This window comes from Xenopus laevis, chromosome 1S (assembly GCF_017654675.1).
Source record: "Xenopus laevis strain J_2021 chromosome 1S, Xenopus_laevis_v10.1, whole genome shotgun sequence".
NCBI classification, from domain to species: Eukaryota; Metazoa; Chordata; class Amphibia; order Anura; family Pipidae; genus Xenopus; species Xenopus laevis.
The window spans coordinates 70,657,903-70,802,081 of record NC_054372.1 but is presented as its reverse complement, the minus strand read 5'-3'; the positions used below and the strand labels follow the sequence as shown (position 1 = coordinate 70,802,081).

The following is a 144,179-nucleotide window of genomic DNA, read 5'->3' as shown; positions in this document are numbered from 1 at the left end:
AAGCCAACCCTCTATGTGACAGATACAAAATACGTCTTTCTATATATGTAGCCTTGTTATCAGCTAAGATGTTCCTTTACTAAAGGCTGAACCTTCAAGAGGGATTAGAACTAAAAAATGACCAACAATCATTGCAATCATTTTGTACATGCAATGAAGCAACAGCTTCATAACCTACCAGCTGTTATGACTTTGTTACCTTGTAGAAGAGTCCAAATACGTCACTGACATTGGGATTAAATAATTGAAGGACTGATAGCACTGCATCTTTATAGCCCCACAATAACTCATCAATGGTACGAGTAACAAACATTCCGTCTTTGTATGTTTTTAGGGTTGGTATAATAAATGGTCTGAGAATGCTTGAGTCTTTGGTCATTTCCATTGCAGTCTGAAACAAGACAGAATACAAAAGAACACATTATTGAATTAAAGCAAATGCATCATGCAAGTCGGCTCCTTACAGAAAATAACACAAAGAAAGACACCAGAGGAATATAAACAAAACAATCCTTTTGGGTTTATTTACATTATATCACAGTAGACTTAAGTTATTAAGATCCAAATTACGGAAAGATCAGTTTTCTAGAAAACCTCAAGACCCAAGCATTCAGGATAATAGGTCCCATATCTGTTTATGGAAAATAACCTGTGCAAATAGGGGCAAACCAGAAAAGTAATTGGATCAATGATAATAAAATTTAAGACCTTCAAAAGCTATAGTATTATTATAGGTTATGTTATAAAGCTTGATGAGTTGATGAAAAAAAGGGATCTGCTATTTCTGGGAGCTGATTTATTCAAAGGGTATTCCATTGTTTTAGATTTTTTGGCAGTTTAAATCATACAATGTGGTATCAGGAAAAAACATTTTTTAAACCTTCAATAATCTTTTAATTAAAGGAAAAGGTGGGTTATAATCACTGATTATAATCTCTTATCGGATACTCTAGGTCAGTATAAAAGCACCACATAGCAATATTTTTTCCCTTGTTTTATCTGATTATTGGGCTTCTAACTCTACAACACATGTGCTCTTTAAATGGAACTTAGAAGAAGATCCAGATTAAAAAGATGGCAGTGTGGCACCCCTGCAGTAGTATCCTAGGCCAGTGCAATTTTCAGCAAAGAGAAGCACTGGCCCAAGTACTTTAAGGTTATCAAGTAAGAAAATGATAGTCAAAGAGGGTGCTCAAGTGGGCTAAGAAACTAGTCAGTGTGCACTGCCCACTGGGCTACTAGGAGTTGACTACAGTACAGACTAAACTGAGCTCAGCTCCTTGTGCCATCTCTACCTTTGTTAGAAGTAGCATAAGGCACAGAGCTCAGTATGAAAAAAATCATGAATTAATTATACTTGCGTACAATGTTCCACCCCTGTATGTGTTTGGCACCGCTGCTTGCGTCATGCCTCCAGTAACAATTCTTTTTCTAGAGTTGACACAGCCAGTTGCAGACACATTTGTAATTTTGATGGCGAACACCAGAATTGACATGATCTGGACTTTTTCCTTTTCCACTGCATTGTAAGTAAAACAAAATATGGCAACTGTGTACAAACATGCACTTTGCACACTGTTCTTGCAGTAAGTGACAACTGTCAAAAAGTTTTGCACCTGACTGTGGTTTCTTTACACTTTGTCCCCACATTGTAAATCAACACAATCATCTCTGTGTGTTTGTATATATACTACCTTGGAAAGAATAGGCAAGCCATTCCAGTAGTCCAGTTCACATGTTGGAGCTAACTTTCCACAGGAAGGCTGTACATGAAAAGGTATTTAATGGTAATGAGTGTTAGGAAGGTCTCTGAGCAGGGCTCAGAACATGAATGTTTACAGTCTGTGTTAGGAAGACCCAGCGGGGCTGGGGGTGCTGCTTGCCACTGCAAGGAGCAGAGGGAGATGTGACCAGGTAACAGAGTCAAAAGTGATTGAGGTACTGCCAGAAGGGGAGCCAGGACAGAGGCTGGTGAATTTGTATCCCTGAAGGCGAGAGACAGCAGGGCTTAGTGAGAAGCCTGAATATTCCAAAGTGTGGTATGTATGGGGAGAACCCCAGTGTGGGGGGGGGGAAAGTCTTGAAGCGTGCTGTGAACTGTGTTCCGGCATGCCAGTATCTATATGTAAAAGTTGTCTGAATAAACCTGTGTTTTTGCCTGAAGACCCGGTGTCACTGTCTTTATGCTCCTGATCTTCTGCTTACCACATGCTCACATGCTTTGTCCTTGTGTAAAATGTATTTTGAAGCAATAGAATTTTTAATGAGTCAGATGCAATTTGAGTGTAGGACTGGCCAAATATGGGATGACTTTGACGTAGTTGGCCAGCTTAAATATATTGCAATATATGGACAAACAATCCCTGTTTTGTTAAAAGGGTAAGGCATTTTTAGTAGCAGTATGCACAAAATGTCTCAATGTCTTAAATATATTGATAATGGGTTGAGTGCAGAGGACCTTTTGTATCTCTCTTTGTATCAGACTCTCTTTGTATCAGACTCGCCAGTTCAGATGGAAAATGTTAAAGATACGACATAGTTAAAAATATATATTTTTATATTTTTTTTTAAAAACTTACCACAAGAGGAATGTTCACTGTTCGTATTAAGTCTACTTTGGGGTCTCCAACAGACTTTTCTCGTTCAAATACATAAGTTTTAGGAGTGATAGCAGATACTTTAGTCTCGTTGACAGAAAATGTAATGTTTTCTCTTGGTCGATATTCCCTGGTTAGTTTAAAAAAATAAATACAATAAAATGAAGTGTAGATCTTTTAAAACATAATTGCTTGGCAGCAACAGTTTTAATAGTAATTTCGTAATTTATAAAAACTATTTTTTAAGCTTTGTAACAGGAGACCCATGCTGTTCCAAAAAGGTCGGCTTAGCAATTTCAACAAAAGAAAATACTTTTTTAAGTTATACTTTTTCTTGAATCCGTTATCTGGAAACCTGTTATCCAAATTATGGGAATGCCATCTATCACAGATTTAATTTTAATCATTAATTAAATAATTCAATAATTAAAATGTTCTTAAAATTATTTTATCTTTCTCTGTAATAATAAAACAGTACCTTGTACTTGATCCCAACTAAGATATAATTAACCATTACTGGAGGCAAAACAATCTAAATAATGTTAGACATGGACATCTAAATTACGGAAAGACCCTTATCAGGAAAGCCCCAGGTCCCATGAGCTCTCTGGATAACAGGTTCCAGTTGTTTGGTCGATCGGTCAGGGTTGATTTTGACCCGACCGATCCCGCCGGAGCCCATTGCGCATCGTAATTGGATCGTTCGGCCATACGGCCGAACAATCAGATTACCCCCGATATATCCATGCTCGTTAATGGCATATCGGGGAAAGATCCCCAGGTCCCATGAGCGCTCTGGATAACAGGTTCCATACCTGTATTATTTTATTATGTATTATTTTATATGAGAAAGATTTTAATTCCATAATCTTGTAAAGAGCCATAATGACACACCATTTATCTCTTGGAGTAAGAACGAAAATCATTGCAATTTCTATAGCTTAAAGGGATACAGTCGTGGGAAAACATGTTTTTTACAAAATGCATCAGTTAATAGTGCTGCTCCAGCAGAATCCTGCATTGAAATCCGTTTTTCAAAAGAGCAAATGTTTTTTTTTTTTATATTTAATTTTTAAATTTGCTGTGGGGCTAGACATTTTGACATTTCCCAGGTGCCCTCAGGTCATGTGACTTGTGCTCTGATAAACTTCAGGCACACTATACTGCTGCACTGCATGTTGGAGTGATATCACCCCTCCCGCCTACCAGCTGCTGTAATGTAAACAGAGCCTTGTCTGGTCAGCTGAACAATGGGCAGGTATCAAGATAACAACTACCTCTTCAGAAGGATTCTGCTGACTGGACTGGGAGGAGCTCTGTGTCTGCCTGCTTTTATCAGTCCTTTGCTCCACAGCCTTGGACTGAATTGACTTATACAATACCATAAGGTGGCCATAGACACACAGATTCTATCATACGAATCGAGGATTTGTACGATGTGCCAACATCTTTCGTCCGGCGGAGAGCAGTCGTTTGGTCAATCGGTAGGGTTGATTTTGACCCGACCGATCCCGCCGGAGCCCATTGTGCATCGTAATTGGATCGTTCGGCCATACGGCCGAACAATCAGATTACCCCCGATATAGCCATGCTCGTTAATGGCATATCGGGGAAAGATCCGCTTGTTTGGCGATGTTGCCAAACTAGCGGATCTTTGAGTCTATGGTCACCTTTACTGTATTGCTATGGGGCACTGAAACACTGTATTTTCAGTGTGTAATAATAACATGCAATATGGCCTGAAGGCCAGTTAGGGGGAGATTTGGGGTGATTGCATATTTGTGCCCTGTGTACCCCTGGAAGTAAAACAGGGCGACGGTCACCTCAATGTTTCTATATATCTGTAACCTTGTTATGAGCTAAGGGGGCCCAGCCTGAATGTCAGTTAGGGGGAGATTTGGGGTGAGTGCTTATTTGTACCCTGGGTACCCCTGGAACTATAGCAGGGTGACTGTTACCCCAATGTTTCCATAATGACATGCAATATGCACTGTCGTAACTTTCTCTGTCTAACACTAAGGGGCCCAGCCTGAAGGCCAGTTAGGGGAGATTTGGGGTGAGTGCATATTTGTGCCCTGTGTACCCCTGGAATTAACGCAGGGTGACTGTTACCCCAATGTTTATATATACCTGTAACATTGTTATGAGCTAAGGGGGCCCAGTCTGAAGGCCAGTTAGGGGGAGATTTGGGGTGAGTGCTTATTTGTGCCCTGGGTACCTCTGGAACTATAACAGGGTGACTGTTACCCCAATGTTTCTATATATCTGTAACCTTGTTATGAGCTAGGGGGGCCCAGCCTGAAGGTCAGTTAGGGGGAGATTTGGGGCGAGTGCTTATTTGTACCCTGGGTACCCCTGGAACTATAGCAGGGTGACTGTTACCCCAATGTTTCTATATATCTGTAACTATGTTATGAGCTAAGGGGGACCAGTCTGAAGGCCAGTAAGTGGGCAGGGAGGAGAAAGGCAGTGCTGGGCTAGGAAATGTTAGCAGAGCTGTGGCAGTGCAGAGTGCCATTGGGAATCATTGAATTAGTGCAGGTCCTACAAATAGTACTGGCTTATGGTTTATTTATACCTCATATAACAGGAGTGCACTGCCAAGACTGGTGATAGGGAACAGAACAACTGAGAAGGATGAAGTGTAGGAAGGGTTAAATAGTTCAGGGTTGGTTTCTATAGTTCAGGAAAGGAAAGAGAGAGAGAAGGCAGTAGGTAGTCCATCAAAAATAAACATTGCAGCCACTGAGCAAGGTCTGTGTGGGGATGGGATAGCAGAGGGAACATTGTCACAGCTCTTTCACTTTGTCTTGCAAGTAGGGTTGCCACCCGGCCGGTAAAATACCTGCTATAGCCGGGGCCGGTATTACAAATTTACCGGCAATGTAGCTGCCGGTGATTTGTAATACCTTTAACAAAAGCACTTGGCCATCCGGCTGAAACTTACCTCTCCTTAGTCTTTTGCCCCTCTCGCGATGGGGCCTTGCCCCCTTTTGCATCATGACGCACGCGACCACGCCCCTTTACGTCACAGTCCGCCCATTTACACATGGCCCCACCCCTTTTTACGTGGCTCCACCCCTTTTTACGTCACACCGTTACCGCCCCATCACTGGCCGGTAAATTTTTTAAAAAAAAGGTGGCAACGATACTTGCAAGTAACCAGCCTCAAACAAACAAATGCTTGCAGCAAAGAGTACAATTTCCCCATCCCAACTCTGTAAACGTTAGTTGAAAGGAATGCAGAGTGAATTTACTGAAGAGCAGGAGGTTTAATAGCTGTCTGTGCAAGGAGGACTGCTTGTGGATGCTAGAGAGCAGGCAGTAAGTCGGAATTGAAAGCAGCTTCTCTGCCGACCATGTGACCACTCTCCTCCTGACTTCACAGATAGCGGGGGGGGGGTAAGTACACAGCAGAGAGGGGAGGGGCAGTACACAGCAGAGAGGAGAGGGGCAGTACACAGCAGAGAGGAGAGGGGCAGTACACAGCAGGCTCCTCATGTCGCAGTATGACTTGGCTTTTTATCAGTGAGCAGCTGCCTCCAAGTACACAGGTAGTGTTGCCACCTTTTCCAGAAAAAAATACCGGCCTTCCTATATACAGTATTTATCTTTTTTCCCTATTAATAACATTGGGATCAGCCATTATTAAAATACCGGCCAGGTGGCAACCCTACACACAGGTAATGCTGTGCCTGCTGTTAGTGCAGCATGTGAGGAATATATAATGAGCAGATATGGAAGCCCCCATGGCAAAATAAAAATAATTATTTATATATTGGATTGTGATTCCCTTTAACTGTTATCACTAGTCAAAACACGTGCCCTTTTAGGTTAATGCCACATGTTAATGTCTACTGAGAAACAGCCCCTTCGTGGTACCTGCTCACTTGTGTCTGCATCCAGAGGCACTGCGTTGGCCTTGGTGCAGACACATGATTTTGGCACAAAAATGCATACTAATGCTTTTCAGCACCAAAATCCAGGCCTGTGCAGCATTATCCTTTCCCATCTTGAATGGCTGAACTCATGGCTCCACAGCAGCTTATTTATAAACAAGTCACTATTTAAATACTTAAGAGCTCTGGGTTTGCCCTTTTTGACTTTAATTTCTAACTTGAGACCACCTTTACTTTTAATTAGAGCATGTCCATTTTGTTGCAATTTCCCAATGGTCCCTGACACATGTGATATACATAATATTTTGATGTGACTGTGGCCTCAGTTATACAGATATACCAAGTAATGGCTCATTAAAATTAAATACCACTGGTAGGGGCTGGGCACACCCTACTAAGTTTCCACTAACTTAGTTTCCACTCTTGTTACGGCTGTTTTTTAATCTTTCCATTAAAAAAATGAACCAGCCTGTGATAGTTTGTTGTAGAGTCAACACGTTTTATCTCCTTCAAAGGTACCACTTAAGCCATGGTGTCTTTTTTACTGTACTATGCAAGGGATAACTGGAAAGGAAATAAAACAGAGGCACGCTACAACTGAGAACCCCAAGAGGTGCTTTTATCATGGAAGGAGCAAACGGTACCCAAGGCACCCAAGAATTGGCAGCCATCTGTGATTTTCAGTTGCATTCTACTTCAGGATCAGGACCCTTTAATCCTAATCTTTCATTTGGCATACCTATTTGAGCCCATTTTTGCTAAAATATAGTAAATCACAAATATAAATGATTGAAAATACTGTGTAACTTACTGGTTCTACTGTATAAATAATAAAAAAAAGATCAAAAAGATTTACATTTACTGTAACTTCTCTTGAAGTAAAAAAAAACCAAGAACATTACACATACTTACATCGATACAGTGACACAAATTTTTCTTTTCAAAATATGAATCTATGTTACCTATAGGTATGGTTTCTCTCTGTCCCTTCTTAACCTGTCAGTTAGAGTTTCTAATGCTAATGGACTACTACTGCACAAATATGGCAGCCCCCTCATAGTGGCACATGGGGGTAAGAAAGGTAATGTAAATGCATCAGTCAAATACTTTTATGGCAAATTTATCAATAGCATTCAAAGACAATGTTATGATAGATCTAGAAAAGGTTATTTTTCTGGTGTCATGACCTCTTTAAGTTGGGTTGAAAAAAAGACCAAAGTCCATCAAGTTTCCTCTCAAGGAAACTTTGGATGACTTCAGAAAACAAATTGCATCCCACAATCTTACTCCCCCCCCCTGTTAAGAACCAACTTTGCTGCTACAAATAAAAGTTCTGTTTCTAATCTTCAGGGGTGGCCTCTGGTACAATGATGTTTGCTATGGAATATAAAGATTCCCTGCTATCTGTCTACAATGCCCTTGTAAAGCATAATCATGTCCTCTCCCAATTAACTTTTCTCAAAGACATTAAAAATACCATTGTATACCATTGCACTTGCCTGTAAGTATATGGCCCAATTTCATGGACAAATGGCTTTTCACCACTCAGTATCTCCAGTGGGTTGGTAACATTGAAGAAGTAGAACTGCATGTAAACAGGTGGTGGGGGATTAGCCCAGTCCTCAAACACTTCCGATTCATTTTTTAGAACAGTTGCCTGGAAGAGATTGGCAACTAAAGATAAATGCCATAGTTTTCCTTCGAGGAGCATTATACTCATTTAGATATAGAAGAATTGTGCTTAAAAAGTAGTGTTTCAGCCAGATTTATTGAATATTTCTGCAAACACCCTAATAATCCCTCCCTTCTCTTACACTTCCTGCTCCCTGAATTCCTAGGCTGTGCAGGGGAGCTGCCCTCACTGCACTGTAGGACAGGAACCAATCAGCAGCTAGCAGGACCTTGTAGGGAACTGAAGCCTGTCTTTGCTTGTGTGACTGCAGGGCTGTGATTGGCTGTCCCCCTCCTACTATGCTTCTGGCAGGGACCATTAGGACACACCCACTCCTCATTTGAAACAGGGACAGGGACCAGTGAATATCTATAGGGAGCTCTATTTTTAAAGATAATATTAATTTTTAGCATCATGTAAAAGCAGCACTATATATTACTCATAATTTACTACAAAACTATTGTTTTTTTAATTTTTCCTATATGTCTCCTTTAATAAATATTTTGTGCAAATGTTTTTTTCTGGTTGTTGTGTCAATAAACCCCATCTGAAATTTAGAAAATAGCAGAGGAGAGCAAATAATTAAAAGAGAGATAAACTACCTCTCCATTGCATTTTCTGAGGTTGGTACTGTATTCAGATGAACACCTCTATTTGACCTTTGCAGTAGCGGATTAAGGACGTGAGGCCCCTAGGCTACACTTTCCCGGGACCCCCTTCTAGGTGTGGACTGTATATCGGCCGCGGTTTTTTATAAATAAGCCGATCGCCGCGTAAATATGCTAGCAGTTTCAAGCTTAGGCAATGGCACATGACGCTAGCGTATTTACGCGGCGAAACAAAAATAAAAATTATTTCACTGTCTGCAAAAATTATTTCACTGTCTGCAGAAATTATTGTCTGCAAAATTACTTCACAGACCGAGACTCTTTCAGGTGCAGGCTAGGCTGGCTGTGCCTCTAGAGCTGTTGCTGCACCTTGCTGCTGGCTGACCCCCGCCTCACAGTAGCTTTTAATTCAAAAAGAAATTCTCTGCCCGGTGCCCACTGGCACTGACTGCTGCAGCCTGCAGGATCCTGGACCTGGGTACTGCTACCACCACTCTGGCTGGCCCTGTGGCCCGTTGGGCCCCCCGCACCTTGCTTTCTAGCTAGGCTAGCTGCCTGGGACTGAGACAAGTTCCAGCACAGTGCAGCCAGTAATAGGCAACTTGAACTTGGGCAGCAGCTTCTTGGTAAAAAAAAAGCAAGACTCAGAGAAGTGATGATGGTGAGTGAGAGTGACAGTGGAGTCACGAAGAAGACAGACAGTCAGACTGTGTGTCTGCTCTGCCTGCGTCTGAACGAGTGTGTGCGAGAGCGTGCTGCCCTCAACCAGCTTAAGTAGCTGCGGGTTTTCGTTGTCGCACACCAATGACGTCACTGGTGAGCGCCTGCCCTTCCAACATGAAGATAAACAGCCCGGCGTGTCTGTGCACTTGCACACTGTGACGCAGAGAGAAGCTGTGAGCCAGAGTCCCAGTCAGAAAGCCTGGGGGTAGCCCCGGACCCCAGTGAATTATTTTAAATAAAATTGAAAAAAAAATTAAAGACCCATGGGCCCCTACCACTAATGGGCCCCTACCACTAATGGGCCCCTAGGCTGTAGCCTAGGGTAGCCTAGGCATTAATCCGCCCCTGGCCATTTGGCAGTTATAAGACCAGACACACTGTGGCAATTATCACCTATGTGCCTTGACCTGTGCCAAATTCAGAAGCCCATGAATTTTTCAGTACAAATTGATGGTGTTTATCTAACAGTCTTTGGGAACCTAACAATTTATCACACATTATGTTATTCACAGGCTAAAGTGCCATTACTAGCCAAGAACTACAATTTAATAAAAACTGGAGAGACTCGGGATGCTATAAGGGGGGCCCAACCTTTTTTTTTTATCCGTGAGCTACATTCAAATATAAAAAAAGCATGAAAAGGTTTCTAGGGGAAACCCAATAAGGGCTATGATTGGCTATTTGGTAGCCCCTATGTAGATTGGCAGCCCACAGGAAGGTCTATGTTTATGCAAATAAAACTTGCCTCCAAGCCAGAAATTCAAAAAGAAGCACCTGCTTTGAGGCCACTGGGAGCAACATCTGAGAGGTTGTTGAGCAACATGCTGCCCCTGAGCAACTTGTTGGGGATCACTGCTATAAGAGTATTAGTGAATGGCATACCTCCCAACTGTCCCTTTTTCGGAGGGACAGTCCCTCTTTTGACAGCTCAACCCGCAGTCCCTCATTTGTACTGGAAAGTCCCTCTTTTCTCTGCTCTGAACAGCCAGAAAAAGAAACAAAGTTTCTCACTTAATTGGCTTTTAGCAGAAAGCCCAGAACAGGTAACAGGTGCAAATAAGATACTTTGGTTTTGTGTGTCTCAAAATTGTTACAGTTTAGATAAGGAGAAATATTTTCAAACTTTCATAACCTGCCAAATTTTGTAAAACGAACATGGTAATTAGGGGGTGTGGCCACAGAAACAGGTGTGGTCAAAAAAATTGCTGCGCTACGTGCAGAAAAAAATTTTTGTCCCTCTTTTTACTTCCAAAATGTTGGGAGGTATGGAATAGCCACTGAATTTATTTAGTGTATCATTTTAAAATCAAGAATCTTACCTGCTTGACTCGCCCCTCTACTATATTCATGAAGGTGTGGGTCAGTAGCAGAACAATGCTTACAATAATAAGCAGAGCAGAGACAGCAGCAGTCGCAAACACGGCCCATTTGGCCATAGCACCAGCCTGGATCACAGAAGTTGGATCAGAATTGTAGGGGGGTCAGGGCCAGGCCTGGCAAGAGACAATCCGTCAGTGGTACCAAACGCTTCAGAATGTCAGGCCACAGGAGCAATAGATAGGACTACAGTCTCCTCAGTTCATGTGCCTGTGCTCTTCGCTTAATCGATGTTAATTCGGCAGAACGTATGATGTCATTGCGCCGCTTGTTTTCTCTCAGCTACATTAGAACAACAAGCGTTTGCCTTATGTTTGTCTCTATTTCCCTTCTGTAACCTATAACCCTCTTATCAAACACTGACCCGAGCTCAGCGCTAGCAGGCTTCTGGGTAACATGACTCCTCTAGGCTGCAGCGTCCTCTTCCCCCGCCCTTATAGTGAAACCTCCTTTTTTATCCTACTGGTTTCACTTTTAATGCAGGCTGAGTTTCGATTCGCAATTTCTCTGTTGCGCGATGGGTTGTTGCTTTGGCTCTGCTGCAACATATGAAATCAGTCAGTCTCTCGGTTTAGTGCACATTGACTATTGTTTAACTTTGACACATTGGAAAGCTAGAGACAGACTAAGGACTCATGGGTGAACTATTATATATATATACAACTTTCCCTTGTTTGTTATATATATATATATATATATATATATATATATATATATATATATATATATATATATATTTATTGGAGCTCCCTATAAATTTTCTTTGGTCCCTGTCTATGTTTCAAATGAGGGGTGGGCGAGAAGTGAGGGCTTATTGGGGGTTTTGCAAAAATATTCAATACCGTAAATCAGCCTGAAACCAGGGGTGCTTAGCCAATGAGGCGAGTTGAGGCTGTCGCCTCAGGCGGAAGCGCCCCACTAGGTACCAGGGGCAGCAAAAATGCTGCTCCTGGTACTTTAAGAGCGAATTTCTGGGGGAGGGGGGGCAGCAGCAACTGCCGCTGCCTCAGGCGGCGGAGGGGCCAGGATCGCCCCTGCCTGAAACACTACTTTTTTAAGCACATTTCTTCTATATCTAAATGATTATAATTCATTGGTACATTCTTATTTTTTACACAAAATGTCTCCTTTAATATTAACATCGGTGCTCTCCAAAGTCTGACTTGTCCAAGGGCCCCACTACAAGTAGTATGCGTGGTCCCTTTAAACCCCCTTAGGCATTTGTTTTGGATTAGCAAGAACAGCTGTAGGGTCCTCAGTGCGCACATCTTTTTTCCAAATTGCTCTCCTACTATAAGGAACATACCCAGTGGATGGTATATTTAAATCCATTCCTTGTGTAAGCTGGTAACAGCTGTGCCATTGGGAAGCCCCATAACTGTGGATCATGTGTTCTCGACAAGAATAATTTACATATTTATTATTATGTCATATTTTTATAGTTTTTTAATTATTAACCTTCTTCTTCTGATGCTTTTCAGATTTCAAATTGGGGTCACCGACCCCATCTAAATTCAAATGCTCAAATGAGTACATTTATTGTTATTAATACTTTGTATTACTCACTCTATACATACCCTCTCCTATTTATATTCCAGTCTCTTATTTAAATCAATGCATGGTCCAAATTACCCTAGCAAAATTTGCAAAACAGCAGAAAATTTCCCAGATGCATTGAAGTCTATGGACGACACATTTTTTTTTTATGTGCAACAATTTATTTCACCCATTTGAGTCTGTGGGTGACTTCTTTGCTGTGAATGTGTCTAAGAAACGGATCCGCACACACGCTGATTAATGCAGTCGGGGAATATCCCTATTTATTAAGCCACCAAACATCAACGTTTCGGGGGGGAACACCCACCCTTTAAGGGTGGGTGTTCCCCCCGAAACGTTGATGTAGAAGGAATGTGCTTGAAAAAGTTGTGTTTCTGGTAACTTTATTGCAAATGTCTGCAAAACTCCTACTAGTCCCACCCATCTGTACTACTTACTGCTCACTGAATTTTCTGGCTTTGCAGGGGGGGGAGCCAGCAGCACGCAGTACACTGGAATGGATGAAATTGGCTTGCCTTTAAACCAAACATAGTCAGAGCCTTGTGACATAACCACATAGCCCTTTGTCCTAGATACTGCCACAAGTACAACACAATTAAAGAGAGCATTTCAGAATCCTGTAATTTTCATTGTGACGTGCCTTTGGATGAGGCAGCTGGTTTTAAAACAGTATTTATTAATGGGTGGAAGTGAAAGTTCATCCTTTGATAAATATGCCTTTCAGAGTCCCATAGAAATGAATGGAGAGTTGTGGAATTTCACTCTAGAGGACTGTGGCAATCTAACTTCACTTTTTGATAAATATACCCCTATGTCTGCTATATCCAAGAATGTCACTACCCAAACATACTGTTATAAATATAAAGCAAATTAGAGATCACATTGAATCTCCATGACTAACAGAAAGGTACTCAGCCTGTATACTGTGTCTTTGTATGGTCACGCTGTTATATGGAAAATTTCTAATATATACATGTTTGAGGAGTAAGTAATGTCTCAAAATAACCCCAAGTTATTGGTTTGTCAGTCTGGAAATGAAAATTGAAAAGGAAGTGGCTGTCAAAATGATGTGAAGGAATACAGTTGCCATTGTCATTTAACTAAACTCTAAAAACAAATATGTGTAGAAATGCCATATTTTATATACTGAACTTACTGTCTGTAACAGTAATGATTCAGGCCTTCAAAGGAGGTCACCATCTTGGATTTTGTTAGGACAGTCAGTTACACTACACATGCTCAACGTTGTTGGAAAGCTAAACTTAGACTTAAATCATCAAGCAGATAAAGGGGTAGACGTCATGAAGCTGAAGCTACAGGTTTGCTTATTAAATTCTGCTGCAGAATGCACCAGTTTCAAAATTGAAGGATCCGCACTCACAGGACTTAAAATTCGAATATTACTTTATTTTGAAGCAAAAGACTGACGTTTCGACTGACCCACGGCCTTTCTCAAAGTGCCGTGGGACGGTCGAAACGTAAGTCTTTTGCTAGCAGGTCTTTCAAGTGGCGGACTCCCATTTTGTATGCATCAGGCATATGGCAAACAGATTAGTTTAACCAGTGCAGGGCAGCAGTACATGATATTTTCATTACTTTAAAACACTTTTATGTTTTGGTGTTACTGCTCCTTTAATAGAGCAACCTCTAGATTCTACGTGTTCATATATGACTCAATGGACAACAGACTAACAATTACAAAATACCTAGAGCTATGGCCTGAAATATTGAAGGCTGTAGACAATGCGTCCCCAAATATAACTGTTAAAGAAACAGACTATAAAGTTTTTTACAGATGGTATATCACTTCTCAAAGGAAACATGCCATGGTCCCTCTGAATTCCCCTTTGTGCTTCAGAGGGTGTGGGTGTATTTACATACACGGTGACTATGCCCTATTGTCAAGAACTGTAGCCACAAAGATATTGAAAGTTTCAACGGATCCCTTGCCTGAAGCAGCCTTACTGTGTCCTCCTTGTCAAAATGTTACAAAAATTGGTATCACAAATACTGGCTGCAGCTCCATGGGCAATTGCCCTTAACTGTCTGGCATCCACATTATCACTTTCACAAGTTCATCGGAGACTCAATTGTATACAAAATATGTATTATTTAACGTCTTGGGGGCAAATTCCCTAACCAGCGAAAATTTGCCATCAACGGCTTTGCAGCCATCGCAACATGCCAATTCACTAAAGTGCAAAATTGTGTCCAGGGCATCGAATGCTGGCGAATTTTCGGTAGTGTTACTTTGTCAAAGTAAGATGTACTACCGAAGATGTTCACTAATTTGCATACGGCAGGAAATGATAAAGGTACCTGGACGTATATGTTGCAGCAAATACATTACATTACACAAGTCCAGGAAACCTTAATAAATTAAATAGAGTTGTTATAATGCCCTTCACATGAGCCCAGTGTATAGTTTATTTTCCATATGTTAGAAAATGGAGGAGGGAACCCGGTTAGCCAAAAAAATTTTTACGGACCTTTGCAGGATATCAAAAAGAAAAGACGCCAGCGTTTTTTGGGACTTTTTGCACTAAAAAGTGAGGAAGTCCTATGCACGCCATTGCACTTCGCCTGGTCTGAGCTGGCGAAGGCAAGTCTGGCGAATGAGGTAACGTTCAATAAAATCCGCTTCTTAGTGAATTTGCAGAGTTATGTCCATTCACCAGAGCGAAAATTTTCCTGGTGTTAGAGTGCGAAGCAACGCTAGCGTCTCCTTTGCTAGCGAAGTGAAGCCTGCACCCGTTAGGAAATCAGCAAAGATCTGAAATGACGTCACGTTGGCGAATTTTCGCTAGCGTTAGTCACTTCCCCCTTTAGGGAATCTGCCCCTTGGTTGGAAGCATCTTTAATACGATATTTGGTCTTCATGGGATACCTATAAGAAAGATCAAAAGATACCTACAGATTAACTTGACTTAATGGTGAAATTTGGAATGGTAGATCTCCCTGCACTGCCCCACACAACTACTAATATTGTTGTTTGAGGACAGAACTTAGTTTTAATCTGAGTGTTTAGGACTGTATAATAATATATTGTGATTATATTATTTTATTTTTTCTTAAACTTTAAAGAGAAATAAAAAAAAACTATATCCTCAAAGAGGCAGGACACTTGAGAAACAAAAAGGGGACTTTAGCCCTCTGCACAGTCCAGCCCCAGATGGTGTCTATTATTGAATTGCCCCGCTTACAGGACTTAAAGGGACGGTTCACCTTAGGAACAACTAGTTGTTTTCAGATAGATCACCAGAAATAATGACTTTTTCCAATGACTTTCCATTTTCTATGTGTGACCGTTTTTCTAATATTGAAGTGTCAAGTGTCTTTGTTTTACCTTCTGAAGCAGTCCTGGGGGGGGTCGCCAACCCTTTAATCTGCTCTAAATTGATACATTTAGTTGATACATTTGTTATCTTTGTCCCTGCTGAGCAGAATCTCTGGGTTTCATTAAAGGCAGCTGTTAGAATTGATACGATAGTTGCTAATACTCCAGAGATGCTGCTGAGAAATGTATTTCTAAAGTCTGCAGTTTAGAGTCTGCACCTGAATTACTGAGCTGCCAGACTCAAACACCAGAGACACGAACATTCAACTTTAAACTTAGATTTTGGAAAAACAGTAAAAAATAAAAAAAGGAAAGTAATTGAAAAAAGTCTTTATTTCTGTGGAACAATCTAAAAACAACTGAAATGAAAACAGTGTTGGGAAGGTGAACAAGCCCTTTAAGATCTCTAGTGGATACTACTAACTATAAAAACTTTTTTGTAAGCTAGTGCAATAAGAGCATAATTAGAAAATCTAGCATACACAGAGAGCATGTTAGCAGTAAAGAATAAGGAATTAGCCTTCTCCTTCTATTCTGATTGTACCTTTGTAAGAATGGGCCTACTAGTTCAAAAAGCCATATAATATCCAGTAATATGTCTTTTCCCTGGGATTTAGATGGTTTTGTCAGCAATAAAATAAATTAGCCTATTCATTGTAGAACTTGTCCCTAAATAAGAATAGCTCGGTCACCTATTATGGATAGCTCTCACGTATATTTGTATGTATGTATATTTTTATTTGCATAGTGCTCCTTGAGGGCAAAGCACTGTACAGCAAAACAATAAATTAGTAGTAACAAACAAGGGGTCATTGAAATAAAAAGTAACAATAAGTGCATTATTAGAAATACAATTCACATAAATATGAAATATAATTACAATACAGGTTAAGTGCTCAGTGTCAAGGAGATAAGAAGCTGGAGGACCGTACCCCGTAGAGCTTACAGTCTAAATGGGAGGGTAACATACAGATACAATTCTGAGGGGGTATTAAGGTGCCGTAGGTTACAGTTTATTACACTGTCATATAAGTGCCAGTTCCCAGTTTTGGTGTTATCCAGGTGTAGTCTTTAAATTTTGTTTAAAAACATTTAAGGAGGATTCTCTCCGTAGAGATTCGGGAAAGCCATTCCAAATATAAGGACCCGCAAGATAGAAGGGTTTGATATGGGAAACAGCAGTGGTCTCAGAGCAACCAAGCAGTTGCTCTGAGAGGAGAGGAGCTTTCAGCCTGGAACATATAGAGAAACAAGAGATGAGATGTAGTTAGGTGCAGAGGAATGAAGGGCTTTGAAGGTTATGAGGAGGAAGATATTCTTTGTTTTATAGGAACATGTGTAAAACAAAATTATATTTTAGGCAGTTCATGCACCTTTTTTTACTTGGGCAAACAGAATAAGATCATGCTAAAGAATTGGAATGTATGTTTCCTTTGTAACAGTATACAATTAGTTAACCTGTATTTCCATTCTGTTTCCTAAACTGATATGATGTACCAACACTAGGGGGCACAAGGTACATTACAAGCCAGGGACCAGCATAAGCACGAGTGAACCGCATGTATCTTACTATAGGGCGACTGTCTAGAAAACGGCATCTCTATGATACTGACGTATACGTAGTGTCGTACGGAAGGCGGCGTGTTCTCCTTCTGAGCTGGGCCTATCTGACAAGCGCTTTCGTAAGCGCGGGAGTTAATCAGAATTTGGCAGGGCTGGTACGATTAGTTGCTATAGTCTTGTGTGTCAGACTCAGGAGCCGGCCGTGGTAGGAGGGTTAAACTTCTGTAGAAAACCTCGGGGTATCGCTGAGTAGGGGCATGGCATTCAATTTTGGAGCTACCACCGGGACTCCGGCCAATCAAGGTGAGCGAGCAAAACCTGCAGAGATGGGGTAATGTATTGGCCGTCAGACAACATGAGAAACGTGACACTGATCTACTGGGGTTGTCATTAGATGCTGCAGGGCTATGGGGAGTGTTATAGTCCTACCAGAGTTGTAGATTCAAACAACTACAATTGTGGAAAAATCGCAGCAGTACCAACAAAATGAGAAGTGCTTGGTAAATATGAAATCCATTTAACTTACTAGAGGCCTGCCGCCTTAGGGACCGCCTCTAAATTTAAATATCTGACTGAGCAGCTAAAATATGCATGGGAACTTTGTCACCAAGCTTTGCAAAAATCTCACTTTACATGCTTTTAAAACATTCCGTGAAGAATCTAACCCTTGATCTGGACATTAAATAGAAGGTTTTAGGGCCTGAGGCTGAGCTACCTGTGATATGCTGTATAGGGTACATTTGGTCTAGAGTTCCATATAACATTGCCAGATAACCATACAAAAACATTTTTCTTTGACTTGCCCACAATGAACCTTCTTTGCTATAACACTCTTAAGCAGTGGATGACAAATCCACATAAAGGGGAACTCCACACAAACATAACTTAAGCTTTTTGAAAGGTAAACGTAATTTCTACCAACATTGCAATATACATCAGTTAAAAAGTATGCTGGCATTTCATGATTTTAATGGTTTGGAACAGTTCCTAGCCCCCTGCTGATCTGTCTGACTTCTTTGCTGAGCTGGCTGACTACTGTTAAGGTGGCCATAGACGTAGAGTTCCGCTCGTTTGGCGGACGGGCAGTTGGATTGCAGGACCACATACATGCGTACATACGGCCACGATCCGATTTTTTAACCTGCCCAATTGAGATCTAGCTGACTTTTCAGTTAGATATCGATCGGGGAAGCCCGTCTGATGGCCCCACACCTGGGCCAATAAGCTGCCACGGTCTGTCGGCAGCTTTTATCGGCCCATGTATGGGGGCCTTTACTTTTTATCAGCAACTATCTATCCTCAGCCTGCATCCTCCAAACCCCACAATTCCCTGCACACGTGGTTTCAATAAGGAATGGAACATCGCAGTGGAATGCATTTTGGGTTATGTAGTTCCTGCATGCTGTCTGTAAAATGTTTCTAACATTAGTGTTTAGTCCCTACTTCCCTGCCAGGATTTCAAATGATGCAGAAAGAGAAGAACTGTTAAACAGCTGGATCTCAGCATAGAAAAATATACCCAACTGTGATGGGTATATTAGGGGTTTCTGTGTTATGTGGGCCTCTTTATCAAATTTTGGTTTGGAAGCTGGAGTTCCCCTTTAACTGAATTTCATCTTATTGTGGCAGAGGTAAATAGTTAAAAGAACAGTAACACCAAAAAAATGAAGGTGTTTTAAAGGAATGACAGTGTAATGTACTGTTGCCCTCCACTATTGAAACTGATGTGTTTGCTATAGAAACACAACTATAGTTTATATAAACAATCTGTGTAGCCATGGGGGCAGCTATTCAAAAGCAGCATACACAGTAGATAACAGATACATTCTAAAGAATCCCATTGTATACTACAGTGCTTTTCTGTTATCTGCTGTCTTTCCTGGGGCTTTTCTCCTACTGGCTACTCGGCAGCTTGTTTATATAAACTATGGCGTTTCTGAAGCAAACACACCAGTTTTATCAGTGCAGAGCAACAGTATATATTTTTATCACTTTAAAACACTTTTGTTTATTGATGTTACTGTTCCTTGAAGTGTTTCTGGATTAATTGCCATTGAAGCACTTCAAAAAAGGAAGTATCAGAGTATTGGGTTTGAATTGCTGAATGAACCCAATAATTTTTATCTGAGTGGACCTTTATTCACTCTAGTTGTCCGCACAGCTCTAAAGTGCCTCATATACTGTGTGGCATTTTGCAGGAGAAGTCACCTACATAGTTATTTAGTTATTGGGTTGCAGCTGTAAGATAAAGCTGTTGGCCTTACATCCCATTTAACTGCTAATTTTACATTCTTAAAAATACAAACTTAAAGGGGTGTTTTACCTTTCTGTTAACTTTTAATATGTTATAGAATGTCCAAATCTAATCAACTTTTAATTGTTCTTTTTTTTTGTAGTTTTTTCATTTTGTCTTCCTTAAAAACAAAAACAAATGTTCTGTAAGGATACAACTTTTAATATTGCTACTTTTATTACTCTACTTTTTCTTTACATCCTCTCCTATTTATATTCCAGTCTCTTATTCAAATACATGCATGGTTGCTAGGACCCTAGCAACACATTGCTGAAATTGCAAACTGGAGAGCTGCTAAATAGTTTTTTGCAGATTGTCTCAGAATATCACTATCTGCATTATACAGTACTAAAACTTAACTCAAAAGTAAACAATCCCTTTAAACTGTAAAACATGCTCAGCAAAAACATTTTTTTATGATAGATCCACAAGGGTCCATGTGCAATAGTTCTTAATTTCAGTAATGAATAATGAATGTTTTGATCCCTATATGTAATATTATGACTGTTGGAATGGTTTTCTTCCATATTTTCATTTGTAGGTACTACTGGCTTTTCACTTGGCACATTTACACCTAAAACTACTACATCAGGGTTTGGTTTTGGTACAACTACCACAACTGCACCAACAGGCTTTGGAGGTAAAAATAAACTTGTTTATCTGCTTGATCATAGTTAATCATAGTCATACTTTTGTCCTGTGTTTCTTGAGCGACTTTTTAGAATAATCTTTTATATTTCTTAATGTGTTCAAAATTGTTTTTTTTCCTTTAAAGGTGTTTGCATTTTTCCTGAGATACTTACATAACTTTACAAGGACTTTTGGGTAGACCTGTCTAGGTTTTAAATTGATTTAATCTAATTTTTTCCTAATTGTTCAGTCAGATGTGTTTATTCACTTTGTTGCTAGGTGCTGAGTGCAGCAGCTTTGGGCACAGGTCATCGTTGTACTAACTCTTGACAAAGGGCAAGCAGTAAGTACAGGGCTCCTCTGCAGCCTGCACCTACTGGTGCTCCCTTACTTGCATATCTGAAAAACACACTGATCCCCAACCAATGGCTCATGAGCAACATGTTGCTCACCAACCCCTTGGATGTTGGCATCAAAGCAGGTGCTTGTCTTTGAATTCCTGGCTTGGAGGCAAGTTTTGGTTGCATAACAACAAGGTGTACTGCCAAACAGAGCCTCTTGTAGGCTGCCAGTCTACAAACAGGTTACCAAATAGTCAATCACAGCTTTACTTGGCACTCCAGGAACTTTTTGCATGTGTTGTTCCCCAACTCTTTACATTTTAATGTGGCTCATGGGTATAAAAGGTTGGAGGCAAGAGGGTGGATGTCTAGGTCCCTTTCTCTGCCAACCCCTCATGAATACAGTGCTGTATTCAGCATGTCTCTGTTTTGGAGTGAACCTTTGCCAGTTGTCCTAGATTCAGAGCAGGGGGAAAAGTGCTAAAAACATGGCAGATAGTGCCCTTTTTTCACCCAGTTCTGCATGTAGTAAATTAAATTTCCTTTATATTGCATAAGATAATGCACAAGAAATGATACATAAACTGTGTGGCAGCATGGCAACAGATTGCAATACATTATAGTACACATTAGTGAATGACCGATTTGGAGGGCATTAACTGCCAAGCCAAAATCTAACCCACTTAACTCCTTTCTAGTTACATTCAGAAAAAAAAAGCATGCAAGCAAAGCAACCACTACTACCCATCTGAGCAAGCCTGCCTCTGGATATCTCACATGGAAAAACACATTTTTGTTGTTATATTTTGACCAACTCTTTGGCTGTAAAAGCGTTGATTAATGTTCCTTTGTTATGTCTCATTCTAAAATAAATGTAACTGCGATGCCTCACTGCCATTTAAGTGTAATGTTAATGGCAGTGACATTAACATTACATCTTCAATCTGATTTAAGATCAAACCTAGGTCTTAATTTACTTTATTGCTCACAAAATCCGTCAGACATTTATAGATCTTTTAGTCCTATTGCTTTTAAATGTTGTGCAGTTCTGGTACTTGTCCAAATTAAGAATGGTGAATTTGGTGTCTTGAACAATGGGGTTGGTCCATCCTTGCTTTTTTTACTTCTGCTCCTGACAATTATATGTAGACAGTGTAATTTATCTATCAGTTTTTTTTTTTCTGAGCCTTCTCTTCTCTCCTTGTGTGTTTGTGCATGACTATGTTGAGCTGCATAGGGCAATGACATATGAAGGGCATTCACATGGGTGACAAAGCCCACAGAAAACCTGCTTTCCAGATTATTCAGATGTCCAGTTCCTTTAGACTACTAAATACTGTATATCATGGCCTGGATGAATGACAGCCTCATAATCATTCCTTGAATCAGATATATTTAAAAGATAGCCAAAACACAAACCTAAAATTGGTTGTTGCTGTGCGATATTTTATTTTACTGTCTCTTTTGCTTCTTATTCCCTACTTTTGCACTCTGACTCTAATTCTTACCAACTTTTCTTCATGCTTCCTATTCATCAGGATTTGGAGGGCTGGAATCGTTGACCTCCAATGCCAGTGGGTTTAACTTTGGGGGGTTCGGACTAGCTGCTAATCCAGCTTTAAACTTTAACATTGGGAATTTCAGTGTGTCTACTGCTCCAGCAGCACCCTTCAATTTTGGTAACACCCTGGCAAGTGCAGGTAGAGCAATATGAATGTATGTGATGTTTGTCTTATAAAATGCAATGCATTGGTCCAAGAATAAGTCACAGCAGTAGACTAAAGGCATTGAGAATAATACTATTTCTACTATAGACCATTTTTGGTAAGTATATACAATCACTTGGGGGTGCCTAACTTTTGGCACCCCCGCGTAAAGAGAGCTTTTCCTTCTCCTTTAATTAGTTAGTTTTCCATGGTATTGTGTTTTGGATGTAACATGTCTTTGTTTAAAGGCATACAATCACTTTTTGTTTATCCTATGCTTATTATGAATACTTATGTATAGAATAAACTATATTTCTGACTCTAAACAAGAACTTGTTACCAGCAGTGTAAAATGGTGCATAATCCCCATCATCTTTGTAGTTTATCTAGGGCTGGACTAAGTGACTTTTACAACTTTTTCTATGCTACAAGGAGTCTAGCAGATACTTTTCTGTTCGATTAATACTGTATTTAAAAATATTAATAGCTGAAAGTTAGATTTGAGGTTAAGAATATGGTAACTAGCAAAATGTAAAAAAAAGTATGTAGCTTTGAATGGCCCAAATGTTGCCTGCTGATTTAACCTTGCTAGACCAAGTTGGCATCTTTTTGGTCTATGTCTGTAGCCAAAATTATGGCCTACCCAATGGATAACCAGATCGCTGGGCAGGGACTTCATTGAAGTGTCAATGTACTGTTTTCCCAGTGAGTCTACATAGGTCTTTGGTATGGTTATTGGTCCAGAGGCCAAACTATTATGTGTGGCCAAATCCGTAAAAGATATTCTTCCGGTGACCTTGCTACGAAGACAGATCTTTCCTCTGCCATACGTACTCATGTAGAATTGTTTTTTTTTTAATATTAATATTTATTATTGTGATCTCAATCTCTGTCCAAAAAGGGCTTAATATCGCAAATTCTTGGACCAATGTAGTTTAGGTCACACATTCCACCAACCTATCACCATTTCAACATTATTTCATTATTATTTTCATTACTGGTTGAATGCTGCAACTGAGACACATGCAAATACTGATACTGCTCTAAATGCTTAAGTTCAGGACTCTTTTAAAGCAAGACTTTGTTATGAATAAATAATAATTTTTATAAACTGTTGGTTTAGATCTCATTAATATTTCATTAAATCTGCTCTTCTAAACCCATATAACTGACAGAGGGTAGAAAACATTTAGAACATGTGCATATGATTTTAAGTTATGGTTTATAGTTTCTAGTACCATCATGTATTCAATGGAAAAAAACGGTCTTTTGATTAATATAATTCTGTGATCTGTCCCCACAAATGGTTTAAAGAACAGTAACATCAAAAAATGAAAGTGTTTGTTTTAAAGTAATACAAATATAATGCAGTGTTGCCCTGCACTGGTAAAACGGCTTTGTTTGCTTCAGAAACACTCCAATGTTTATATAAAGAAGCTGCTGTATAGTAATGGGGGCAGCCATTCAAAAAAGAAAAGGCTCAGGTTACACAGCAGATAGCAGATAAGCTCTTTAAGAACATAATGGCGTTATTTGTTATCCACTTCAACCTGTGCCATACAGCCTTTTTTTCAATTTCCACCATTGCTACACAACAGCTTGTTTATATGAACTATAGTAGAGTTTCGGAAGCAAACGGATACTTTTACCAGTGCGGGACAACAATACATGATATTTTAATTTTTTGGTGTTACTGTTCCTTATTCAGTGGCATTCTGATACTGGAGCTATCTGACACTTCAAAGCGTCATGCCTCCATATTTGTTTCTTGACTGTTGATGTCCACATGAATTAGCCATATTAAAAAGTAAACATTTAGACATGTCCCTGCTCGGAAAAGCTAGAAACAAACTGTACTGTTGGATTGGGATGTCTACGTGGGACTGTGTAGGCAGCTTGTGGTGTGTTAAAGCAACCAAATCCTAGAGTGCTGTTTTTTCTGACTTATAGTAGTGACAAGGTACTATTTCTGTAATAAATTACGCATGTGACATAAAATAGTAGAGATAATTACTGACACAGGGCTGTACTAGAAAAATAGTTTTCATCAAGAAAAATAATTACTAGTAGGTATAAAATGAAGCATTGCTTTTACTTCATGTGCAAACCATAAGGGTAATGGCACACCACCACTAAAACATTTCAGCTGTGTGCCTGCTTGAAAAATGATGTGGTTTCAATGCTTTGCTGGCAGTTATTCACAATGACACCTGTGGGTTACCACTTTGTCTATTAGGCACATGTGAAGCAGGGTATTTGCACAGACCAATACCAGAGGTTATCTTCATTGCAGGGGCCATGTTCACATATAGTCATCTTTATAGGAGAACTAAACCCTAAAAATTAATATGGCTAAAAATTACATATTTTAACTTATTGTACCAATCGAACATTTGTTTCTCAATAGCAGCAATGATCCAGGACTTCCAACTTGTCACAGCAGTTCACCATCTTGGACAGTGTCTGTGACACTCGCATGCTCGGTGTGATTTGAGCAGCTGTTGAGAAGCCAAGCTTAGGAGTTGTCGCAAATTATCTAAGGAAATGAGGTTGGCCTGTAATAAACACTGATGCTGCAACATTGATTATTAAATTCTGATGCTAGTTGCACTGGTTTCTGTGCTGCCATGTAGTAATTTTATGTATTAATTATTAATCAGCCTTATACTGTGACATCTATGTGTACTGTATATTGTGAGTGGGTCCGTAAGCTCAGTAAGTGACAGCAGCACAGAGCATGTGCAGTGAATCGGGAGAAAAGATGGGGACCTACTGGGGCATCTTTGGAGGCACAGATCTTCCCTGCTAAAGGGCTTTTGGTGACTTGTGCTGTTACAAAAGTCCAAAACATAATCTACAACATGTCTAGCCTACTTCTTAGTTACGCTTTAGTTCTCCTTTAAATGAAGTGTACATGTACGCCTCTAAGTTCCATATATATTTAATGATTTTTTTTTATACATGCTCCTTTTCATTTTATGGTTTAACGTGTTATATTTTAAGAGAGAATATTATACATTTCATCATCCCTGAAGTATAGTTTTTGTGTTTCTGTTGTGGTTCACCAACCCTCCGTAAAGTATGCATGTTTTTGCTTACCCTTTCCAACTAGCATGATAGGTGAAGTAAATCACAGTGGTGCATACAGCAGACCAGCAGTTTCAGTCTGCAAATTGTGCAGTTTGCAACAGTCCCTAATGAGTCCTATATCCACCCATACATTTTTTTTAAAGGTTTTGTGATGGTTATAGTTTTTAGTGCTATCATGAATGTGTAAGCGGGGCACCCTCTGCTGGTCTGGTCAGGAAGTCCGAAGATGAATTTATTGATTCAGGAAGCATCTCTTCTCTGCTGCATTCTGTTATATTTAAAACAATACATTGACTCATAAGTAAAGAGGCTAGAGCACAGTAAGTGTTGTACACAGGTGTAGTTTAAGTTTTTGCTTTACTGGGTCTACCCTCCCTTTACTTACTGTTTTTTTAGGTGCCAACAAGATTTTTGCATAAACAGCCTTTGCAAAAATACTCTAATTGTCTTATTTATAGTTTATGCACACTGTCAATGTAGTGCATTTGCCATTCCCTTCCTCATTTCCAGTACAGATATGGGACCTGTTATACAGAATGCTCGGGACCTGTGGTTTTCCGAATAATGGATCTTTTTGTAATTTGGATCTTCATACCTTAAGCCTACAAGTATGTCATGTAAACATTAAATACACCCAATAAACTGTTTTTGCTTCATTATGATCAAGTACAAGGTATTGTTGTATTATTATTATTATTATTATTATTATTATTATTATTATTATTATTACAGAGAAAAAGGAAACCATGTTTAACAATTTGGATTATTTGATTATAATGGAGTCGGGGCTTTCTGGATAACGGGTTACCCGATAACAGATCCCACACCTGTTTGCTTTCTCAGAAGTGTTGCTGTATGCACACAACATACTCTTTCTGCATTGTCCCATGATATTAACGATGGCAATTATTGTACACTGTTATTTGTTCATTTTTCATTAGCATTATCCTGTGATTGAATGTTTTGTGCTTGACATCGGCAGTACTCTTAATTGGGGCATGATTCACTGTATTCTGTTTTCATTCAGATGTACAAATATGTCTGAACACGACAGAGCTCCCCTGAAGCAGTAAACCTGTACTTGCTTCTTATTTAAAGGGGAAGTTCACTATTCAATTGCCCTGCATTGACATTAAGCTAATGTGTTATAGGGAGTCACATTCTAAGCTACTTTAAATTTTTAGTGAACCAAAAACTAAAAGCTCAGTAACTGCGGCTTCATCTTATTATTTTTATTTATTTTATGACTTTTCTTTATATTCAGACTATTTCTTTATCTTCTCTACTAACTTCCAAACTGCTGGCTTGTTGCGAGGGTAATTATGTTATTGCAAAGAGGCGGCAGGTTAAATTCCAAGCCACAAAACAAAACTGTAAACCATTAATTTTAAAGAATACAAGTGTAATAAAAATGAAGATTCTCTTAAAAAAATGACTTCTGTCTGAACTAGAAACACATTCTTAGAACATTACTTCCTGTGGAATCACTGTTTGAGGAGAAAAGGCCCTTGATAAAACGAAACTGCTTTTAAATTACTATTGACCAACCATAGGGGTACATAAGAAGTGGGTATGTATATAATGTTAAAAGCCAGATAAAGCCCCATTAAAACTGAACTGCTATGTAAATGTTGCTATCTTTATGTATGTTTCCACTTGTAAACAAGCTCTGTTAAAATAAATTACAGCCCTGTTGAACACTTCAAGATATATAATAGACCATCAGCCATGGCCATCACACAGCCAAACTCATATAGAAAACACATCTGCAAATATGTCCATATATCAATCAATTGTGTTGTTTTGGGTTAATGTGATTGTGGATTTTTTTAAAGGTGGATTTGGAGGCTTTGGAGCTACTACAACTGCATCTACTGGGCCAGCTTTTAGTTTTACTACTCCAGCAAACACAACCTCAGGTAAGGAGACTATGGGAGTTTGGGAGGCCAGTTAAAATAGGCTGAGAGATAGAAAGAGATCATGCGTGAGTGTTTTAGCTTTGATAATGTACAATGCAGGAAAAGGAAATGCAGGAAATGCTCCCACTAAAATGTGAAAAAAATATATGAAGGGACTGCAAAAAACAAGCAAACTAGAATCCAAGAAACTGTAAAATTAGGGTTTGAGTAGGAGAAGGGAAGGCGCCATCCTATCTATATCTCATTAATCAGCTAATGATCAGGGATGCCATCATTTTGACCCCACACATGGGCTAATGGGGCTTGCTTAGCAAAGACTGGCCAAGTCGGCATCTATTGGCGAAGGAACTAGCAATTAATTTTTGGCCTACATTAGTAAGACAAGCTACGTATATGCTTCATGGACAAAACCAGTATGTAAACGGCCCAGTCTTTGTGCAGTTGCAGTAACCCATAGTAAACAATATGATGTTTACTTTTAAATAGGTGGCCAGTACATGGTACCTACTTATAGACTTTGTATCATTTATTACACAACTCTCTCACCCCTAACCTCTAAACTTCTGCGTCTTTTCTTCTCATATTACTAACTTTCTCTGGACCCATTACCTGTTAAACCCTGTGCAGTCTGACATGCACACTCAACTGAGCCTTATGTAGAGTTGCAAACGATCTTCAGAATGCCAAGGACAAAGGACACTCTATTCTCATTCTCCTGGACTACTTCTGCTTTTGATATGCTTGACCATACTTTTCCTATGCATATTCTTTATTCTCTTGGTATCTGTGATCCAGCTGCATCCTAGTTCTTTTCCTACCTTTCTAACCACTCTTCTCTGTTACTTTTGTTAACAAATCCTCTTCCCTGGTTCAGCTTAGTGTGGGAGTGTGTCAGGGTTCTATACTTGGTCCTCTGCTCTGCTCCCTTTACACTTTCTTCACTTCATTTAATTTGGTCCTAAATATCATTTATACGCCAATGACATTCAGATATATTTAGACACCCCTTCACTAAATACTGATGTACAAATCCAGATTGCTCACGGTCTTCCAATCCAAACCCAACCCTTCACCCCTTTTCTGTTACTATAAATAGTATGACCACTAACTCTGTTAATTCAGCACGATGCCAGGGGTTTATCTTTGACTAGTCTCTATCTTTCACTTATCATATTAATGCCTGTGCATTTTTTGCCCTCCAATTTGTGCCTGTATGTTATCCACAAACTTAGGGGTATATTTATCAAAAAGTGAAGTTAGAGTTTGCCACAGTCCTCTAGAGTGAAATTCGCCCACTCTCCATTCAGTTCTATGGGATTTTGAAAGTTGTATTTATCAAAGGATGAACTTTTACCCATTCATAAATACTCTTTTAAAAATCCAATAGAAATAAATGGAGAATGGTGGAATTTCACTCTAGAGGACTGTGGTGATCTCTAACTTCACTTTTAGATAAATATAGCCCATAGACTAATCTACTTGGGCAGGAACCTCCTTTCTAAAGTGTCTCCTACCACGTGACCCTAAGGGGCAGATTTATTAAGGGTCGAAGTGAAAATTAGAATTTTTTTTTTGTCAAAACTCTCAAATTTGGTTTGTGAATTATCCAAACTCGATTTGAGTTTTATTCGAGTTTTTATTTGAATTTTCGAGATTTATCATGGCCCTTTTAAGAATTCAAATTTGACTATTCACCACCTAAAACCTACCTAAATACGGTATAAGTCAATGCGAGAGGTCCAGGAGGATCCAAGTTTTATTTTGGGAGAAAAAACTCAAATTTAATTTTTAAAATTCGAATCAAATTTGAATGGATGTTTTTAAATTCAAATCGAGTTTTTATAATGCAAATCGAATTTGATTCAAGCTTTCGGATCTGTAAAATTCGACCGAGTTTAACAATTCAATTTTATTAATAAATCTCCCCTTCGAATATAAGGGAGTTTAAAAAAACTTGCATGAATTCGAAATTCGACCATTAATACATGTGCCTCCCTATCTCTGTGTATTTATACTTATTTATTGTATGTATTATATGTGTCCTCCATGTGTGCACTTTTGTATATTATAATATTGTACAGCACTTTATTTGCAGTATATTTGTAACTCTATTAATTCAGTGGGTTGAACAAAAAGATTGCATAAAATGTGAGTAACTAAACCATTTTTTAACACAGTCACTTTATTTCAGGGGCATCAAAAGTAATTGGACAAATTAAAAAACTGAAAATAAAATGTTCATTTCTAATACTTGATTGAAAACCCTTATCTAGCAATGACAGCCTGAAGTCTTGAACTCATGGACATCACCAGATTCTGGGTTTCCTCCTTTTTAATGCTCTGCCAGGCCTTCACTGCAGCTCTCAGTTGACATGGGGCAGCTGGGAAATTGACAATATGTCTAGCCCCATGTCAGATTTCAAAATTGAATATAAAAAAAATCTGTTTGCTCTTTTGAGAAATGGATTTCAGTGCAGAATTCTGCTGGAGTAGCACTATTGCGTTTTGAAAAAAAACATGTTTTTCCATGACCGTATGTATCCCTTTTAAGTTTTCACCTGCATGGAGAGCTCCTGAAATGAAGTGATTGTGTTTAAAAAGGCTTTAGTTCCTCACATTTTTATGCAATCTTTTTGTCCAACTCACTGAATTAAAGCTGAAAGTTGTTTAATTTAAAATTCATTATGGTAATGTACAGAACCAAAATTAGAAAAAAGTTTTCTGTCAAAAGATTTATGGGCCTAACTGTAGGCATTTAAAAGCAAAGCGATTCCCAGCACCTACCAACACCTTAGCTGTAGGGTGTTTTTAAGGAGTTTAGTTCTGCAACAGGACCGACAAAGACTGCCAAATATTACACATTCATTGCTGCTTCTACCTACTGTGTACAGTGTATGGTTGAAGTTATTCAAAAAGGATAACCTCTAATAAATGGATTTGTCATTCAAACTGTATTAATTGTTTTCAACATAAACATTTCAACCTTATTTTGTATAGGTCTCTTTGGTGCTACACAAAATAAGGGATTTGGCTTTGGAACTGGTTTTGGGTCAACTACAACAAGCACAGGTCTAGGTACTGGTCTTGGAACAGGTTTGGGTTTCACCGGATTCAATACATCCCAGCAGCAGCAACAGCAGTCAGGTTAGTATATAAGGACTATTGATTGGGAATCAATGTACAGTGTATTTCTTCTTTAAAAATATGCATAGAAAAACAAATATTTAAAATGTACAGTTTTTTGCCCTTTAGATATCTTCCTTCTAATGGAGTATTGCTGTTATACATTTACAGCTGTCATAATGCTTTATGGGTGTAATGAAAAATTTATTTACTGTACGGTTTCAAAAAAAGTAACATCCACTCCTGCAGTCATGCTAACTGGTAAATTACATCTTGGTGCTTTGGGCTAATGTCTTTAACAGCACCCATAGTGACTGATTTATAAGAGATTGGATTGATGAATCTGGAAAGAATCGGCACTTCAAGCTGCTTTTATATTTAACAAAATTTTCCTATCGGAAAGATTTGGTCTAAAAATGTCTAAATGGTTGAAAATGTTAAAAGGGTTTACTCACCTTTTAGTATGACGTAAACCGTGTTATTCTGAACCTATTTGTAGTTGGTCACCATTTTTTTAATTTTGATTTTACATTATTACATTCGATTTTTATTCTACTGCTCTCCATTTTGGAGTTTCAGCAGCTGTCAATTTTATCAGCTCTCTAGTTGCAATTTTCAGCAACCAGCCAGTGATTTTTATGAAAGAATGGAAGATGAATAGGAGAGGGCCTGAATAGAAAGATATGTAATAATAAAATTGAAGCCACACAGAGCAGTACCGGTATGGGACCTGTTATCAGGGTCAGACTGGGCCGGCAGTACACAGGGAGAAAACCCAGTGGGCCCTGGCCCTCATGGGCCCCTGCTGTCCCAGACCCGCTTCCCGGAATGTGCGCAGGGGGCCCCCTGGAAGTTTGGAACCCTGTGGGCCCCCAATGCTTTCCGAAATTTTGATCTTCATTACTTAAATCTACTAGAAAATTATAAAATTAAACTAGAAAAAATTGAAAACCCCCAATAGGCTGGTTTTGCCTCCAATAACATTGATATCTTATTTTGGATCAAGTATAAGGTACTGCTATATATATTTATAGAAAAAAAGAAATGATTTTGAAAAATTGGAATGGGAATCACGTAATTCAGAGCTTTCTGGATACCTGCGTATTTAGCCAATTGTTTTCCATTCGAGAGTGGAAAATAAGCTTACCAAGTAGTAATTATAAACCACCTGGTAAAATGTATGGTATAGGATACAATATCTGGAATGCTTGGCATTTGAGGTTTTCCACATAAGGGATCCTTCTATAATTTGGATGAATGAAATAAACCCAGTAGGATTGTTTTGCCACTAATGTGGATTCATGCAGTATAGTTACCATCAAGTACAAGGCACTGTTTTATTGTTACAGAGATCTTATAAAAATGAGCATTATCTGCTTGGAAACGGCCTTTCCAGATAAGGGATCCCATACCTATACTGTAATCTGTTTCAGCACATTCTCTACTATACTCCAACTTGCATCTTACTGTGGGAATCTACTTTTCACATGCAGGAGCTTCAGATAATTAAAATACTTATTGATGGAAATGCAAATGTAATTAGGCTTTTCCCACTCTCCTGGATCTAATTCACCTCTCCATGGAATTCTTTAGGAAACTCAGATTTTCTTAGGTGATTCCGAATTTCTCTTGTTCCATTTTCTTGTTTCCTTTTTTAGTGCTACTTTCTTTCTTTCTTTCTTTCTTTTTTTTTTTTTAAAAAACCTATGAGCATCCCTATAGGATAATTTGTTCGCAGTGGATTTAGTTACACACAAGGCATGTGTTTTGCTCTTGATAGACTAACTCATCAAGGTATGCCATTCAGTTCTTTACGAGTGGTGATCTGGCATCTCCAGTGGCATTTGTAACTTATTTCACAAAAGAATATTACTATTAAATGTTTCCGCAGCTTGTATGTGCATTAGTGTAACTTTTGCTAGTGTAGCGAGTGTGGGCTCTTTGTTAACCAAAAGTATTTAAATAAAATCATAAATGTTTGTTTTGTAGTGCTTGGAGCTGGTCTTTTCAACCAATCTTTTCAAAGCACCCCCCAGTCGAACCAACTCATAAACACTGCTAGTGCTCTTTCTGCACCGACTTTACTTGGGGATGAGCGAGATGCAATCTTGGCAAAGTGGAACCAACTTCAGGCCTTTTGGGGAACAGGCAAAGGCTTTTTTATGAATAACACACCTCCTGTGGAATTCACCCAGGAAAACCCATTTTGTAGGTTTAAGGTAAAGTTGAAACAAAAGAAACCTTTTTCAGCTTGGTAAACACTTATTTTGTATACCAAATATTATACTGACTCAAAGCAAGGCGACATAGTATCGGTATGGGACCTGTTATTGGAACCTGAGTTTTTTTTCCGGACAACATTTTTTTTAAATGTAATTTGGATCTTAATACATAGGGGCAGATTTATCAAAGGTCAAAGTGAATTTTCGAATTAAAAAACTTCGAATTTCAAGGTAATTTTTGGGTACTTTGACCATCGAATAGGCCAAATTCGACTTCAACTTTTATTCGAATTCAAAATACTTTGAATATTCCAACATTCGGAAATCGAAATACTTCTCTTTAAAAAACTTCAACGTTTTTTTTTTTTTTGTAATTCGATCGCAAACAGCTAAATTTAATCAAAAAAAACTTTGACTATCAAATTTTTCAATTTGATGGCCGAATTTCGAAGTTTTAGCACTTCAAAATTTGCCGACCCTCTAAATTGATACATTTATTGTTACAGAGAAAAGCAAGCTCTTTTAGTTTACAGTAATAGTTTACTGAGATGCCGGATTTTCTGACTTTTCCATCCTCGGGGTTTAATAAATTCTGAAAAATGTGATTTTGGAAAAAAATTTAAAAAAATAATATGGAAAGTAATAAAAAAAACAATTTCTGGTGAACAACAAGTGAAGTGAAAAAAAGTGTTTGGAAGGTGAACAACCCCTTTAAAGCAACTTCAAATACTAAAAGGAGAAAAGCATAAGAGTCTGTTTTTAGTATACAATCATATAGTACTATTGTATAGTTGTATACAATATACAACTATACAATAGTTTACTGTGTTAGTGAGGATCAAACAGTGAAACGTTGTACAACGAACATGTGAGTTTTTGATACCTATTTGTCTGATTTATGGACATCACATAAAGACGTAAAAAAAAAAAAAATAACTTCTTGCATTAGGTGCATTAGGTGCCAGACATACCTATATGACTGTGACCTAGTTAGTGCTTAGAGTTATTACTTTTTATGCACCTTATGGATCCATTTTTATTTCTCTCTGAAGCTTTTTTCTTTCTTGCTTTATAATGTCCCTTAGGCTGTTGGTTTCAGCTACATCCCTAACAACAAGGATGAAGATGGTTTGATATCTCTTATCTTCAACAAAAAAGAATCCGACATCCGAGGGCAGCAACAGCAGCTAGTGGAATCTCTGCACAAAGTCCTTGGGGGACACCAGACATTGACTGTAAATGTGGAAGGGGTTAAAACTAAAGCAGATAACCAGTAAGTGTTTTTTTTTTTTTTTTTGCCTACCTTGCCTACAGAATAGTGTACAATATTATATCATATTGTTAGTGGTGAGCTAGCATTGGTAAAGATAAGACATTACAATTGGTATTTCATATTTGTTTAGGATTATGTGTGTAGTTGAAACACATTGAGGGGTTAAACTTGATGGACTTTGACCTTTTTTCAACCCGATCAAACTATGTAACTATAAAACTGTCTGTAACTTAGATGATATATACAACAGTAAAAAAGCAATTACTAACATATGAAAATTTGTATAAGGTGCAACAAAAACCGTAAATAGCAGGAGTAAGTATTTGTTTGATTTTAAGTGGACTATAGATGAGAACTGATTAATTTACAAATACTTAGGAGACATGGTTATTATTCAGTGGTGATTTTCTTTGTGTTTACTCTGTTTTCACTTGGCACTGCTCAAATACACCTCACTGATCCTGGGCTGTACAGAAATGGTTTGTTTTCCATTGTAGTCCTAGTCATTTTGCAATGCTACACTAGGTTGTGTGAGGCCATGGTAACAGTCCACTGCTAAACCCAATTTAATCCACAGTGTTTACTGTTGGGCTTTTCAGACCTACCTAATTATTTATCTGGCCAATTTCTGACAAGATATTTACAAGTCCGTTATTTTGGTCATATACAAGGATTAATAAACTGTAACAACATTGGCCAGTGTATGACCAGAGTAAAGCTTAAAATAAGTCAGTAACTACAGTAACAAATGAGCCATAATTGCTAGCAAACTTTAGGCTCTGCAGCAAATAGTACATTTCATATTTTTAACTTTTTTTTTTAGAACAGAAGTCATAATCTATGTTGTAGAGCGGTCTCCTAATGGAACTTCAAGGCGAGTCGGAGCCAGCGCTCTTTTCAGTTACTTTGAACAAGCACACATCAAGGCTAATATGCAGCAGCTCGGGGTTACAGGGGCAATGGCCCAAACAGAACTTTCTCCAGTACAGATTAAGCAACTCATCCAGAACCCTCTTTCAGGTATTCATTGTGAAGTAATCAGCGTAAGCTGATGAGTGGCTCAATATTTGAGAAAAGATAATGAGAGTTTGTATAAAGTAATGTCGTTTTCTGTGTTTGGAATAAAGACACTATACATAAGGCAGCTCTTTATATTAGTCTAACTAAGATTAGTTATGAAAGCTTAAAGGATTGTCACATTTATGTATGAAAGTCTAGTAAATGCTGTTGGTTTTATTTTTCTTTGTATTAGGTGTTGATCCAATAATCTGGGAACAAGCCAAAGTGGACAATCCAGATCCTGAAAGGTGAGGGACTGGACAGCATTACTATTCTAAAGAGAGAGAACACATCCAAAAGTGTTCATTTTTATTTGAACATTGTATACAGGTGGCACCTCCTCTGAGTTGATCACTGACCAGGACTGTTTAGATATTATTTAAAGGGGGCATCATTTTTGTATATAGGCCAGTTGACTTTAGATTTGTTAAAGGACATTTAAAGTGTATTTCACTGAGGGTGCCAAATTGGCCTGTGCTCCTGTTAGATCACTGCACCAGCCTGTAGAAACAAATCTGTGCTGCAACAGCATTTTATTTCTCTTTTTACTGGCATCCCCGGTGAAAAACCCTGTTTGCACATGCACAGTAGAGTAAACTGGTGAGATCTGTTCTACTGCCCATGAGCGAAAGGAGCAAAGATCTAAGGAAAGGAGATGCCATGGCAGCATTTAGGTCATTTTTCCATGGGCTGGTGCAGTTTTCGTCTAACAGGAGCACCGGCCCAATGAAAAACCTAGCAATTTATTTCACTTGTGGTACCTAACATTTAGACAGCCCTCAGTGCAATAGACTATACATGTATTTTAATGAGTTGCTAGTTCAACAACTACACTTTTTATTTTGATGAGAATTGTTGGCTCTTTATGAATGAACATTGTGTTCGTGTTTAATCTGAACATATATACTCCAGAGATATCAGTGATTTATATGCAACAAAATTTTTTATTCTTCCAGGCTTATCCCTGTTCCTATGATTGGTTTTAAAGAGCTGCTAAGAAGACTTGAAGTCCAAGATCAGATGACAAAGCAACACCAAAGCAGACTTGATGTAAGATTTAAATGAGCACTAAAGCTTAACTAAAGAAGTAGGGCAGACATGTTGTACATTGTGTTTTGCACTTCTTTATCATCCAAAGGGAGTCAAGACTGTTTAGCAGTAAACATCTGTGCATCCTAAGATGCCCCATTAGCTCCCCATCTTATTTCCTGCTGATTCAATGCTCTGTACTGCTGTCACTTACCTGAGCTTAGGGACCGACACACTATATACTGAATGTATATAATATACAGTAAATGTCACAATATATGGCTGCCTGGTAATTCATTCAAATTATTGGCACTTGGCAGATCAGAAACCATCACAATTAGCATCACAATTTAATAATCGCCCCTTTAACATTAGCTGATATGACCAGCCAACCTAATTTTCTGCTTGATGAATTGGTACAACCCATAATCTTAGCTTCTCAACAGCTGCTCAGAGCCCAATAAGTATGTGCGTGTCGCAGACACTTTCCAGGGCAGTGACCTCCTATAACAAGTTTTAAGTCCTGGATCAATACTACCAGAGAGAAGCTGAACCTTTAAGATTGTTCAATAAGTTATTATATAAAATGACATTTCCAGTCATAATAATTTCTAGTTCTCTTAAGCACAATGTTTTTATTGCCTCTATATAATAGACTTTAATTCTCTGGGAAAGGGACCCCCTTCATTTGGTCCTTCAACACCTACTACTTTATCCTAAAAGTAACATTATTTTTGCATTTGTAGTCTATTCTTGTTTCTCTTCCCTAGATTGGGGGATACAGGCACCATGGGGATGAAGATCCCGCAGCTTAGAAAGCGAACTCCTCCTCCTGCAGCGGGTCGGGTACCAGTAAAAACGTGCGGTACCCTGCGGGTTGCGGGTAGAAGTTCCGGGTGTGGGTATAGACGCAGGTCAGGTCGCGGGTCTTCTCAATAGCGATTTTTACTCCTTTTTGCTGATTATGCCTACTTCCGATGATGTCACTTCGGTTTACAATGACAGCACTTCCTGTTTTACGTCTTTTTTTTTTTTTTTTTACTGATCACGCCTACTTCCGATGATATCACTTCCGGTTTACAATGACAGCACTTCCTGATTCTTGATGATCAGCGGGTCTGGGTTTTGGATAAAGTACTTGCGGGTCGAGTCAGGTAGCGGGTCCAATCGGGTAAGAATGCAGGTAGCGGGTCCGTATTGCAGGTAACGGGTATGGGCCGGGCACGGGATCCAAAAATTGGACCTGCGCAGGACTCTGCTCTGGGCTGATGGATCAGCTGACCGTTCAGGGATTTTGGATCAGGAAGAAAGGAGACTCCCAATCAATCTCCTAGCGCTCAGAGCGATTCTATACTCTCTCAGACATTGGACAGACCTAGCAGAGGCACAAAGCATCCTACACTGGGCAGAAGAATTCGTGCCAGCAATCTCGGCGGTATACATACCTGGGATGGACAACTGGATGGTAGACTACTTGAGCAGGGAAACCCTAGATCCAGGAGAATGGAGTTTACATCAGGAAGTGTTCCAGCTGATTGTAACAAGGTGGGCCCTTCCAGAGGTGGATCTGATGGCGTCACAATCACATGGTTCCAAAATTCGTGGCAAGAAGCCTCGACCCGCAAGCATATGCGGTAGATGCATTAGTGATCCCATGGAAGTTCAGGTTGGCAGATGTTTTCTCACCTCTGGCTCTTCTCCCAGGAGTCATAAAAAAGATAAAGATGGAAGGAACTCTAACCATACTAGTGGCCCCCGTACTGGCTGCAAAGTACATGGCTAGCAGATGTCATAAACATGGTGGCAGAAGCGCCCTTACACTTACCACAGAGAGGAGATTTGCTCACACAGGGTCCGATTGCCCACCCAAATTCACATTGGTGGGATTTAACGGCGTGGTTTAACGGCCCTAGTATTACAAGCATCAGGGGCTCCAGCAGAGGCTATACCTACCATGCTGCTAGCGTGAAAACCCATATCGGCCAAAAAGTATCTAGAAGACTTGAGTGGTGTGAATCCAGAGACAAGGAACCAAGGCTGGCCTGAGTAGAAGAGATTGTAGCATTCCTCCAGAGCAGTTTGAACAAGGGTCTCTCCGTAGATTCTCTCTGTCCTACAAGAGGACCTCTACGAACCAATAGACATTATTCAACTGTCTACATTGACGGAAAAGGTAGTGTTCCTCCTAGCAATCACATCAGTGAGGAGGGTTTCGGAGCTGGCGGCTATCTTGTGCGAACAAGACTTGGTAGTCCCATAATTTTATCCAGATCCAAAGGATCATCTAGAGGCAAAGCTTAACAAACTAGTTGTTGTTTGAGCAATCAAGGGATATTTGTTGGCAACAGAGAAGATAAGATCCGTGGGCTCACTCTTCATTCTTCCAGAATGTCCAAGTAAATGTCTACGGGCCTCAAAGACAACTATATCAAAGTGGATTCAGGCTACGATCATCCGAGCCTACACACACACACAGAGGTAGAGCACCTCCGCTTAAGGTGAGGGCCCATTTGACTCACTCTATGAGCACCACTTGGGCGTTCACACACCAGGCATTAGTGGACCAGTTGTATCGAGCAGCCACCTGGTCTTCCATACACACCGTCACACGGTTCTACAGGCTTCACGTAGAGGCGTCAGCTGAAGCCAGTTTCGGGAGGAAGGTGTTGCAGACAGTTGTCGCTTAAAGCTTAAATATAGCATTCTAGCTTGAACTATTGCAGCTAATCTATTGGCAATAAAATGCCTCCGTAGCTTTCCTTCTCCTTTAGGGGTTATTGTCCGCCCTCTGGGGTTGCTTTGGGACATCTCCATGGTGCCTGTGTCCCCCAATCTAGGGAAGAGAGATTTTTGTACTCACCGTAAAATCCTTTGGGGGACACAGGCCTTCCCTCCCTGTAAATCGTTCATGCAGTATGGTTACTCCTCTAAGAGGGGTTTGTTGTGAGTTTGATAGGTTGGGGGAGACTCCTCTGTTTTGGGTTATATGCAAGAGATTTCTCCTTCTTCGGTTAAATAAACTGGCTCCAGGGGTTGGAGGAAGGGATGAAGCCCAGAGCAGGAGCTAGAAGTCAACTGTTTAGTGTCTGCTTTCCAAGATGCAGGATCTTCATCCCCATGGTGCCTTTGTCCCCCAATGTGGAGAAGAGAAAAGGATTTTATGAGGAGTACAAAAATCTATCTTTCCCATGATTTCTGAATGTATTGTTTTAATGGGCATACTGGTAGTGTAATATAAATAAAAATATATTTCTATATGTGGAAAAAAAATTCAAACAAAACATTAATGGCCTTAAATATCTCCCTCAGATTATTTCAGAAGATATTGGTGAACTTCAGAAAAACCAAACTACAACAATGGCTAAAATTGGCCAATACAAAAGGAAACTAATGGAACTTTCTCACAGAGTACTTCAGGTAATGGTGTCTCCCTATAACTTTTCTAGAAATTTTTATATAGATATTTTGAGTGATTTAGCTGGTGGGTGTCTTTTTTCCAGGTACCAGGTGCTGAACTGTCTGACCCAAACTGTCAGGGGTTAGTCTTTCTAGCAGAATATTGTAATGAAACAGCAGCATACTGCATTTGTGATTAAAGTCCCCAAAATTTTTTTTGAAACATTAACAGGGCCCTTTATCAAGTCTGAGTTCTTAGATTTTTCAACTGTTATGAATGGCCAGGTCCGGTTATTTTGGCATCGGCCCTACCTAAATTCTTTGAATCTAATGTTAAGCTTGATCTTAATTATATAACTGTATCTAGCAGTGACCTGGTCTGAGTTCAGGTACTGTAAATTTCTTATTATGTTATTTACTTTTAGGCACAGAAGGGCAAATACTATATATTCTTTACTTAATTTAAGGTCCGTTGTCCCTTAATGCTTTGTCATTGCTTGATTAAAACGGAATAGCAAGCAGTTTAAGATGCTTTCATTATGCTTTAAAAACATTGTGCACTGTATGGGATATTAAGATTAAATGTAAGGTTTAATGTATATTTAATAGGTTTTAATAAAACAAGAAATACAAAGGAAGAGTGGATTTGCTATTCAAGCAGAAGAAGAGCAATTACGTGTACAGCTTGATACAATCCAGAGTGAACTTAATGCACCCACTCAGTTTAAGGTGAGTGATACAGTAATTTTCAGCCTTCAGTTTATTATTGGACAGGGCTTATCTATTATGTGCTATGTAACCTGTGCCTTTTCTCCTTTTTCCAATTTGAATGGTTGCCCCCCATGGCAGCTTGTTTATATAAACTATAGTAGTCTTTCTGAAGCAAACACAAAGTTTTACCAGTGCATGCTAACAGTATATTATATGTTTATTACTTGAAAAAGCTTTCATTTCATGGTGGTATTGTTCCTTTAATATACTTATGTATTTTTCATGTCGATGGAAACAAGTTAAGTACACAACAGCATATACACAGCATTTTATCACTGCCAATGCTTACATCTATACCACATCCTTTCTGAATCAAAATTAAACCACATAAAGCAAAATCAATTGGAAAACCTTAAAGAGCTTCTATATTAATTGAACCTGGCATATAGCTGTAGAAAAGCTGTTAGATACAATTAACTAAACTATTGTTCTTAGAAACAGAATTGCTTCTGCCATATCTTCCTTCACAGAAGCTCTTAAATATGATTTGAATATTTCTAGTGCTTGTGCTTAAAGTTATTCGGAGTCGGTACCTTTATGGCGACAACTATACCCAAAATTGCTTCCGACTACGCGACTCCAACTCCACAGCTCTGGATGTGCAGGTGTTTTGCTACTATGTGCATATCTATGTTAAGATGTATACATCTAAAAATGAAGTATCTCATGCCATTCAAGAGCAGCAGTTTGGTCATCTTCTTTATTCCCTTTAGATATTTTTCATATTCTGATGTGATGGCAGATGAGAAAAGACTCCACTTTAGCTAACATTCTCTCTGTCTGAGTTGTGTATCATACATATATAAACAGACAAAATGACTTTGAGCCTTGTTTTTCAGGGTAGACTCAATGAACTGATGTCACAAATAAGAATGCAGAATCATTTTGGAGCTGTACGGTCTGAAGAAAAATATTATGTTGATGCAGATCTTTTGAGAGAGATCAAACAGGTAAAGCATTTGCATTTTAGAAAGGTGGTTCACTTTAAGTAAACTTTTAGTATGTTATAGAATGGTTAATTATAAGCAACTTTTCAACCGGTATTAATTTTTTCTTGATTTATATGCCTTCTGACTTCCCAGCTCTCAAATGGAGAGTCACTGACCCCATATATAAAAACAAATGCTCTAGAAGGCTACACATTTTATTGTTACTTGTTATAACTCATCTTTCTATTCAGGACCTCTCCTATTCATATTTCAGTCTCTCAGCCCAAATTACCCTAGCAACCATATGAGACTGATAACTGGAGAGCTCCTGAATAATAAGCTAAAAACCACAATCAGTAAGAAATTGCAGATTCTCCAATGAGCACTCCCTTCATCATATTAAAATTGAATTTAAAGGTGAATGACCCGTTTAAACATCCACGGGTAATAAACAGTGGGCATTTTTTTTGGGGGGTGGGGGGGGGATAGCAGATCTATGTTTTATTGGGAATGGCAGTGAAAAGTAACCGGATCTGCACACGCGTAATTTTTTAGCAGTTGGGGAATATCCCCTTTTATTGTGCCACCAACAAGATCAACGTTTTTCCTTCATCAGGATGAAAGGGGATATTCCCTGTCTGCTAAAAAATTGCGTGTGTGCGGATCCGGTTACTTCTTTTCACTGTTGCTAAGGGACCTTGCCCGGTCTACGGAAGTCCAGCACCACCATAAGCAGGGAGAGTGAACTACAGGTGTGCGGAGTTTACAATATATGAATTATTTGGAATGGCATCATTGGCGGATATTTTTTTTCTTTTAGAACAGTGTTTAAAGGAAATGTAAAGCCACAAATTATAGAATTGCTATGAGGACTCCCTTTTTCAAGGTTATGAACACTGTGCAGCTTGCTCTCCCTCAGTCACTTATTTTCTACTTTGGCTTGTCTGGTACTATTCCCTGTCAGTGATTGCATTCATATTACCCGAGAATGTACACGACAATGTATTGTAGACTATATGACGGTGTACTGTGTGCTTACTGTGCCCTTGATCTGCAAGAATGGTGACAGATTAGTAGGCCAAACAGTATGCTCTTGAGTGAGAATAAATAATGTGGTAGATTTACTAACTCTAGAGATAAATATCTCCACTGATTTCTGGAGATGTTGCCCATAGCAACCAATCAGATCTTTGCTTTTGTTTTTTAACTTGTAGGTGACTGTTTAAATATAATTGCCGTGGGCAACATCTGCGAAATCTGTGAAGATGTTTATTTCCAATGTTAGTGAACATTTCTTTAGGACATGAACTTCTGCGTCTGGGAAACTCAGAACTATTATTACCTACAATTTTAAATAAGCTAAGAAAATTAATCACCAATCAAATACATGAAAGTGCATCAAATACATGAAACCCAGGTCCTCCCTCTTTTATACTGGAGCACACAATTATCTTCAGGTTTACTGAGAAGTATAATTTAAGAAATTTAGGTCAATGGCTGATCTTGTTACAGGCCATGTTTAAAAGTTTATATTCAAACTAGTAAATTAACTAGTTACTGGTTATATGGTATAACGTAGTAAAAGGTCCAAAGTGTGTCTAGGTCTTGTAATCCAAGCAGGCAATACGATCCTTGCTTTAAAACAGGATACCTATGAAAGTCTGCTGATCTTTTTTGATTGGGCAATAGAGTTGTAGCAAATGTTTTAATTGCATTGTCGCCTGTAAATCTAGTATTCTGTGCCTTTGATTATTGGTCACTGTTAAAAGAATGATTGATTTTTATACTGCATAACAGTTAGCGGAGTCTTCCTTGTTTTAAGAACAGTTAGATGAGAATTTCTGGTCTCAAAAAGCCCTGCGATTGAAAAGGCAATTTCACATTTAAAATAGAGCCCAATGTGAAAACAAATTTATACTTATACTGCTTTGAATACATCCTTAATTTACACCATGCTGATTTGATCTTTTTTCCCCACCCCCTTTTCTTAGCATCTAAAACAACAGCAAGAAGGTGTGAGCCATTTGATCAGCATTATCAAAGACAACCATGAGGATATAAAACTAATTGAACAAGGACTAAATGATAATCTTCACATGAGAACTGGATTCTTAAGCTGATAAGACTCACAAACTGTTAATAGTTGCCTGGCAACTTAACAATAAAGTAGTTATTTTATCTAGAACCATATCCTTTCTACAGGAGCATCTCATTAAAATTATATTAGAAAACACATCTACATTTCTTTATATTGCTCTTAGAGTATAATATTTTTGCAGGTTTTACTAGAGCTTTCCCTGCTTTCTGGAAGGGGCACCTATCAAGTACTAGTGTAACCCTTGGACTATTGCCCTTATGCACTGGAAAGCTTGACGGAACAGTAACCAAAGAAACTAGTTTTTTTATAGGAATGGCAATAAAATTTATTGCAACCCTGCACTGGTAAAACTTGTGTGTTTGCTTCAGAAACACAACTATAGTTTATATAAACAAGCTGCTATGTAGACATGGGGGCAGCCATTAAAGTGCAGCATACACAGTAGATAACAGATACGGTCTGAAGAAGCTTGTTTTTATAACCATAGTAGAGTTTCTGAAGCAAACACACAAGTTGTACCAGTGCAACACAACAGTACTTTAGATTTTCATTACTTTAAAACACTTTCATTTTTTGGTGTTACTGTTTCATTAACTAAAGCTGGCTACACACATTGAAATCTCATTTTCCTATGCATGATTTGGTCACCCACGCTATGGTTCCTAAAGTTATGATCTGATTAGCCGATTGGGCCCAAATACCATACTGCAGGTCTGGGTTTAGAACTGCAGCAATGCAAATATGTGATTCTCATCTGATGGGATAATAAAATGTATCTGCCAAATATCAATCCGGAAGACCCCTACAAGTGAGACAATAAGCTGGCGACTCCATATGAAGGAGTCAAATCAGACGATTATGTTGTCCCTCTATTATGGTAAATTGAAAGTTAAACAAGAGTGCCATTTGATGCAAGCCTACATGCTACTGTGCTGAATGAACATGCTACACAATATTAGCAATATTGAATCTTGTGAGTTTACCTATAAAACTATTAGGTGATAAAACATTTAATTCTTTAAATATATATATATATATTTTACAGAAAGTAAAAATGTTCAGAACATCTGTAAAGATGTTTATTCATGCTTTTTTAATAATAATAATATTTTATTTCCTGTCCTCACTGCACTTTACTTGAATAGATGCAGGGCAAAGTCATGGATCACGCCTTCAGAGAATTATGAAGGCATGAGAATTATTTTCTAAATATTTTTGACAGACTCAGGTGACTTAAATGTTCAATATAATTGCATAGACCTTTCAGTAAAGGCAAACCCCAGTACTATTCTTTATTACAGAAAAATTGTACACATCTTTTGATCTTTAATAGTCTAAATACTAATAGGCATTTTACCTTAAAGGGATTTTTTCCTTCCAAACACTTTTTATTCAGTTCAGTGGAAATGTTACAGGGCCGTGGTCTTTACACTTACATTGTAATAAACAAAGGCAGTTCAGTGGAACTAATTCATATTTTCTAAAGCACAGACCTTTCACATGTCTCATGACAGACCAGTAGATTGTTAGAAGAGAGATGCATAAACACCAGTTATGTTGCAGGTGGGGAGCTTACCCCTTTTATTGTCACCATCTGTGCATCAAAGTTTTGGGGGGGGGTTCACCCTCCCTTCATCAGGATAAAAAAATAAGTGCTACCAAAGACATTTAAAGTCTAGCTTATCACACCCAATTACTCATAATTCTCAGTCCTTTGTGAATCCATAGTGAGGCTTCCATCAAGTTACAAGTTCATTGTCCAAAAATGAAAGTCCTTATGTGGTTCATTAAACTCATTAATTTTATAATTTATCAAATCATTGTAGAGTAGATCAAGATTTGTTGTATAATACTTACAGTATTAGTAGTATAAAAAGAATATAGCTGTCGGATGCAGACACATGCAGCGTCTGCATCCGACAGTCGTGTCGGATCAACGCTGCGACATCATCCAACAATGCATTCACTTTCCTTATTTCCTTGCATGTGATTTGAAGCAGGCGTTTTGTTGCAGCGCATCAGGATCGTGTCGAAAACGTCCATGTAGTCCTACCCTTACTTGCAGCCATGGGTAATTAAAGACATATTTGATTATTACAATTGTTTTTCTTACTGCACCAGTAAGTGCAATTAATCCATGGCTGGATATTTGTCAGAAGAACTGTTTAGCAATGATGTACTTACTCTCTTTAGCTCAAATGGGAGCGCTACTTTTGTGGTCTCCAGCTCCCAATCAATTGACGAGTAAAATGGATGGTCTTTTATATTGCCACGCACACCGAGGTACTGGTGTGACTTCTTCTTCAGGATCCAAACATGAAAAAAAACTATTAAAAACAGGCAACAAAATCATAAACAACTGTTTGAGTTACAATTATTCGAGGCTAGTGCCTCGGATACATCCCCTTGAACCTAAACAACAAATGTATGCAGAAATATAGACCACATGACTTTGGAGCTGTTTCCTGTGTGAAACAATTATTACTCAAAATAGGACTGTAACAAATTATTATAATTAATATATTATTATAAAAAAATATTGTGTAAACATTGCAACAACTGTGTAGTAATATGTATAGTAGAAGCAATGGCCACGTTTGTGTGACTTTCTTAAAACATACCAGAATTTCTTTGTTCAAGAATTACATTTCCCATGGTAGCCCCCAGGTTCAAGGTGCAACATAACATTAGTAAATATACGTCAAGGTGGAAATATCATAATTTTTTTTTTTTTTAAGTTTTTATTTTTAACAGTTTTAACAACAATAGACAGAGAAGGAAATAGTAGGAGAAGAAAGAAAAAAAGCGTGAGGAAATATCATAATTACTGAAAAATGAAGGAGCAAACTTTTTCAGCCAGTACAGTTTTGCATGAAATTTACATAGCTGTCCAGGCTGCAATTAATCTGAGGGTGTGTAGTTAATGGATAGAGAAGCAGTGTTTCTGAGTAAATTTAGCTAGTGTAGTGTAGGAGATGAACAGTACATACAAGTGTTAAAGGTTTTAGTTCCTCACATTTTTATGAAATCTTTTTGTGTAACCCACTGAATTAAAGCTGAAAGTAGTTTAACTGCATCTGAGTTTTTATTTAAAATTCATTGTGGTAATGTACAGAACCAAAACTAGAAAAAAGTTGTCTGTCCAAAGATTTATGGGCCTAACTGTAGGAGCTTCTTGATGTAGGGCAATATATATGCTATTGCAGACCTAAAAATGCCTCAGCCGCAATTGAATTTTGCACAGTTGAATCCTATGCATTTTGGTAAACTCACAGCAAACAAAACACTGCAAGTTTGCTCATCAGTAGAGATAAGCTGCACAGTCAAGGATATGGTGCCTAAATACAACCGTTATTGGTACAGTTCCCTTTTGCCACTCGCCATGCTCACCATTCGCAGAAGGTGTTTCAGAGCTCCACTAAAGGTGGCCATACATGGATCGCCAAACGAGCGGATCTCCCTCCGATATGCCCACCTTGAGGTGGGCAATATCGGGCTGATCCGATCGTGGGCCCTAGGGCCCAATGATCGGATCCTAGCGAACGGGCGGTCAGATCCCGGGACCGCATCAATGAACAGATGCGGCCGCTATCCGACGGGATTTTTAGTCCCATCCGATCGAGATCTGCCCGACTTTCGGCCAGATCTTGATCGGGGAAGCCCGTCTGGGGCCCCCTACAAACCGAGTCGGCAGCTTTTATCGGCCCGTGTATGGCCACCTTAAGCCAGTAAGGAATTCTGGGCTCTTCAAAACTTTGTTCCTCATCGCTGCTGTCTGAGAATGGGAACTCACTGGTGGCCATTTTGCAGGGGATGATTGCAAACGCCCACCCCTGAGTCAGATTCCTTGTCTTCTAAGATCTTGAATAGAAAATAAATATTTTCTCTAAGGACTTACAATGTTCTGACATAAGCTTATCTAAAATGGACGTTTTGATTCCCCCATGACAAACAAAAAGGTTTAATTGCAATAAACATCAAAAAGTGCAGAAATCTTATACTGAAACAGTTGCAATCCCTAATAGGTAACTTGAATTTCCCTACAAGAAGAATAGAATACATTTGATACTCTGAAACACAAATCTTGTTGCATATAAATCATTACAGCTAGTGTGTGCACTGAAGGGATGACTGCCATGTACACAAAAATAAAGAATGTGGTCATTTTGTATGTCGGTGTGGAGGAAGGATTTACTTTATAGGCCAGGGCCACTATCAGAGGGATACAGAGGGAATTCCAATCAAGGGCCACAGGAATAGATTGGCATATTCATAGGTTGCAAAGTGTGTGTGGCATTATAAGACATAAGGTTATAATAGGTACACAGAGTGAATTACAGAAATTTAAAGTGAAAGATAGCAAAGAAGCTCCCAAACTACCCCTGCCACCTCCCACTGAATGTAATGCAAACTGAGTGTTTGTGAACACCTTCTGTGCACCTTCAGCCTAAATGCTATTTATGACAGAGATGGAAACTCAGATGGACATTACCTTTAGTAAAAAGCTATATTTTTTGTTTTGTTTTTAGCAAATTATAAGGGTAATGTTTAAGGTATCAGTTGATGAAAATGTAAATCTGAAAACAAAAGAAACTAAAGATCTCTCTCTCCATTGTAAAAAAACTCTCGCTGCTCTCTCCTCTACTCCTCACACCAACTGTCATTTGCCAGTGGCTAAGTGACATCATCACCTGGGCACATGCTGGAAGATACCATTGCAGTGCAGACACAGGTACATTTCTCTATGATAGTCATACAGAGACCTTTATATCTACATGCTGGCACTTCCTTGTTCTCTGTTTGCTGGCAAAAGCTCAAGTATCTACTATTGCTTATTAGTATAATGTGTACAATGTATCATTGGCCCAGAGGCTGATGATGCGTTCCTGCCACACTTCAGTACTGGTATGGGGTTTTCCAGATAACAGATCTTTTCGTAATTTGGATCTTCATACCTTAAGTCTACTTGAAAATCATGTAAAGAGAGGGTCAAATATCACTGGTGCTCTGCCTGTTTCCAAGCCGGACAAGGTATAGCCTAGCCGCAACCAGGCAAAGAAAAAATATATGTGTAATGCTCAGAATACCGATGCTTGCTCAAAAAGCTCTATACCACTCCGCTAATGCTTTGTGGATACAGTTGTACATGCTTTTGTTACCTTGATACGTTATTGTTAAGATGGATTGTAAATGAGAAATAACTAATAATTATTATTATGTAAATGTTGTTTGGACATGACAGACCAAAAAAAAATTAAGTGTTCGGTTTTCTATGAAATCCTTAGATAATCAATATATAGCAATATAAATATTGCAGCAACTAACTTAATGTCACACATGATATTGTTAATCCCCTGAAAAATGTGAAATAATTCACTTTTTATCATAGGCCTTTTAATTGCTAGTATGGGATCTGTTATCAAGAAGCTTTTTATTGAGAAACTTCGGGAACACATTTTAGTTTTTGATTGATTTGTTTTTTCCCCATCATAATTAAATAGTACCATGTACAGGTATGGGACCTGTTATCCAGAATGATTGGGACCTGGAGCTTTCCAGATAATGGATCTTTCCATAATTTGGATCTTCATACATTAAGTCTACTAGTAAATCATGTAAACATTAAATAAGACCAATAGGCTGGTTTTGCCTCCAATAAGGATTAATAATATCTTAGTTGGGATCAAGTACAAGATACTTTTTTTTTTATTATAGAGAGAAAAAAATTGGATTATTTGGATAAAATGGAGTCTATGGGAGACGGCCTATCCGTAATTCGGAGCTTTCTGGATAACGGGGTTTCCGGATAACAGATCCCATAGCTGTACTTGATAATAACTAAGCTGCATGAATCCATGTTGATGGTAAAATGATTTCCTTGATTTAAAAGTATAAACATTTAAATATATATATAGGTAACATCATTTTAGCACTAATCAAAAAATTTTGTTTAACACTAGTATAAGATGCCTACTACCACTGGGATGCAGGTTTACGTATGATTGTTTACACGTACTGGGGGTTGATGAATGAACATATGCATTTGCCAATTAATAAATAAACACCCCTAACTGGGATTAGTACCCATAGGCTCTGCAGTACACAATGAAAATAAAAATATACAAAAAAATTTAAAAATATAAAAATAAATATATATAGAAATAGTGGATCAGATGGATAGTGCCATAAAATACAACCAAGTTTGGAAACATGAATAATGGTAGGGTATTAAACATAGTGTCAGAGTAGTTGGTAAACAGTGATATTGTAGTTATTCAAAAGGATGTAGGAGGAATACTGCTTTCTGTGATCGGGAGATGTATACTGAGGGCCAATTTAGAACATCTTCTCAACTTTTAGCATATGAGTAACACGGCCACAGGGGTTTTTTGGTAATGTCTGTCTATGTATGGAAATGTTACAAGGTTGCGTGTGTAATTTTGTATGGGGAAAGTTATAATGTTGCCATAATGACTAATGTGTTACATATTGTTCTGATTTTATCTTTATTTGCTATTGTGATACTTCTTGGTACAAAGTATTTAGATGTGCATATGGGTAAGTTTTTACATTTTATGGATTATCCACTACAACTTCAGTGGGATGTTTACATGAGTTGCTGGTTTTAGGACGTTATGCACGTCATCACTGCTGTTTTTCCTGCCTGTATGTGTATTTAAGCCAATTTCACTACTTGTAGGGTACTTTGAGAAAAGACCTAGGGGGGCCGAAACGTTAGTCCATACCTTTATAATAAATTATTATTTATTACTTTTAAGTCCTGTGAGTGCTGATCTGTTTTGTACATTTGAAAAAAAAAAAAACCATCTGTGTTGCATGGAGTCGTCCAACTTCTGGCACCTGTTACATTCCACAATTTCTTGTCTTCACAGTATACTGTCGCTTGAATTTAGTGTTTGACAGTCTGTGGCCCCTAGACAATCTTGCTTTCATCAGTCCACAAAATGTTGCACCATTTCTCTATAGGCCAGTCAATGTGTTCTTTGGCAAAATGTAAACTCTTCCGCACATCAACTTTTTAATAAAAGTACGCTATTTTTCTGAACAATGTCTGGAACAACCCATTTTACTTTTTTTTTTTTTTTAAATCATTTTAGCTGAGCAGCCTGTCATTTTCTGCACTTCTTCATATGTTTACCCCCTCTCCAATCAACTTTTTAATCAAAGTACACTGTTCTTCTGAACAATGTCTGGAACAACTAATTTTACTCAAGATATTCAGAGAGAAATGCACTATAACCAGCATGCAAAACATTTGCTGCCTTCCTTCCTTAAATAAGGGCCATAATTGACGGCTGAAGCACTTTTCAAGTTAGCTTTCTCAAGGCAAAGCCAACGTGAAACGTGCGTTGGCAAACCTTCGCTGGTAAAGGGGGCCCTGGCACCAATGCTTTTTAAAAAAAACATTTATGGGGGGCCTGGCGCCAATGTTTTTTTTTTTAAACTTATAAGGGGCCCTGACCATCAATAGCTTTTTATAACTTGTGTGTGAGGGGGTTACTTTTTTAGCGCTGATGTCTGTGTGGTCTTTTAACTGTGATGTGGAGTGGGCGGGGCTTGGGCACCAGGGGATCCGAAAATATTGTTGTACGGGGCACCGCCATTTCTAATGGCGGCCCTGGCTCCACCTCTACTCTATTTTCCTTTTCAATCTCTTTATTTCATGAAATTCTGGTTATTTTATAATTTCTTTTAATAATTTTGGATTTTAATTACAACACAACTGATTTAAATAGCACTTTAATAAATTGAGAATTTAAGATGAATTCATAAATTAATTGGTTATATGTAAGCACTAGCACTTTACCTAATGAATTTGTAAGTTTAGTTGGTGACTGAGATATGTACTGAACTGGTTTTAAATAATTTATAGATTAATTGATATTTATATTGTAAAATCAATTGATTGAGCATTAATAGTTACTTAACCACGTACTATTGCACGGTATAACAAGCACTAAGCACTTTCACTAATTGATATTCAGATAGTGTGAGGTTACTACTTTTTTTGTGGACAAATTGTTGAATAGTAATTACACCTCTATACAATCTGATCTAATCCTAGTGATCAATTGAAAGATTACAAGAACAATCCCTGTTTTTTTCATTTTAGTTATTCAGTGAATGTGTGACCTTTACACCACTTTTGTTATGCTTCATATCAAAAGTTTTATCCTAGAACTCTCCTTAGTTCCCAAGCAGTTACAGTGTGTTTTTAAAGGAGAACTAATCCCTTAAATTAAAAAAAAAACCCTACCCCCCTGCCCTACATAGACCCCTCCCTCCTCCCCCCAGCCTAGCTGCTACCCCAGGCAAATGCCCCCTAAGTCTTACCGTTCCATGCAGATTCTGTTCAGCGGAGTTTTCAGGCGCCATCTTCAGCCGCTTTGGTAGTCTTCGGGAATTTCGTGAGTTTGGTGCATGGTCAGTTGTAGCGAAACAGAAAATTGCTCCAACTGCGAATGCGCCAATCTCATTCCGAAGATTACTGATGAGAAGATAGCTGCCGTGAACTCCACTGTACAGAATCTGCAGGGAGTGGTAAGTAAAGACTATTGGGTAGCAGTTAGGCTGGGAGGGGGGTCTATGTAGGGTAGGGGTTTTTTCAAGTGGAGAGAGGGTCAAATATCCTCCTTTAAAGAAAGAAGTGATGCAGCACAATAGAAACATGCTCTTCATCCAACTTTTCTGAAACGTTGCTGGCATCAAATTTTAGACATGCATATATTTTTCACAAAATAACATTTCACAGCTTCAACATTTGATATTTGTCTTTGTACCATTATTCTCTAAAAAATATAGGGCTTGTAGTAGGCTGTTTTTACATGCAAGTTCTTAAAGGTTACAAGACCCATAAAGCTCTTTTAGACTTTAACCACAGGATGGCAGCAGTGGAATTTAGAAGAGGTTACAATATGAAAGGCAGAGGGCCTAAGAAGTGGTATTATGGTACCTTTAAATTTAATATGAACCCACTATTTGTTTTTTGTTTCTATATTTTAAAGTTGATTGAGTAAATGTAACTGTACAGCAACAAATATGTTAACACACGGATTCCTGTAGTTCACTGCTTTCAAATTACAAAATTAACAAAATATGTAATTGGCCAGGGGTACCTAAACCTTTGCATTCAACTGTATGTGTATATGCTTAGTAATATATAAAGCAGTAAATAAAGGAGTGTAAAGACCACAAAGCTATCTTTTAGTAGCAAAATGAGCCTCAATCCAGCATAACGGATAGATCTTATTCAAAGTATTTTAATCGAAAATACTGTTATCACCATAAGATAAAGTTAAGCTAAGTGATCTTTTTCTTTATAGCCTTCTGCCAAAATTCCATTAGCTGATGTGTATTTGGAAAGTAAAAAAAAGATATTGAGATTTTGCTTCTGTGTGGAGCCAGGGACAGTTTGTACTGATTATTTCTGTACTGTGCATTTGGGAACTTCAGCAGGCAGGCAGTCCCCTCCTGGTGCTCATAATCAAATTGAAGTCCAAGGTACGCAGAACTTTATGATTATATCCTTTATAATTATAACTTTATCATCTTCTCCTGCGACTTATTTCATGAGCCTTTTCCTTTTCTTCAAAAGTGAATCTCGCAGTGCAATCTGAAAGAAGACAAGGTACAAGTGCTAAGTATCAGCTGACATGCAGATCAATAGATAGCTAAAATAAAGTTGCTCTTATTTAAGGCTTTTTTCTATATTTCCTTGGAGTACAGTGCAAGAGACAACGGGAAAAGAAAAACACTCACCAGAACAGGATTTCCTCAATAATGGGAAAATCATTTAATCTTGGGTTTTACCCTGTTGCATGGATGGACTCAGCAATGCAATTCTTTTGCAGTGCTCGTGAAAAAAAAGGATTCCATGAATGTTATATACATGGAATGGTGGTACCCCCAGGGTTCCCACAATGCCTTGCATCAATAGACAATGCACCTGCACCTAAACAATCGCTAACATGTCATTTTGACACAGAATGCCAAAAAAATTACTACATCCAGACACTAAAGATTTTCTGCGCATTTTCATCTGATTTATAATTTATGCGAACAAAGTGCATGTGAAATTGTGCATGTTTCAATGCCTTGGGTGCAATGATATCAGGCACACTGGCAGCGTGCGGCTGCAATTACACTGGAATTGTGGGGAACACTCTGCATTGTGGGTAAAAAAAATAATCACTTTGCACCTGAATTTACTTTGCACGTGTGCTCTTAGATGCGAATAAGTTATAAAAACAAGTATTAAAACTTTCACTGGCTACAGCCACAAATAGAAATTGTAGGAGGCTTTGTAAAGACAGGCTCCGCCTTAAATTGATGGAATATAAATCCTGGAAATTAGTAAGGTTTGTTTTGTCGAGACATACTTATCTCTGATAAGTAATTTACCACTAAAAACTATATCCAAAGCTAAACTGAGTGATTGCTTCAATCCCACTGCACTGTGCAGTGATATATTTCTATACACAGTGCTGTACATTTTTACAATACATGAACAGAAAAGGGGGAACAAACATTACAATAAATAAAAATATAGTTACATTGTGCCACATGTTAATAGACACAGGATTATTGATGTCCCTTCCCAATACAATATTCTTAGGAAAACTAAGCAGAATGTACAGTTGCTACTGCACTTACCTGCTTGTCCCGGAAAGAGCGCTTCTTTTTAGAACGAATATTTTGGCTATATCGCATCATCATGAAATTTTTGTTTTTTTTCTTTTCCTTGTTGGTGGAGCTGGCGTGGGGATTCATTTTTGTCTTTTTCCTTACAAATTCTTTTCTGTCTGTTCTTCCAGCCTAAAATGACACATTACTTGTTAATCGCAGTATACTATAATACTTGGACCTGGCACTGTATATAAAACAGGGAGATGAGAAAAAAAAATGGCCCTATAAAGGCCCTTTGCAATAAATGACTAACAGATATATTACTTTAAAACAATTGCACTAGAGAAGATTTTTTAAGACGCAAAAGAAAACGGTGTTGTAGCAGAAACACCTGGGGGGAAGAAAGTAAAGCATAGCATCGATTGTTTGCTTCAGGCAGGATCATATCTGAAACCTCTTTTTATGGCCAAGAGGGTCAGTTTTCAGACCTATCATACAAGGTCCAATATATGTTTTTAAAGGGGGCCGGTCATCCTAAGAAATAATTCCAAGTTATTTTCTATTACGTTAGTCAAGCAAAATAAACTTTCCTTCCAATATGAAATGATTTAAATCTTGCTTCCTTCAGTTTTGGAATTACACAATCGCAAGCAGGCAGCAGCCATTTTTTGAACAATGTTATAAAAGCAAGCTTTGCATCATCTCAAAATGTTGTTTATGTGCCATGCACTGGCTACACAATTACACAGGGAGGAGGGAGGGGAATATGAGAAATTGCAGTGACATCTAGGAAGTACAGCATGGAAACGTTTTTGCCTGCCCCGACTCTATGCTTCAGGTCTTAACAAGCTTTAAGAAGTCAAAGCAAAATATTCCATGTAGCATATATACTTGCTATAGGATGCACTGTGCAGAAAAAAATGAAAGCTTTTCTTGATATTCAAGAAAATGTATTATGGTAACGTTTTTTTGAAAAGCACTTTAAGTACAGTATCAGCCTGGAATGTTTGCTGGGATCTCAATAAAACCTTTCACTACTTTTGCATAGTGCATTGGTGTAAGTGCTAGCCAAAATATATCGTGCATGCACAGCAATGCTTAAAGACACACTGTCCTGTCTGGAAGAGGGGATGAACCAATAATAGTTTGCTTTGTACATAATGTGAAGTAATGGTTATGGTTAATATATTGTATTAAAAAAATTGGATTTTTGTACTTACCGTTAAATCCATTTCTCTTGTACTACATTGGGGGACACAGGCACCATGGGGATAAGGATCCTGTTGCTGGAGGATGGACACTAAACAGTTAACGAAGCTCCTCCTCCGGCACTGGGCTTTATCCCCTGCCTACTTCCTGCAACCTTCAGTTTTCTGGCCGAAGAAGGAAGGACCACCCGGAGAGTCAACTTGCAAACAGAGGAGAAACCTCGCCCCCTTAAAACTTGAACTATAACTATAAAATTATTTAAACATCTGAAATACAGGGAGGGAAGGCCTGTGTCCCCCAATGTAGTACAAGAGAAATGGATTTAACGGTAAGTACAAAAATCCAATTTTCTCTTGCCTAGATTGGGGGACACAGGCACCATGGGGACGTCCCAAAGCTACCCATGAGGGCGGGACCTATAATCCCCAGGGCTCAGGTAACAACAGCCTGAAGTACCCTTCTCCCAAAGCCTGCTTCTGCTGAAGCGAAGGAATGTATCTTATAGAATTTGGAGAAGGTGTGAGTTGAGGACCACACTGCCGCCCTGCAAACCTGTTCAGCGGAAGCTTGGTGGCGAACTGCCCAAGAAGTGCTGAGGGATCTGGTGGAGTGAGCCCGGATTCCGGCAGGCGGAGTTCTACTCTTAGCTGCATAGGCTCTGATGATGGCCGTCCTGATCCATCTTGAGATTGTAGCCTTAGAAGGGCGGAGGCCCTTTCGAGGACCCTCTGGAACAGTGATCCCCAACCAGTAGCTCGTGAGCAACATGTTGCTCCCCAACCTCTTGGATGTTGCTCCCAGTGGCCTCAAAGCAGGTGCTTATTTTTGGATTCCAGGCTTGGAGACAAGATTTGGTTGCATAAAAACCAGATGTACTGCCAAACAGAGCCTCCAGTAGGGTGCCAGTCCACATAGGGGCTACTAATAGCCAACCACATCCCTTATTTGGCGCCACCCAGGAACATTTATCATGCTTGTGTTGCTCCCCAATTCTTTTTACATCTGAATGTTGCTCACGAGTGAATAAGGTTGGGGACCCCTGCTCTGGAATGACAAACAGACTATCCACTCTCCTGATACTCTTAGTCGCGGAAATGTAAACCCTCAAGGTGCGCACCAAATCAAGAGTGTGAAGCTTCTTCTCAAGTGCCGACTTGGGATGTGGACAAAAGGACGGCACCACCATATCCTGATTAATATGGAAGTCCGACACCACCTTGGGGAGGAACTCTGGTGTTGGTCGTAGCACCACCTTATCTTCATGGAAAATAGTGAAGGGAGGCTTGCATGATAAGGCTGCCAGTTCCGACACCCGTCTGGCCGAGGTGATTGCTAGCAGAAACGCCGTCTTTATGGTTAAGGTAGGTAGAGGGATCTCCCGGAGAGGTTCAAAGGGAGGATCTTGCATAGCAGATAGCACCAAATTGAGATCCCACGGAGAGACAGGATGACGATATGGAGGGGCCTGCCGAAGGGCGCCTTGAAGGAAAGTCTTAATGTTAGGTCGCAATGCCAACTGATGTTGGAACAAGATGGATAGAGCCGAAACCTGAACCTTCAGTGAGCTAAGAGCCAACCCCTTATTCAAGCCTTCTTGTAGAAACCTCAATATATTTCCCTCATGCAGGACCTGTGGGTCCTCTGAGTTGTACTCGCACCAAGCAATGAAGGTCTTCCACACCCTGTGATAGATGCGAGCAGACACCGGCTTTCTGGCCTTCATTAATGTAGGTATGGCCTCCGTGGGAACCCCAGAGTTGGAAAGGATTAGGGCTTCAAGAGCCACGCCGTTAAATCCAGCCGTGGAGAATTCGGGTGGAACAGCGGTCCTTGTGACAACAGATCCTCTCTGACTGGAAGTCGGAAGGGAGCCTCTGCTGCTAGCAGCATGAGTTCTGCGAACCAGGGTCTTCGGGGCCAGAAGGGAGCTACCAGGATCGCTTCTACTGCCTGTTCCTTTATCCTTCTGATGACCCTCGGAAGTAGGGCCAGGGGAGGAAACACGTACACCCTTTGAAATGGCCATGGAGCCACGAGCGCGTCTACTGCTATCGCGAACGGGTCCTTGCTTCTTGCCATGTATCCTGGCAGTTTGTTGTTGTAGCGAGAGGCCATCAGATCCACCTCTGGCGTACCCCATCGTGCCACGATCTCCTGAAACACCTCGGGATGAAGGCTCCACTCTCCTTGGTCCACTGTCTCTCGACTGAGGAAGTCTGCTGCCCAATTGTCCACACCTGGAATGTGTACCGCCGATATGGCCGGTACGTGGTTTTCTGCCCACAGAAGAATCTCTCGAGCCTCTGCTAGGGCAGCTTGGCTTCTTGTGCCTCCCTGATGATTGATATAGGCTACTGCCGTCATGTTGTCTGATTGTACTCGAATCGGCCGACCCTTCAGGCAGGTTGTCCAATGGGATAGGGAGTGCCGTATGGCCCTGAGTTCTAAGATGTTGATGGGAAGGGAGCTTTCCTCTATGCTCCACTTGCCCTGAACAGTGAGGTTGTCTAGGACCCCTCCCCAGCCCTGGAGACTGGCATCTGTCGTGACTACAGTCCACGAGTGGTTGGGAAAGAGTTTCCCGGACTGTAGTGTCAGAGGTCGAAGCCACCATGACATGGAATCTCGAACTGGGCCCGTCACCAATATTCTGCGGTCCAGGTTCCCGTGAACCATCTTCTGGTGCTGCAGAATTAGTCTCTGCAGCGGTCTCGTGTGGAGTTGAGCATAAGGCACTGCTGGAAAAGAGGCTACCATCGTTCCCAGGGCTCTCATGGCAATCCGTAACGGTATGGAAGTGTTCCTCTGAATGGCTAGGAGCCATGTGCGGAAGGAAGCTATCTTGTCTGGGGGAAGGAAAGCCTTTCCCCTGAATGTATCCAAAGTTAGACCAAGGTATTCCGTCCTTTGTGAGGGTGTGAATACTGACTTCTGATGGTTGATGAGCCAACCCAGCTGGGATAGAGTTGTCATCACCCTGTGAAGGTGGATTGAGGTTTGGGACAGAGACGGGGTCTTGATTAGTAGATCGTCTAAGTATGGAATGACCCCCACTCCTTGGAGTCTCAGTTCTGTCAGGGCTGCAGCCATCACCTTTGTGAAGACTCGTGGAGCGGAGGAGAGTCCGAAGGGGAGAGCCACAAATTGCCAATGCTCTCCTGCGGCAAAGAAACGAAGGAATCTGTAATGGTTGGGATGAATTGGTATGTGTAGGTAGGCATCCTTGATGTCGAGTACCGCCATGAACTCCCCTTTGTCTAAGGACAGAAGAACTGATTGTACAGACTCCATCTTGAAGTGTTGTTTGCGGACGTATCTGTTCACCCTCTTGAGGTCCAGTACTGGACGGTAAGAACCGTCTTTTTTGGGTACAATAAACAGGTTGGAATAGAAGCCTCGACCTCTGTCGCGGGGGGGAACGTGTTGTATGACCCCCGAAGTTGCCAGGTCGTGAACGACAGATCGATATGCAGAGCGCTTGGGTTCCCTTGGTGGCAGGCGGGACACGAAGAACCGTGGTGGGGGAATCTGAACGAATTCTATGAGGTAACCCTGGGCTACAATCTTCTGCACCCAGGGATCCTGTACCTTCTGTTCCCACACCTCCCGAAAGTGTCTTAGGCGGCCGCCTAAGAGGACGCCCTCGGGGGTGGGCACCCCCTCATGCGGAGGAAGACTTATCTTGAGAGGGCTTGTTGGCATGTCTTGTTGCAGACCAACTGGAGCTTTGCTTGGACTGAAACCTGGAACGACCCGCTGACTGATGTTTATCTGTCTGTGACCTCTGTCTCTGCCCCTGTCCCTGACGAAAGGGCCGAAGGAATGGTCTCCTCTTGAAAGTGGGACGCTTGGGTCGGTTCTGTGGAAGAAGGGTGCTCTTACCCCCAGTAGCCTGAGATATTATCTTATCAAGCTCTGCCCCGAAGAGCTGTTTTCCACCGAAGGGAAGACTGACTAGCGATCTCTTTGACGCAATATCTGCGGACCATGTCTTCAGCCATAGAAAACGCCTAGCTGCAATGGACTGAGCTGAGGCTCTAGCAATCAGTTTAGCGGCATCCAGTGCTGCCTCACAGATGTAGGCATTTGCGTCAGCGATCTGGGACAGAATCTGATCAGTAGATGGGTCTTCCGAGCCAATGAGCTGAGCTACTTGCTCGACCCAGACCTCCATCGCTCGTGACACCCATGCAGTTGCGAAGATGGGCTGTAGGGCCGCACCTGCTGCTGAGAAGATGGCTTTGCAGAAACCCTCTAGACGTCTATCAATGGGGTCCTTAAAGGATGCTGCATCCGCCACAGGAATGGTTGTGGTCTTGGACAGCCGGGACACCGGAGGGTCTACAGTAGGAGGAGAGGACCAGACGTCGATACACTCCTGTGGAAAAGGGTAAGACTGAGTGAAACGCTTGGAGAGTTGAACCTTACGATCTGGCGTCTTCCATTGTGCTTTGATAATGTCTTCTAGCTGTTCATAGGCTGGAAAGACTGTAGAAGACTTCTTCTGTCTTTTGAAGATATTTTTGCTTGGTTCAGCATTAGTCACAGAGTCTTCAATATTTAAAGTCTGAAGAACAGACTGGATAAGGTTTTCTACCTCCTTATGGGAACGCGGTGAATCTTGTTCCTGATCAGAATCGTCCCCTGAAAGAATCTGGCCCTCTTCTCCTGAAAATTCTTCCTGCTCCTCAGGGGAGTCTGGTGGAGAAGGATGCTGTCGCTTGGAAGTGGCAGCCTGGGCCTGCGCTCCTATCCTGGGTGGTTGCCCAGATAGGTGTTCTAGTACCTTGTCTAAGGTCTCCGGTATCCTGGCGAGGTTCTGAAGTCCTGCCAGCGATAAGGTTAGCGCTCGCACCAGCTCAGAATCCGAACTACCCTGGCTAGCCGAAGCTGCCGCTGAGCCGGATGGTAGGGTGGCATTAGGTTGAGAAATGGCAGGGATAGAACCCTCCTGGCAAGATACACACAACGATTCAGCAGAAGCGCCTGAAAATTTGGCCTTACACAAGGTGCATGCAAAAAAGGAAACTGCTTGTTTGTGCCTAAGAGTGGATCTAGTGTCCACCTTTTCAGCCATGTCTAAAGCGGGGTCCCTGACTGCTATGTCCCTAGAAGTAGGCAGGGAATAAGGGGCCCCTTCTAGCAGCGGTGAACGATATCTGCAGTAAAAGAGAGAAAAGAAAAGATAAGCTTTTCACTCACAATAAGGAGAGTAAAAGAAGGCATTGTAAGTAAAACTTACAGCTTGAAGCAGCCGCAGTCCCTCACACAGAGACAGGAGACTCCGGATGAAGTGGCGCGTGTAACAGGCAAGATGGCCGCCGATGACGTCGGAGGAACCGGAAGACTGCCGCATGAGAAGCCCATAAGAAAAATGGCCGACACGCGCCTTCTCCTAAGGACCCGGCCCTCAGTAAGATGGCGGCCGCACCGGATGGAAGCTGTGCGCCGCATGGCGGCCGCGACGCATGGCGGCCGCGACGCATGGCGGCCGCGACGCATGGCGGCCGCGCCAGAGCGCGCATCTTGTAAGGACGGGGCCGCCGAGCGTTCTGAACCTAGTGAGCTGCGCCTACAAGGTAATACCTCAAACGCCGTACAGCACTAGTGCTGCTGAGACGCACCTAGGGAGACTATATAAGGGGGGAAAGGGGAAGAGAAAGAGCTACTTACCCCTCCACGCCAGCCGAATAGTGCCCAATGCTGGTGCCTTGACCCTGAACAGACCACTGGGGCGGCCTCCGTAGAGCGGGACCCAGTAGTCACAGGGTAATGAGGGGAGCCTCAGCCTGCAGACCTCCGTGGAGCGGAAAGGCTCTAAGGGGCACAAAAATAAAATCAACCTCATAATAGGGTGATGTCGGCTGGGGGGGTTCTGGAAAGGTAACCCTGACCCCCATAGCTGGCATGGTACATGACTGCCTCAATACCACTGCTCCCTGCCAGAGTATCCGTCCTCCTTCTGAGGACACTAAAGAAAAACTGAAGGTTGCAGGAAGTAGGCAGGGGATAAAGCCCAGTGCCGGAGGAGGAGCTTCGTTAACTGTTTAGTGTCCATCCTCCAGCAACAGGATCCTTATCCCCATGGTGCCTGTGTCCCCCAATCTAGGCAAGAGAAAATCAATTATTGGTGACATTTTGCTAAGGGTGGACATCCTTTATTTAAAGCAATGCCCCACCCTGTTTAGAAGAAACTGCTGCGTTGAGGTCCAATGCAAGAGGCCGTAGGGAGGCAGTTGGTTAGTCTGAGATCATGGTTGAATAAGTGAGGTAGATTTCTAAGATATGCTTTTTATTTTCGTAGACAAGATACTCTATATGCTGGTCACTGCATACAGCTAATAAGAGAGATGTGCGGTAAATGAAGACCTTATTTTAAGGTTACAAGAAAAAGTTAGCATTACAGGAAGTCTTTATTTAATCAACATTAAATAAAACTTTGAGCTTTCTGCACTACCCTGCTCCTGTACTTTCCTCTCTGTGCAGCTAATTTGAAAAGACCATATTTGACATCTAAGTCTGATATCACTCTTGGGCACCATGAACACTTGGCTTCGAGTGGCTGCTGGACTAAGAAGACAGAGCAGTTGGGCACTGCATACACTTTTGGAGCTGCAACCGTTGGGGTGTTGGAGGCTGCATGATGCAGCCACTCATACCACATCATAGATCTTTATATTAGCAAAAACAAAATATATAATGCATGCATATAAGTGGCTTATAGTTAGGGATTCTAATGAAATCATTTGCCATAATGGGATGACTATTCTTTCCCTTTAAGCATAACATATGTCCTGGGAACCAAGGGGGAACAGCAAAAATTCAACAGGACAGGGGACATGTTACAGGATGCGAGAATCATGCATTTAGGGAGACTTTACGACTTGTATCAGTCTGTATTTGCTAGGGATGCACCAAATCCACTATTTTGGATTCGGCCGAACCCCTGAATTCTTTGCGAAATATTGGGCCGAATACCGAACCGAATCCTAATTAGCAAATGCAAATTAGGGGTGGAAAGGGCGAAAACATTTTTTACTTCCTTGTTTTGTGACAAAAAGTCATGCTATTTCCGTCTCACCCCTAATTTGCATATGCAAATTAGAATTCTGATTCAGTTTGTGCGGGCAGAAGGATTCGGCCGAATCCGAATCCTGCTGAAATAGGCCTAATCCTGAACCGAATCCTGGATTTGGTGCATCCCTAGTATTTGTATGCAATCTGTTTATATATATACACCTTTCCTGTTTAAGAGGCACTGCACAAACTTGTCACTAATGCCAACCTCAACACGGTTAATGTATATAAAAAGACAATGGTCCTCTGCACTCATTATCTATATATTAAGGGTACTGAGATATTTTATGCATTAAACTACCAAAGAAATGTCCGCTCCTTGAAACAAAACAGGGATTGTTTGTCCATATAGTGCAATATATTTAAGATGGCCAACTTCATCAAAGTCTCCCCCTGTCTGGTCAGTTCTATGCTCAAATTCTATCTGATTCACGAAGAATTCTACTGCTTCATTATACATTTTACACGGGGACTACGTTTTATCTGCAACTTACTTGCTTTCAAGGTTAAAATTCCCTTTTATTGGCCACCGCTGGGATCACCTGACTGATGCTGGGAATGATGGAAACTATAATATGGAGCTGGCCACTGCTCCTATATAAACTATAGCAAAAAGGGAACGCTGTGCTCACCACTCACTTGTCTCACTGTATCTGTATGAAGTTTGTGGCCACATTCTCATTTTACCCCCATTATGGTTAATGCATTATGCATACTCACCAAAACTGTAGCAAGTCTGGTTTCTTTGTCAGACTTTGGCTTCTTATGTAGATGCTCAATATCTCTGAGTGAAAGTAACTCTCCACTGTGATTAAAGACAGAAAAAAATAAATAAAAGTTTGCTCCTGGCAGCCAATGGAAAAGTAAATGTTGATTTAAGGGTTTGCTCTCATTGATAACATTTATTTTAGAAATATTTTTCTTTTTCACCTGAATGTAGCATCCACTCATTTTCCATGAACACTGAGAATGAATATATTTCACATGTCTACTCAGCTTCTCCCCATTGATTATGATTGGAGATGGGGGATATCACAGCAACATAAATGTTCAGACTTAAAAAAAACTCGTTACCTGTATTCTTAGGAACAGTAAAATGTTCATTATATAGGTTGGGAAAAAACTGGAAGCAATCATCTGTGCAGGGGCGATCCTGGCCCCTCCCCCGCCTCTCCCTCGGAAATTCGCTCTTAAAGTACCAGGAGCAGCATTTTTGCTAGTACCGCCTGAGGCGATAGCCTCAACTTGCCTCTGTACAGATGCACTGCCCTAACCAATGACAGCATACATGTGCTATGCTTTAATCACCACTGACATAAATCTTATCTTGCCTTATGTAAATTGTTAACTAACCTTCTCTCCTCTTCATCGCTGTCAATTTCAATGTTTTTTCTTTTCATGGATTTTCCTGGTGCATTATTCATTTCTTTGGCCAACTGTGCAAGACGTATTTTCTTGAAATCTTCCTGAGTGAGAAGCCTGCTGCCGCTAACTGTAGCAGCCTTGGCTATTCTTTCTTCGGTTGGCATGGCCTGGATTTTCTCTGCCTTTAATTCAAAGGCAGAGTTGTGATTTATTGGCACAAAATAAAATGCATCATGGGCTAAACATGCCTACATAAATTATTTGCGAGTCTAGTGTCATACCACTATAGTGCACTTAATAACCAGCCCTTACATCCATACAAAAGAAGGAATAATTTTTGGTGGGCGAAAACAAAAAAACATGTGAAAATTATGTTAATTACTATAAAAGGTAGCCAAACATTTCTTAAAATGCTCCACACAGAGTCTTAAATGAAGTCATATTATAACATACCTGTTTACACATCCAGCCCAAGCCCCTCTTTCTAATGAGTAAAGGTTAGCCTCCCAAAAACGCTGACAATGTCAGCTACGGTGGTCTAAGTGCGATGCATACCCTAATTTTACGTACCCCCATTTTACAGTTTCCTGGATTTTACTTCTTTTTTTTTTTACAGTACCTAATTGCATTTCGGTTGCAATTGCATTTGAAGTTTTTTGCAGTTTACCTTTTGTTTGTTTGTATAGTCTGCAAGCAGGCATCACTTTTTCAATACTTACTTCTAAGTTTTTTATGAATCACAAAATCTTGGAGGGTCAGTGTTCCCTCTTTCTTTCCCAGTCCATCATAAAACCCACATATCTAGCTCAATTTCAGAACCAGAAGACCCCTACTAAAGCTTTTTGGCCTGATTGCCACTATACTAACAGCATTGTTAAAGTGGGTAACATAAAATTCAATAGCTAAATCCAGAATAGTAGAGGTTAAAATGAACACAATTATCCAGGTACATGCATTAGGGTTATATAGGTTTATCATGTTTCATGTACTCTTAAAAGTGTGTTTTGTTCAGAGGATTCAAAGGGCTTCAAAGGGATTTAGATTACCATTCTCACACCATAAATTACTACTCACCATTTCTTGCTGTTCTTCATCAGAGGAGTGATGAACATCTATCCATTCTCCATCCTCATCATCATCACTGAGACTGGCACTCTCCCAGCCATCTGTCAGAATAGGATATAAGTTAGGTTGAAAAAAGACACGCATCCATTAAGTTAAACCTTTTAAGTCGATATATAACTTGTCTAACTGCTAGTTGATCCAGAGGATGGCAAAAAAAAAAACAACATTTCCTGACTCCAAGATGGGTCAACTTCCTGACTCCCTGGATCAACTTATACTATAAGCTATCTTCCATAATCTTGTATTCCCTCACTTGCTAAAAAGCCATCCAGCCCCTTCTTAAAGCTATCTAATGTATCAGCCTGTAACAATCGATGAATGCTGAAACAAGGGAGCATTACAAACAAACTAAAAAAAGCAGTGGCGGAATTACCGGGGGAGCAGGGGGTGCGAGTGGGCCAGGGCCCGCCACCCTTTAGTTATGTTTCTGTGAAAAAGCATAAGGACTCACCGTCTTCTTCTGGCTCTTCTTTTTTCTCTTGTTCAACTTCTAAAACTTCTGCACCAGGAATATAGTCCTTGGCATCCAACTCTCCATACGCGTGAATCCTTGCCTCTTTGGAAGCTTCTGTAGGTTTGCCCTGTCAGCAATGTTTTGTCATAGACTAGATCAGGAGGTCTTTGCTTTTATAAAACAAATACTCATATACTGCCATATAAAATACATATATACCATATTAATATGGTGGCAAAATGTTTGCTATTTTTGCTTTTCCCCCTTTTTAAATGAGTTTGTATTTAATATTAAAGACACATGGATTTATTATCAACTTACAGTTGCGAAAAAAGAATTTACATCCTATGTAGAGTTTTTTCCACAATATTTGATCTTCATTCAAATAGTAGATAAAGGTGGTATAATTTAACAAAAACAAGGAAAATCTATAATTTACCCAAAAAATTTTACTTCTGTGGATAAAGTACTGGTATTGCCCCTTTGGTCGAACCTCAAGTAAGCTTTTCTTATACTTGTTTACCAGTGTCTGACATTAACTGGGAAATTTTTTACCATTCCTAGATTCTATCATGGTGAGCTTCCCATGCCCTTATGCCCCAAACCATTATATTTGTAGAACCATGTTTTAAAGTTGTATCAGGTTATCCTTGTCAAATTCAGGTTTTCACCCATGTCTTTTGGTACTGTGGCCAAGTAACTATTTTTGCCTTATCTGTCAAGAGCACATTGTTCCAAGACCAGTAAACCATAACAACCAATCAGCAGGTAGAATTTACTTGTCACCTGCCAAACACTTTTTAGTTGTTTTCATATTGTTGCCCAGAAAAAGACTTTTTTTCAATTACTTTCCATTATATATTTTTTTACAGTTTTTCCAAAATCTAAGTTTAAAGATGAATCTTCACGTTTCTGGTGTTTTGAGTCTGGCAGCTCAGTAATTCAGGCACAGACTCTAAACAATTTTGCAACATTTAGTTGATACATTTCTTAGCAGCATCTCTGGAGTATTACCAACTATTGTATCAATTCTAACAGCTGCTTGTGATGAAACCCAGAGATTCTGCTCAGCAGGGACAAAGAGAAGCAATGTATCAACTAAACGTATCAATTTAGAACAGTTTACAGGGTCATCGACCCCCCCTCCCAGAGCTGCTTCAGAAGGTGAAAAATTACATTTTTAACACTTCAATATTTAGAAAAACAGTGACAGAAAATAGAAAGTTGGGAAATTGACAAAATGTCTAGCCCCATATCATATTTCAAAATTAAATATAAAAAAAATCTGTTTGCTCTTTTGAGAAATGGATTTCAGTGCAGAATTCTGCTGGAGTAGCACTATTAACTGATTCATTTTGAAAAAAATTTGTGTGTGTGTGTGTGTGTATATATACACACATACATATATATATATACATACACACACACATATATATATACATACATACATACATACATACACAGGTATAGGATCCGTTATACAGAAACCCGTTATCCAGAAAGATCTGATTTACGTAAAGGCCGTCTCCCATAGACTCCATTATAATCAAATAATCTAATTTTTTTAAAAATGATCACCTTCTTCACTGTAATAATAATACAGTGCCTCAGATCCAAAGAATGGAAAGATCTGTTATCAGGAAAGCCCCAAATTCCGAGTATTCTGGATAACAGGTTCCATACCTGTATTTATATATTGAAAAAGTAAAAAAATTACATGAGGCATTCATCTGAGAGTGGATAAGGCCATCTGCTATTTGCCTCTATGAACCTCCAGTTCAAACAACAAGAGTAAAATATAGTAAAAAACATAGTGCCATAATTGCCTTGAATATCAAATAGCCGTTACAGGCTCTGAGCTAAAACATTTGTATTAAACAAAATAAATGTAAACGAACTACTCACTCTGAATTTTTTCTGCAACATGTCAGGATTTAGTGAGCGGAACAGCTGAATCAAACCTCTCGCAGACATAGACACATCTGTTTAATACAAGTGAAAAGGACCCTTGAAAATGTCCTTACAATAGCTCACAGAAATAAAGAGCATGCAGACTTTTTTACATTTGTGATTTGATGCTTAGAATGGTTGTGCAATATTATGTATGACAAACTTACTTTTATCCCTATGAGTTTTATACTGGGCTAGATCTTGCAGCAGTTCTTCAGTCATTGCTAGTGGACATCTTGCAGTAACTTCTTTAATGGCATTTATTCTACAGAATAGAAAGTATTTTAAAAACAATTAAGATAAGAATTATATTCACCATAAAGGCACATATGTTTAACAGTGCTAGCCTTCTATTGTCTAAAGTATTTAAGTGGAAACCATGAGCAGGAGCGATTTAAGATTGTGCACACAATAAAGACCCTGAAAGTAAGTCTGAAACACTAGAGCTTTTTACAAATGAAAACTAGCAACAAAGGAAAACTAACATGATTTTACTATGTGCAAACTACACAGGATTTATTTTTAATGGCTAGTAAGCAGGTGGAGGCATGTCCTTTGTTTTGGGGATGGAGTGGCAACAGGTTGCTGTAAATCAGGGATCCACAACCTTTTTCCTGTGAGCCATATTCAAATATAGAGAGTTAGGGAGCAACACTAGCATGAATATAATTCCAAGGGGGTGCCAAAAGGGCTGTGATTGGCTATTTGTTGCCCTTTATGTGGACTGGCAGCCTACAGGAGGCTCTGTTTAGCAGTACACCTGTTTTTTTATGAAAACCAAACCAGGAATTCCAAAACAAGCATCTGCTCTGCATCAGCAGGCCTTTACAACTCTGTCAGCTTTATTGGCCCATTTGCCATACTAATGGATGAGAAAAATCTTTTCATGAACACCAGTAACGAAGCTATACAATACACGACCAGTGGTTGATTTTACATGCCCAATACAACATACCCAACTGTCATCACTTCTCCTGAGTTTCTGTCTGTAACAAAGTTGTTAGCAATGGTCTTGAGAACAGACTGAGAAATCTACAAGGGAAAAAATGATAATGGTTAAGAACAGGAGGTATTCCTGGTAAAATATGCATTCTCAGTCTGCCATTCCATTGGCCATATTTTTTTCCAGAAAAATAAGGTTTATTCAACAAACGATTTGTGTGAAATAATTGTAAACAGTGTATCATGTATTTTGAAACTAGGATTTAAATGGGATATAATCATGCCGAAACTTGCCAAATTAGTTCTATTTCCTATTTTCTACACTTCTTATTACATAAAACATTATGTCAATTCTGCCAATTACAATTGTAGCTAAACATTCTGCATTGTTACAAATTGGATATTGGATCGCTTACATCTGTGGTCAGAATTTTCTGCTAAACACAAAGTAGCAATATAACGATTATTGCTCTGTGTTACCTAACATTACATATTCTTTTAAAAATACATCAGCCTTGGCACAGATCATGCACTGACCTGCTGCAGAAAAAAAGGAGGAAGAAGCCCTGCTATCTTTGAAGTAGGATATTTGGGAAGCAAAGACACTGGGGAATGCTTTACAACTTGGCATTGCAGTAATAGAGAAAATTTTAATCAGTAAATGAAAAGCTGTTAATTTTTTTACTTTTAAGGAGTGGTAATGATCATTTCCTTGTATAAAAAAAAAAAAATAGGTCTTGTAAATCTGCCCTTTGACATAAATGGTTGAAATAAGGATCATCAGTTTTATTAGTTAAACTTAGACTTGTGGAGATCTAAAGTATTTAAAAAGTGTTAATCAAGCTTTACAGTCAAGCTCTCGTTCTAGGAATTATCAGAGCAAGTGTATTCTCCTGACCTAGACCATATATACAGAGCCAGTCAATGAATTGCAAGGTGAAAGTCAACAAGACTGACTACAAATTTCAAGCAGTTTCCATGAAATTACTGGCTGCATCAAGTACCAAACCCTTATAGGTGGCCCTTTTTACAATGTTTCTAACCATATTCCTTCAGCGATTGGCCTGTGAATATTCATATAATAAATTATAGTCTCAAGTGTTATTTTTGCATTGGTTTAAATTGTTGTGTTTCAGTTATTTAGGAGTATAAGGGACATATTAAGTATGCTGTGTAAAAAATGATGGGATAATAAATCACTTTGCCAGGTTTCTCTGTGTAAGAAACTGCATAACATTTTTAGCTAGAGATTTTTTTTTTCTTTTTTTTAGAGTGACTCCCGTCTGAAGCAATGTAATATAATTGGTTAGAGAAGGAGAAGAAGAGGCAGACCTATTACTCTAGAAAATTCACCTTAAGGAGGGAGGGAGGTACAATTTACTAAAGCAGTTAATTTATTTGAGAAAGAAAAGGTAGTAAACCTCCCACTCTCTTTGAAGCAGTATAGGAGTTAGGAGACTGCCAATGCGTTTCGCTTAATAGCTTTATCGAGGCAAAAACTTTGATAAAACTATTAAGCGAAATGCGTCGGCAGACTCTCCTAACTCCAAATTGATTTTAAGAATAAGTTCTCTACCAATCCCTTTTTTAGAATCGGCTTGGTTTTTAATTAATTTACAGCGCTGTTAGCCTTCAAGTACCTAATTTGATCTTCTCTTCTTCGTATTCTGCTACTTACAAAGACACTGAAGGATCTGTGGTTTTATAGTTAGCTTAGCCTCTCCACCATGAGATAGATATGGTTATTTTGAGACCACAGTGCCCAGGGTTTGTCTTTTCCATTGTGTGGAGTCCCAGGGCATAGAAAATCCTCTTGCAGAAGTTTTTGGGACCTCTATTAATTTCCTTTTCCTACTCAATTTCTGATGACGATATGATGACTTCTATTTTTAACTTTTATCAAATTAATTCACCTTCAATCAACTATATTTGCACTAGCACCTAAAATTAATGAACTCAATTTTTGCTATTCATTTTAATTGCTGCTTTTAGTAGCAACACTCGTTATTTGCACTTATTAGATTATTCCAGCAAATCAGACGACAAGATACAGATTTTTAAAAACGAATCAATTGATTGAATTTTTTTAAACACTTAATTAATTTTACAATCATGAGTATTTATTGTACTTTTTAAGCACTTGCACTTATCAATTCATTTTTGTACACCAACTCACAAATACGAATTATCACCAACTTAATTGTGTTCATAATTGATTCATCAATATTTATACTGCTTCAAAGAGAGTGGAGGTTTACTACCTTTTCTTTCTCAAATAAATTAACCAATGTAATATAATGGCATCAAATCTAGGCATTTGCCTAGTATAAAATTACACACACTGTCTCCATTTATTTTAGAAAGCTTTTTACACCTTTTTTCATTGAATTTTGTTTTACAAAGCATAATAAATATGCCCCTAAATGTCCTCTTTATTGACACATTTGAACATAATTTGGATAAGAGACACATGGCATAGCTTCTGTAAAAGAAAAAAATACTTACTTCAGGAGGAACTAGGTGATGAGTTGCTTGTGCAGCATACAGCAGAATCTTCGTCACCTCTACATGATAAAAAAAAAAACAATTAGTGGAAAAGTCCATTTAGAGCTCTCAAGGCTTAATCTTTAACAGGTCACGTTATAAGTCTTGCTGCTGTAATATTATTACTATTCATGTTTTGTCAACGTAATATAAATATTATGTATGTTTAACTTGTTCATAAAATAAATGTTGAATCAGAAGATATAATTTACTGAAAATTACTGGTTAAACAACCACCTTGGGAATTGTCATTTGGAGTGAATTTTGTTACTGGTCTACAAGAAATAGCAGTAAACCACAAGAGAGAAGCAAGTAATATTTTTAGTAGACTGGGGGAGAGCACTTTACATCTAGTGGGGAGAACACACTTGTTACATTTATGATTTTCCTTATTTATTTCCTAGATGCATTTACATATATAGTACCTATAGTTGCTGGGATTTAATACATAAGCAGTTTGGAGTTTAGGGTTCCCCTCTTTTATTAAAGATTGTGCATGTTCTTATTCATCTATTTCTTTACTAAGCATCCCCCTGCATCCACCAATTTTCAACAGTGCAAGACACTATTGTGCAAAGTGTATATTCTTTAAGTGGAGAAGCAAAGCATACCTCTTTGGTGTGGCTGTAGAAATCTTTGTACGAAAGGGTAGAAGTTGAAAAGGAACAGCTACAAGAAAGAATTACATGTACAAATTAGGAACTATTTCTATATATAAATGTATACACAAACAGAGAATACCTCTAAGCATAGTGGTTTCTACTCATGAGCAGTCTAAATATTCATAGAAAAGAACTTATAAATATAGTAAACAGCTACACTTAAAGGACCAGTAACATCAAAAATTTTTACAAAAAAATTCGTTAGAGTACAACAAAAAAAAAAACACCAACACAAATTAAAATTTAAAATAGCAAAGCCTTTATTAAGAAATAACTTACAGAAACTCCACTTCCTGTCCTCTTCAGAAACGGCGACCATCCATCTGCAGCGCTCGATTTCTCCTCCTGGCTATACACTGACAGCGTGTCCTCTGCCCGATCGCCTTCCCCAGCTCTTCTTCATCCAGCAGCAGCATGAAGGCGATGTCTCCTGCTCCTCCGCTCCAGGAATGCAGCCCTGACTGCCGACCCTGTGCCCACTCCGTCACTGTCAAGGCAGCTGAAACAAAGCAGCCGCAAAAGAATGCGTCCAACACTGAGCCGGCAACCCCAGGAGGACGAGCTTCTTTTGGTGAGCCGTGCTGCTCCCCGCCTGCAGCTGCTGCTGCTCCCTCTGTCAAACTGCTGTTTGGCTGCTGAATGTTGAATCGTGAACCGGTAGGATTTTGTGGGGGACATCCTTTCGCCCTGGAGCAGTGCAGACGCAGCCTCCTAATACACTCAATGCGGACCTGCCGGGGTTGTATGATTTACTTTTATTTACTCCTCCTGCCGGCTCAGTGTTGGACGCATTCTTTTGAGGCTGCTTTGTTTCAGCTGCCTTGACAGTGACGGAGTGGGCACAGGGTCGGCAGTCAGGGCTGCATTCCTGGAGCGGAGGAGCAGGAGACATCGCCTTCATACTGCTGTTGGATGTAGAAGAGCTGGAGAACGCGATCGGGCAGAGGACACGCTGTCAGTGTATAGCCAGGAGGAGAAATCAAGCGCTGCAGATGGATGGTCGCCTTTTCGCCGTTTCTGAAGAGGACAGGAAGTGGAGTTTCTTTAAGTTATTTCTTAATAAAGGCTTTGCTATTTTAAATTTTAATTTGTGTTGTTGTTTTTTTTTTCGTTGTATTCTAACGAATTTTTTTGTAAAAATTTTTGACGTTACTGGTCCTTTAAGGTGAAATTGATGGGAGGGGCCATTTATGAATAGGGCAAATTTTTTTTTAAGTCTCTTGGCAGATCTATTAGGACATTAAATTGTGTGTACAAGATCATGCAAAAATATATTAATACATATGGTCTTAGTATGCTGTAAAGAAGCCGACACAATGACATACAATTTACAGGTCTGATATTAGAAACTTTTACATGCCGGGCCTACTAACCATCACTGGTGATGTTGCCCATAGCAACTAATCAGATCTTTGCTCATGTGTTCAACTTGTAACTGACCATTCAATGTTTGTCTTAAGTGTTAATAAATAGACCCTAATAATGATGTGCGAGTCAACAAAAATTCAACCTGAACCCAACCCGAATTTCCAATGATATACCCGCACTTAACCCGTCAGTCTCAGATATTATGAAAGGGGTGGGCAGGCATCTGCCTATAAATTGAGGCTGCTGGAGCTAAAAGCCTGCAGTGTAAATTTGTGGGAAGAGCAGTAGCAGAGCTCAACCCGAACACGACCGGGACTGACAAAATATGTGTGGAACCCAACCCAAACCTGGGGTTCCTGCAAATGTTGGATCGGCCCACACGTGTCCAGTTTGAAAAATATATATATATTTTTTTTAACAACTGTGTTAAAACAAGATCATACCTCATGAATTCCAACTAGCCTGGAGATCAGGTCCATATGCATGAGCTTAACCTCAAATCTTTCCTTAGAGGCTTCCAACTGTTTCAGCAACTTCTCTGCAAATTCTGCAAAAGTAGTTACAGAGAAATTAATGTGAATTGTGGGAAGCTAGAATCTGTAGTCCAACAGTAACTTCAGGGAAGTAGGTTGCAGATTTCAGTCCGTGGAAGATAAATAGATTTTTGTACTTACCGTTAAATCCTTTTCTCTTGTCCTACATTGGGGGACACAGGCACCATGGGGATGAAGATCCTGTTGCTTGGAGGATGGACACTAAACGGTTAACAAGCTCCTCCTCCTGCACTGGTTCTCATACCCTGCCTACTTCCTTTCCCCTCAGTTTTCGGGCCGAAGAAGGAAGGACAACCCTACTATCACCATGTGCAAACAGAAAAGGAACTCTCACCCCCTATGAACTATATACAGTCTACAGTGCTAGAAGAATTTTGAATTATAACCTATTCAGGGAGGGAAGGCCTGTGTCCCCCAATGTAGGACAAGAGAAAAGGATTTAACGGTAAGTACAAAAATCTATTTTTCTCTTGCCTAGATTGGGGGACACAGGCACCATGGGGACGTCCCAAAGCTACCCATGAGGGCGGGACTTGCACCCCAGTGCTCAGCTTACAACGGTCTGTAGCACCTTTCTCCCAAAGCTTGCCTCAGCCGAGGAGAAAGTGTGTATCTTGTAGAACCTGGAAAAAGTGTGTACTGAAGACCACACTGCAGCTCTACAAACCTGTTCAGCGGAAGCCTGGTGGCGTACTGCCCAGGAAGTACTCATCGACCTGGTCGAGTGAGCTCGAATCCCGAAGGGTGGAGGTCTATCCTTTGCTACATAAGCCTTTGAGATGGCCAACCTGATCCATCTGGAAATCGTTGCCTTCGATGCCCGGAGGCCCTTTCTCGGTCCCTCCGGAATGATGAAAAGACTGTCAGTTCTTCTTATACTTTTGGTAACAGATACATAAATACTCAGCGTACGGACTACGTCTAGCTTGTGCAGCTTTTTCTCCATCTGTGTCTTGGGATGAGGGCAGAAGGAAGGCACTACAATGTCCTGATTCAGATGAAATTCGGACACAACTTTAGGCAAGAAATCCGGTGTTGGCCTTAGAATTACCTTGTCCTTATGGAAAATTGTAAATGGCACTTTACACGATAAGGCTGCCAACTCTGACACTCGTCTAGCCGACGTGATGGCTAATAAAAATACTGTCTTAATAGTCAGTGTAAGCAAGGGAATGTCCATGATCGGTTCAAAAGGCTGTTCTTGCATAGCTGATAGTACTAGGTTAAGATCCCATGGAGGAACCGGGTGACGGTATGGTGGTGCCTGTCGAAGAGCACCCTGTATGAAAGTCTTAATGTTAGGCCGCAACGCCAACTGGTGTTGGAAGAAAATAGATAGTGCAGATACTTGGACCTTCAAGGAACTGATGGCTAGACCCTTATCCAGTCCCTCCTGCAGAAAACACAGTACGTTTGCTTCGTTTAAGATCTGTGGGTCTTTGGAGTTAGTCTCGCACCATGAGATGAAGGTCTTCCATATCCTATGGTAAATCCGTGCAGATACAGGCTTTCTGGCCTTTAATAATGTAGGTAAGACCTCCTGTGGAACTCCTGACCTGGAGAGTATCAAGGCCTCAAGAGCCACGCCGTTAAATCCAGCCGTGGAGAATTCGGGTGGACGATAGGCCCCTGTGTTAACAGATCGTCCCTGACTGGAAACCGAAATGGAGTGTCTGCTGCTAGCCGCATGATCTCTGCGAACCAAGGTCTGCGGGGCCAGAATGGAGCCACCAGTATCGCCTCTACTCTCTCTTCCTTTATTCGTCTGATGACTCTTGGAATCAGAGCGAGAGGTGGGAACACGTATACCTTGTGAAACGGCCAAGGTGCTACTAGCGCGTCCACCGCTACTGCTAGAGGATCCTTGCTTCTTGCCATAAAGCTTGGCAGCTTGTTGTTGTATCTTGACGCCATTAGGTCCACCTCTGGTATACCCCACCTTCTTACTATCTCTTGGAACACTTCCGGATGCAGACTCCACTCGCCCTGATCTACTGTCTCTCGACTGAGGAAGTCTGCTATACAGTTGTCTACCCCTGGAATGTGTACTGCGGAGATGGCTGGCACATTCTCCTCTGCCCAAAGAAGTATCCTTTGTGCTTCGGCCAACGCCGCTTGGCTTCTTGTGCCTCCCTGATGGTTTATGTAGGCCACTGCCGTCATGTTGTCCGACTGAATTCTCACTGGTCGACCCTTGAGATTGTGGGTCCAGTGTGACAAGGAGAGCCATATCGCCCTGAGCTCTAGGATGTTGATTGGGAGGGATCCTTCCCCTGGGCTCCATCTGCCCTGTACTGTGTGTTGTTCCAGTACTCCTCCCCACCCCTGTAAGCTGGCATCTGTTGTTACTACTGTCCATGTATGGTTGGGAAACAGCTTGCCTGATTGCAATGTTGATGGTTGGAGCCACCATTTCATTGACGCCTGAACGGGCTCTGTTATCAGTATCCTGCGGTCTAGCTCTGTACGCATCTTTCTTTGATGTAATAGAATTAGTCTCTGCAATGGTCTGGTGTGTAATTGGGCATACGGTACAGCTGGAATAGCCGCTACCATTGTCCCCAGTGCTCTCATGGCTACTCTGAGTGGTACGTATCTCTCTTTCTGAATGATCATTAATCTTGTGCGAAAGGTGGATATCTTGGCAGGTGGAAGAAAAGCTTTTCCCAGCGACGTGTCTATCATCAGACCTAGGTATTCTGTCCGTTGCGTTGGAGTGAACATTGATTTTTTTGTAATTGATGAGCCAACCTAATTGGGTCAATCTTTCCACCACGGTCTGTAGGTGATTTGTTGTTAAGGAATGAGACGGAGTTTTGACTAGTAGGTCGTCCAAGTATGGTATGACTCCTATTCCCTGCAGCCTTAAATTTGCTAGAGCTGCTGCCATGACCTTTGTGAAGACACGCGGGGCTGAGGATAGGCCGAATGGAAGTGCCACAAATTGCCAATGTTCTCCTGCGGCGAAGAAACGAAGGAATCTGTAGTGGTTGGGGTGTATTGGCACGTGAAGATACGCGTCCTTGATATCTATTACTGTCATAAATTCCCCCATCTCCAGGGACAGCAGAACCGATTGAATGGATTCCATCTTGAAATGTTGACGCCTGACATATTTGTTTACTGCCTTTAGATCCAGCACAGGACGGTAGGACCCGTCCTTTTTGGGGACGATGAACAAATTGGAATAAAAACCTCTGCCCCTGTCTAGAGGTGGCACCTGCTGTATGACCCCTGAGCTTGTGAGATCTCGGAGAATTTTTCGAAATGCTGAACGCTTTGGTTCCCTTGAGGGAAGACGTGACACAAAAAATCTTTTTGGAGGAATTTGTATAAAGTCTATGAGATATCCGTGGGAGACTACCTTCAGGACCCAAGGGTCTTGGACTCTCTGTTCCCACACCTCCCGAAAGTTTCTTAGGCGTCCGCCTATGAAAACACTCTCGGGGGTGGGCACCTCTTCATGCTGAGGCGGGTTTCTCCTGAGAAGGCTTGGCGGTTTGTCTGGTTGAAGACCAGTTGTGGCCTTGTTTGATTGGATATCTGGAACGGCTGGAAGATTGGTGCTTTTCCGTTTGTGTTCTCTGCCTTTGGCCTTGACCCTGACGAAAGGGCCGCAGAAAAGGTCTTCTCTTAAAGGTGGTGCGCTTGGGTCTGTTTTGCGGTAACAGGGTACTCTTTCCACCCGTCGCCTGTGATATAATCTTGTCGAGCTCTGCTCCAAAAAGCTGTTTACCCACAAACGGAAGACTGACTAGTGATCTCTTTGATGTGAGATCCGCCGACCAGTTTTTTAACCATAGAAAACGTCTGGCTGCAATGGACTGTGCTGAAGCTCCGGCAATGAGTTTTGCTGCATCCAATGCTGCTTCGCAGATATAAGAGTTTGCATCAGCTATTTGTGACAATAAAAGATCAGTAGACGGGTCCTCAGACCCAATAAGTTGTGCTACCTGCTCAACCCATATCTCTATTGCTCTTGACACCCACGCTGTGGCAAAGATTGGTTGAAGCGCCGCTCCTGCTGCTGAAAAAATGGCCTTACAGAAACCCTCTAGACGTTTGTCTATTGGGTCCTTAAAAGAGGCTGCGTCAGCCACTGGTATGGTTGTGGTCCTAGATAGACGTGACACCGGAGGATCCACCACTGGTGGGGAGGACCAGAGGTCTGTATTTTCCTGAGGAAATGGATAGGACTGTGAAAAGCGTTTAGATAGTTGGAGCTTGCGGTCTGGAACTTTCCACTGAGCCTTAACAATGTCATCTAAGTGCTCATAAGCCGGAAAAACATATGAAGTCTTCTTCTGCCTTTTGAAAATGTTTTTGCTAGGCTCAGCTGTAGCTGCTGTGTCTTCAATGTTTAATGTTTGTAACACTAACTGTATCAGTGATTCTACCTCCCTTTGTGACCTGGGAGTATCCTGCTCCTGATCTGACTCCTCCCCTGACAACACTTGCCCCTCTTCCCCTGACTCTTCCTCTTCAGGTGACTCAGGTGGGGGGGAATGAAACCGCTTAGAAGCAGTTGCCTGTGCGCTCATCCTTTGTGGCTGACTAGAGAGGTGCTCCAAAACCTTGTCCAAAGTCTCTGGAATCCTGGCTAGATTCTGTAGACCAGCCAGTGAGAGGGAGAGAGCACGCACCAATTCAGAATCCGAGCTCGCCTGAGAAGCCGAAGCTATTGCTGAGCCGGATTGTAGGTTTGCATTGGGTAAGCTAGGAGCTGGTATATTACCAGTACTACAAGCTACACACTTTGGGTCAGAAGAGGCAATGTCAAATTTTGTTTTGCATGACGAGCATGCAAGGAATGCAATTTGAGATGGGGTGCGGGACTTAGTCTGCCGCTTAGAAGAGGGCATTTTCTCTACTCTGTCAGTCATGCTATAGAGGGTTGGCTCTTCCTTAAGAAAAGGAAGCAGGCAGGGAACTGAGAAAGTCCTGTGTGCACCTGGGCTGTCCCTGTATGGGCGACCTGCATGGGTGAAAGTGACATGCTTAGTGCCAGAACAAGACTAAAACTGCCTAGGGAATACAAAAAGAGTACTTACTCCTGTTGCTCTGCAGTATCGACGCAGTAAGTAGAGGAAGCGAGTGTACTCTCTCCTCCTTTTGCCGTTCCAGCTCGTGTCCCAAGATGGCGGCCGGAAGTGACGCATGCGCCGGCAAGGACAGTGAAACGCAAGTTGCGCAGTATGCCCCCAAGGAAAATGGCCGCCGTAGAGAGTGCATCCGCCGACTCCCTCTTTCAAGATGGCGGCCGGAAGTGACGCATGCGCCGGCAAGGACAGTGAAACGCAAGTTGCGCAGTATGCCCCAAGAAAATGGCCGCCGCAGAGAGTGCCGACGCCCTCTTCCAAGATGGCGGCCGGAACAACATGCGCAGAAGAATCGGACCAACACAAGGACGGTCCCTCCGTGTAACTAAGCTGTCTAGAGCCAGAGCGGGTAAGAACGCTTTCCCACACGCCTCTGCTCCTAGGGGGGATATGAGTAATCAGCATATAGGGGCCTACCCTGTCTGTGGAAGTCGGAAAGCAGAAGGGGGTGAAAAGGGGATAATAAAACACTTACCCCTTTCGTTGCCAGCCATTCCTGCCCTATTTTTGGTGCGTACCCCGTTCTGGGCTGCTGGTGCAGCCTCCGTGGAGCGGGAACCAGCAGCCCCAGGGTGTTGAGGGAGCCTCTGCCTGCAGACCTCCGTGGAGCGGGAAGGCAATCCGGGCACAATATTATTCGGCTGGTGGGGGCTCGGGAAAGTGAACTCAGGCCCCACTGCTGGCATGGCACATGAATAAATCGGCACCATTGCTCCCAGCCAGAAGCATCCGTCCTCCTTCTGAGGACACTAAAGTAAAACTGAGGGGAAAGGAAGTAGGCAGGGTATGAGAACCAGTGCAGGAGGAGGAGCTTGTTAACCGTTTAGTGTCCATCCTCCAAGCAACAGGATCTTCATCCCCATGGTGCCTGTGTCCCCCAATCTAGGCAAGAGAAAGTACAGTACTTGTAAAAGACAACTGACCAAGACACATTTTACTAAAAAAAAAAAAAAGGCGGAGGGAGATTTTTCTTGTTTGCGGAAGCGTTAAAGGGCTGACCCAAAGCGAATGTCACACATAGTAAATTATTCTCTGGTGTTTAAATAGCCACCCATGACTACCTCCCATGGTTCTCTTTGACTTCAATGGGAATATGCAACAGTACAGTTAGCAGAACTTTTCCATCCTAAAATGTTCTTGGTGCAAAAATGTGTTTATAGCTGCATTGAGGGTGGTTCTCAATGAAGTTGTTATAGGGTTATCACCATTACTTTTTCCTCTTTGGTTTTGTGTTCACACATTTTAGTACTTTTCACTGAGGGGATATTTTGACATGGTGTAAGGTCAATACAGATTATGGATTCAAAACAAAGCATTAACCCTCAAGATCTACCAGTAATATCACTGAAAATAAGAAACAGAAAATTGATGATGAATTCACCCTAGACATGACACTAAGGCAGGGGTGCCCAAAAGGTAGATGGGATCTACCAGTAGCCCTTTAGCTGGTAGATCTGTTAACAAACAGCTTGTCTAAATCACCCTCCTGTTTCATGATTTATTTCAGATATTTATTCTGTTAAGGTTACATAAAAAATAGTTGTTTATTAAATATAGCAATATAAATTCTCTCGTTAATCAATATAATATTTACGTAATATGTTTCATGGAACTGAATGCTAACAATGCTTTTATGGTGTAGATCATAATGGGACAACATCACTAAAAGTAGACCTCGCATTAGTAAAGTATGGGCACTCCTGCACTAAGGTCACTGCTGTAGCAACTGGATGGAGAAATCAGGAGCTAGCAGAGACTGGACAGAGGCACCATGGTGTTAATACATTTGGCAGAATACAGAGGCAGAATAAGACAGAGGGGCTGCTGGTTAGGAAATAACAATAGCTAGTCAGTACAGCAAAACTATTACCAGATCCTTCAGCAGGTCTTTTTAGCATAAACTGAAGAGCAATATCGTAGGTTTTAATAACCTTAAATATTAATTTCTATTAATGTTATATGAAATTGAGGAAGTAATGAGTAGGCAAAGAGCGCTAACCTCTAAGCACAATCGTTGACAAAAAATTCCATGCTAAATTCATCACATTTACAATGGAATTATGCAATTTGTGTTGAGTTACATGTAGTTAAACAGCTAACGTTTTAATTCAAGACAAATGTACGCCTAGCTGGGGGGAGTAAAAAATCTACGGTTATATAGCTTTGATCTGCCGACGATAGAGGGCTTCTTTTCATGAAGATATTAGCTACTCGGTGATTAGTTAAAGGCAAGGGGACCCATTAATCCTCCGGACTTGAAGAATTACAGCACTGCACCAGTGGTGTCTTTGTTAAAAGAAACTCTCTGAAACTACACACAAAAGCAGGTTTGAAAATGGAAAGTTGCTTATGGGTGTATTTATTATGCTGTGTAAAACAAAATTCCCAGAAAAAAGGGTGTAAAATCTGTGTAAAATTAATGGTAGTTTATCAAGGTATGTGTTACTTTACACCATGCAAACGACAGATTTGACGCTGTTTTTTTACATTGCTTCTGGTGGAAATTACATTAAAAAAAACATGTATTATCCCATTGTTTGTTACACAGCATAATAAATATACCACTTAGATTTACACTTTCTATGCACAAAAAAAAAATTTTTTAGGTGAAGGACCCTTTAAGGTTCTTTAGTTGTATTTTACCTGTATTTTGCACCTTCCATTCTTAAGAAGATGTCTTGTCCCTACTGATGAAAAGCAGCCCAACAGTATGACGTTACACCTCCATGCTTACACTAAAAGTTTCTTAAAGGTGTGGACAGTGATTTTGACCAAACACATTGCTTTGTAACTTTGTCCAAAAACCCTTATCATGGTCTCATCTGACCAAAGCCTTTTCCACATTGCTGCTGGGCCCCATTCTTGATTTTTTGGAAATTCAGATATTATTTTACATGGTTCTTTTTAACTTATGGATTTTTTCCCCATTTTACCGTAGAGGTCAGTTATGTGGACTTTATATATTGAGAATGGAGGTGATGGTAGTATCATGCTTTGGTGCAGCTTTTAATCAGCACATTCTGATAAAAAAAAAGCTAATTTAAAAAGAAACCCCACAAACAGTGAAAAAAACCACAGCACACAACCGCAACATCCATGCAGGTACCATAAACAGCAGTTATCAAAATAGCCTACTCTACTGCAGGTGCTACAAGCAAATACCTGTCCAATCATTACTAAAACAGATTATCAGTATCAATCTGTTTTAGTATCTTAACTTAGTTTTAAAGCAGGTGGCTAATATCTGATGAGAGACTATTATTTTTTTTTTAATTTCCTCTTACCTTGTGGATCATGAACCAAATGAATTGCTGAAAAATTAAACACCTCTGGTCTTTTCTTCTTTTTATGTTTCTGTGCATAGAAACAAATTGTGAAAAAAAGTGTATATTTTTAATACGCAACATATTTTTAGCAAGATTTTTTTTTTAACAATTCAAATTAGTTCAGCTACAAAGATGGCAAATCTATGTCCTCGATGACCCAAAATTTGCCTAAGGTATTGTAACGACAGAAACCAATATGATGTTAAACTATTAAATGCATCAGGACTGCCAAATTTGACCTGATACTTCACTACCCCCTGAGGTTTGGCCATGAAGCAAATTTTTAAGATTACATAGTGGGTCTATCTGACTTTTACTAACTCTTTTGCAAGTAAGTGACATGGAAGGACTATCAAACTATTTTATATGGATGTCAGCAGTTAATATGGAGGATGACATGGAACTGTATGCAAAATACAACAAAACAATAGACGTATATCACTAAAGATATATGTTATTAATATCATTAATAACAATATGTTGTTAATCCTACTCAGCAGCATTAGTATGGGAAACAAACCTTTAAAACTTTCATAGCTTTATCCAGTTTCTTTTTGTTCTTTGTGTTCTTCTTTCCCGTGGAATATCTCACCATAAGGTCTCTGGCAGTGGGGCCTTCATCCTTCAGAAAACATTCACGTTTTTGTTTTAGCAAATTTGAAAACAAGAAGCCGAAGAACACCAAAAAAAAATACTGACCTCTGATTCTGAATCACTGTCCTTCTTCTCATCCTCATCTTTTCCCAAGAAGAATTTCAGTGCAGCAACCAAAATCTGGGGGAACAAATGAAATCGACAAACGATGTTCAACCTGTAATATCTCTGTGATTTACAATCTTATGTGCAGTTTATGGTATATCTGTGTGTCCCTTTATACTTTTTTCTGCAGAAAAATACCTATTGAATCCAGAAGTACAAAAAGCATAATGCTATAGCAGAGGCCAGCTGCAATGGCAAAATATATGGCATTTAATCCCAGAAAAGTCTATAGAAATTGCAGTTAACAAGGGAATAAAGAAATTGCCAATTCTAACAAGTTAAACCAGGGCTGTCCAACTGGTGGCCCGTTGATCCCCCATTGTGTGCCCCCCCCACATGAAAGCCTACCTGTTGTGCCTGCTTACCATGTATAAAATTTAAAAGGTATTACTACAGAGATTAACTAGCCCCTGCATTGTTTAAACCTCAAATTCAGACTGTAATCCCCTGTATTGTTCACACTTGTAATCCCCCCTGTATTATTCACACCTGTGACACCTCTATTGTTTACACCCTAAAGCCCAGTACTGTTCACACCTGAGACCCAGACTGAAACTGTCCATATTGATCACCTCATACAAACTGCTGAAGGGGCACCAGCGCTGTGTCACTGTATGTAGTACATCTTAGAGTGGTCCTCATAAATTTCCCTGTCTCCTGCTCCTTTCTGCCTATGCTCCCTGTGTGTGCCATACTCTGCCTGCCATATGCTCCCTGTGTGTGTGCCATACTCTGCCTGCCATATGCTCCCTGGGTGAGCCATAGTCTGCCTGCCCCAGGCTCCCTGGGTGAGCCATAGTCTGCCTGCCCCAGGCTCCCTGGGTGAGCCATACTCTGCCTGCCCCAGGCTTCCTGGGTGAGCCAAACTCTGCCTGCCCCAGGCTCTCTGGGTGAGCCAAACTCTGCCTACCCGGGCTCCCTGGGTGAGCCATACTCTACCTGCAATATGCTCCCTGTGTGTGCCACACTCTGCCTGTTCTTTGCTCCCTGTGTTTGCCACACTCTGCCTGTTCTTTGCTCCCTGTGTTTGCCACACTCTGCCTGTTCTTTGCTCCGTGTGTGCCATACTCTGTCTGCCCTATGCTCCCTGTGTGTGCCATACTCTGCATGTGTGTGCCATACTCTACTTATGGAACATAAGCCTGGTATTTGTTCTGGTGGTTTGTTAGCAAACACCCCTAAGGTGTTTAATAATGTACTGCGGGGGTGTTGTGTTATCCACAGGGGAGGAGAAGGCATATGGATTTAAGGGTAGTTCTTAATTCGACAACTCTCTTTCATGAAAAAAGTGAGCACCAACCATTTGGTTTTGTGGTGTGCTACCACCATTAATGTGGACACAGTCTTGTGGTAACATGGGTGTGGTATAAAGTGTATGTGGTTTAAAAACAGGTATAGGTTAACACTGGCTTCCATTATTGGTCCTCCACCATGTAGGCCATAAAAATTCCATCCCTCGGTACCACAGAAGTTGAACAGCACTGAGTTAAATTATTTGGTGTGTACGATTTTTAGTAATACTGACAACCAATTTTTCCAGCAAGATCATTTTTGCACCACTTCGCTTTTATAAAATTTCATTACCTTAGTGACTTTAGAAAAACAGGCAGTAGTTATCACATTGACTGTTTTGGCATCATTCCTGTTGGCAAACAAATTAAGTCACATTTGGATAAAAAGAAAAAAGGAACACAAGACATTCAATATTATGATTTATATAGAATTAGTTGTCATTATAAGTCGTCATTATATTAGAGGGTTCCGTGCACAACCAGTTTCCAAATTCACTAAATAAATATCAGTAAAATAGTGACCGCGCCACAAACAAAAATACAAAATATGCAATAATATCTTCATAATATAACTAATTGTAGGGTAATGGCATATTATGACATTTTTGTGAAATTTATCTGTCACTTGTCTCCGGAAAGTCTTGTTGACAAAAGCTGGAAAATTCATTTTAAAGGAACTTCTTGTAAGATACATAATCTTATCTTCTGTAAATGCTGCAGCATACAAAAATTCACCATATTGTGTCACCAAGAATCTTTTAAAACAAGGGACACATGTGGGTTCATTTGCTGAGGCTGAAGTTGGACTGTCTTTTTTAAAATAAAATTTAACTAAAATAAACCAGATATCCATAATTATAGGGCCTGTTTGGTGAAAATGTATTAAATAAACTAAAAATAAACTAAGAACAAGATTCTCACAGACGTATTATTGAAATATACTCACCAGATGTTCCGTCTGTAAAGCTCAATCATGACATCAAGGGATATCTTTGCAGCAATGGCATTGTTGTCTCTTAGCATTGTGTACATAAAATTCTGCAGAGTCTAATGGTTAAAAAAAAAAAAAAAACTGAAACTTGTTAATTTTTTCAGAATTTCTCCCACTGAATACATGGCATAAATTAATTCTTCAACAACCCTTACCGTATTGACTTTGTTGTTCTTGTGTTTGGCATTTATATTCTTGATGTCCGTGACAATATGAGTGTATAAAGTCTAAAAGAAAATTCATACTTCAGTACGACTGTGGAGCAGCATATAAAAAACATTAGAAATGAGCAGGGTTTAATTTGTCACGGTATCAGCAAGCAAGGAATTAGAAAATAGCTATTCATGCGGGTATCAATCCTTCTCTTCATTTTCTCTAACAATACAATTTGTTAAGAAATTCAAAGAAGATTTTATTAGAAGAGTACCAATCATTTGTGAACACTGGTTTGGAGTTACATTTAATCTAGTCTATGGAGAACATTTGTATATGTTAAAAAAAATTCTGTGCACAAAACAAGCCATTTCTTATAATTTACTCTACTGAATATAAAATAAACATACTATAACAAACAGTTATTAACAAGCAGTACACTGGACTTACTTTATATATTATAGGTGAGAAGCCCATGGATGGATGCATTTCTTTGCCCTTGGGCAATTTACTTTATGTACAGTATTGCACAAAATTTCTATTATAAACATTAATATATTCTCAATTTAACAATACATAAGTATTATAAAATAGTCAGATTTTAAGACATTAAAAATACGAAACAATAATAACAGTGAGAACAATTAAACTTTCTGCTCAACACTAAACATGTACAACACTGCATGTACAAGTAGCATTATATAGGTAAAGCTATACATACGGCATTAAAAATAAAACGTTCTTGAATGTTTATATACGGTTACACATAGCAACCAAATACATTTTACTTTCATTAACCAATTTTCAGTAAACTGATTAAGACGAATTCCTGTAGACAGTCCTCAGTAAACAACTCACCAAGCACTAGCAAAGCAGTAGCTGTAGGACGTTATCTCCCTATATATATAGCAATTTATTCAAAGGGAGAAAAGGGGCTCTGAATAAACAACCCCCCCTTTTCCCTAAACTTCTGCTTTTGTTAGATGGAGAAATTCATTATAGAGATTGGTTTTGTTTTCTTAAAAGAAGTGAGTATCCTACGCCTAACTGTGTTAGTTTGTCTGTATTCAGAATTCTTTGGAATTTGGCAATCAGTGGTTTTGAGAATGAAAGACTCCTGATTGGATATGTAGATCCTAGTGTCTGCAAAACAAAAGCATATTGAAATAAAATGCAACTCACTTTTCGTAGAAGCTTATCTTGGCATCGCAGAAGCTCAAAGAATAGTTCCAGAAGAACTGATGGGCTTATTAAGTTCTTATTCCGTAACATGATTAAAGCTTTGCACAATGTCTATAAAGTAAAAAAAATTGCATTTTACATACACATTTTATACTGGATCAATATCACATAACCAGGTATACTAAAAATAATTCTAAATGGCTATTTCCAAAAAAGTTTAGATAAAGGGCCCAGAGCCCGAAACATACTTTGTAAATAAGCCCAAAGCATGTTGTGTAAATAAACACATTTTCAGCGTCTAGTTCTGCCTCATTGGCTGTCTCTTGTTAATCTACAAGCAAATTTGATAGATACTTTTTTCTTATACAATAACTAATATTTGTTAATAGGTTTTACAATACAAAATGTTTAAATGCGTAGGTAAAATAACACATACGTTTAACGCTCAATGCAGGTCCCCTTTAACACTTATGAATGTAAACAGGATAATCATTTATGTACTTTTGCAAAAAAGTATATGCCATATAAATACCATTCTCTGATCAGGATCCATCACGGTGTGATGTGTACATAGCAAAGACTTCAACTGCTCTGGAAAATCCTCCAGATATTGTTGAAAACAGTGTGCTGTCTGGAAAAATGCAAAACCAATATAGAAGCCAAGTAAGTTATATATTAATAATATTATTATTAATCTTACAGTTTCCATTTCCTTTGGATTATTTACATTAAAAAGATTAAATCATGCAGAGGCTTACCTGTGCCATAAACATAACCAAGGTAGACAAATCTTTATTTGGCTTGTCTGGCTGAAGCTTAAATATTTCAATAACAGAAAGGTAGTGCTTATACTGCTGCAAAAACTGTAGAAAGAAAATACAAAGAAAGAATTCTTAGTTTCATTAATTGGTGGTTGGAAATAACTGGCAAGTAGGGTTGCCATAAATTATTCTTTTTAACAATATTAATAGGTAGGAAAGATAAAAATATAGGAGTTTCAGTATTTCTTTCCAGACAAAGGTGGCAACCCTACTGGCAAGAGAAATATATAAACTGGCACAATAAGAGCATCACTGTTATTTGGATTCCCTAGCATATAGGAAAGTCCATAGACTAGGCAGGTGAATGCCAAATTGGATATACAGTTATGTTCAGAATATATCTATGGAATCAGTTATTTGGAAACCCATTATCCAGAAAGCTTGGAATAATGGAAAAAGCATCTCCCATAGACGTAATTTTATCCAAATCTAAATTTTAAAAAATTATTTCCTTTTTCTCTGTAATTATAAAACAGTCCCTTGTAAGCGATCCCAACTAACACATAAATTAATTGAGAATTGAATTGAGAAAACCAGTTGGATGACTAGTAAATCGTCTTTGGAAAAAAAAAAATACAGTTGATTTGACTTACTACTATAGATATATAATTAATCCTTACTGGAAGCAAAACCAGCATATTGGGTTCATTTAATATTGACATGATTTTCTAGTAGATTTAAGGTATGAAGATCCATATTACAGAAAGATGCATTATTCAGAAACCCTCAGGTCCCAAGCATTCTGGATAACAGGTCCCACACCTGTAATATTCTTCCGATATCGCTAACCTGATTTATCACTGTTTTTGGTAGAAATTATGTTTCTACAGGGCAAATAATTTACTAGTACGTGTAGTAGAGTAATAGAAAATCAACAGACCCAACAGTCATGACATGCATGCAGCAGATTATGTGTAATTGCATCATTAATTAAAAATAATTCTGTGGAAAAAAAGGTGTAAATTACGGCCCTTATTTAGGGAAGGAAGGCAGTAAATATTGTGCATGCTGGTAATAGTGCATTTCTCTCTCAAAATAAATGGGCCATTCCAGATACTGTTCAGAAGAACAGCATTCTTTGATTAAAAAGTTGATCTAAGAGGGGAAAACATATAAAGAAGTGCAGAAAACGACAGACTGCTCAGCTAATATGATCTCAAATGCTTTAAAATAGCAACTAAAATCTGAAAGACATGAAAACTACCATTTGAATGGATAGAAGCCAATGATCAGCTCCAGGAAGATCAAAGAAGGTGTAAAGTAACCTGTAAGTACTGCTGTGCCTATGTGAAACCAAGCTATTGGCAAGAAGCCCCCACAAAGTCCCATTGTTGAAAAAAAGACTAGCTGAAGAGGTTACAATTTGCCAAAGAACACATTGTTTGGCCGAAAGAGAAATGGCGCAACATTTTGTGGACTGATGAAAGCAAGATTATTCGTTTTTGGGGCTAGGGGCCACAGACAGTTTGTCAGAAAACCCTCAAACACTGAATTAAAGCCACCGTACACTGTGAAAACAGTGAAACATTGTGGCACAAGCAACATGATATGGGGATGTTTCTCATACTATGGTGTTGGGCCTATTTATCCTAGAGATACCAGGGATCATGGATCAGTTTCAATACATCAAAATACTCAAAGAGGTCATGTTGCCTTATGCCGATGAGAAAATGCCCTTGAAATGGGTGTTTCAACAAGACAATGACTCAAAACACACGAGTAAATGAGCAACGTCTTGGTTCCAGACCAAAAATATTGACGTTATGGAGTGGTCAGCCCTATCCCCAGACCATAATCCAATAGAAAACTTGTGGGGTGACATCAAAAATGCAAAACCAAGAAATGCAGAATTGTGGAATGTAACAGGAGTTAGAAGTTGGTCGACTCCATGCAACACAGATGTGCAGTAGTTCTCAGAAACACTGCAATTGCTATAGAAAAGGATATTGCAGCAAGCAGTAAAAAAAATCCAAAATTATTTTTTAAATATGTTAATAGTAAAAAATTGAAGCAGGAAGGGGTGGGACCCTTACTATCAGAGGGGGGGGGCAGCTGGTTGATGAAAACAAAATAAAAGCACAGATTCTGAATTGTCACATGACCAGAGGCAGCTGGGAAATTGACAAAATGTCTAGCCCCATGTCAGATTTCAAAACTGAACATAAAAAAATCTGTTTGCTCTTTTGAGAAATGGATTTCAGTGCAGAATTCTGCTGGAGCAGCACTATTAACTGATTCATTTTGAAAACATTTTTTTTTCTCATGACAGTATCCCTTTAAGAATGGCTTGGATGATTTTTTGGACAGACATAATATCAAAGGCTATTGTGATACTAAGCTCTATAGTTAGTATAGGTATGGGTAAATAGAATTTAATTAAAAGTAGGTAGGGGTGGGTGTATGGATGCTGGGTTCATTCATTTGGAGGGGTTGAACTTGATGGACTGTCTTTTTTCAACCCAATTTAACTATGTAACTGCTTATACAACTAAATATTAGTTCAGTGATTCAAAGAAAAGCAAAATCTTGAAACATTTTTCAGTTTATACAGTGAATTTTTGAGTTTGTAAAGAAGAATGCAGACACTTCTATTTTTTTTGAACAGCCTAATATTCAATAACACAAATTTGACAAATGCGTCTTCATGTTTTGGAAAAGAATGTGCAGTGTTCCCAATGCATTTGCATGTATGGAAATAAAAGGTATTATAAGAATTTTGCGGTTTATTCACTTTTTTAAACATACCTATATTCTGAACACAAATGTATTAAATACCTTCTAATTTATGACAGAGAGCCAGATACTATTTGCCTCAGTTTTATTAAAATTAAAGTTATTCACTTTAAGGGAGAAGAAAAGTCTTATTCCAACTTTCTTTATACATGTAAGGTGTATTATTTAAAGTATCCCTACTCCACTGCTCTGCACTCCCAAGTACCTGTATCTCAGTCACTCAACTTTCTCTACTTGATTGTAAGCAATGGCCTGTGCCATCAAATACGCACTTCAGCACAAAGCCTTTTTTTTAGCTGGTAAGCTAAAGATGGAAATCAAAAGCGCCGAAAGGAAGATCCTGGGAGAGGAGAGAAGCGATCCTGTTGCGTCTATTAGGCAGCCATTCCACTCCGGTCACGTGGTACTCCAAAAGACAAACGAAAAGGCACAGACTGCCATAGACATGGGATCCATAGGCCAAAGTAATTAAAAAATCCCAATTTTATTTAAAAACGTTGCAATAAAAACATAGTGCAAACAAGAATATGTTGCAGGCAGGATGAGAGCATGGCTTGACGCGTTTTGTGACTCAAACTAGTCACTTCCTCAAGAAGCATAAGTAAATAAGCTAAAGATGGCAAACTATGGAGAGTCAAAAGTGGTTAAATGGGAATAGCTGAAGTAAGATTGAGAATTAAATAAATTTAGCAGTTTGATTGGGGGATTGTTTATACCAGTGATCCCCAACCAGTAGCTCGTGAGCAACATGTTGCTCTCCAACCCCTTGGATGTTGCTCCCAGCGGCCTCAAAGCAGGTGCTTATTTTTTAATTCCAGGCTTGGAGGCAAGTTTTGGTTGTATAAAAACCAGGTGCACTGCCAAACAGAGCCTCAATGTAGGTTGACAATTCACATAGGGGCAACTAAATGGCCAATCACAGCACTTATTTGGCACCCCAAGAACATTTTTCATGCTTGTGTTGCTCCCCAACTCCTTGTACTTCTGAATGTTGCTCACAGGTTCAAAAGGTTGGGGATCCCTGGTTTATACACATAATACTGGAGTTTCGTATTGCTACTTTTCCTTCTCCTTTAATGAGAAATGTCAAATAACTGCGGCACTTACCCATCACTTCTCGGAAAGAAATGTTGATTGCAATCTCCACAATGAGCAATTAAAACACTACATGTTCCACAGTCCTCATACTTATTAAAAAGTAGTATTTTCATCCCAGACAGTGAACATATCTATGCTGTAGGCTAGCAATCAGTATGGACAATTGCACATGGGGCAATTTCAACAATATTTTGAAGCAAAAAGTACCTGACAATCATTTGCAAGAAATTAATTCAGAAGGCAATATGTTGCTGCTTGTTTGAGTGAACAATCAAATGGTATGACAAGCCCTGGTACAAGCCTTGAGCATTTAGTCAATCACTTCAAGTGGGTATGCATACATCATATTAACAAGTGGTCCCAGGGATCTGGGTTGGAGGGGGACTCAGTGAGGGTGTAAATGCTCTTTGTCAGAACATAGCCCTAGTGGGAACTCAGAGGGTGTCCATGCACTGTACCAAAATTGGCCCCAGGGAAGTTCATTCACAAATGAGAACTGAATAGGATTATTACCTCTTCTCTGTAGGAGGCAGGATCTCTCTTTATCAAGTTCTGCAACTGCGGCAGGTTGGTCGGCAGCTTGTTATTATTCCTTCCCGACATTGTGGATTTGACGTCAACACACACACAGCAAACTAAAGTAAAAAAAACAAAAAAACCTTTCAGCACAGTATATTTTCCAGTTTAAGGTGCAAGACACATGAAAAACCTCCATGCATGTCACTAAGTTGGAATTTTATGAATAAAGTAAATATTTTCCAAACAGCACAACAGTAGGTGACATAGTATCTATTACAGTGAGGGATGTTATCAGTACCCAGCCCGATATGCCCAACCTCAAAGTGGGCACATCAGTTAAAGGTCTTGGTATACTATTTCTATGTGGCCAGCTTTATTTGCTAGCACTTTTCTTCATGGCCACACACAACATCCTCCCACCCAGCCAAAACTCTAAATTAGATCATTTTGATTAATTTGACGAAGGGCCGCTATGGGGGGGGGGTTGCAGTAGGGACACTCATACAGGGCCATGTGGGTTTAGCTGTCTGTGATGTCCTTAATTGTATTAGACTCCACCATGTGAGTGAGCTGCAGACTTCGGGAGGGCTCTCTCTAGCTTTCACACAGCCTAACACTGCCGCTTCTGCTAACACAACCCGCAGTCCCCGATTACTACTTACACCTCCCGCAGAACTGTTAACTGCAGGTTCCCAGCCACATGTACAGAACTTCCGAATGCCACAAGTCTCACCACGCGAGATTTGCGTCACGACTACGCATAAGCGCATCACGTAGCGTCTTCTGGCAACGACGAGCTGCCTTCCTAATCGGAAGCTGGATGGCTCTCTCATAATTTGTTTTCTTTCTGGTCGCACGTTTTAGTAATGTTAGAGAATCAGAAAAAACTTTCTTGGGCGTTAGTTTTCCCTCTGTGCCTTCCGCAACCTCATCTCCTCTGACTTGTGACGGAACTAAAAAAATACTTTTTTCCAGACTGCTAAAAATACCTGCCACCCTCTTCTCCCCAGGAGAGTTTGTGCATACTATTGCCGAGCGAAATTAACATTTTATTTAATTGTTTATACCAGGTTAAGTGCACATAATGTTGGTTGCAGTAAGAATCTCACACACACAGACGTGTTACTGAAATATAAAGTTCATAATGCTTATATAATAACACCTGTTTGGTTTTTATTAGGGGGTTTTGGGGCTCCAGGCCTGGGTTGAGATTTAAAATAGGCCCTAGTCAGGTACACAGAGGACCAAACAGTACCCCCACCTGTCCACTAAACAGGGACTGTCTGTGGTATTTTACAGCAGCCCCTCTGGCATGTGCCAAAATCCATTGTGGGCCTGTTTGGGTCATGCAGGGGTGTAACTACAGAGGAAGCAGACCCTGTGGCTGCAGGGGGCCCAGGAGGTATAGTGTGGTGTTTATACAAATGGCCTGTAGATGTCACGGTGCCCAGACTTATACTGCGCATACTTCCTGGTAGCCTAAAAGTGAAAGTTACTGTTGTGTAATGCCTGTATGACACTGCTAATAAAGCACTGTTATACTCTACTCATCCTTGGCTACTCAAAACATAACATATAGGGGCCCCATCAAGCCCTAATTTATGTACAGTTGTAATAAATATTGGTAAAACAAGTCAACCTCAACATTTTAGGGGCCTGAAAACTAATTTGCTGTATGGCCCAGTAATATCTAGTTACGCACTGCATGTACTGTTTTCATCCTTGTGAAAGTCAAACAGTAATGTGGCAAATAACCACCTCTGATGTCACAATCCCACCCACACAAGACATAAACATGCCCCCAAATACTATAACCCCACCCCATGTGTTACTTCTCCACCCCCAATGTCATCCCTCCACCTTGTTCGGTTTTTGCAGAGTTCAAAAACAGCAACTCTACTCCTGGGGCATTTTTTTTTTCCGGTGTCACAATCAGGAAGCAACAGTGGTGTGTAATATGCCCTGTCATCAATGTTGGGAGTCCAGGTGGGGGGATTGGGAATTCATGAGACTCCTGAAAATTTTAAAACACTTGACAGATCAGTCTTAATCATAGGTAAAAAGGTTTATCTGGAAGAGTCAGCGACACACAAAGAAATTAAAATAATTAAGTCCTGTTAAAAGAAAATAATTGAGGCAGGTCGCAAGCTATTTGTAACACAAAATTTATAAAGTTTGTATATAGACCCTCTAATTTATGCTATCATTTCATTAGCTGAAAATGTTGTCGTATTATAATTATTTCTACAAATTGATTACAGATCTGTTATTTATCTAAGGTCTCAGGCTCTAACATGGTCTTTTCAGGGGTTTCAAACTGCATAATAGTCATACTTATTGTGGAGTCAACAGTTCCTCGATAAGTATTTTTTATATATTGCTTTAAACCATCTCACCAGTGTGTGTGTGTGTGTGTGTGTGTGTGTGGCATCTGAAGGAAGACCCATCTTATAACACTGTTGGGGTTCGATAAAAGTGAGATATCAAAATATAAGAAGATAAATATAAAAAGATTTTTGATTTGCTTAAAATGGAGTCTATTGGTGATGGCCATCACAAAATTTGGAGGATTCTGTCCGTTGGCCCCCTCCCTGCAAATCTATTATATGGAAAAGTGTGCCTGTTTGTAAAGCTGATCTATAGATGCAGAGTTCACGGGCACCATCTTTCTAAAGACGTGAACTGCAGTCTGATTGGATCCCAATCAGTTCTTACATAGTTCCATCTCAATGCAGCTCACGTCTTGGAGAAATCATGTCCAGCTAATGTCAAAATGGTATGAATTCTTCACTACCATTCCTGTCTGGGAGACAAGGATACTATAAACGGTTGGGTGAAATCACAGGAAGGGAATAAAAGGGGATGCAAGTTGAAAATGGGGTTGAGGGAAATTGAAATGAATATTTGATAATGAAAGATAATGTGAGACAAAATGCATAGCCACCTAAGCACAGATGCCCTCCAATTTTGTCCACCCTCCCCCATGTCTTGGAGGCAACTAGCAAGTTTTTTAAGGGTTTACCTATCTTGAAGGTGATAAAAGGACCCTCTTCCACTACTAGATCCAACGAGGGGTCTGCACACATAACATGCCATGCATGTTCCCTAACAATGTTTTTTATTTCTGTTGGAGAACTCGTCATTATATTTAGTGAAATAATCAAACAGGCAGGTGTGCTTTTTTACTATTGGCCTATTGACCAGGTCTAATGCCTGGTTCTTGGCTTCATTCAGCCATTTGGAATTTTTCTTTAAAGAGCTTAAACAAACTGAGGCATCCACTGATGAAATCTACCTCCTAAAAGCAATTTTTTCTTGCCCTTAAATATTGTCCCTTAGGTATATTTCTGATGCAATTTCTACAATGCCCACTAGCAGCATATACAATTATATTCCTGTCTGTGGGGTTTCCATTTTTCAATCCTACTGACCACAAATATACAGCCAAATAACGGGTTTGATACAGACCAATTTCTGCTGTGAACTTAAGATTGTGATCATTGCATCAACAAATCCTTTATCTTCATCCCAAATGTCATCTGCGTATATAACACCACACAACCATTAAACTTTTTAAAACCCCATATGAACCTATCTTCCTATGCAGCCATATACAATGCTGCAGAATTTTGACATATATATATATATATATATATATATATATAATATATATAGTAGTATATATGTACTGTTAAAGGAAAACCTTTTTTTTTAAAATGCATCAGTACTGCTCCAGCAGAATTCTGAACTGAGATCCTTTTTTTCATATTTAATTTTTAAATTTGATATGGGGCTAGACATATTGTATATTTAATATATAAGACCCCTTACCCTTCCAAAAAGCAGGTTTCCTGAAGGCTGCAGAAGGTTTGAGGATTGTAGAGATCAAAATTTATTCAGAAAGCTTTGCATTGCTAGCACCACCTAGTGGTGGCCATAAAAATAGCACCCAGGCAGGGTCTTATTTAAGTACAATGAGAAGGGGAGAAACAAAAGCTGCCTCAAAGCAGTTCCTGCCTAAAGTGCTGGCTCCTTCTCAAAGCTCTCAGGCACAATGCACTGAAATGGCTGCCTCAACACCAATAGTAAAGCTAAACAAATACATTTGTTGGTTCAAGAATAACATTTTAAATGGTAGAGTGAATTATTTAAAGCAGGGGTGCCCAAAAGGTAGATCGGGATCTACCAGTAAACCTTTAGCTGGTGATCAGTAGATCTCAAGAAGTCAACAAACAGCTTGTCTAAATCACCCTCCTAGTTCATGCTCTTCATTCAGATATTTATTATGTTAAAGTTACATAAGAAATAGTTATGTGTTAAATGTAGTAATATACATTTTCTCATAAATCAATATTTAAGAAATATTTTCCATAGAACAGAATGCTAACAATGCTTTTATGGATGCAGATCCTAATGGGACAACATCACTAAAAGTAGACCTCACAGTAAAGTATGGGCACTCTTGATTTACAGTATAAACAATGTAATTTAGAAATAAAAAGTAAATCATAAAAATCATGACTGAATCCATGTATCTTAGGTCAATGATAATATATTGTTATCCTGGGATGTGGATTTATTAGAAAATTGTATTGTAATCTTTGTCATGGATGACAGCAGTTTCATTTGCTTATTTTAATATACTATCAAGTTCCTTCACAAATTTGGTAGTAGGATCAATGTTCAATCTCTCATATGTGGCAATCTCACCAAGCATTTTCCATGCTTCTCTGTTATAAGCTGTTCTATCCTGGATGACTACCCCCCTCCCTCTTGTCAGTCTGCCGAAAAACCAGGTATCTGTTTTCGATAAGGGCCTGAAACAACTTTCATCTTTCATCCTTGGAAAGGTTATTCTTTTATGACCATGGTCTAGAAAAAGCTGATCAATATCTTGTTGAACAAGTTTATGATGCATCCTTTATAATTCCCTTGGGAAAAAGTTTTGTTGTACTTGGGGAATTACAATAGGAGTAAGGTGGCCCCTTGTGTATAGTGTATCTATTACTTCTTTAACTCATGTTAACTGATGTCTTTTAATTGCCAGCTGACATATGAATTTTTTGTTAAGGACTGAGGTTTCACCAGCTGGCAGAGGTCTACTAGAGAGGTTAAAAATAGGTGGCACATGTAATTTAAATAATCTTAGTTCTGGATGCTGTTTTCCCTGCTGGTTCCTCTATTTTATAAGGACCATCCCCCTCTTCTGACACCTTTGTATGGGGAATAGATAAAAATCCCTGGGCTGTTGTTCAAAATTATACTTATGTGTTTCCACTGTATCATGGGATATAGAAATGCTATTGTTTTTGGACTCTTACACCATATATGTTTCTGTTGTGCTCAAAACATTTAATATACTGTATTACTGGCAGGGCTAAGTAAGGCAGGGCATGGATGGAAGTTAAAAGCTTGCTTAGTATTTAGATAGCTTTATACACATATGTTAGTGTGTTACACCAAACACAACACTTGTACTGTATTATACAATTCACAGGGCTGCTTTCCCCACACTATAATGTATATAGTAGTATAATACATATAGTACAGTATTTTGACACTGTAATATTGATCAGTGTTGTGTATAGCATTATTGCCCCAGTGTTAGAGTAAAACAAAAAATACACAAAATGAAAGAGGTAGAGTGCCCAGCTAATAACAGTTTGTCAGCTAAGGGTTCATAGAACAACTGAATCACAGGTTTGTTTGAGAGCATTGTTCCTTATTTATAGCTTAAGGTATATAAAAGATAAAATCTGCCAAAAGACCTAATCAGCATCTTATTGGCCCATTTTTGGGTCCATCCAGTGGGCTTTCCTGAAAGGGTTGCCACCTGCCTGGTATAATGAATAAAAATTGAGCCCTTCTTTACACCCAGTGACAGTGAAATGAATGAAATAAAAATAGGAATCATTAAGAATGGCGCTCCTCTCTTCTTTGGCACCACTTCCAAAATGGGGGCCCCCATCGTTTGCCCATGCTGTGTTGTGGTGTTGTGATGCCATTTGCATTTCAAATATAGAATAAAAGAACACCAAAGTCCTGGGTTGCATCCCTGAGTATAGGTTCTATTCCTGAATGTTCCTAAGTGCTCTAAAATTCTACAGTATGTTGACTGATTCATACATTTTGATCTCTGTCTACTGTATGCTAATTGCTGCCTGCCCTTGACTCTTTGGGATATATTTATCAAATAGTGAAGTTAGAGATAGCTACAGTCCTCTAGAGTGAAATTCTGCCACTCTCCATTCATTTTTATGGGATTTTTTAAAGAGTATTTATAAAGTGAAAAGTGAAAGTTCATCCCTTGCTAAATACACCTTTCAAAATCCCATAGAAATGAATGGAGAGTGGCGGGATTTCACTCTAGAGGACTGTGGTGATCTTTAACTTCACTCTTTGATAAGTATTCCCCTTTGCCTGGATTTCAACCTTGAACTGTTCAACCCCCTATGTACTGCAACTGGAAATTTATCTGCTACTCTGTATAGCAAATTCCTCCTTGTGCCCGACTCCAACCTTAGGCCTGACACAACCACCCTATGAAGGGTCCCAAAGTCCATAAACAGACATTTTCCTAGTTCTTAAATTATTGTTGTTTATTGTTACTCAATCTCATTGCTCATACCTGCCTTCCTTAAAAGATGGCTTAATTCAGCCAATGATAGTAGAATTGATTATATTTGCATTGATAAAATGGATAAATCTCAGAGTCCATTTGACATATAATCTTGCCAAGAGACCAGCTGTCTGCTACAGTATTATATTTCTTCTTTTGCAAGACCCTGAGAACAAAGACAAAAGCAAACTTTAAAAAGCTGTGGATGAACACACCATAAAACATTCTGACTTTCTTTCAATACAAAAATCACATGTTATTTGTAAACCAACACAAGAGAATTTGAAGTGTTGAAGTGGAAATAAGTTTTAGATTTAGGACTAAATATAAATTTTCCAAAACTAGCTTTCCCTGAAAACTGCTGGCAAGTAGCAATGCTTTTGACATATAGAAAGAGATCAAACATGAATGGGTAAGACATTTAGCAACAAACTTAAATGAAGTCTATCATTGGCAAATTAATGTTTACATACTAACAAATGCACAAATAAAAATCTAAAAATGTACCTCTTTTATTTGCTATACCCCTATGTTTGTAAAGACAATAAGCTGAGTTATCCAGAAATCTCTGAATTATAGGAAGGCCATTTCCCTTAAACTCAATTTTAAGCAAATAAGTCAAGTTTTTAAAGATAATTTCCTTTTTCCCTGTACTCGATCCTAAAAAAGGGATAATTAATCATTACTGGAGGCAGAACAATCCTGTTGGGTTTATTCAATGTTTAAATAATTTTTTAGTAGACTGAAAGTATGGTGATCCAAATTATGGAAAAATCTGCCCATCTACAGGTTCCTGTATAAACTCAAGTGATATACAAGACTGCCTCCACTGAGGTGCTCCATCACAAGAATGACAGACAAATTAAAAGAAATTGAAACATTGGAATAGATGGCACAAAACTGGATAGAAAATTAATTTGCATGCGAATGTTGTACTAGACTTTCAAATTCTGCATTATTATTGTACAGGAATGACCATAGAGAATTTAAAGGTTAGTTCACCTTTAAATTGCATTTTAATATGTTGTTGAAAGTCCTATTCGTGTTTTATTTTTTATAGTTTTTAAATTATTTGCCTTCCTCTTTTGCCTATTTTTCTGTGATACTACAATGTTATTGTTACTTTTACTACCTTTCGACTTTATTTTTTAGCTGTGGCAGTATATTCTATATTTTGGTTCATTCGTTTTTTTATTCAATACAATTGTACCATTAATGTAGTGTTAAAATGTATAGCATTATGAAAAAATATCATGCACATGGTGACGGAATATTCTGCTAGGCCTGAAAGAGTTTTGGTGCCTTGTTGATTTGTTCCTTCCCTATTTTACTCTCATAATGACCATGATCCAACCAGTGTATTGTCAATCTGTGGGCAAGGGGAAAACAATATTTCTGTTTCCAAATAAATCATTAGGGAATATATATAAACCGCAAAGTACATTATGCTTTCATATCCAAATATACTGCTTAAGATAAGAATAACTGTCCTTGTGGCATTCAATTAAAAGGAAATGATCTGTCGTCAGATATATAGAACAGATTGAAAAAGGGGATCTGACTTCTGTCAGTATTTAAGGTTTTATACGAAGGAAAAGAAAGAAAGTATCCCCTTTCAATCAGGAAAACCACCCAAAGTAATTGTTTATCCCTATATCTTTCGGTATTGGACTGGACCCTTTAATCCCGTAGCTCTGTATATATTAGTTACCCACTTAATAAATACTCCCACAAAGTGCAAGTGTTTGATTTACATAAATTAATAGATTAACCTCAATTGAGGTTATTAAAAAAGAATTGATATTTATAAAGTGATTTAGTGCTTAAATAGACTGAAACTAAAATTCAAGTAGATTTTCAATTAATTGCTATATATGCTTTATAATTTGTAATTCATAACCAGTTCATTAGGTATTAGTGAATATTGGATTATTAAAAATCAATTAAAACACCAATATTAAGTGCTAAAGTGGCAACAGGTTGTGATAAATTCTCTTATAAATCAATTATAGTACAACTATTAATAGCTCTGATTCCATGAGAAAGTAGGAAAGAGAAATTTAAGATGGGTGGAGAAGTCCCGTGTAATCTATCTGATCATTTGGCTAACTGCGGGACCCCACATAGAGGGAGAAGTCAGTGCTTCTGGGACTGTGGTCTCAAATTTTAATTTTATCTAGCTAAATTGAAGAGCTAAAAAGAATGCAGATAATAATCTCCTTAATCAGAGCTAAAGGGAGCTCCCAGGTCACTATCCAAAAAAATTTTTTCTTAAAAAGAACCCCTTAAGGTTTGTCTAAAAATGGTATAAACCGATAAGAGATAACAGGCCCTCAATTGAGGTTAATCTATTAATTTATGTAAATCAAGCACTGGCCCTTTGTGGGAGTATTTATTAAGTGGGTAACTAATATATACAGAGCCACGGGATTAAAGGGTCCAGTCCAATGTATGAAGTGGTTTCTTTTAAACCTAGTATTTTAGCAAATATGATTTTTTCATATTTTTAAGTGTCTAGGGAATATTTTTCTACAGTCCTTCCTGCCCTTAAAACACCACATCCAATTCACCCTGCTTATGGCAGTTCTGAAATCTTCCTGTCAAAGCCTAGGACATTAAATTCATAGTTCTCTCATCCAGCTACGTGCAACCTAATAAGCTTATTTTTTGTAATTTTTTCATGTCCTGGTGATACTGACGGGTCAATGAGAGGAATGTGTCGGTATAACCAAAAATTAAATGATGCGTACATGTATCTAGTATAAGTTATTCTAGAGCAACTGGACTTGCTCAGTAATCATTGAAGATGTTTTACTACTCATCCAAGCAGCTTCTTCAGTTCAACTGACTGGTGTGGGAAGTCCCTGGCATATACACTCTTCCACTAATCAAATCACAATGGACCATTGTAACTTTTCAGAGAGGTGACGGTTGAAACTCACAGAGAGTGAATAATGTGTAGCTGTGATAGAATTACCAAGATATTACCAACTCCTAGAACTAGATACATGAATGTGTGCATGCTTTTACGCAGCATCACTGATGGGAAGATGAAGTTCTACATTAAAGCCAGTTCTATGGACCAATGACCATGAGATAGGATAAATGGTTAGGAATGTGTGAGCACACTAACACCGGGCCCACCAGTTTAGTATAAGGGCTTAAAGAACAACTCAGCCAGGAAATTCCCTGGTGGACCAGTCCATCATTGTTTGTCATCAATGTAAAAAAATTGATATATTGAGGTAGACAAATACTACAATACTGAAGGAGCCAACAAATCTTATGCACATTGGGAGAGTCCTGTGAACATACATGTATAAACTTTGTGTAGTGCAGAATGTTCACACAGTGAATATATTCGCTCTGTGCATGGTTATATTTTTTAAAGCTGGATAAGAGAGATGTATTTAATGTGCAAATAGAATTGCGAATGTCGATAACAACTTTTTAAATATGGCAAAAATCGCAAATTGCAAATATATTTATGTCCACTCCTGCATTTGAGTTACAATATTTGCAAAACATTTTTGCTTCTCATTTGCCAGCCATTTGCGTAAATTTGTGTGCAATGTGAATTAGCATAGAACGGAAAAGACAGGCACAGCAGTGCAATATTTTAGTTTTAGGAAAAAACATAAAACCATTTGTGAATGAGTATGCAATGCGCAAGCTTTATAAATGAACACCATAGAGTCAGCTCTTAAAGGAGAAGGAAAGCTACGGAGGCATTTTATTGCCAATAGATTAGCTGCAATAGTGCAAGCTAGAATGCTATATTTATTCTGTAGAATGTTTTACCATACCTGAGTAAAAAGCTCTAGAAACTCTCTATTTGTTTAGAATAGGAGCTGCAGTATTAACATGGTGTGACATCACTTCCTGCCTGAGTCTCTCCCTGCTCTGGGCTCAGATTACAGTAGAGAAGGGAGGGGGAGGGTAAGAGGAGCAAACTGAGCATGCTCTTGCCCAGGGCAATGAGGTTTAAGCTGAAGGCAGGAAGTCTGATACAGAAGACCATGTGTACACAATAGAAGGAAAGAAATGCTGTGTTTCTTTTGACAAGGGACTCAGAGCTGCACTACTTTGGGGGTTTACTGGTATATTTAGATGGACCTTTCTGATAAGGCTTACTTAGTTTTAACCTTTCCTTCTCCTTTAATTCAGTTTGGCCATCAATTACATGGACAAATTTACATATTGATTAAAATAGACAGCAACATTTTTACTTGAATGCAAATATAATGGTAGGGCTCACTGGGGCACTCAGAACTTGCATTTACTGTATTAAAGGTGATTAGATTTTGCAAAGCACCATAGTTACATGAAAACAAAATAAATGCATATAGCTTTTTTGTTCTGATGCAATTCACTAAAACTAGAGATCTGCAAAATATAAGTTCTAAGAATAGAAATAAAAAGTAGCAATAACAAAAAAGGAAATAATGGGAATTGTTTTTTTAGTTGCATGCAACTTTTTTTAATTGCATTCTTTAAAAAAAAAAAAAAGAACCATACACATTGAAAAAGAATTTGCGAATATAAAACATACACAATTTACGAAAATTTAATTTTCAGTTAAACAACTTCTTTAACTGAGGACTTCTATAAATGGGACTAGACACCAAAGATATAGTCTGATATTCAATATCAGAAACAGATTAGCGTGCTAAAACTGAAAGTGTATGTTCCTGGAAACAAAGACTATACATTTAAGATAAGTTCAGTCTTGGATTTTATGGGAATGAGAAACTTACAGTCGTTATAAATAGAGAAGGAGTTGTTCTGCTTGGGAAAGTACAAAGTCTATGTTAAGGATTTAACCACAAGTTAATGAAACCATTGTAATTACAGGCACACAAGTCTGCTTTCAGTTTCACTGGAGACAAAAATCTGGCATTTATGACAGAATTTTTAGTTTCACCTACTAACTACTACATTTAGAATGTGCATGTTTTATTCTGGATTTATTATACTTTACAATAAATATATGTTTAAATATAAGTAGAGTTTTAAACAATTCCAAGTGTAAATGCTGGTCTCAAAATAAATTGATATAATAAATAAGTGGTTTAAAGGGTTACATGGACATTGTGGCAGGACAAGAGCAAAATGGCATGGATATTTGTAACAGAGCAAAGTTCCTGGATAGTCCAGGATGGCCCGGGGAAAATATGTGGAATTTCTCATTATTATTTATATATAGATATTTTTTTGTATAAAAGTTTACATTTTAATACTGATATATATTGTAGACTTTAAATACTAACATTAATATTCATTAGTACAAAAAGTTCCTGTTATTAGGACCTGTTATTCGGAATACTCGGAGACCTTGGGTTTTCCTGGTAAGGGGTCTTTCCATAATTTGGATCTTAATACTTTATTTATTAAACCTTAGCATTATTTTGTTTTCAGGCTTTGTGTCCTTGATATAACTATTATGGTAAATTTGATGAAGAAACCCTGTGTGGGTTTGAAACATTACTATCATGCTGCTGTTAGAAACGTAATTTCATACATTTTCATGGAATGTTTTTGATTTTATCCCCTGAGCCAGTGATGCACCACTCTCGTGCTTAACTTTCCTGCACTAGTGCTGTGCTAAAAATTGTTGTAAATTAACAGGAGCTGATTTTTGCCACCTCTAGTAACCTGAGTGGCAATATCGCACAAGGTGGGTTTCTCAACTTGCCTCATGGCAGCATCTCCCCTGTTTATGATCATAACACACTCTTTCTATAAAAGGCAAACTGGGAGTTATTATGCAACAACTGAATTATTAGCTACACTTAATAATAATAATAATAATAATGAAACCCTCTTTGTAACAGTATGCATGTACACATACCATCATTTAAAATAGATTTTGACTGAATGTGATGTATCTGTCCTAAAAGGGGAAACTTTCATCTAAATGATCCATTAAGTGACTTCATTAAATTGCACTGATTTAATTATTTTAATTTAAGTAATTCATTTAATTAATTCATTTAATTTAATTTGATTGGGCATTAAACAGACACACATTGCCATATTTTTTAACAATAATTTAGAATTTTTTTCCTAGTGTTACAGTGCGCAAGGGGTGTAACTACAGAGAAAGCAGATCCTTCAGCAGTAGAGGGGGAGGCCCAGGAGGTATAGGGGGGCCCACAAGACCCTAATTAATCAGCAATTTCAATATATATTAGTAAAACTGTACAACCTCTGGATAAAAATTTCCTGCGGGGCCCAGCAACATGCTATACCATTGCTGGGCACCTGCAAAATAGTGTGAACAGTACTATAATAGCGTTAGAATTTTATTCAATGGTCGTAAGTAAGTTGCATGTGTAGGCTTAACATGCTATAAACAACACATGGAAGTACCACACACACCTCCTCAAATCAAGCTTGAATTCCCTTGCATTTCCTTTCATCCATTTGGCAATGCTCAGTTGATTAGAGCAGACTGAATTGGTGCATTAATGCTACATTTAAGTTGTAAAGGGCATGTATAGCAGCAATAACTATGAGTAGGGTTCAACTATATAGTTGTACTTCCATTTTAGCACTTTGCACTTGTGAGTAAATCAGTGAGAAAATGAGTGCTACATTTTAAAAGGGCATGTATAGCAGCAATAAGAGTAGGGTTCAACTATATAGTTTAACTTCCATTTTAGCACTTTGCACTTGTGAGTAAATCAGTGAGTAAATTAGTGCTACATTTAAGTTGTAAAGGGCATGTATAGCAGCAATAAGAGTAGGGTTGAACTATATAGTTTTACTTCTATTTAAGCACTTTGCTCTTGTGAGTAAATCAGTCTAAGCAACTTTGAAACTGACAATTTTCTTCTTAGTATTTTGCCATACCCTTTTGTGTCGCTCCATACTGCCATATCAAATAATACTTGGTTGCCAAGATCAAAGATCAATCAACAAAACCCACAAATACTGTATACTGTGTGGCTTTTAAATTATTATTTTCTTTTATTTATATAGAGCAGTTAGGCTAGTTATTATGTTTATTACCGGCATTAATGGGACAACCAATTCATCATCTAGTTTGACATTCAAACCAATGCTGGGTTGCTAGTTTTTAAAAAGTAAATGGTAAAAAAACTACATAGCCTAGAAAGACAAGGCTGGATACTTCCTGCACCTCATCTCTTGTCATACGCTGCCTGGCCAAGGTCCATTGTAAGGCTGAACCTCGGTTTTGAAGAAATTAATGCACACAAGTAAGGATATAGTAATGAATCTTGATGTTAGGACAATGTCACATGACACTTTTGTCGCCCAAATCAAATCACAGTTGTTATTGCCCTTAGAGATTGTAGGGTTAATTTACTATAATAGGTGATACATTGAATTGCTGCAGTTACCTGTATCAACAAATCAAAAAGTTAGAAAACAGAAGTAGTTATCTGATTGATTGTTATGGGCAGAGGCGCTGCACCATAGTCCATTTCTAGAAAGCATAAGAATGAAAATGTTGCATGTTTCTGAGAAATGGAATAAGCTGGCTACAATGAATATTATACAAGGCAGCAGATTCTATTTCAAGGAAAACGTATTTGCAGTTTCATTTCTTTTGTTGAATCCAGTTTTTGAAAATCAAGTCAAAATAACTACAACTTCTGGTTTTTACCCTTTACAGGAAACAATTGAGACAAAACAGATTAGAAAAACCTAAGGGTAAAAATAATGTCTGTCTTCCATTTATTTCAGCTTTATAGGGGTGGGTCAACTTTGAGTTAACTTTCAGTATGTTATAGAATTTCATGTTATTCATATTAAAATTATTTATCTTCTGTTAGTCTGTCCAGCTGTAGGATGGTGATCATTGTACCCAGCAGCAAAGAAACTATTACTCATTGAGACTACAATTTTATTGCTAGTGTTTCAAGCATGTACTTGTTTATAATCTAAACAGATTATTGCACAGGTACTATACTTTTCAATGTTTTAATTAACTTTCTCCCTTTACATCACCCCTGGCTTTGTTCATGAATCAGGTTTTGAGCTGAATGGTGATGTAATAAAAGATGTAAGCAGAATAAAATTTAGCAAAATTAAGAGTAAAAAAAATATATCACAATTTACAGTGTAATAATCACAACAGTTAATAACACTGCAAATGTAATTGTATTTTGGGAATCATCTGTTTTTTTAAAGACTTGTTATGGCATAGATTTCTCATGAGAATTGTACAAGGGGCTGATCAAAAGTCCATATGGTCGCAACCAAGTAATCGGGCCATATCACAGAAATCGTTCACCTTTCGAACAAAAAGCAGAACCTTGAGATCAGCATAAGATAAGAAAAAAACACTGCCTTATACGCTACCATAATCGTTAGGGCCAGAACTAGGGTTAGGCAGAAGAGGTGCATGCCAAGGGCACAAAAGTGGAGGGGTTCTAGGCACATGCAGTTCCTCTGTCGTCTACCCCCAAGTCTCAGCCTTTGGACCTCCACCACCTGCACATCATCTTTACATTTGCCTGCAGGTATCTCCCCCCCCAGTGTGCATGCGCTTTTTAGGGGGTATCGCGAAAAGATTGGTTTCTCCTGCCACTGGTTGTCCTGCCTAGGAAGCCTGGTTGGCTTGTCTTGCCACTAAAACATTCACTTTTTTTAGCCTCATTAAAATGAATGGAATAATGGGATTCTTGCTGATGTGCAACTTTTTATTTCGAGAAAAAAAATGTCACTTTTTTTTTGGCAAATCCTGCATGCAAAGTAAATATATTTTTAATAATTATATAGTGAATAAAGCACCCCCTCATGTAAAATATAAGGATATTATAAGTTACCGAGGAGTTTCACTGACCATATAAAAACACGAGGCCGAGGGCCGAGTGTTTTTATACAGGTCATGGAACTCCGAGGTAACTTCTAATATCCTCATATTTTGCAACTGGGGGTACTTTATTTATTATAATACACAAGTTTTAGTGAGTCATGTGACAGAAATGACATCACTACTCACCGTTTATAACTGATGACATCAGACCTCACCGTTTATAAGGAAATAATTGACAAGATATTCATGGCTTTTGTGTATTATAAGATAATGATTATAACTATTCTATAATTTAATTTTTCTATTGACACAGACAACTATTTCACTTTGCGTCACTGATTTCTTTGGATGCTTTTTTTTTTCTTTCTCTTCATTAGACTTCTTTTGCTTCCACCCAAATGACAGTCAGTTAAAACAGAATTTCATTTTATTCTCACACATCATGAATATGGTTCTTTGTTCAAAAAATTTTGACTGATAAAAAGAGAGGAGGCTGGAATCTTACTGGAGGATCCACTTACAGTGCGGGATTGCAAATCACTGCAAATTACACCCTAACTGATCTTCAGGCTAAACTTTCATGTAAATAGGAGAAATAGTATTAAATGTATTTTTTAGCGTGAGGTCCAAAAAACTAGTGCAAGCTAACTTTAGTTAAAGTTAAGTATGTATATTATTTCCCTGCATTTATGTAAGTGGGAAAGATTCTCTATAAGGTAAAACCACAGACAACTGCTGTTGCTTATAATGTCTGTTGGAACATTCTGTACCAAAACAAGTAATGTGGAAGCCTCTGTTCCAATGTAAATGTTATATTTTGCTTTTTGCCAAACAATTTTCAGACTTTTTTGTTTATAATTCCCTTATGGGATGTGTCAGAAAAATTGCAATCTTTTCTTTGTGTATAATAAAGATTAACAAAATAATAAAATTTGTTTGTACAATTGTTATTTTATTGGGATCACATTACAGCTGAATTGCTTACACAATGCATATTTAAATAACAATAGTAATCCATAGATTTATAAACAGAATGAAATCTTGGTGAGTTCTGCCCCCCAGTCTTAAAAACAGTTGTACCTTTTGGTATATTTCATGGAATCTCTTTTCCTTACACGTTATATCACTTAACGTAAGTAGCAAGTGAAAGCTTTTCTCTTTCCTATAACACTAGCACATTCAAGAAAAGAGGAACTGTCCTTCTGAGAAAGTTTCCCTCTATACTAGGGCTTTCCCCTAACTTTCTTATGCAACAAAATGTGGGTGTTACTAAAGGATATAAATATGAAACAGCAACATGCTCCCACTTCAGAATCTTTAATCTTTCTGTTGATCACTCCCAGAAACAAGCTGCAATGGCTGTGGGCAAAGCACTTGCTGTCTTCTGCGGTCTGCTCCTCATCCAGTCCTATGTTTGTGGTAAGTTTCCCACCAGGGATAATGCAGATAGATTATGCAATGCACTCTTTAATAGCCAGATTGATGGAAAGAAATATTTATTATGCAATAAGACAACAATACTATTTTGCTAATGAAAACATATGTAGCAAGGATCTTCTATATATATAGCCAAGTGAATGCCTAGCAATAGCTACAACAGGGCACTATCCTTCCAAAATGTAGCTGATTTTACATTGCAGTTAAATTCAAATTATTTCTGTGAGAAATATGTCCACTTATAAATGATGTATTTTAAAATTGTTGGAGATGTTGCCATTAGCCTTCCTGAATTTTTTTGATAGCATTTCTGACCACTGTAAAGGGAATGTTATAGTAAGAAAAGTAGCTAAAATATTTTTTCTATAATATACATCACTAACCACCTTCAGCTGATGAGGGAGAATCATTTAAGCCAAGATAATGTCAGTTTTTTTTTAAGTTAAAATAAATACCAAATATGTCAGAAGTTTTAAGTTTTAATTAGAGTGAAAACATCTTAGGGGTATCTTTTAATTAAACAATTCTTCTAAAAACTGTCACTGATGCATTTGATGTTATAGATCTAAATATAGAGTTTAATTACAGGTGACATTTGCCCTTAAAAGGGGTTGTTCACCTTCCAAACCCTTTTTTCAGTTCAGTTGTTTTCAGATAGTTCACCATAAACAAAGATTTTTTTCAGTTGCTTTCCATCTTTTATTTTTTACTGATTTCCCAAAATTGTAGTTGAAAGTATAATGTCCCTGTCTCTAGTATTTCAATCTGGCAGCTCAGTGATCCAGGAGCATTCTGAACTGTTACAATTTGCTCCATTTAGTTGCTTCAATTCTTAACAGCACTTATGGAACATTAGCAACTATTGTATCAGTTCTAACAGCTGTCAGCAGGGACAAAGATAACAAATGTATCAACTAAATGTATCAATTTAGAACAGTTAAAGAGTCGGCGAACCCACCTCCCAGAGCTGCTTTAGAAGGTGAAAATAAAACTTTGCACTTCAATATTAAAAAAAATTATTACAAATAGAAAATAGAAAGTAATTTATTTCTGGTGAACAATCTAAAACCAACTGAACTGAAAAAAGTGTTTAAAGGTGATCAGCCTCTTTAACTGGCTTGATTTTTATTGTTGCTCATTTTCACTTAGATTTTTGTTCAGGGTCTCTCCTATATCATCTTTATTTTGACGATTCAATTGTAAGTATAGTGAATAGTGAACACTATACATTTATAATGTGCTGTTTTTTTCTGCTAGGGATGTCCCCTTTTGGGAAACAACGCTGCTTGTGCAAAGGACGTGGTGCCGAAAGGATCAGTACCCCGAATATAAAAAAACTTGAGGTGTTTCCAGCAAGTTTTGGCTGTGATGAAGTTGAAGTTGTGTAAGTATCATTATTGTTATGGCATGTAGTGATTTGTAGCATAACAGCATAAAACACCCAACCAAAAAGAATGTAACAGTGGTATACTATATTGCTGTGTTGTAAAGAATCCCTAGTGGTTTGCACATAACATATTTGTAAATGTTATTTTATCAATCATAATAACATGGTAATATAGTAACATAGAAGGTAGGTTGAAAAAAGACACACATCCATCAAGTTTAACCTTTTAAGTCTATATATAACCTGCCTAACTGCTAGTTGATCCAGAGGAAGGCAAAAAAACCCCATTTGAAGCCTCTCCAATCCTTCCTTACTCCAAGATGGCAACCGGACTAGTCCCTGGATCCCTGTACTGTGAGCTATCTTCTATAACCCTGTATTCCTTCACTTGCTAAAAAGCCATCCAACCCCTTCTTAAAGCTAATCTAATCTAATATCAGCCTGTTCAACTGATTCAGGGAGAGAATTCCACATCTTCACAGCTCCCACTGTAAAAAAAAACCCCTTTCCAAATATCCAAACCTCCTTTCTTCTAATCGGAATGGGTGACCTTGCGTCAGCCACTGACTAGATTTAGCTGAGCCAAAAATGCAGATATGAACTGAGCCTCGGAACTCTGACTCTATTGTATACAGTAAAGAAAAAAACTGAGTCTCACAATAAAATATCAAAATTCTATGTTCCTGAAACATTAAATTTAGTCTGCATAAAAAAGATTGTATATCAAACAATATTATGGGATCTCGGTTTCTGAAAATGTATTGAGAAATACTGGATGTTTCTAATCTCTGCTGCCTTAATCTCTGTACCTGAACTCCAGTTGTTAAACAGTTCTTGAATCTATTTGTTGTAGTGCTACAATGAAATCAGGAAATATGATCTGCCTCAACGCCCAATCAAAATTTGTCAACAAACTCATGACTGCCCTACGAAAAAAAAGGTAAGTGCTGTGAAAAGAAAGTGAATAAAAGCATGGCTGGCCTTTGATTCTGAGGATGACAAGTGGGGTATATTTATCATAAAGACCTAGTAAAGAAGGAATGCTGTGCATGTTTTAAAGCCCATTTTTATACTAAAGTACAGACTTTTATTATTAAAGAGGTGTTCACCTGTACATTAACTTTTAGCATAATATAGAATGGTTGATTCTAAGCAACTTTTCAATAGGCCTTAATTTTTTTATAGTTTTTAAATTATTTTACTTTTTGTAGCAAGTCCTGACCTCTTTCTCTAGATTGAATCCAGGTGGAAAATAGTGTCCACAAAGCTGAATGCTGCACAGATAGGGGTAAAAGTGTTTCATATCAAGACCAATAGGACAATACCGGAGTATTATAACCAAATGCATTTTCTATTATTATGGCAGATCCTCAAAGTGATTGGATGAGGTGGATTTATGACAACAGCAAATTTCCCTGACAAAATTGGATATGCACAGCTGCAGGATTTCTTGCTCTCAACTAAGAACTGGTGTTGTTTTACCAAAACTGTTTTTAAAATGCCTTTTAAAACCACAAAATCAGAACACATATTTCAAAAGATGGTTCAGCAAAAAAGGGCAAACATTTATTACAAAAGATAAATATTTATTTTTATTTATTGCAAAGGTTTGCCCTTTTTTACCATATTTACCATTTACAATATTTACCATTTTGTAAACTAGAATGGAGAAAATCTCAATATTGTTAAATTATTTAAAATTACAGCAAGGATACTTTTATATGCACTGAATTCACAGAATTTTTATGTAAAAGAAAGACTCTAACTACAGTCATTACTTCAAAACTATTTCTTTAAATCTACAACTTGTATATTTTTAGTATTTGCAACAAGAATCAGAAATGTGTAAGAAACATGTTCCTACAACAGTAGAAATAGATATGCTAGGAATTATCCCTTTATTTTGTATATAGTGCACTAAAGAAATGTAGGACTTTCAAAATAAAGACTGTATCCATGCTCTCTACCTTGTTAACTGTATATTCTCACATTTTGTTTTGAATACTAAAAATTGTGATTGTTATTTCAAAATGTAATTTTGTATAAATGTTTGATAACGTTAAAATAAAATTTTGCTTTCTAAACCTAAGTTTGGTTTCCTATTTCTTACATTTTGTTTAAAAGCTGATTAAGGAATAATAGAGTGCAGTAGAGCGATCTACAAAAATAAAAAAAGAAATAACACTGTACATTCCCGATAGGTACAATAGAACGGAATGGAATATATATAAAGAATACGCCTGGGTTTTAGCTTTCTTTTATTTATTCTCTAATAGCTCCGGACACAGATTATTGTATCTACATATTTGCCCCCTGAATAATTGCACTGATTATTTGTACTTCCTATTGTAAATTACCAAAAACTTCCATGACCACATGGAGGTTGAAAATGTCAAACCTGCTGCACCTCACCTCACTTGGCAATTTTTAGAACAAGATTTTTAGAACAGCATTTTCTTTTGTTGCACAAGCTGAGTTTGTTAAATGGATAATATGTATTAGTTGTCTAGCATTTTGTTAGTCTAATGACTCTGTGTTTCCACTTATGTAACCAATGTCTCATATACTCAAACAATTATCTTAAGCATAGAGCTTCCTTATTGTATTTTGTTTGTCCAACTTGTTTTATTTCAGATGTACTTCAGTTACTTCAAGCATTCTGTCACAATAGAAAGAATGATGATGGGGACATCAGTATTTTTTTTTACAGGTTTCATTTTTATTTTCAAGGGATACAGGGGATTAACAAAAAACAAAACAACACATAACATGATTCACAGCATAGCTAAATCATACATATAGCCGCAAAAAACTTCATAGTACAGTGTCACATCACAATCTTTCATTTTACATAACATAAGTGATTTCGCAATAGTAAAACATTAGTATAATCATACAGTCACGACATTAGATGGGTACACCTACAGTATAATTATTACTTACAGGAAAACGTAACTATCTTAATGTTATTAATAATCTAAAATGAAACAACAGTGTAAAATGAAATATTTCACTTATAAGGTCTTGTATTTATTCTAAATTTTTTTGGCTTAAGTGGATCAAGAAGCATAAAAGCCTCAAACCCAAATAAATGTGAAATCTGATGCATTCTTATGACTGATACCACACATTTTCAAAGGTAATTAAAGGGACAGCATATCTCCTTGTTCAACATGAATTCAATGAATAGGGCTTGTGCTGGCCACACTTTTTGCCTAAAGAGGGAAAGTGAAACGTGTGGTCTTTGTGAGGCAGACAATGTGATTACTAGTGTTAAAAAAAACATAATTCCATTATGCAGGAGATTATCTGAGTTCAGGTAATGTGATTATCATCCTTATGAAGACCAAACATGGAGTAAATTAAATGGATAGGTAAAAAGTATGTTCAGCACAAGCTCACTTAAAATTATACTAAGTCGTCCTGTTATAGAAGCTAGATCTATTGCTGGACCTAGACTCCTTTGATTTTTTCTTGGCCCTATAAGGAGACATGATTTACGAAACTGTATAGTGTATGTCAGCATTCAAATATTAGAGCCCAGGAACTTGCCAGAGCCAGAGTTAAACCAAACAAGTCCTGGCCTCGTTGGTATAAAGGGGTTTTGCAATTAAAAGTAGTCTTACGGGTAGAAGGAATGCATTTTTGGGTAAAGCAAACCTTCCTTAATCAAATGTTGCCCTATACAGTCACATTCCTGTGTTTCCAGACTGAGCAAATTTGGTAGGCGTGTTTGCTCAGGCCCAAGCTGGATACAGCTTTCTAACATATATACTAAAATAACATTTTATACAAACATAAAAGATACACGTAGTCACTCCCCAGAATAAGGAAATAATACTTAATCATATGTTTATCAATAATATTATGATTATTTTTAACTCCAAATAATCACATAGCGTTTCTCAAAAATGTCCTAGATAGAATCAATTGATGTGTGCTACACAATGAAACAAAGGCTCTTTGTAGCCCAAGGTGCACGCTGTACCCTCTGCCCAGGTCAATTAGTAGGATCAATGAAAACAGCAGCACTTTGGCATAGGTGATAGGTTTACCTAAGTGCCACAAGTGTCACAAATAGCTTTACTTTCACTTCTGAAAAATAACCTGAGTGCTGCTGTTTTCACTGAATCTCCAAAATGTCCTGGCCTCTTAATAGGCTTTTTGGATTAACAAAATAGATTCGCTTTCCCCCAGGGGACTTAATGATTGTTTTGGATTGAGATGTTTCCTATAGACTTTATATATTGTATATACCATTTTGTTACATTGTTTTTAACAAGATATTTATTGTTACATTTTTCAGATAAAGTGGACTATGATATTTGATTCGTGTAATGTACACACAGATTGACTACAATCACTTGGGATTCATGCGTTATTGTAAGGTCTGGAAGGGTTAACAAGTCACATGCAGGGTTTGGCTTCCTGTGTGCACTGGGGGGTGGAATGTTTAAATTGCACTGTGTTCATTGTTTCTGTATTGCACCTGAGGAAGGGGTTCTGACCCCGAAAGCTTGTGCACTCAATAAATCTGCATATGAACTAAGGCATTGCCTGGACATTTTGGTGTGCTCCTTCCCACTTCATATATCTCTTAATAGGATAGTCACCTTCAGTGTGATATGAAAATATATATATATTTACACAATTATATTATAATAATAATAATAATAATAATAAAATTATATATTATTTTAAATAATATATCATAATAATAACGTTAGGAAGGAACACAGCCAACTCTTCCTTAAGGCCCCATACTGACATAGGCACATGTAAGTGCCAAACGCAGTTGGGACACAGTATATTGGGTTCCACCTGTGTTGGTCACTTACATACACCTGTGTCAGTACGGGCCTCTTTAAAAGAATGGTCTGCATTCCAACCTGCCCTGTGGCTGAACGCAGGGGAGAACAGGGAAAAGTGTTCATCTATACAAGCTCTAAGGGTAAGGGCACACTGAAGATTTGGGGAGATTTAGTCGTACGGCGACTAATCGATCTGCCTTCCCCTACCTTGCTTAAAATGGTATGGGAGATGAGCTTTCTGGATGTCATGTTTCTGGGTAAGAGACCTCATGCATGTATACTATAAATGTAGGGAGTCTTAGTTCAATATAGCACTGTTAGTACCATATACATACCACCACTAAAACAATAAAACATTCTTTCTCATTCCTATAATATCTGCATTTTCAGGAAACTGAGAACTGTCCTTCTCAGAAAACTTTTATCTGCTATGGGTTTTCCCTTGGGAATTTTTTTTTGTAAGCAGCAGCAGATCAGGGACTATAAATGCAAACAGCACAAAGCCTTCCTTCCACAAACACCTTTCTGTCATCAGTCTCTGGAACAACTTTGTGACATCAGTCTCTAACTGCAACAAGTTGCAATGGGTGTGGATAAAGCAGTTGTCATGATTGTTGGTCTGCTTGTCATCCTGGCCTACGTTCATGGTAAGTTTCACATATTTACCTTGGGACTACTTGCTGCTAAACTATACAATTCAGTCATAATTCATTTGCCAACACTTGGTTGTGGCATTATAATATTGTTGGTGGGATAAAACATTTCTACTGCCTCTCTAAGCAACTTTTTAATTGGTCTTCATTTTTATTTTTTTTAAATAGTTTTTGCATTATTATCTGCCATCTTCTGCCTCCTTCCAGCTTTCAAATGGGGTCACTGACCCTGACAGCCAAAAAAAGATTGCTGTGTGCAGCCACAATTGTATTGTTATTGATACATTTATTTTTTTTTTTTATCCAGGCTGTTGTCTATTCATGCTGCAGTCTTTGATTTAAAACACAGCCTGGTTGCTAGGATAAACAGGACCCTAGTAACAACATAGTTGCTAAAATTCCAAACTTCTAAACAAAAAGCTAAATAATAATATAAAAGAAAAAAAATGAAGGTAAATTACACATTGTCTACAAATATCATGGTCTACATCATACTAAAAGTTTTTTTAAAGGCGAACTAACACTTTATACTATAATTTCCAGCACCCCTAGCTAACCAAAAAATGCATAGTTCAGCAGTTACAACAACTTTCTGAAGCATATGTATAAAATATATATACCGTTGAAGAACAAGTGAAAGAACAACAGGAAGGGATACAGCTATGAAATACTTATTTTATGGATAATATCTTTCTAATTGCAATCAGTCTGTCATCCTCCTGGCAAGGCAACCTACCAATCTCAATTTTATTATGGTCTGAAGCTGCTAAAAATTTGAATCCAAAAATCTCTATAAATACGCTATAACCTGTCGGAATCATGTAGAAGTCAATGGCAGATGGTCCCTTTAACAATTGGAACTTTTTTTTAACTTCAGGATTTTCTAAAGTTTTGGGCTATTTGCCCTGATTTTCGTTTCATAATCCAATAAATTCAAGTTGGGTTTTGGGGGCCTCAATTAGAAAAAGTAAATCGATTCAGATTGATGCACGACTTTGTCTCACTGTTTTTTTCGAGAAGTTTTATTGGTAAATTCGAGTTTGGGAGTTTGGTTTAATTTTTTTCAATTATAATGAGAAAAAGTCAAGTTTTATTAAATACCCCCTGAAATGTTCGTTAATTTAAAATGCTTTAATTTATTTTGGTGTTACATTTCCTATAAATGTATGTGATGATTGAGGAACAGCTAGCAAAGGAGGGCTACATTTACTAAACATATTAACTGGAACAGATAGCTTTGAGGTTTTTAGTGCAAGTCACCATAATGTTAGTGCCCAGGGAATAAGGAAGAAACAGCAATGTTAATCCACGTAGTTCCATTAGGAGAAATGGGTAACCCCCCAATTTGATGTATCCCTTTATCAAAGCTATCTAGTCTCAAGAAATTACATTGATGTTATAGATATTTAGATACTCGAAACTACTGAATTTCACGCTGAACCATGAACAACCTTATGATTTCAATATAAGGTAATAATGAAATGTACTGTTCTTACTAGGTATGTCCCCTGGTGGGAAACGACGCTGCCTATGCAAAGGGCATGGTGCCAAAAGGTTTGCTCTCAAATCTTTAAAAAAAGTTGAGGTGTTTCCAATTTCCCCTGGCTGTGAGAATGTAGAGATCATGTAAGTCAATATTCGCTACAGATGGCGTATCCTTTGTACTACTTATATATCAGATTTCATCCAGTCCCAAGGGTTTGCAATGCATTTATTTTCTAATTCGGCTTTTGATTAAAAAAAACAACATTGCTCTGATCCAAATAGCTCCTGGCTTCTTAGTATTTAATTCTTGTAATCTATGGATGATGCATTGGTGATACACAGATGTATTATCAATCATAGTGCAAAAAGATGCACCCTCATGCACTGATTCTGTACCATGATGCAGCATTCCCCCCCCCCATTTTCTGCATGATTTCTAGTGATGGGCGAATTTATTCGCCAGACGAGAATTCGCGGCGAATTTGCGCGATTCGCGGGCAGCGAATAAATTTGCGAAACGCCCGCGAAAATTCTCGGAAAAAATTAGCCGGCGTCAAAAACGGGTGCCGACGTCGAAAACGGGCGCCGGCGTCGAAAAAACGGGCGCAGGCGTCAAAAACTCGCGCCGGCGTCAAAAACATTTTGCAAATTTTTTGCCGTTTCGCGAATTTCGCAAATTTTCGGCGAAGCAAAACGGCGCAAATTCACCCATCACTAATGATTTCACATATTGCACCCTCATGCACTGATTCTTTACCATGATGCAGCATTCCCACCCCCATTTTCTGCATGATTTCACATTTACAAATCTTCTGACCTGATAATTTTGGCCCAATATTGTGTATTCAGTATTAAGTAGGTAATACAAATTGCAGCTAACTCAATGGTAGGTAAAAACATTGTAAGCTGTCTTGGGTCTCTACTGTCCCCTGATTGTTTCCAAAAAAAGTGCAATCATGTGTTTTCTACATGAAAGTATGACTATATGACTATGGGTATTAGGCCTAACATAAAAAAATACCTATGAAATAAAATTTATAATTAGAATTTGATTCAGTGCTCATCCACCATTGTGGAGGAAACAGTATTCATACACACACAGAAGTTACTGGTTTCATGCTTCACTTCTGCAAATTTTCCTGATATTAAAAACTAACAGATTCCAAGTTATCAGTGCCTGATCACACATAGTCACATATAGTTCCTGAAATATCGGGACAATGTGGGACTCATGTTATATGTTTTAGTATATAAGTGCCTATGAATATTATTTTAAAATATTGGCAATATCTGATGCTTTCTGCATTAACAAATAGCAAATAACAAATATCCAGCACAAGGGTCATTTGTCAGTTTCAATGTCAGAAAGTGCTGCATTGGAGGCATATTGACTAACAAAAGGGACATTGTTTGGAAGCTTAATTAAAAAAATATTTAAGCTCCATTCTTAGTTAATTAAACCCAGTGATGCTATAGTTACAAAAAAATATCCTGCTTGGGTAAGGATAACCTGTGTACTCTGCATGGCAGTAGTGTGATATATTGGTGCATACATGCACAGTGCCTCCACATAATGGGTTCCAAGCAAAAGACTTTGAGGGACCTAAACAGAAACAAAATTTCACACCAGTATAACTATGAAAATATATAACAAAATATATAAAGATTAAGCAAATGGACAATTGAAACAACATTGCAAAAACCGAAGATACAGGGACTGTTATAGAACAAAAAAACTCAATGGCTAACATACAGTAGTCGGGGATTCTTAATCTATGGATTGAGTCCCAAAATATGTCTCTATTAGGGGAATGTAATAAAAGTCGCAAAGAGCAAAACAATTCGCACCAATAAGACTAAAAATCCACATCTCGCAATGTAATATTGTTCCTTAAACTGTTATTGCATTGCGAATTTTAATTGCGCATTGCGAATTTTAATTGCGCACTCATAAGAAGTGCTTGAAGGTGTCGTAATCTTTTGGAGCAAACATAACGACTTTTTCAGTAAGAAGTTTTATTACATTTACTGCGCATTGGCGCAAACTATAAAATTCGCAAACGGTCTTTCACTGTCGGAAGTGGTCGCTAAACAGTTTCCGAGCTCGCAAAAGCTATATTAAATTCACACAAAGCAAAATTTGTTCGCGCAAAGGCATAACTTTTCGCATTGCGAATAGTTTTTCCGTTAGCGATTTTTATTACATTCCCCCGTAAGCTGTTTAGGTTAGGTCTCCGTGCTACTCCACAGTGAGAGTGTCTTCAACAATAGGAACTGGGTCTTCTGAGAAAACATGTTAATACATTTATGAATAAGAAAGCCTAAACTGATCACTAGATGCACCACAAGTTGCCACCAGTAACTGAAAATCCACTGGGAGGTTTACATTTTTCTACAGGTATGGGATCCATTATCCAGAAAACCATCATCTAGAAACCCATCATCTAGAAAGCTCTGAATTATAGAAAGGTTGTCTTCCATTTTTAACAAAAAAAGTACGTTGTACTTGATCCCAACTAGGATATAATTAATCCTTATTGGAAGCAAAACCAGCCTATTGGGTATATTTAATGTTTACATGATTTTCTAAGACAAGTATTGTTGGCCAAGCTCTTAGATCTATATACATTTTTTTAATGTTTTTAATATGTATGCTGTGTTTTAATATTTGCTAAAATATAATGTCCTTTTCTACCAGTTTACCATTTGTGATCTCCTATATGGGAATGTCATCATCTCTTGTGCGTGTTTTTTCTGTATATTTTAAAAAGAAATACTGATTTTAGATAACATTACCTTAATAACCCCTGATGGGTAAAAAACAAATGAAATTAGACTGTTACTCAATTTTTTTAAGCAAAATAGCCCTTGTAACTAAAGACTGGTAATTTATGCTCACCTCTAAATGGAATAATCAGCCAGTGAATACCCCAGTACCCTAACTAGAGCAGGCAGGTGTTGCAAGGGCCCATGATTTATGTATTGATTGGCTTACAATATTTCTAATCCCTTTTCTTTTATATCTGTTTAACTAAATTGGGTAACCTGTATTTGATTTTGTTTACTTCAGTGCTACACTGAAATCTGGCCGTCTTATCTGCATCAATCCTGAATCAAAAACCATCAACAAACTTATTTTTGCTATGGGAAAGAAATGGTAAGTGCTCTGAAAGCAGAAAGAAAACAAAAGCGAAACAATGGTTATTCAAATTACATATGCATAATGAACTTCTGGCGAAGTGTATGGCAGTGCAATCCATTTGCAAATTGTTCCCTTTTTGCTAGAGATTAGTGGTAGACAACAAGCAGGATGACAAGGTTTTAAAATATTTCCAAGTCTAAAATTAACTGTGCATTTAGTACAAAAGCAAGATTAATACTGCAACTGAGTTTCAAATGTTAGTGATGGGACTTTCTCCTGTACAGTATGGGCCAGATCAACATTCAAGTTCCAGAAAATTTTCTAGATTTATTATTACTCAAAAGGTCAGATATAAAAATTCGGCACAAGCTTGCATGCTCATGTAGAATCAATTGGAGTTGTAAAGTTTACTTTTCAATTATATTTTTTTAATTTGAAATTTGGCAGACGCATTGAAAATTCTGAGTATGAGTGTTAATTTTTCTGCATTCAGGTTGTTTTTTCATATATTCTTTTTTTTATATTTTTAAAAATTTCAGAATATTAAAAAAATATCAATTTTTTCCGGGCCAGCTATGACAGACACAAGGGGTATATTTATCAAAAAGTGAAGTTAGGGTTCGCCACAGTCCTCTGGAGTGAAATTCCACCACTCTCCATTCTTTTCTATGGTTTTTGAAAGGATGAACTTTCACTTTCATTCATTGATAAATACTCTTTAAAAATTCCATAGAAATAAATGGAGAGTGGTGGAATTTCACTCTAGATGACTGTGGCAAACTCTAACTTCACTATTTGATAAATATACCACAAAGGACTTTAAGTCTGTCATTCCTTTTCATTCCTTGTCTGTCTGAATTAAACACCTCTTACAAGAAGTGCACAAGAGATGGCATTTTGGAAAACAGAAAGAAGGCAGCATTACAGGCAAGGTCTATAGTGAGCGAAGCTAATGTTTCTGGGAGTAATTCTATGTTAAGCTGTTATATTATGATTTATATTATATATTATAATCAGAATAAATGCATTTTATTTTATTGCTGCAGGGACCACAAATCGATTGGCTAAATGAAAGGAATGGCCTTTACTTCAAATGCTACAGTTGGAACTTCGCATTTTGCACCTTTGCAACATATTAATCACAACAATAATTACTAATGCTTAGCAAAATATAACTAGAAATGTTTTATATAGAAATAGATATGCCCAGCCTTAAAATTAATTAAGGCATAGCCTTACTAATAAATAAACATTCAGAGAAAAAAGAAAAAAAATTAATAAAGGACACTTTTTATCCATTGAAACTGGATTTTATTTAATAACATAGGGGAGAATGTAATCGCAAGATCATAAGCGATGTTTAAAATGGCGTTCTTTGAGAATGTTAAGCACTGTTCAAAATGTAAAATCATTCTCTGGCAAATATTACATTGCTCATTATTGCTAAGCAAAGGTTAGTGTTAACACCTGATCTGGAATTTTGCGAAATCTTTTGTCTCAAGATATGCAAAATATTGCAAACTTGTATTACATACACTGCGCATGTTCACAAAAGCCAGTTGGTCACAAACTTTGCGAGGAAGTTGTCAAACATGGTCGCTAATTTTTGCAATGGTCTTTGTAAACTTTTGTGCTAACGAAACATATTAAATTCGCCCAATAGATACTGTTACTGAGGATACTGTTAGGTGACGTGTCCGCTAAAATTCTTTCTATGGGGAGCAAAGATTTCCTTCTGTACATATTTGGCATTGGTAAAGCTAAAGTTTCTACCTTGATAATGACTGCTAAGATGAAAGAGTAACACTATTTTACCCACAATACATTTCAGATGGTGTTAACCTGCAAAACAGCAACCTGTGGTGCAGCAAGAGTAAAAGGTGCTGGCACCAAAACAGTTAACAACTAGGACTTTTAGCCAAGCACCAGAGCTTACTGGTTTTGTGTTGCATTTATTGACTTTTTAAGAACTGGCAAAAAGGGAAACTAAGTACTAAGTAACTTAGACTGAATATCAGACTCAATTGGGGAGATTTCCTATATCTATACAATATGCAGCCCTGTGATTATGAGTGTTTTCATTGTAGATAAATGTAGTGATACCAGCTTGCACACCCTGGCTCTCCATGTCGTGAAAGCCCGGTGCTTGGTGAAGAAGGCTTGGGTATCCTCCAATACAGGTATGTATAATAGATACAACCGGCATACGGGTCAAAATTCAAGCAGGGACAAGCCCTTGCTGCGTTTATTTGCAAAGTGCAACGTTTCGGGGTAAGCCCCTTTGTCAAACATCAAAAGCTTGACAAAGGGGTTTACCACAAAACGTTGCACTTTGCAAATAAACACAGCAAGGGCTTGTCCCTGCTTGAATTTTGACTGGTGTGCTGGTTGTATCCACTGTAGATAAACCACTTATTTTTGCATTTACACATAATTCTTTACATTTTATATGCAATGAATTGTAACTCACAGTTCCAACAAACCAGCAACAACTGGTCTGAAATACAGTAAAAAACATACCTTTAACACACATCGATGTTCTGAAGAGAAATGTAACTTTATAACATTATCTGAGATTAACATATTAATGCCAATGCATGAAGACATCAACAAAGAAGTACTGACACAAAACCTTGTTTTTAAAATGCTTATGTGTTATTTGTGGTTTGGCTGGGATTAAACCTCTTCAGGTAAGGCACACATATGTCCATGATTCCTGTACATTTTGCTACAAGTTTGAAGGCATTAAATTAGAATGCTATTTTCAGCAAGAAATCATTTTAGGCACATATGTCCAGGGCCTTGCAAAGTATAAGAACTGGGTGTTTATATTATACCGCCTACATAAAGGTTATGGTATAACACAAGTGGTTAAAGTTTCTTATTAATACTTGACAGCCAGTTCCTTAAGCTGTATTCTCTCCACTCTCTTGGTCATGCACCTTGGTCTGGCCAACAAGAGTCTGGCCAAGCTGACCACCTTGGCCCTTTTAGTGTGTTTCTGATGGGGGGGGGGGTTAAATGACTTGCGCCAGTGGGGGCACAAGGGATCAGATTAGAGGCAAGCTACATATATGTTACATGCCTAACCACCACCACCATTATACCCTAGGCACCAGGTTACAATGGTCAGGCATGTAATAGAAAGGCCACGTGAAAGGGTGGTGCTGACAAAGGCAACATAGGAACTGAAATGTTCTGAAAGTTTACTGTAATTGTCATCAATAAAGTTTTCACTTTCTCACCACTGTTATGCCTCCTATCAAAAGTTTTACCCTATAACTTTTTCAACTGGCTAACACGGTACACAATACTTTAGCTGGAATCCGTATACCCTTGTAGCTTTAATCACTCTAAGGTTTATATTGTGTTTTTTTGAAAAATATATCTTTTATGCTAACAAATAAACTTTAATTGACATAAACTTTCAGCTATATATGTTTTGGTTCCTTCTGGAAACTCTGTTTTCTTACTAGTTATCTTACTACCAACATACAGTAAATTGTATTGTTACAGATTCCATACAGCAGATACAGTTTGTGGTTTAAAATTATTCCATAACATCAGCATTGTTCATTGGCCAGTATAACCCTGTAGTGCTAATCATTCTAAAGTTCATATTGTGTACATATTTTGATTAAATGTTCCTATAAAAATATATATTTTTGTATGCTAACAAATGATATATAGTATGCATTAGATCCTTTGTGACTCCTTTCTATGAAAGCCAAACAGTTTCCCAATCAAATCATTACTCAGAAACCACCATGGCCACACTCCCATTTAAAGCAGAACAATTCAGCCCAAAACATCATACGCTATCAGAGGTGTTTTGAAAGATGTATTTTTCTTTTACATGACTATAGTACAGGCTAATAAAGTAACACTGAGGTATCCATAAGGGACAGAATGATTCAATTCAAAATCACCCACCAACTGTATATTACCCCGCTGAAACTGCAAAGGATGGGGGCCAAGTAGAAGCAAGTTGTCCTAGATGCCAATACTTGAATGCTTCCTTCTATCACTTAATATGGGAATGCCCAATATTACAAATATACTGGAAGGAGGTGGTTAAATACATGGTAAATAATCTAGCCTTCCCAATGTTTGCACTCCAGAAACTTGCCTGCTGGGCCTAGAGGATGATCTCCTTCCACTGAGGCTCTCTTATATTATGCAAAGAAAATAATTGCAATGAACTGGATGGGGAACACAACGCCCAAAGTGGAACACTGGATAAACTTGATAAACAAGGTTCTTCCCTCCATCAAGCTAACATACGACTCTCTGGGCTGTCCTGGGAAGTTTGACAAGGTGTGGGCCCCGTGGTTAGACACCCACCCAATAAGTGATGTAGAACTCTAAGTTGAAGCTACATTCATTATAAAATTAGTTGTATTAAGTGGTATAGGGTGATGTCTGGGTAGCAGACTCATATTCCTTTCTATGATAATACTGATCAGTCAACCACCAATACCTTAAAATGCATCATATCACCATCTCTATTTCTTCTTTAAGTTGTTTTAACTGTTTTACTTTATGTATATTGAAAATGCAAAAATAAAAACTTAAAAAAAAAATTACACTGAGGGGTTAGCCACCTAGTAGTGACCAGTGCCATTTTTTCCAAGTTCACCTTCTCTTTTCAATACTTTCCTTTGCTGTCAGGTCCCACTTCCTTTGCTGTCAGGTCCCACTTGGGTAGCTTAGGCTGGACACACGCACAGTACAGTAGTTATTGGAAGAGGTACTGTACTGCCCATGAAACTAGCCAAAGATACTGCATGACGAGCCATTTCCATTTTTGAATAAAAAGGTCAGGTCAAGATGAAGATCAGGAGTGACAAAATTTGAAAATATATATTTTGGGAAGAATTTGATAAAACCATTTTGGTTGCTGTAGTTTTCTGTGGTTTACTGAAATGGGGAAAATTTACCTACTGCTAATAAATGAGCCCAAAGTGTTTTTTCTATATGAACAAAACACACCATAGAACTGTTTCTAATAGTATATCAAAAAATTATTCGCATTACTTGGCAATTAATTAATTAATTAATTAATTAATTAATGTAACTAATAATTTAATTTGCTATGCAGGTTTTTATAATAGATTATATATTACAGTACAGTCCTTTGTAATGCTATCAATAGGCATATTGTTTAAAGTGGACCTGTCACCCAGACACAAAAATCTGTATAATAAAAGTCCTTTTCAAATTAAACATGAAATCCAATTTATATTTTGTATTAAAGCATTCATAGCTGCTCATTTAAAAATCTCAGCTGTCAATCAAATATTGTCTGCCCCTCCTCTATGCCCTGGGCATAGAGGCGGGGCAGACAATTACTTTCACTTTCCATTCAGCACTTCCTAGATGTCACTGCTCTCCACACATTCCCCCGTTCTGTTAACCATTTCATTTTGTAGCCAGGGCATGGGGATGGACATCAGGTTCCCCATTCTGGTGCACAAACAAGATTCTGAGATGACACAAGGCTTGTCTTAATAACAGTGTCCACAAAATGGCTGCTGCCTGCTTGCTATAATTATGAATTCCAAGACTGAAGTAAACAAGATTTAAATAATTTATATAGTGTAATTAAGGTTTTTTTTGCTTGACTAATGTGATAAAATAGGATTTTGAATAATTTTTTCCCCTTGAAATGAAACATGATTTGGTTGTTTTCAATATTCTAGGTGTAGATACTGCATTCAGAGCATGTTGATTTAATTTTGAAGTTTTAGTTTCTTGAATGTGCAAGCAAAAATTTTCTCAGTGCAGTTATTTATCAAATTGTCAAATTGCAAGTAATGATGTGATGCTGGCGTAGGTCATGGTGCAAAACATAGGGGGCACAAGATTTATATCACCAGAATTGTCCAGGCACGCACCAACCTATAACTGGATGTTATAGAGCCCAGTTCTGAACCCTATGGTGCAAAGACTTGATGTGCTGAAGTTACCGGGGTTCATAATACATTAAAAGCTTGCATATTTAATTATCTCTAGAAGTGCCCATACAAAAACTCTAAGATAGTCACTCTAACACATTGCACTTGATGCTAAATAAGCAAGCTTAAATCTATGATAAAAAAACAATCTTACTGGTTAATCCATGGTTTAATCCATTGAATGCGGGCCCACACACATCAAAAAACACACATTTGGAATGGAAACAGATATGCTTTTAATCATATAAAAAAAATAAAAACCTTGAATACATATAAATGTAAGAAATTATAATGTCAAATCCAACACAATACAAAAGGAAATCATTCAACTTTCCTTACAAAGTTAGCAGTTGGAGAAAGGAAAACATATTTACAAATTTATAAATAGTACAAAGATTTCTGTACATTATTTACACTTAATAATTTTCCACTGCTGCAATAATATTTAGTATTTTTACTTGTACAACATTTTTAAAGTAGAAATATGCTATATAAGCTTTAACCTTTAATTTCCATAAAATTGCAATTTTAAAGAACTTTGCTTATTTTGAGTACAGAAATATCCCTGATCTAAACATGTTCTAGTAAAAATGCACCCCACCTTTATTTATAACACTGTAAATGGCTTAGGATAAAAGAACATTTCAGTAGTTGCTCCTGTGTTCCCTTTAGTATCATACATTCAGCCAGCAGATTCCATGTAGCTTTCAATTAAAGGCAGAGGGTCACATCACATCCTTACTCGTGTTTTATTACTTTAATGGACTGTTGTTTCCTAAGAAAATTGATAAGAATAAAACAATTTTCATTCTGCTTAAAGCTATGTACTTACAACAGATTTTTCAAGAAATTTTAGCTGCATGAAAGGTTAAACACAAACCAACAATGTGGCAGATCTTTTTAATAAGCTGAAACATGATGTCTTCAATACAACTCTATCTGGTTTTTGCCTCAAGACATGGCAGAAATATGTAAAAGTAGGGATGGGTGAATTTTTCGCCTCGTTTCGCCAAAAAAATGACGCCCATAGACTTGTATGGCAGTGTGCGTCCATAAAAAAAGACGCGCGTCAAAAAAATTTCGCCGCGCGAAACAAAATGGGTCAAATTCGCCCATCCCTATGTAAAAGGCAATATTTAATTAATTATTAGCTAAATGCAAATGTAGTACTGTTTAGTGATTTTAATGCTTTAAATTACAGGTGACCATACATGGAAACCATCAATTTAATGCACTAGTTGTCAGCAGTTTTCCTGCCTGAAAAATGCGAGAACTAGTTAGGAAATCCATATATAAATACACATAAATCAGATAAATACATACCTCTTTCCAGACAGTATATCCTTCAACAGTTTTAATTTTGGACTGAGACATTTAGGTTTTCTGTTGCCTTTCATTGTGGCCCTGTAATGAGACTGGGTTTTAATGTGCTGCAATGTGCCTACAAAAAAATGTACTTATTTTCTTAAGAAAAGCTAAGGGGCAAACAATAGCAAAACAAAATCTGTCCATTGATCATTATCTTTACATTTTCTGTTGGTTTTATTGAATTAAATGTCTCAAAAATAAATTTACAAATAAAGCAATAGACAATTTTTGAACAGTTTTTATTGTTATGACCATATTTAAATAACATATTTGTTAGACGAAATCAGAGATAAACGTTATCTATTATCTGGAACATTTGGGAATTGGGGTCTTCCAGATAACAATCTTTCCTTAATTTGGAATGCCATACCTTAAGTCAGCTAAAAATTATCTAACCATTAAATAAACCCAACAGGATTGTTTTGCCACCAATATGGACTCAGGCAGCTTAGTTAAGGTCAAAAGGAAATCATTTTTAAAAATTAGAATTATTTGCTTAAAATTTAGTCTATAGGAGATGGCCTTCCTGTAATTTTAGATAACAGGTGTCCAGGCCCATATTAGTGTCTTTGTACAGTATATATATATATATATATATATATATATATATATATATATATATATATATATATATATATATATATATATATATATATATATACAGAGAAAATGCAAACTGCGCTTGGTTTAAGGTAAACTGTATTTTAAGAGAATTTAGCTGGCAGAACAAAGAGGGAGGTGTAGAACTAGAGTAATGTATACAGTATATTAACATAGTTAGATATTTTTTCAATGTGTTGTTAACAATAATAATAGTAATAATTGCTATTTGTTTGATAAATGTAAAGAAAAATCATATGGTTACTTACACATATTCAACATTTTCACATCTAGAACGAACTGGAAATATTTCGATTTTTATCAGGTGTTTCAGGTTGAGCTTTTTGGACAGTTTTTTGCATAAACAGCGTCTCCCTCCAATACCTTGCCCTAAAAAATAAAAAAAAAATGCCCTTATTACCTTTTGTAGAATCCTCATAAGCATTATTGTATAATTATCTTTAAAGCACATAAAAATGTATTGTGGTGCTGTTTTATGCATTCAAGTTTTAACTGATCACCTGTTAAAAATAAGTCTGTTCCCGTGGAAATGGAGATCAGTGAAAATCACAATAAAATTTGATCTTACTTAATTTTGATTACATTCAGTGCAGTGAACGCATAGAACTGCCACAAACAGCAAATGCATTAAAAGGGACTTTCTGTAAGTGCCATACATATGTGCTCTAATTCTTATTCTAAATTAGCATTTGGATCACTGAACATACATTTGTTTAGGCAAGGTGCTATTTACACACATACTGCACACATATTTATATATATTACACAACTACAAAAAGCATCATTAATAACATGTTTATGTTGTTACTTTTGTCCAATATTGGGCTTAAATGTATGCACCAAATCACTGTACCTTTTGTAAGAGCAGCGGAGAGAATGAGGACACAGAGGATGATAGCATATTTGCTGTCCATGCTGCCTGCTTTGAGATCTCGCAGTGTGAATCTGCGGTGAGAAGCAATTCCCATCTATTTATATATGCGTTTCATCTTTATGTACATGTGGTTTCTTGGCAGAATTGCATCACTGATTTAATAACTAGCGTGCCCCATTTCCTGGAAAAAAGTGCAGAAGTGAAAGTAGAGTTTTATACCTCTGGCAAGAAATAACACACTGAACAAACAATAACATATTGAAATTCAGGAGGATGATGTGTCAGGTAACTACTAGTTAGATATTACTATCATCCTGCCAACAAAGTCCATTTTCAAGCAGATTATAGAACTTCATAGGGCTCATGTTTGAACAATGGGTGCAATCATTATGCACATTATAAAAAGAATAGTTATGCTGATAAGCATGTAATACACATAGTAACTTGTACAGAGCAGCTGAACCCTTGTGCCGATTGCATTTAAAATGACACATCCAGAGCAAGATGCAGAGCACAGAAGCAACTGCTCCAAAGGGCCCTGTAACCACCTGCATGTGCTATTTTTTTTGGAATTTAGGGTTGTAAAGCCAAACATAAGGGTTCTTGCACAAAGGCATCTTGTATGCAATTGATGCACATTTAAGAAGCAGATTTGAGTGCACCTCAACGCAACAGCTAAGTAGATTCTGCATGGTTGTACTCATGAGCATAGTGTGTCATTGCATTTGAGCGTTATCAAGTTTTTTTTAGATGCAATTTGTGTTTAAAACTCGCAGTAACGCATTTAGTTGTTTGTTTAAAATATATAGTTTAAATATACAGTATGTAGCATAAATCAGTTTTTCTTCAGCTATGACAGATCTTTTAATCAGGTGGCTTGTGTTAAATAGTTGCAGTTATTTGCATAGCAGAACAGCAACACGATGCAACGTTTCGAGTGGCACTCCACTCTTTGTCAAGCATAAAACCACACGAGCAAATGACCTTAAATAGCCTGACATCCAAGGTAATTCCATTTCAATTCATTTAGCTTAGTTATCCACAAAATATATACATCAAAAAATATTAAGGATATAGCTCAGGCTATTTAAGGTCATGTGCTCGTGTGGGTTTTATGCTTGACAAAGAGTGGAGTGCCACTCGAAAATTTGCATCGTGTTGCTGTTCGGCTATGCAAATAACTGCAATCATTAAAGGCCGTTTTAAAAGAAATTGGAGTGCTGTCAATGGATATACATTCGTACACTATGGGGGAGCTGTTGTGAACAGGCTCGAAGGCGTGCACTCAAAGGACAAGTGGGCCGAGAAAGTAAGTGCGGTTCTAACTGGAATTGCTTTGTGTTAAATAGTTGCAGAAGTCAAAATCATATATTAGGCATAAATTACAAGAGGCAGACAGTCCTTTCAAAAGAAATTCCAATTACACGTAATATAAATCATGTACATGCTCATTAAAATAGTTTTTTTGCCTGACTTTTAGTATATTTTTTCACAGGGTAGTCTGTTTTAGATACAAACTAAAGACATGCAGCTTTTTTTGTACCTTTTCACTTTTTAACATGCATTTCACTGGGTATCAACTTAATGTGGTCTAGCTACATACTTGGGTAGTCTTCTCCTGCAAAAGACTATATGCTGGGCAAATGATCCACACAGAGAAAAATACATGCGGACATGTTACTCAGTTAATGTAGATTTTACTCCAATAAATGAACGGTTGAAAATGTATTTAGAGTTGTCCCCTGAGCACTTTATATCCATAATCTCTTTTAAAGGGACATCAATCCCCTTGTTCAACATGACTTCATTAAACAGAGCTTTTGCTAAACATACTTTTTGCTTATTGTTTTAATCATGAAAAATTAGTTTTTTTACTTGAGCTTAATATGGCAATATTAACTCAAGCTACTCTATGTTTGGTCCTTGAAATGTAGATAATACAATTGCTAATGCACAGATTATGGACGGACAAGAAATGGGAAAGGGAGGGGGTAGATTTTTGGTGATCTAATTTTGATTTTGATGATCTACTTTGCATTGGCCAAACATGGAGTACCTTTACTTTAAATGTTGGCCCTGTTTCTGACATTTAAGCAATTTTAGACATTTTTAGACTGCCATGAGCAAACTTAGTTTGACAACTTTTTGAAGGCTGAGATTGTCAGTGGGTTAGTCAACCCTTAAGGAAGAGGAATCATTTATATACAGCAACGTAACTAGAGGGGGGGGGGTTCTGGTGCGGGACTGGCAGCCGGGCCCCCCCTCCGTACGACTGGAACCACCCAGAATCAACCCGGAACCGTCCAGAATTTATGGCGCGCAAGCTGCCGGGGGCCCTGAGGGGGTGTGGGCCCTGGGCCAATCGCACCCCCTGCTCCCCCGGTAGTTACGCCACTTTTTATATAGTGCTTTTCTCCCAAGGGACTCAATGTTCTTACAGCAAGCAAGGCAGCCATTATAGGCGCACTAAGAATACAGCAGGAAATTAAGTGATTTGTCCAGGGTCACAGGGAGTTGCCACAGTGTATAGAACCAGGGTGTCAAGAATCCAAAGGCTGATCACTTCACCTCTAGAGCAACTCCTTCTGGGGCTGCTGACTCTTAGCTGAGTCCAAAGCTTGCTATTAAACATCTAAAAATGCAAACACCAGAAAAACCTAAAACAAATGGCATTCAAGCAACTCAGCAGGAGCAATATTTTTTTTTTTGAAGTCTTTATTTTTTGATTTTCAAGGGTGGGGGTAGGGGGTACATACAACTACTTGGTTAAAATAAAAAATCATCAAAAAATATATATCAATCCTACATAACACCTTGCTTGTGAGCAGCAATATTTTTGATGCATTATTAAGATCTAATTTCTAGGCAACCCCCTTCTACAAGTGCTCTTAGAACAGGGTTGCCCTGAAATGTTTGGTGAGGTCTTAATAAAGCACCAGGCCACAATTTATAAGTTTCTAATCACCGTCTCATTTACTTTTTGATGAGTTTCTATTTTTTCATTTTTGCACACTGAGGCATTATGTGTATAACTACTTTGATAAAACGACATTACTACACAACGACATTACTACATTACGACACTACTAGGTAAGACTTATATCTCTTACTAAACCTTTAAGAGAAATGCAGTGCGGCATACAAAGACACCTAATATCTGCACGTACCACTTCCCCACTTTAACCAATTGAATCTTATTTCAGCAAACTACTGTTGCTTTTACAAGACTGTTCCCACTCCTTTTATAAAGTTGGTCATTCCAGGTCTCTTGTTACTTTCTGCAGCTGAGGTGCTCTTTTAAATGTTAACATAAGAGTGAGTTTTCACCTTGATTAATAAATGAGGACAAGAAAAACATGAAATACCTTTTAAATTTGCAGTATGGAAAGTGAAAGACCAATGGCAATTTAAAATCCCCGTTTTTCTGGTTCTGCAAATCCATTTTTTACTTCCCATTATGTAACCAAGCAAATTTAGATGGGCTAAACACATCCAGTCTGCTTCCTGTAATGCTTCCTCTTGTCATACAGACAACAAAGGTGCCAGAAGATCAACTTGCAAGCATAGGCTTATCCCTTGGCTTATTACCCACAGAATATAGATATTTAAATTAATATATTCATACAATTCCTCATGAAAGGTAAACAGCAAGATGTATCCTGTACTTCTAATTATGGGCACTGGCTCCAGTCCTTTTTCATAGAAATAGACGTTTAGCTAGAAGTACTACATAGATTTTATGTTTAGTAAATCTGGTCACAAAAGGAATACTTTTCAGGATATCCACAAACTGGTCAGACATATAAAAGATTACATTGATCAGTACAACCAAGTATGGGCCTATGCTGTTTGGAGAGGCAAATATTCCCAAATACAAATCATGTGCTCAATAACCTCCGTTTGATTGATGAACTCTCCATAAACTGGGATTCTATTTGGAGGATTTTTTTTGCTGCAGCCACTAGTTCTGGAGAGTTGGAGAAAGTTTGTATTAAACAATACAAAAACTATAAAATTCACATTAGATTACATGACAACACAGGACCCAGTGCAGTCTGCATATTCTGATTATTAATCAGTCTTGCTGTATCTGCTTCTATGGCAGATATTATTTGATTTGTGCTGTTTTGATCATTTATGACAATCCCTAAGCAGCAGTCCAGACCACACTGAGCATATGCATGGTCTTGCAAAGAGGTGTAACAAATATGGTGACCCTCTGTGGCCAACTTTGAAAGCATAAATTATTTGTTTTATTAGGCTTGTGGTGCAGTAAGTTGATGTTTATGTTTAGTAGAAGGCCAAGTGCTTTTAAACAGGTGACATAACTCCGAGGTGACTTCTTATCTCTTTGTTAATTTCAGTAGGGGGTACATTATGCAGTATAATCTACATTTTGTGTGAAATGTCGGGAGGGGGGTCGGAGGGGTCGGCGTCCAATTCTGGTCGCCGACGTCCAAATCGGGCGCACCAGCATCCAATTCGGACGTGTGGCGTCAATTTAGGACGCCGCGGACCCCTGTTATAAACGACATGTTCTGACGTCAGAACGCGCCATTTATAAGGATATAATTTACAGTCTGGTCCCATAGGGAAATGACCAGACTGTAGATTATATAGTGAATAAAGTACCCCCTATTGTAAAATATAAGGATATTATAAGTTACCGAGGAGTTTCATGACCATATAAAAACACGAGGCCAAAGCTAGGACCTACATTCTTTGGTCCTTTTTCTGTATCTGAAGTCATTAATCCCAATACTGACCGATTAGAACTTCCTCCTGATTCTTTTCATGTTTCTTTGTTAAAGCCTGAGTTGTTCGACAGCGTTCCCCTCCTCTTAAGATTCCTCTCGATGGTCAGCCTGAATATTTGGTAAAGTGATATTTGGTTATTTGGTTAGTGATTTCTTGCCTTTCCAGAGGTAAATTGCAATATCTGGTACTCTGGAAACATTATGGTCCTAAGGACAGATCTTGGGTCCCTGCTTCTGATGTTTGGGCTGATCTGCTTATATGGCAATCTCATGCTAAATTTCCTGAGAAGCCTAGTGGTCCAGTGGCTCCCTCTGTAGGGGGGGGGGTTAACATAATAATACCTGGGAGGTGGAAGGGAAGGCTACCACCTTACCTGTGGGCACGCCCACCATCTTCTCTCCAGCATGCCTCCAGATGAGTGTGATAAATCTGGAGTTGATACATGCTGCTCTGAGTGTCAATTTTATTTGGCACGCCACATATGATGACATTGTACTTGGTGCAAAATTTTAAGGAGCCAATTGGTCTTTGCCCAAAGTAGGTCTATTTTCTATAGTTTCTGGGTGTGCTTACAGTCTGTCTAGTCTGTTCTCTGACCTTGCCTGTCCTGACCTGAGCCTGTTTCTGTTCATTCTTTTAAAGTAGTTACTAGTGGTGCATTTTATAACTCAGAGGTTCCTAATTTGTTGGTCTGGGCCACTAGAGGTCACAGATCAGCAACTAGAGTTACTCTGTAGGCCAGTTAGGGCTTTATTTGAAGAGGACGCCTATTTACTCTCCTATGTTTGGAAAGCCAGCTTGAAAGCAATTAATGGTTAGAAATGTAGAGGTGAGTGTATAGTTTTTTAAAAAAATCTTATATGGCATTATGTTCATATACTGTATCTATAACCGTGCAGGAGGTCAAGACATCCATGGAGCGGTCCCCACAAGCAGGGCAAGACCAAGGATCTCAAAATTGTTGCTTTTACAATGGTCTCGAAATTATCACAGCAAGTAAGAGAGAGAATCTTAGAAAATGGCTCTGCTAAAGTGAGAGAGGCTGATTCTCTTTGTTTTAGTGTTTATGTAAGTGTAAGATTGTGACCGATTGTGATGCTTGCATGTGTGTGTTTGTATGTGTGTGAATTGTTGGGCAAGTTGGGAAATTGGCTACCTGTGGCTGCTGCACCAAATCATAGTTTCAGCTCCTTTTTTATTCTGTTTTATGTCTATGCTGATTGATATACTTATTTCTTATTTGTCACTAACTGTTGCTGTATACTGATATGTTGCTAGTGCATTTTTTTGCTTATATTTCAAATTGTCCTTACTTTTTTTAGTAATATAGACATATTATTATTTGCCAGCTGAATTTATCCCACAGACTTCTGTGAGTTGGTACAAGATAATGGCATAATTTTTGGTGTTAATACCCAATTATATTATAGGTATGGGATTCGTTATCCGGAAACCCATTATCCAGAAAGCTCTGAATTAAGGAAAGGCCGTCTCCCTTTTATCCAAATTATTTAAAAAAAATTTAAATTCCTTTTTCTCTGTAATAATAAAACAGTACCTTAAACAGTACTAGATCCAAACTAAGAAGTAAATAATCCTTATTGGAAGCAAAATCAACCTATTGGGTTCATTTAATGTTGACATGCTTTTCTAATAGACAAAAGTTATGAGTATCCAAATTAAAGGGGTTGTTCACCTTCCAAAAACTTTTTTCAATTACTTTCCATTATTTATTTTATACGTTTTTTCCAAAATCGAAGTTTAAAGGTGATCGTGTCTCTGGTGTTTGAGTCTGGCAGCTCAGTAATTCAGGTGCAGACTCACAATTTTGTAACATTTAGTTGATAGATTTCTCAGCAGCATCTTTGGAGTATTAGCAACTATTTTATCAATTCTAACAGCAGCCTGTAATGAAACCCAGAGATTCTGCTCAAAAGGTACAAATATAAGAAATGTATCAACTAAATGTATCAATTTAGAACAGTTTACACTGGATCGGCAACCCCCCCCCCACCAGAGCTGCTTCAGAAGGAGAGAAATTCCACTTTACACTTCAATATTAGAAAAACCATCACACATAGAAAATAGAAAGTCATTGGAAAAAGTCGTTATTTCTGGTGATCTATCTGAAACCAACTAGTTGTTTGAAGGTGAACCACCCCTTTAAAGAAAGATCAATTATCCAGAAAACTCCAGGTCCCAAGCATTCTGACTAACATACGTGTAATATGTTGATTATCGATAAATATCTCTTTGTTATGGATTACGTCTGCAATCCTAAATCTCTCTACAATGTAGATTTATATATAAGACATGCATTGTACAGCTTTTACACTGATTAGGCTTAATGCGGGGAATATAATAAAAGTTGCCATGAGAAAAACAATTTGCACAAATAAGAAAAAAAAATAATTTAGCAGTCTATTATTCCATCTTAGACTGTTATTGTATTGCAAATTTTAATTGTGCACTTTTAAGAATTTTAAGGTGTCATAATCTTTTGGAGCAAACATAACTTTCTTTAAAAAGTTTTATTAAATACCCTGTGCACTGGCACAAACCACAAAATTCGCAAAACAGTTTTTGGGTTTGCAAAAGCTATATTAAATTTGTTCAATCAAAATCATACATTTTTACACCGTAAATAGTTTTTTCATTACAAACTTCTATTACATTCCCCAAATATGTTTTACAGGGAATTATGCCTCTATAAAGTACAATTTCTGAATTGCTATGTTCCTTTCATATCAGTTTCTGGGAACATCCTTTGCTGAGAATCATCCCGTTTCCTATAAGCAAAGAATTCAGCCCTTAGCTGCTATGCATGTTGTGGCTTTTTATGCAGACACTGGAATTTCCCATGCTGTAAATTATAAAAGTTTTCACTTTCACTTTATGAAAACACAGTGTAAATAACTCTGCCTTGTATTTGAAAACACAAGGACTGGTTCAGCAAACAGAACTGTTTCAAAGGTTATATGTTTCACATGCCAGAAGCAAAGGGGAAGTCAGTCATTTATTTGCACATATTTAGAAATGAAACACTGTATTCTAAATAATGTATAAATTATCTTATATACAAACTGGACCCTGCATAGAACCTTCCAATTCTTCAAAAGAGCTTTGTTTAATTTGGCTAATTTAGATTTGAAACAATAACAATGTTTACATGATCAGTTCAACAGTTTTATGAGAATAAACAGAAAGTAACATTAAAAAAAAATCAATAATGTCTCTTTACAATGTAAATTGAAAGTGCATATTAACCAATAGGGTAATTCAGATAGAAAACACTTTGCTTCCAACTGTTTATAGAGATCTGTAATGGAGTAAGTAAACAAATCTAAATGTGCAAACCACATCTCACACCACTTGATCCAAACTGTTAAACTGTTAAACCACCCCCAGACCTGCTTGCAATTCATGAACAACTGTGTCCGGTGGGGTGAGAGAAATGAAAGAAACAAGCAGGGGGTCCCCTAAACCCTTTTCTCACTGGGGCTGTGACCTTAATCATATTCCCCTACCCAATAGGCAAGACTTAGTAAAAAATTTAAGTGGAGGTTTATTAGGCTTTTTCCTTTTGTGCATAATACCATTAATCACAATACCATGCCCTTACTCCATATGTAGTAATGTAATTAAAATTATAGGTTGTGATTATTTTTTTCCCAGCATAACACTGTACTAGGAGGCACTTATTAGGGAATCCAAATGAATAATACATGGTTCCCCAATGCCAACAGGATATGTGCACTAAAGCAAATAGCTTTATATTACTCCTATCCTTATCCTCTCACCCACTGCTGACACAAGAAATTAAATCTTTTTTTTTACATATATCACACCATTGCCTTTGTATGCTATTTATAATTTTGCCATAAAAGTATTTTCGCAATGCTTTTACACGAAAATAATTGCTGCAACTGCACTCCGATCCTTGATTTAAACTTTTATTTGTGCAAAAACACAGCAAAGTTTAGAGCTATACCAGCCCTTTATCAAGCCTTGATAAAGGGCTGGTATAGCCCGAAACGTTGCCGTGTTTTTGCAAAAATAAAAGTTTAAATCAAGGATCGGAGTGCTGCTGCAGCAATTATTTTTGTGTGGATTCAACCTCTGCAGAGAGGATTACAGCATGCACCCGACGCTTCAAACTGCGGATTAGTGTGAGTGTGGCACTTTATTTTGACTTTTCCCAATGCTTTTACATTACCTATCTGATACCACATGTACCTGTATAAGGAGGCTGCCATATTTTTGCAGCAGTGGTCTATTAGCATTAGAAACTTTGACTGGTTAAAGTGGGGCAGTAAGGTTGGCAAAATTTAGAACTTTAAATAAGAATTACTTACAAAAGTAGCGAAAAAACAATGACCTATGGGTAACTTTAATGTACATTTATATTTTGAAGATAGATGGTTAAGACATTCAGTCCTAGGTGGATAAACTCATTAGTTATTAGCTCTACCATTCACATTTGCCAGGGTCTGTTGCAGAAATGATAATTTAATACTTAATTTTTTTAACATAACCATGTTACAATATCATCATAAACCCCATTAAAAACATCAGGTGTTGTATAATGCAACTGGAGGGTTATAAAGCAAATTCACTGAGTAAGATAACACTACTGCTAGGGTTGCAAAGAAAGATTTACTGAAAAATATTCAAACTGAGGAGGCACCACTTACCATCACCAAATATACCATGGTGTCTCTCTGCCCCTCAAATGAATTGCTAGCTGATCCTAGAACATTTTAACGTATCATTAACTTGGATATTAGTGAAAGCCTGCAAAATATTACTCTAGTAATACTCTATTACTCTAGTAGACAGTGTCTTGTGCAACTAAAAGTTTCCCCCCATTAGTTGCCTAACACGAGTTTTGCATGTTACAGGCTTACATGCCCCCCCTATGGTTGCGCTATTTAAATCAGAAAGGATCACCTACTACAGAGAGATCAGTCCTGTAATTTGACAGTTCCACGGTGCCACAAAGTATCCGGACTGCTCACTGTATGGAACTGCTCACCAATGCAGACTCATTTGAAAGCTAAACATTGCATCTTCACGTATCAGAGTTTAGTGATGCCAGAAATGTAGTCAAACCAGGAGCCTGTGATTTAAGCTGTATACAGTATATCTGCAGTGAGTATGGATCACTGTTATCATACTCTGCTATTACTGTCTGATGCATATGTCGTTCTTCATTGGAAAATACAATACAGGTTAATGAATAAAAGGCTCAACAAGCATTACAATGTTGTTAACTCCTTTATGACACATAATATAGATAACCAAGCTTAAAGATAAAAATATATAAATGATTAAGGTGTTACAAGTACATAAATACAAATGTGACCTTGTAACTCAAGAATTCACTCAGGGCTATGCTCTTATTTCAATCACTGGGGATTAGTGATGGACGAATTTATTCGCCAGGCGCGAATTCGCGGCGAATTTGCGCGATTCGCCTCCAGCGAATAAATTCGCAAAATTCCCGCGAAAATTCGCGGAAAAAAATTCGCCGGCGTAAAATTTTTTTTTCTCGAAAAACGGACGCCGGCATCAAAAACGGGCGCCGGCGTCGGAAAAACGGGCGCTGGCGTCAAAAACGAGACGCCGGCGCCGTTTCGCGAATTTTTCGCCGTTTCGGCGAAGCAAAACGGCGCAAATTCGCCCATCACTACTGGGGATAGTTAATTTAAAGGACAAGGAAAAAACACTCTTGCTTATTTTTGCCAGAAGACAGGCACCCATTCTGCCACCTGAACCACTACATTTATTTTCTTTAAAGCTACTTGCTTTTCCTTTAATAAAACACTTCTTTCTTTCACCCTATATTTGCCTGTGGCCAATGCTCTCTCTAAGGTGTGTGCTCGTGCGTACACAAATTGTGGTGTGTGCAAAGAAATTTGTGTGAATTGCCGAAAAGGAATTAGAGGGAAAGTTGCCTGTGGCCACCATCTTGGAAGGATTATAAATACATTTGCAGGCTTTACAATATCCACATATGTATGTGCAACTGATACACTGAACAGGAAAGCTAGCAAAGTGTTTGGATACAAGCTTATCTCGTAAACTGGTTGCTTTCCAAAAGCATGTCCTTGAGGAATTTTTCGCATATTTATTTAAGACCATGGGGCAAATTCCCCAAGCGGCGAAAATTCGCCAGCGACAACTTCATAGCCATCGCAAAACTTTGACAGGAGTAAAATCACTAGGACAACGGCAATTCCATAAAGTGCGAAGTTGCGTCCAGGGCGCTAAGCACTGGCGAATTTTCGCTAGCGTTACTTCGGCAATCAAAGCGAAGATGCGATAGCGTTGCCTAATTTGCACACGGTGGGAAATGGTAAACATACATGGACCTTTATGTTGCAGCAAATACATGAAAATGGAGGGGGGAACCTGGTTACCCAGAAAAATTTTTACGGACCTTAGCAGGCTATCACTCAGAAAAAAGGAAAAGACGCCAGCGTTTTTTGGGAATTCAAAAAATTTTGCACTACAAATTGAGGCAGTACTATGCACTCCATTGCACTTCACCTGGTCTGAGCTGGTAAAGGCAAGTCTGGCGAATGAGGTAATGTTCAGTAAAATCCACATCTTAGTGAATTTGCGGAGTTACTTCCGTTCGCCAGAGCGAAAATTCGCCTGGTATACGAGTGCGAATCAACGCTAGCGTCTATATCCTTCGCTAGTGAAGTGACGCCTGCGCCCGTAAGGGTAATCGGAGAAGTTCCAAATGACATCACGCTAGCGTCAGTCACTTCACCCTTTAGAGAATCTGCCCCAATATCTGTATTTAAAATATGCCAATGCTTTCATAATATGGACACAACCGTGAAACCACGACTGCATGCAAGTAGCTTTGTTTGCACTCTGTGGTATATTGTTTACCCTTAAATTAATTTTTAGTATGGCTTAGAGCTTGATATTCTCATACAATTTGCAATTGGTCTTCACTTTTTATTTTCTGTGGTTTTTTAATGATGCAGCTTTTTGTTCAGTTTGGTATTTTAGCAGGAATCTGTTTCTATGGTCTGTGCTGCCATCAGGGGGGCACAGGGGGTACAACCATACCGGGCCCAGGATAGATAAGTAATACAAAGTAACAATAACAATAAAATTGTAGCCTCACAGAGCAGTAGTTTTTGACTGGTGGGTCAGTGTCACCTTTTTGAAAGTTGTAAAGAGTCAGACGTATTCCCGCTGTGTTCTCAGGTGGAATAGTGCTCCCAGTGCTTCCCATTGCTGTCAGTGGGAATTACTTTTCAAGCTGTTGTTTAAGCACAAGCTTGTAGCTACTTTCAGAATTGCTACGGATCCTTATCTATACACTTTGAGGCCTTTTAACCAAAACTCGATTTTTTTCTCACTATTTTAAAAAAAAATTCAAGCAAACTCCCAAACGCAAATCCCTTCAATTTACCAATAATTATTCCCAAAAAACTGGAATGTATTGGATTATTGAACAAAACCCAGTGCAAACAGCCTGAAACTATAGAGAATCCTGGAGGTAAAAAACAAATCAGTAAAAAACAGCAGCACTTTGTCAGGCTGGGGTAAATCCTGAAATGTTGCCTGTGGCACTTGCTTGAAAGTTTTTTCAAACATTACCAGAGTGCTGCTGTTTTTTTACTGTCTTACCCTGGCAGAGGGTTCACAGTAGATAATTTTTACTACTGTGTAGAACACTTCAACTGATTTTACTATGAAGGTAAAAAACATGTTCCAATTGCATCTGCCATTGACTTCTACATGATTTCAACAGGTTTTAGCTGGAGTATTTTCGGATTCTAATTTTTGGCAGCTTTAGAGCATAAATTTGAATTTTTCCCCTTTAAAAACGCAAACAGGAAGATTTGAGGTTTAATAAATAAGCACCTTTAAAAGAGAAATCAATCTGTGGGGAAAAAACCCCGACCCCCCACCCCAGGTAGACCTCCCTCTCTCCTCCCCCCAGGCTAACTACCCCCCCTGGGAGATGCCCCATACTCCATATTACCCCTCGGCGCAGATTCTTCCAGCGAAGTTCCACGTGTCCATCTTCTGCGTCATCTATAAGCTGACTGAGAGATCGGCATTTCTGCACAAGTGCAGTTTGCTGGTTTGCGCAACTGCGCCTGCGCGGAATTACACGAAAATTGCCAATCTTCCTCTCACCTTGCCAAAGATGCAGAAGATGGACGCGTGGAACTTCACTGGAAGAATCTGTGCTGAGGGGTAAGTATGGAGTATGGGGCATTTCCCCGAGGGGGTAGATAGCCTGGGGAGAGGAGGGAGGGAGGTCTACCTGGGGTGGGGGTTAGGGGTTTTTTTCCCCACAGGTTGATTTCTCCTTTAAGCCCCTTGTGTGTAAATATTTTTTAAATGTTGTCTCTATAAAGCATGCATATGTATTAGAATGAACATGCTATTACAATATATAAAGTCTAAATTAAAGTTAAGTCTATGTTAAAACTGGGGTCTGTCTACACACTTTCTTCGAACTTCCCAAATTAAAATAAACACAGGGGTATGTTTATCAAAAAGTGAAGTTAGAGATCGCCACAGTTCTCTAGAGTGGAATTCCACCACTTACCATTAATTCCTATGTAATTTTTAAAAGGGTATTTATCAATGGGTGAAAGTGAATGTTTATCCTTTGATAAATACGCCTTTCAAAATCCCATAGAAATGGATTCATGGACCATGGCAATCTCTAGCTTCACTCTTTGATAAATAGACCCCATACAGTACAGTATACATGTCTAGAGTTAGACAGAATATCTTATAAAGAGACATTCTGAATTATATACTCCCCCCATGGTCACTTCACCTCCACTTAATGTCCCACTGAATTTATTAACTTTTCAGGATAACACCATATCCAGCTATCAATAGTTTTCTTTTTTTTATAATCAATTTGCAGTATTTTTTTAATATACATTTTATTAATTTTCCATACAATACAATTTACACACAATTCATTTCTCACTACAGACGAGGGACATCATCAGAAATTGAAAAAGAAAGAAAAAGTGCAGAATTTTATAAGCAGGCACATCCAATTACAGCTTTATTTTGTAGTTATATTTTTTTAGGTTACATAAAAGGATCCACATAACTACTTATAATACACAAAAGCCATGAATATCCTGTAAATTATATCCTTATAAACGGTGAGTTCTGATGTCATCAGTTATAAACGGTGAGTTCTGATGTAATTTCTGTCACATGACTCATTAAAATTTGTGTATTATAATAAATAAAGTACCCCCAGTTGCAAAATATGAGGATATTAGAAGTTACCTCGGAGTTCCATGACCTGTATAAAAACACTCGGCCTTCGGCCTCGTGTTTTTATATGGTCATGAAACTCCTCGGTAACTTATAATATCCTTATATTTTACAAGAGGGGGTACTTTATTCACTATATATTATATGCATCCCGAGTTTTTCTTAAGACCTCTAAAGTATGCTTCTAAATATTCAATGTTCCATGTGAAATTTAAAAAGTTGACAATTACAGAAGCTCCAGTAACCCTTCTTGTTTCCAGTTCATTGCAATAAGTAATCTGGCAACTGCTAAAATATGTACAACTAAAGCTGGTGATACATGCCTCAATATAACTTTGTTTTCTATGATTATAGAACTGTTTATGAAACCAGCTAAGGTTGATACCAAATTAAAAAAGAGAGCAAACAGAAAATGTTTATAAGGCACATAAACTAACAAAGAGAATACATCAATGAAAGAACACTTGGGCAAGTAACTCCCTCCAGTGGTAAACAACAAGTAGTATCGCTAGTGACAATTCACAAAAAATCTCATTGGCAGGGATATTGGAAATTTACTAACATACGTAGGTGACAATTCACTAGCGAAAGAGACCATTTCTAGTGCAATTTTCGCCCTATAGCCAGGTGAATTATCGATCAGGCGTACTGTCTTACTCCGCAAATTCGGTGTGAATTGTACAGAATGTTCTGTAGGCATTAGAAGATCTCTTTTGTCTTTATTATGCTTCCTTAGACGTGGCATAATAAGTAGCATTTTAACCAACCTCTCTAATAAAGATGTCTATATGACATATATGTACCCGCCCTATTCAAATTAACCAAATCGTAAGAGTACTAATGAAGTTTCGCTCGTCAGAGCTAAATGGTTGTGCTTAGAAATTAAAGCTATTGAAAGTTCGCCAGCGTTTGGCTGCTGAGACGCAACTTCACATTTTAGTGAAGCTTAGTGGTAGCGAGTTTGCGCCTGGCGAATGGACGCAAAGTGTGGTGGAGCATATAAAGCTGGTTTACAGCATATAAAGCAAAAGGTAAAACTGGCACACTAGGGGGGTTATTTACTAAGCTCCGAATACCCGAAATTCCCCGAAATCCGATTTATTAAACCCCGAGGGCTTAAAAGCCCGAATATAAAACCACGGCATCTCAAACCTGTCGAGGTAGCATAAAAGTCAATGGGAACTGTTGGTAGTTTCGAGCAATTTCACTATGTTTTTGGAGCTTTCAGGTGAAAACTCTGAGATTTCGGGGGAAAATTCACAAAAAAATCGTGGAAATCAGAGCTTTTCCTGCAAAGCAAATTTTTGGGAAAATGTAATAATAAATAAGCGTTAAAACCCGAGTGGGTTAGATCAGCGTTTGTAGCAGCCGATATTGAGGTAAATTCGGACCTTAAAGGAAAACTATACCCCCAAAACAATGTAGGTCTCTATAAAAAGATATTGCATAAAACAGCTCATATGTAAAATCCTGCTTCATTTAAATAAACCATTTTCATAATAATATACTTTTCTAGTAGTATGTGCCATTGGGTAATCATAAATAGAAAATTGCCATTTTAAAAAATAAGGGCCGCCCCCTGGGATCGTACGATTCACTGTACTCACAAACATACCAACAAACCATAGATGTTAGGTCACATGAGCCAATTAACAGACCGAGTTGTGTCTTTTGCTTCCACACTTCTTCCTGTTACAGTTAGAGTTGTAGTATTTCTGGTCAGGTGATCTCTGAGGCAGCACAGAGACCATCACGAAATGGTGGCTCAAGGCAAGAGATGTAAAAGGGCAATATTTACTTTAATATATATTCCAGTTTGGTAAGATTCTTTAATATGCCACTTAATATGATATGAACTATCTGTTGCTTAAGTGTTCATTTTGGGGGTATAGTTTTCCTTTAATAAATA

General features: G+C 38.4%; 6 protein-coding genes across 11 annotated transcripts in view; 3 read left to right on the top strand and 3 right to left on the bottom strand.

Moving 5' to 3' along the window:
- scarb2.S (scavenger receptor class B member 2 S homeolog) overlaps positions 1-11,151 on the bottom strand; it is a gene marked incomplete at its 5' end in the record, with an annotated part of 36,698 nt that extends 25,547 nt beyond the window's left edge. Inside the window, 4 exon segments of the mRNA NM_001094777.1 lie at positions 200-391; positions 2,580-2,727; positions 7,996-8,153; positions 10,819-11,151. Of these exon segments, the coding sequence (NP_001088246.1) occupies positions 200-391; positions 2,580-2,727; positions 7,996-8,153; positions 10,819-10,935 (615 nt within the window).
- A 6,174-nt stretch (positions 11,152-17,325) lies between these two features.
- nup54.S (nucleoporin 54kDa S homeolog) lies at positions 17,326-43,347 on the top strand. Of its 3 annotated transcripts, XM_041574012.1 has the most exons (14): positions 17,326-17,636; positions 20,168-20,266; positions 22,136-22,297; positions 27,229-27,312; positions 30,310-30,456; positions 32,425-32,654; positions 33,743-33,930; positions 34,754-34,950; positions 35,183-35,237; positions 35,946-36,039; positions 39,328-39,435; positions 40,024-40,143; positions 41,025-41,135; positions 43,106-43,347. In XM_041574012.1, the coding sequence occupies exons 1-14, from the start codon at positions 17,591-17,593 to the stop codon at positions 43,232-43,234; spliced, it is 1,770 nt and encodes a 589-aa protein (XP_041429946.1). In that variant the 5' UTR covers positions 17,326-17,590; the 3' UTR covers positions 43,235-43,347.
- A 9,126-nt stretch (positions 43,348-52,473) lies between these two features.
- On the bottom strand, positions 52,474-91,903 carry sdad1.S (SDA1 domain containing 1 S homeolog). 4 transcript variants are annotated; one of them, XM_018234459.2, is made up of 23 exons: positions 91,745-91,903; positions 91,077-91,198; positions 86,670-86,774; positions 86,444-86,542; positions 85,912-86,022; positions 84,732-84,803; positions 84,532-84,632; positions 83,878-83,935; positions 82,234-82,308; positions 82,055-82,156; positions 81,493-81,562; positions 72,999-73,102; positions 71,137-71,194; positions 70,487-70,545; positions 67,995-68,071; positions 67,207-67,304; positions 66,995-67,071; positions 65,087-65,216; positions 64,585-64,676; positions 63,499-63,692; positions 62,866-62,950; positions 53,887-54,048; positions 52,478-52,846 (listed from the first exon to the last, which is right to left on the bottom strand). In XM_018234459.2, exons 2-23 carry the CDS (start codon positions 91,164-91,166, stop codon positions 52,796-52,798), a joined length of 2,070 nt encoding a protein of 689 aa, XP_018089948.1. In that variant the 5' UTR covers positions 91,167-91,198; positions 91,745-91,903; the 3' UTR covers positions 52,478-52,795. The 4 variants fall into 4 exon arrangements, with proteins under 4 accessions (NP_001082492.1, XP_018089948.1, XP_018089951.1 ...); XM_018234462.2 differs by lacking the exon at positions 91,745-91,903 and adding an exon at positions 91,588-91,736; XM_018234468.2 differs by lacking the exon at positions 91,745-91,903 and adding an exon at positions 91,641-91,659.
- Positions 91,904-107,799: 15,896 nt separating this feature from the next.
- cxcl9.S (C-X-C motif chemokine ligand 9 S homeolog) lies at positions 107,800-111,402 on the top strand. The gene is made up of 4 exons (XM_018242795.2): positions 107,800-107,908; positions 109,184-109,310; positions 110,167-110,253; positions 110,680-111,402. The coding sequence occupies exons 1-4, from the start codon at positions 107,845-107,847 to the stop codon at positions 110,690-110,692; spliced, it is 291 nt and encodes a 96-aa protein (XP_018098284.2). The 5' UTR covers positions 107,800-107,844; the 3' UTR covers positions 110,693-111,402.
- A 3,249-nt stretch (positions 111,403-114,651) lies between these two features.
- On the top strand, positions 114,652-120,905 carry cxcl10.S (C-X-C motif chemokine ligand 10 S homeolog). Its single transcript, XM_018242792.2, has 4 exons — positions 114,652-114,771; positions 116,277-116,403; positions 119,333-119,419; positions 120,451-120,905. The coding sequence occupies exons 1-4, from the start codon at positions 114,708-114,710 to the stop codon at positions 120,470-120,472; spliced, it is 300 nt and encodes a 99-aa protein (XP_018098281.1). The 5' UTR covers positions 114,652-114,707; the 3' UTR covers positions 120,473-120,905.
- Positions 120,906-125,600: 4,695 nt separating this feature from the next.
- cxcl11.S (C-X-C motif chemokine ligand 11 S homeolog) lies at positions 125,601-128,432 on the bottom strand. Its single transcript, XM_018241068.2, has 4 exons — positions 128,204-128,432; positions 127,599-127,719; positions 126,685-126,765; positions 125,601-126,136 (listed from the first exon to the last, which is right to left on the bottom strand). Exons 1-4 carry the CDS (start codon positions 128,316-128,318, stop codon positions 126,100-126,102), a joined length of 354 nt encoding a protein of 117 aa, XP_018096557.2. The 5' UTR covers positions 128,319-128,432; the 3' UTR covers positions 125,601-126,099.
- Positions 128,433-144,179: the final 15,747 nt, after the last annotated feature.

Coding starts and splice junctions, on each gene's coding strand:
- nup54.S (XM_041574012.1), top strand. CDS start 17,591: ATGGCATTCAATTTTGGAGCTACCACCGGGACTCCGGCCAATCAAG. Junction 39,436..40,023: donor TTTCTCACAGAGTACTTCAG/GTAATGGTGTCT, acceptor TATATTTAATAG/GTTTTAATAAAACAAGAAAT. Junction 40,144..41,024: donor ATGCACCCACTCAGTTTAAG/GTGAGTGATACA, acceptor CTTGTTTTTCAG/GGTAGACTCAATGAACTGAT.
- sdad1.S (XM_018234459.2), bottom strand. CDS start 91,166: ATGTCGGGAAGGAATAATAACAAGCTGCCGACCAACCTGCCGCAGTTG. Junction 84,804..85,911: donor AAGATAAGCTTCTACGAAAA/GTGAGTTGCATT, acceptor ATTTTCTTTTAG/ACTTTATACACTCATATTGT. Junction 82,309..83,877: donor GTTTTTCTAAAGTCACTAAG/GTAATGAAATTT, acceptor TTGTTCCCCCAG/ATTTTGGTTGCTGCACTGAA.
- cxcl9.S (XM_018242795.2), top strand. CDS start 107,845: ATGGCTGTGGGCAAAGCACTTGCTGTCTTCTGCGGTCTGCTCCTCATC. Junction 107,909..109,183: donor CATCCAGTCCTATGTTTGTG/GTAAGTTTCCCA, acceptor TTTTTCTGCTAG/GGATGTCCCCTTTTGGGAAA. Junction 109,311..110,166: donor TGTGATGAAGTTGAAGTTGT/GTAAGTATCATT, acceptor TATTTGTTGTAG/TGCTACAATGAAATCAGGAA.
- cxcl10.S (XM_018242792.2), top strand. CDS start 114,708: ATGGGTGTGGATAAAGCAGTTGTCATGATTGTTGGTCTGCTTGTCATC. Junction 114,772..116,276: donor CATCCTGGCCTACGTTCATG/GTAAGTTTCACA, acceptor TGTTCTTACTAG/GTATGTCCCCTGGTGGGAAA. Junction 119,420..120,450: donor TTTGCTATGGGAAAGAAATG/GTAAGTGCTCTG, acceptor TTATTGCTGCAG/GGACCACAAATCGATTGGCT.
- cxcl11.S (XM_018241068.2), bottom strand. CDS start 128,318: ATGGGAATTGCTTCTCACCGCAGATTCACACTGCGAGATCTCAAAGCA. Junction 126,766..127,598: donor TGTGAAAATGTTGAATATGT/GTAAGTAACCAT, acceptor GTCTCATTACAG/GGCCACAATGAAAGGCAACA. Junction 126,137..126,684: donor GATATACTGTCTGGAAAGAG/GTATGTATTTAT, acceptor CAATTTTCTTAG/GAAACAACAGTCCATTAAAG.